Source organism: Panicum hallii, chromosome 9 (assembly GCF_002211085.1).
Source record: "Panicum hallii strain FIL2 chromosome 9, PHallii_v3.1, whole genome shotgun sequence".
NCBI classification, from domain to species: Eukaryota; Viridiplantae; Streptophyta; class Magnoliopsida; order Poales; family Poaceae; genus Panicum; species Panicum hallii.
Window position 1 is genome coordinate 57,836,135 of NC_038050.1, and position 144,179 is coordinate 57,980,313.

Genomic DNA, 144,179 nt, shown 5'->3' on the forward strand with positions numbered 1-144,179 from the left:
ATCATATGCACTCCAAGAATTATGTTTTTGCAACACTTTTTATTCTTTTTAAACAACTTCTCAGGTTTTGAAGTTCCGCTGAAGCCGAAAAACCTGGTATTCTTAGCTCTACTGGTTTTGATGAATACAAAGCTAGAGAAACCAGTCTTTGTGATTTCATCGATCGGCTACTCAAAATAAGAGAACCTAATTACAGTTTGTACATTGCTTAATTAGGTACGTGATTGTCAGATTTTCATTCACAGATGAATTTACTTTCAAATAAACTCGTCGGTTGTTGCCAATAAAATTGATGAATTTTATCAGTTTATATGCTGTGGTAATGTTCTCTTAGGGGTGTTTGTTTCCTAGGGACTAAATTTTAGTCCCGTCACATCAATAGTTTAAACACTAATTATGAGTATAAAATTTAGTCAAATTATGAAACTAATTACATAAATGAAGACTAAATGAAAAGATGAATCTATTGAGCCTAATTATTTTATAATTTGATCATGTGCTGCTACAGTAAATATTTATTAATTATGGATTAATTAGGTTTAATAAATTCGTCTTCTTGTTTAGTCTCTATTTATGTAATTAGTTTTGTAAATAGACTATATTTAATACTTGTAGTTAGTGCTTAAATTTTCGATGTGATGGGACTAAACTTTAGTCCCTAAGAAACAAACACCCCCTTAATAGACCGGCCGTACCTACCAGTCTTGTGTGTGTTGTGATGATGGATAGAAGGACAAGGAAGAAACGATCGGATGTGGGTATCAAGCAAAGTTGGCGTGAAAAAGTTTGACGATGATCATAATGATGAGCGTAACTTTATGTTCATGACTGCACATTCAACACTCCCGTTATATCCCTATATATAACCATTGCTTGTACCAACAAAAAAAAATCAAATTTGCATTGGTTGTATTTCTAAAAACCGTCCATAAGTGGTAGCCTCTTGGGCCTTAATTAATTATAGCGTTCAGCATTGTTCAATGATTAATTATTGCAATATGGCCCATGGGATGATCCACTCTGGGCACCAAGCAAAAGAAGGAATTAATGACTCAGTAAAACCAAATCTGGAAATAATGAAGCAGTAGGCAATACTCCACTCCATCTACGAGCCAATAATTCGTCGAGGAGACACACATCTGTAAACCCATACATTTTTTCAAATAATAAATTTTATTAATGCGGAAATATATTTCTTAATTTCTAAAATGAAATTAAAATTAAAATGCACTTTCATATCATGATGTATTATATTAAGCACATACTGCACTTTATTTTTTGGAAAAATAAAATAGAATTTGATTGATTTAAATAATCGCAAAAACCTAATTTCCCCACTCAGCCACATCCCATTTTCGGAAATACGCACAGAACTAGTCACATTAATAACCTTCCATGTGTCTTCCGCTTTCACTAGCATTCACCGTCGTTGAAACAGTTGTTGCCGTTTCGCCAGTTAGCACCTTTCTCTGTGGCGATTGATTATTACATTATCACCTTAAGCTCCTCGCATTGTATTATGATCGAAATGTTCAAGTTAGAGATAAAATAATCCAACTTAAATGGAAAGTTGTAAGACCTAGCTCATTCAAGCACTCTGTGGCCAACGTTTGATGTATTTGAACCACCCTTGTAGTTTACCATAAGTCTTCCATGTCACTAGCTCAATGTAAGTCAGTGTCCTAATTTTCAGCTAATATGTCTTAGTAACATTAATATGCATAAAAGAGAGGCATCGAGGTGTGGTGTTGACATCTCATTGCATGGAGTTGGGGACGAGTGCGGTACGGTGCTTGCTGATTTTTATGGTCAAGGCAACCATCTCTTGCTTCACCTCAGATACTACTCCCTCCGTTTTTGAAAGTTTGACGTTTCTATAACTAATTTTAGTTATAGAAACGTCAAATTTTCGAAAACGGAGGGAGTACTTCATTAAGCTGCTCAATTTCATGTTTGAGTCGAAGAAATTATGTTTTTATAACTCTACCCGCTTTACCAAAGTTTGCCCACAATCACGTTTAGTTTGTCTTCTATTTCAACTTAACTATCTAGCTTCTATTCCATCACTGAAGGCTTCCATAACACAATCAAATGCAGTTCTACAATTAGCTCTCCTGAACATTATCCTCACACTTGAAATGTTATGCCCATACGTCGTTGCCTTCTTGATGAGCATCTTAATCAGTTGTTTTCTGCAGCACATGCAATGAACAAGGGGGAGGTCACGGATTTTGTTGCTACATGTAGCATTGGAACAAGGTTTCACCAACTGTGGGGCATGGTGTGGTTCAGGGTGACTAGTCTCAGTAGCTTATGAGAGCAACAGTCTAAATCGATGTTGCAAGGAAGTTAGCTGAAGGTGGCTCCACTGGGAATGAAGATGCCAAGGGGCCCATATTGATGGTAGCGATGGTCTCGCTGATGTTAGTGTGACCAACATTGCTCTAACATTCATACTTTTCAAATTAAAAATTAAAGTGTTGAGTAATAAGTTGAGATGCTTCCTAGAGACCCCCCACAAGGGGGCCACATACAGGGAGGCTTGAAGATCCCTAGTGGGGGTGTTCAAACATAATGTGAAAGCTAATACTTGTCACAATCTCAAATTAGTCGCACATATCAAGCTTATATGTTGCCCTCTTCATCGTCATCATCCACTTGGCACTGAATGGTCTACCAAAATGTATTGCAACATAGGGTCTGTTTGTTGGGATTGGTATAGAAAAGAGAATATCAATTGAAGAGTAACTATTTTCTACATCAACTGCAACCCTACGTGTTTGGTCCTTATGAGATAGATAAAAGGGAAAATAACATGCCTCCTAATGTGTGGATCTAACAACAATGAAACATCTTCTATCTTTCTGTAAATTGGTGTACATGTGACAACACAAATTGTTTCTACAGCAACACATATAATGTAATTGGGCGAAATTATTTGATGGTACCACCGAAGATGGAGATCCTCCGTAACCTCAAGAAGGAAAATTCGTGGTTTTGATGGTTAAGATATCAAGCCTGTTTTTTTGGTAATGTTGTAATGGGAGGAAACATGAAGAAAGAAGAAATGTGACTCTAAAGTTGCCTTGAAGATGAATTCAATTTTCTTTTGCTTTTGGAAATACTTGGATGGCCATGTTATCAATAATATGCACATTGAGAAGGTGTGTCTTTGAAAGTGCCAGTGATTCGTAATTGGACATACCTGGTAAGATAAAGGATTGACTCAATGCACAGAAGGACCACCAAGATTGACTTAAAATAATACCAAAGATGCACCATGAAGAAAGACTAAACAAAAAGTATTAGTTGTCACAGATTATGATGATTTGTGTCGATATGACTGAAATGTCACATTTCTAATCTGTGATGTCCATTACATGATGATATTTAAAAACATTACAATCATGGTTTTGTTATGTTTTTGCTTATTTGTTATGGTTTTGATGGGTTTTCAAATAATGCGTCCAACTCACAATTGGTTATGTGCATCTTCCGCACAAGATTTTTTTCCCTAGCTACTCATTCATGAAAAGTTGAATGCTAGCTAGTGGAAGACTTGGAACAAGAAACATGCATCTTGACTCATACGTTTGTGAGCATTGCATCTTGCAGTCGTAAGAGAGCTATAGACATGTGTATTAAAGTCTAATTTTTCAAGATATTAGTGTACTTCCACGGAATTATCTATCTGGGAAGCCTTGATCCTTTAAGGTTGATCAATTGCATAAATGCGAGACTAAATGTTCCTTTTCTACATGGAGGTAATAATTCTCATGTCCTGTAGAATATGGGGGTCAAAGGAACGGTTTTTGGATTATCAATGGGCAATGTCTCCTTGAATTCAGGGTTGCATGGACTGTGTTTGAAAGAAAACTTCGCCATGATGCTTCATAGATTAAATAATAGATACTTTCCTCATGTCCAGCTAGGGCTCGAGCAACTTTCATAATTGTAATTCCTTTTACTTTTCTTCTTCTGTTACTTTCTTTCTTGTAACTTGAGAACTGTAATTTTAATTGAATATGTGTAGTCTTTCCCGTCCTGTTTCATCAAAAATAATATAATTTAGTAGGCATTCTCAAAATGTAGTATTAGGGCTATTTATGGTATAATATCATCTTTAACTGCAGTCAAGTATATTTCTCTTTTGCATCATCTTGCAAATGCACAGTAAACTGATTTATGCATCTATAAGGATTCCACTAGACTCTTGTCAAGGTAGACAAGAATTGATATCGCCCATCATTTCAAATTGGAATGTTTGCAAACCACCACAGCATAAAATGAAATTAGTGGGCAAAATCAAGAGAACAAATAGTAAGTACTTGACTCAAACAGTATTATTCTCACATCCTATAAATTGGCTACCGCGAATGCACATCTTGAACCAAACTGAGAAGATAACTTCTAGAGAGCATTCCAACTGAGAACTGGTATGCACAAGAACAGCTAGAACAGCTGTGCCTTTTATGTCAATTTTACCTGTATTCTCAATATTAGCAAGTTTAAAGTACGTAACTAATGCAAGTTAATTAGCTGAAATGTCACATGCACTTATAATATCTCTCTCTCTCCCTCTCTCTCTCTCTCTCTCTCTCTCTCTCTCTCTCCCTCCCCCAAAAATTGTGTATAACATCTTTCCTTTACATTATTTTGTCAGGTAATCAGCAGCTATGAAGACAATGAAGATCATTGTACTGTGTGCATTTCTCATGCTTGTGGTTGTAAGCCCTTACACTGCAGCAACGTCTACAGCGATGGCCACAGAAGAGAAGCCAGTTGAGCTTGCTGGAGAGGGACAAGCAGATTCTGCAGGTTATAGTAGTGCTAATACAAATGACATTATTACCCATCTTGCTCCTCCCGACCCATATGAAAAGCGTCACGGAAACTACATTCCTCCTAAACCCTGATACGCTAATAAAAAAAGGACGCAATATGACTGGCATATGCTGATCGAACACATTACGCCATAGTCCTTTACATCTAGTATGTATCATAACATGTAATAATAAGCTGTCTATAGTCCATGCAGCCATGTACTTACTGCGTTATGAATAAATAAATACTTCCTCCAGTCTAATTAAATTGTTGTCGTTTCAGACAGCTGTTATGCACTACTCCCTTTATCTTTTTTCTTGTCGTTAGGACAAGAAAGTTAGTGCAATTTAACACTAGAACTCTTGTCCGAACGACAGCAAAAATAGAATAGAGGAGTAAACAAATAGAGCAAGTATTTGATTAATTTTCTCTACTCTTTCACTATACCACAGCACACTTGTAGATACTTCTTATTGGACGCTAAAAGCGTTTGCAACGACTTGCTGTCAGTCACTAAAGACCTTTAGCGACCAACCTGGTAGGCTATTGTAAGTGCAGTGGTTAAAAGTCTTTAGCGATCGGTGGCTATAAACCGTGAAGAATGATTTTCATGGTGGATAGAAAAGGTTGTTCGGTCGTGTTCACAACTTATTTGCAATAATTTTTAGCAGACCATAACGAAGTCTATAGTCATCATTGTGTAAATTTGTCTCAAGGCAGATATAGTTTGAAGCTAATTCATATGCTCCCTTCGTTCTTTTTTATTGTTGTTAGCTAGTTCAGTTTTTAACTAGTCAGTAATAATTATAAAAAAACAAAGACGAAGGTTTCAACCCATGGAAACTGCCTTGTACTGTAGTCGCCCTCCTAAATTCGTTATTTTTTCTTTTCTTCTAGCCCCCCTAGATTTCGCTCCTGCGTCCGCCACTGGTACAGTCTATTGTCACCGTTGTGTGTAAATTTCTCTCCTGCATGGCAATAGACTTTTCCTCCCGGAACAACTCTATTCTCTCCACATAAATGTTTACTTAGATCATTAACAAGAATGAGAAAAGCCAGCTCGGAGCAAAACGAAAAATACTTCCGCATACTCCTTTAATCTTTTATTTTGTCACTGACTTGTTCATAGGGCTGATCAGATAGGGTGGCAAGCTCTTCCTCTTGCAGGAGCACAGAATACTCATCTGGCACCCCAGGAAAAAAACACCAAAATAGCATCTGTAAATAATGAACACGAAATTCAGATCCCAGAGGACCCTCACAACCGATGAAGAACAAAGGCATCAACAGCAATCATATTGAAGTATAACTGAACATGAAATATACATTTTTCAGAAATTTTTTCCATTACCTTACTGTTCAATTCCACTCTCTCATGGCACGACTTGGTTAAATGATAGAGATGATGTATGTTTATACTACCATACTACTCAATAGTTGGATTACAACCGTCTAATGGTATCATACTATCTACCAACTGAGGTAGTATAATGGACCTTAAAACTCATCTAAATATATCTTGTCGATGTAGATAAATACATCTCAGATGTACAAAATCTAGAATAATATTCCCTGCATCTTAAATTATCGTTTGACTTTTTTAGATCAACTTTCTCCACTTTTTACTGATTTTTTTAAGAATTATTATTTATTTTTCATGATTAAATTTAATGTATCATATATTTTAATTTTATATTTTCTAATTTTTTTGTGAATCAGTCTAATGGTCCAAGTTAGTAAAAGAAAGTTGAAACATAAAATAGAACTCAAAGGTAAAACAGAAGTTTTCATTATCTAACACGGAAATTATAGAACTCGAAGGGGGTTTTGAACCAAAATTAATATAGCAGCATTGTCCTGTAGTAAGTATATTTTGGGCTCATGAATTATTGCTGAAACCATTAATTAGTTAGCACGGAGAAGAAACTTTGTACCATGCAAAAAGGAAACAATATAACAAACCAATGGAGTATTGCGAAACTGAGTGTACGTTCCTAATTTGTTTGTTAACCCATTGGTTCTTCGTATGGACTTGTAAGTGGGTAGGGTTCTTATCCTATCTCATCTTTTATGACTGCAATAAAGTATTGCCTTTTAACATCATCCTGCAAGTTCACAGTAAACTAATGCGAACATCTTGACTCCACTGGACAAAATGAAGGTAGACAAGAATTGATCACATCGGTCACTTCGAAATTACCAGATAATTGGCAGACTATAATTACATGAATCATGTAAATTTACTGTGGATTTGTGAAAGAAAGAAAAAAGATAGTCCCTTCATCTTTTTTTTTGTGACCAAATATTTCAAAATTGATGTAGTGATAGTGAGCGACAAATAAAAAGAGACTGAGAGAATAATACAACAAATTATTTGACGCGCACAGTTGGAGAGAGCTAGAGAGTTTTCCCGCATCATGTTGACCTTTTGGCTGACTGTCTCTTTTTTTATCAATTATACTTCCTTTGTCCCAATATGCATGGTCTTTTAGTACTCAAATGAACAAAAAATTTAGATAGTAAAAGACAATGCTGCCGCTATTAAATAAGACAAGGTTGCAGGCAAAATTGAAATTTTCTAATAGCTTTAATGCCCACCAACAATAAAATAATTACTTTGTCTGTTGGTTTATCAAGAACTGTGACTCGTAATGAATGAACAAGCAATGAATAGATAAAGTTTGGTAGCGTTTGGTTGGAGAACCAAGAGAACGGAGCGGTTCCATTACAGAATTTTAGAATAGAACAGTTTTGTTCCGTGTTTGGAGAACCATACGTGCAGAATTGGAATGCATGGGTGGGGCTGCGATGTCAATGGAAAAGACGAGCAAGCAGAACTGGAACGATCACATTCCATTGATTTTGAGGAATCTCCATGTCCAGCATTTTACGAGAATATTCTCTTTTTGGAACCGTTTTGTTCCACCTCGTTCGGTTTGGATGTGTTTTGTGGTGGAAATAACCCTGCTCGCTAGGACATTTTTAAACGGTAAATGGCCAAGCTCATTGGGAACAGAGAAAGTATGCATTTGTAATTCAATGTGAGCTTTCCTTCGGTTGGAGATTCCTTCTTTAGTTCGTGAATGGTATCTGGTGATAGTTCTCTATTTTGTGAGCATTCCAAAGCTCCTCTATTGTTCCACCCAGGCCATTTGAGCTTCATGTCGTTTGGAAGCCAATCCTGAATGGTTCCAAAAGTATTCTGAATTGCCACTAAGCTTTAGTATCATGTCATCACTAAGAGGAGGGTTGAGGCCAAAAGGTAATAAAGCTGCTATATATGAACCGCGCTCTGTATAAGGTAACGAGAGTTCAAAATTTTTTATCCAGATTTATAGTATTTTCTATAAATCTGAACAAGCACTTAGGTTTCATAAGAGGTCTGTACTAATCCCTTAAGACTTCGTTCATTTACGCCCAACCAGACTTGGATTAAGCTGGATTGGGATCCTATCCAGTTTGCAATCCAATCCCCCAAAAAAAAATCCAGCTCTATTAGAAATTTTTTTGTTCAGTTAAGCCTTGTATGGATTTTAACCCAAAGAGCTGGGATTTATTTGGCTAGTGTATGTCCTGGATTGGGATTATCCTCGCGGCGATCCCCAACATTGTCATCACTAAAAAGAGGGTTGAGACTGAATGGTAAAGGCTGCTATGAACTAATCTCTGTATTCTAGATTATTCTAAGGTAACGAGAGTTCAAATTTTTTTATCCAGATCTATAGTATTTTTTATAAATCTGAATAAACACTTGGGTTTCATAAGAGATGCTATGAACTTGTGGTAAAGGATTTTATACCCTTATATTCTGGAACGGACAGAGTATGTGATAAATAAGAACATATGCAATCATGGCTTGTAGGATGCCATTAATAGAAAACTGTACTAATCCCTTAATGCCTCATTCGTTTATGCCCAACCAGACTTGGATTAATCTAGATTGGGATCTATAATATCCAGTTTCTAATCCAATCCCAAAAAAAGTCCAGCTCTATCAGAAATTTTTTTTGTTCGGTTAAGTCTGGTATGGATTTTAACCCAAAGAGCTGGGTTCTATTTGGCTAGTGTATCCTGGATTGGGATTGCAACCATAGATCCCTGGGTCGGGGACAAAAACCAACGTTGCATGGTCTGAGCAGCGACGGAGACAACAACGCGTCATGCCATCATCCGTCATTCTCGCCCTCTGCCGGCAGCCATCCTTCTTTCTTCCCGTAGACCAAGCTCTTGTAGCTACAGTCTGTGCAGTACATGCGAGTTCTTGGGTTAATGCAATTGATAGGACGGCTGCATGGCGAGGCCACACAACCCCTCCTCATCAGCAATGTCCCTCTCCATCCTGATAAACCCGTTCTCACCCCACTCTGTCCCCCACGAGTTCTTCATCACCCAAAACTTGGTGCCATCACCACCGACACCATACCCAACCGCGTCAATCCCATGGTCGAGCTCGGTCCCACACGCCCCCGACAGCACGCCGCCCTTGTAGAACTGGAACAGTGGGTCACCGCCATCAACGGCGATAGACACAGGCTGGCCGGCGACGGCCTTGCGCAAGGATGCCTCATCGTTGGCCGGCACATCCTCGTAGCCTGTGATGGAGGCGGCGTGGTTGGCTTCCTTCCCAGGATTGCAGTCCCCGTCGGTCGCCGTGTACGGGTAGTTCTTCTCGGTGGTAAGCCCGCCGTTGTCGATGATGAACTGGAATGCTTCGTCCATCTCCCCGCCCTCACACCCCTGGTCCATGCCATCCACGTCGCAGTCCACCAGCTCCTGCTCCGAGAGGGAGAGGAGAGTTCCTGTTTGCAGCTTCACTGTGCCCTCCGTGGACGCCACGGTCGAGAACGCCCAACAACACCCTGCATCCATGCACGCATGGTTAGTCATTACTTCCTTTTCTTTAATTGTTGTCGTCGGCTAGTTCATTTTTAAACTAGCTGATGACAACAATTAAAAAACAGAGGAAGTAATTATTATTGCATGAATCAATGACGACGACGCATCATGCATCATTAATTTGTTGCATGCTTGATGATGAGTTACGCGTACCGCATTCGCCTTGGTCCTTGATGGGCGTGACGACACCGTTGGTTCGCCAGTCCATGGACTCCGGCAACACATCGAGGCTGACGTTGGCATACCTAAACCCTGTGGTCCTTGTCGTCGTCGATGACGAGCGGTGGCGTCTGTACCCAGTGCGTGTTGCCCGAAACTCATCGTCGGTGAGGTCTGCGAACCGGTTGGCCTCGAGCCAGAACTTGTGGTTCCCAGCGTTCACAGAGTCGATGAATGCCAAGTTGGCCTTGAACACCTCGAACCGCCACGCCTTGTCGGCAGCGTCCTTGTACACGCACTACACCACGGTAGAGATTTAGCAACTAATCCTAGTAACCAATAGTTGGTTGTTAAAACATAGCAACAGACGGTTGGTTGCTAAACTTATTTTTAATAAGTGATGGTTGGTTACTAAAACTGTTTGAGTAAGTCAACCGATGGTCAGTTGCTAAATATATACATTACGACTTGCAGTCGGTTGCTAAAAAGTTTAGGCGCGAAAACGAAAAACTTTCCCACTCACCCGTGCGCGGCGTGATGTTCCTAGAAAAAATCCTCCCAAGTTGTCTTCCTCCTCATCTCCCCTTTCCTCCTCCACTACTGAAGACTGGGAGAAAGGTCCAACGCTCACCCTCACAGGCCCCTTGCCGGTCCCTGCCCAGTGCGCTCCGGAGGCTTCCCACCGGTGTCCCCTTGCCCGAGCGCCTCCCCTGCATGCGTGGCTGCTCCCCCTCGGAGCCCCCTTGCCTGCAGGTCCCCATCGCGCCCGGCAGCTCCCCACCGGCTCCCCACTAGGAGGCCCCTTGCCGGTCCCTCCCCAGCGCACTCCAGCGGCTTCCCAGTGGCATCCCCTTGCCCGTGCCCCTCCCCTGCACGCGTGGCTACTTCCCATCAGAGCCCCCTTGCCTGCAGGTCTGGTCATCACCCACCCCAATACTTGGTTGCCCTTCTTCCCCATTGCGCCTCTTTGAGTTGTTTGTGCTGAGATTTGTATCCCACCAGTGCCTTAGATTTTTGTTTCATGTTTTGCTGTGATTATAGCCAAGATCCAGAAGAAAATCAACCTCCCACGTCACTTGTCTCACCTGTTGATTCTGCAGCAGTAGTGGGAGATCAAAAAGGCAGCCAAGAAGCAATTTTTCAGGTACCTGCAGAACCTATCTCCAACTTTCTTCTTTTTCAGTCAAGAAGTGTCATCTATTTCAGTCAAGAAGTGTCATATATTTCAGTCCAAAATTAGTTGCTTGCAGACCCTGAAATGATTCATGTTTTGCTGTGATTATTGTAGCCAAGATCCAGAAGAAAATCAACCTTCCACGTTACTTCCCTCACATGTTGATGCTGCAGCAGTAGTGGGAAATCCAAAAGGGAGCCAAGAATTAATTTTTCTGGTACCCGCAGAACTTGTCTCAAGTTTCTTCTATTTCAGTCAAGAAGTATCCATCTATTTAGTCCAAAAATAGTTGTTTGCTGACCCTGATTCATCCTCTGCAGGTACCAATTTTGGCGTAGCTTTGCTGATCGAAAGGAGAAATTTGGCTACACAATCATCTACTGTCAGCTTGCACAGAGGGTAATGTGATTTAGATATTTTCAGTAACTTTGCATGCACATTTATTAAATTTTTGGGTGCCTGTGTTAACTTTATGTTGTGTGCTTGTGAGGGCATGGCCAAAATACACATTTGTTCTTTTGATGTTGTGTGTTTCTAGATTCCATAATTGAAAGTTGTTGCATATCCCATAAAGGTGAATGGATAAATCATGGATCACAAGTGAGGCTAGGTACAGGACCATTTGTTCACAACTGAAAGTGTTTGCAGTTGTAGTTATATTTATATTTAACATAGAAAATGTATGTAGGGAGACGGAGGCCTATGAAAAAGGGTTGAATTGTTTTCTAGCTTTTGCATTTAGGCATTCAGCAGTAGGGAGCAAGATATTATGCCCTTGTCGAAAATGTGTTAACTCATTTTGGAGAGAGGCAAGTGAAGTGCGAGAACATGTGATATGTGACGGTTTTCTCAAAGGGTACCAAACATGGACCTTTCATGGAGAATCTGATTCCTCTTTTATGAATGATGATGAGTTTGTTGAGCAGCCTTGTGAAGATGATGATATATCTGAGTTGATTAGGGACTTAGCTTATGGTTTAGATGATGGAGGAGCTATGGAGGATGACAAGTCTTTTGAGTCACCTAATGAGGATGTAGCTACCATTCGTAAACTAGTAGAAGACAATAGTCAAGATTTGTATCCAGGCTGCAAGAACTACTCAAAACTACGTTTTCTAGTTCGATTACTTCATATCAAACTGATTGGAGGTTGGACCGATAGAAGTTTTGATTTGCTATTAGATCTACTTGCTGATGCATTGCCTAAGGGTTCAGCACTTCCTAAAAACTTTCATGAAGCAAAAAAAAATGGTAAAATCAGTGGGAGTTGGATATACTAGTATTCATGCATGTGAAAATGATTGCATTCTTTTTTGGAGAGAGTATGAAAAATCTGATTGTTGTCCGAAATGTAATGTGTCACGCTGGAAGTCTGAAAAGAAGAGCCTAGATGGGAAACGTGATTATAAGGTTCCTAGAAAGGTTCTTCGCTATTTTCCTATAAAGAAAAGACTTCAAAGATTGTTCATATCTTCTAGAACTGCAACCCTCACAAGGTGGCATGAAGAACACCGACTAAAAGATGGTTTGCTTAGACATCCCGCTGATTCCCCTTTGTGGCAGGACTTTGATCAAAAGCATTCAGAATTTGCTGCTGATAGTCGTAACATTCGTCTAGCATTTGCTACTGATGGTTTCAATCCGTTTAGCACTATGAATGTTACTTATAGTATCTGGCCAGGTATTTTGATTCCGTTCAACTTTCCACCTTCTATGTGCATGAAGGATTCAAATTTTATCATGTCTGTGTTAATCCCTGGTCGATCCTATGTTGGTAGTGATATGGATGTCTACTTTCAACCACTTGTTTATGGTCTTCTTGATATGTTTGTTAATGGGGTGAGAACATATGATTCTTCGAAGGGTGAATACTTTCTTTTGCGTGCTGCAATACTTTGGACAATCACGGATTTTCCTGGTCTAGGCAGTGTGTCTGGGTTTGTCACCTCTGGTGAAGCAGCATGTCCTGATTGCCACTCTTTAATATGTTCTCTTAGGCTTGGAAATGGTAGCAAGTCTTGTTACATGGGACATCGTAGGTTTTTGCATCAAGAGCACCCATTTAGGTTTGATGTTGATTCATTTGGTGGTGAAATTGAGTCGAGGTCAGCACCTGTTCCTCTTTCCGGTGATGAAATTTTGGAATATACAAAGAATATAAAAACAGTTTATGGGAAGAATCCATCTGGTAAGGCAGCAAAGAATCAAAGACGCAAGGAAGGGGAGCCTTTAGTGTTTTTGAAAAGGAGGCCTATTTGGTTCATTCTTCCATATTGGAAGGACTTGATGGTCCGACATAATTTTGATGCCATGCACATAGAAAAAAATGTGTGTGACAACATAATTAACACTTTGCTGAACATATCTGGGAAATCTAAGGATAATTTAAATGCTCGCTTGGATCTTCAAGCTTTGGGTATTAGAAAGGACCTTCACCCAGTGGAACTAGATGATAATCAATTCTATTTACCTCCTGCACCCTATTCCATGAGTCCTGCTGAGAAAAAAACATTTTGCAAAGTATTGAAAGGGGTCAAGTTTCCTGATCGATATGCAGCTGATATTCAGCATAATGTTCTTGTTAGCGATAAAAAGATAATTGGTCTTAACAGTCATGGTAGCCATATTCTTCTACAAGACTTACTGCCACTTGTTGTGCGGAGAGTTCTCCCTGAAGTTAGTGCTGTTTTGATTCGTTTAAGCAACTTCTTCAAGAAATTGTACTTGCCTGTTATACGACTAAGTGACATGCAAAGGCTACAGTACAAAATTGCTGAAATATTGAGCCTTCTAGAGACTATTTTTCCTCCATCCTTTTTTACCATTAATGTACATTTGATGGTACATCTTCCTGTACAAGCAAGAATGGCGGGTCCTGTCCATTTTCGTAGCATGTGGCCAGTGGAGAGGTAATTTTCTTATGTATATTGCAAAACAGTAAATGGTAAGCCATACTTTAATAACATGATGGGTGATTTTATACGTGTATAGGTTTCTTAAGAAGTGTAAGGGCTATGTTCGTACAAAAAGTCATCCGGAAGGATCAATTATGGAGGGTTCTATGTTCGATGAAGCTCTCACACTTTGTTCTCGGTATTTACAAGATGATACTAACTTTAACCATAGAGTTAGAAATAAAGATAGGCTGCAAAGAGAGATTTCTGTTACCACTCCTTTCTTTCACAACATTGGTCAAGCATTGGCAGGGAAGTGTATTGTCAATTTAGATTACAAGACATGGCTTCAAGCACATAGATATGTTCTTTTCAACTACGCTAATATACAACCATACTTGAAGTAAGCTATACAACTCCACTGGTACAGCTTAGGTTATTTTTTCTTATTTGTCTCATTTTGTCTTTGGTCGTTTCAGCAAGCATGCTTCATATCTCTCATCAATTGGTGTTCGAAATAAGCGTGAGATCAACAACATGCAATATAAAACCTTTCATGAGTGGTTCAGATTGCATGTAAGTAGCAAATAAAGTTGTAAATTTAGTGTCTTATGTCAAATTAGTTTTACTGCTCTAGCTGTGGAGAACATAACAGTAGTATTGCAAACTACAGGTTGAGGAAATGTGTGAGGATGCCTCCGAAGAGATCAAAATTTTGGCCAAAAGACCAATGATGATGGCACATCAATATAATAGCTACACAATCAATGGTCTTAACTTCCATACCCAGTCCTATGATGAGAATAGGTCTGTCCAAAATTGTGGCGTAGTTCTAGCTGCTGAGACAACCCACTTTGAAAGAGGTGGTGATAGTTTCATGGTAGGAAAAAACATCTATTATGGTATTATAAAAGAAATTATTGAATTGAACTATCACCACAAAGGGAATATTGTACTTTTGAAGTGTGATTGGGTTGATAACCGAGTACAAAACAAATGGGTCAAAACAGATAAATTTGGGATCACCACTGTTAACTTCAAGCACTTGTTCAATACCGGTGACAAGTTATCAGATGAACCTTTTATATTAGCGTCACAAGCTGCTCAAGTTTTCTATGTCGCTGACCCATTTGATGCTGAGTGGGTTGATGTAGTTCAGCCAAAACCTCGAGATTTGTATGGAAGCGATGATCTTGGGAATGAAATAATTGATGATGATAGTGATTCTATTATGAGAATTTCTGATCTGAACCCTCATATGTCTGAAAATGTGTTTGTTGGACATGTTCCCTGTTCTAGAACAGATATTGATGGTATTATTGCCAGTGGAGTGAAACATCGAAATAAATCTCGGAAGTAAGTTTTTTATTTCTGATTTGATGGTTTCTTTTGACTGTTATTACTGATTTCTTACCTTCACTTATTGGTTCCTTTCAAAAGATAATATGTGAATATCCTTATGCTTGTATTGTCATTTAACTACACATATCTAATCTCATTGTCACCTTTTTCAGAAAAAATGTCAAGCGTAGGAGGAAAGAATAAAGCTGGGCCATCTAATGATTATGAGGTGCAAATATTCGAAAATATTGAAAGAAACAAAAAGAGATTGGCAGCTCTTAACATCCCTGATATAATCAACAGTTTGGACCAGCAACATCGCCCTAAGAAAACTTCAAAGGTGTGTCATGTACTTGAAGAATTTGTGGCACTGTCTGATAATATTCAGCCTTTATTGTACAATATGTGATAATAGTTCTTTCACATGCATATTATTTGCTTGTAGAAAAATCATGGCACAAGTATTGCAGCAAGTAAACCTCCAAACTTGCGCCCAAGACCACAAAGAAACAATTCTCAGTTTGAAAAGGAACCAGTGCTTGATGATTTGCAGCCAATTGGAGATTTTCTTACAGACAATGGTACTAATTTACTTTAACAGCAGAATTGATACGAAAACATATTTTACTTAATTATTACTGCTGCTATATTCAGTTGAAGCTATTCATAATGAGGATACAAGCAATGGTACAATAACCAAGAGGGTTGGAAGGAGCATAACCAAGATGGACCATATATTCTCAAGGACACCTGAAATGTCTAAAATCAAAGTATCACTCAATGAATATGGCCAGCCTATTGGTAAAAGTGGTAGGCAATTCTCTAGTGTTGTTGGATGTCATGTTAGGAAGAAGCTGTCCATTGCATATAAGGATTGGAGGCTTATTGATATTGAAAAGAAGTTGCAGCTATGGACAGATATAAAGAAATATTACGATATCGATGATGATGCCTTAAACTGGTTTATGTGTGCTGCTTGGACGAAATGGAAACAATTCAAGTCAGAAATAAAGGATAAGTATTTTGATCCTGAAGTCACCTTAGAGGAAATTCCAGAGTGTCCAGATAAGAGAGTGAATGATGATACTTGGCAGAGTGTGTATGAGTATTGGATGTCTTCTGTTTCTAAGGTAATAAAAATGTAGAGTGAATGATGATACTTGGCAAGTGATTATTGGAAAACATAGCTTTAAACTCTATATGCAATGCATAACTATTTTACTTCTGTGTTAGGAACGATCAAAAACTGCCAAAGTAAATCAGAAACAAGGGAAGTTGCACCATACATCTGGTAGTGTCAGCTTTGCATGTTCAAAGCACGATTTGGTAATACCCAATCTGTTTTACTAATTCCCTGATCTTCTTATGTTCACTGTGTCCATTATTTACTAAGTATTTTTGTAGGCTGAAAAACTTGGACGCCCCCCACGAAGGGATGAAGTTTTTGTCAAAACCCATTTGAGGAAAAATGGGGTTCCTTCACAGCAGGCAGAACCAATAATTGTAAGTTTTCCCCTGAGAGACATTATAATATGCAATTTTGTGTTGTAAAAACCTTTGTTTGACATATGAACCTTTTTGTTTCTTATAGAAAGAAATTGAACAAATTCTTACAATCTATCCGGAATTAAAGGATAATACAATTCAACAAGGTGACATACTTGCTCTTGTTTATGGAGAGAAGGAGCCAAAAGGATTTGTTCGAGTTTTAGGTTTAGGCCCAACTCCTCAAGATATTGGCACTCCGGGATTGAAGTCCTATACACCAACTAGACTGCAAATGGAGATTAGGGCTCGCAAGAAGGTTGAAAATGAAAAGACTGCTCTAGAAAAGCATGTACTTCAGCTGCAGTCCCAAATTGAGGAAAGGGCAGAAAAAGACCGAGCAAGTGAAGAGCCTGTGTCACACTATGGTTCTACTACACATAAATATCAGGTATAATACATGCATGAGAACTTTAGTAAATACTTTGTGCATTTATTAATTAAATATTTTGTGTAGAGCATGAGGAATGATGTGAATGATCTGAATTATGAAAATGAGGAAGCTGTTGCCTGTGAAGATGAGGAAGACCACATGGTGTGTGATCAAACTGATTGGAGGTCAGCAGTGCAGATTGCAACAACATCAAGACCTAATGGCGCTCCTCAGTCTAAACATGATGCTCTTGTAATATTCTCAACCTTTATACTCCTAATTTCATAAGCCTATAAGACATTGAATTAAGTTCCCATTGATCACTTTTTTCAGGTTGGAAAAGATGTCATATTATATGCAATGCTGAGATCTGATCTGCCCGTGGCTAAAGGAACAATTATTTCAACTAAACCAGAGACAGTAGTTGGAGGTGAGCCCCTTGGAAGGCAATATTGTCAAGTTATTGTGACTTGTGTGCTGAAACGAGATGCAATTCTGCCTCGTCCATATGGCAATATGGAAACTATGGCTAATACCAAGATGAGATCGCTTGCATGGCCATACAAGAAGGTAATATACTAAACTTCGGCTGGTTTATGTTTTACTTATATGAGTGTCCGTTATTAAATTAGTATTCTTAATGTTAACAGCTGAAGATCACAAACAAGGAATCAACTTCAGGTCTTTTTGTTGACAAATGCATTACTCTCCATTTCTTCTCATATGTTTGGAATTATAAACCTTTATTTTTCCTGGCTGGTAACATGGTATGCTTGTTGCTGAAAGGCAAAGTATTAACTTTACTCTTCTGGCTGTTTATTATTATTTTTTGCTTGAGAAAAATGTTGACATTTTTCTGCTAGTAACACGATATAGCAAAGAACAAAGAATGAGGTTGGGAATCTGGTGGGCCTAGTTTAATCTGTGGTGCTTCCAGGGAATCTGAATACCAGTAGGAATTTGGAAAGACTTAAAGGGAATGTGATGTGAATCTAAGTTCTCGATTCTTGCTATAATCTTTGAATATTTCTAGATATGATGTATCTAGAAATGATAGGAAACTGCGGCACAAATCCTTCTGTTTTTTTTGTATCTAGACATGTCCTTTTAGTCTGTACCTCAACTGCTCAATGCTTTAGTTTACTCACCAAGATCAGTGGAATTGATCTGTGCAATAATTCATGCGCTATGTTTTTATAAGTTTGAAATGGGTGCTGCAGCCGTGCCAAATGCTGGCTGCTAGCACCTAATGAATTCAATTGATAATATTGTGCAGCGGTTCCAATGCTTGTGGCTGGGTTATTAACTGCTTCCATCTATCATTTTCGTTGTTCATCAATTTTTGGGATGATATCGTGTACACAAAGTAATTTCTCTATGCATTGTTTTGGGACTAATTAACTATTGTAATTTTTTCCAGGATGAAGCAATCTGGTGAGAGACAAGAAGGCTACCATGCATTTTGTATTGGAAACTTCGAGTAGATGATGTGCAAGGCTGCTATTTTATGCATTATTTTGTAGAAGACATGAAAAATCCATGCTTTCTTTTGTAACAAAACTAGCTAGTATTGTAATGTTGAATTCATGTGAGATTGTCAGATTATGTCAAGGAATTAAGGCAAATCATTTGATGCATGTTATTTGTGATGATCTTGACTTTGACACCTCTGTTGATATTTTGAAATGTCAAATGGCAGTTATTTGTGTTAGTTGTAACAAATATTGTTATGAGTACTATCAACAAGCATAGCTACTGGCAGTGGGTTGCTAAATATACTTTGTACTGTCCAACCGTTAGTTGTTAAAAATATACAATGAGCAACACACAGTCGGTTAGTAAAAGTAATGGTCAGTTGCTAAAGCTTTTAGCATCCGCACTTACAGCAACCAACTGCTTTGGTTGCTAAAGCTCTTTAGCAACTGACTGTATGTTGTTGAAACCGTCTTTTGCAACCAACTTTCTGTCCCTATATATCAACCGTGGTGTAGTGACGTGGCCGTACTTGGTCATCCACTGTTGGTGCCTTTCCACCATGGATGATGATGATGAATGGTCGGTGAGGTCGCGGCCGGCGAGGACGACGTTGAGAGCGCATGCGATGGTGAGAACGGCCAGTATCATCAGCTGGAGATGATGATTAATTGGTAGTAAGTAACTGGAAGCCATGGCCTTTATTTATATGTACGTCGATATATGCAAATGTTTGATTTGATGTTGGTTTCGTGGAGGCAAGGGATATTTATAGATGCATGATGATCATTGAGCATAGTGCAGGTGTGTAATTAACACTGCTGCGTGCCGTGTGAGATGGAAGGTGGTTAATTATATTTTATTGGTAAACAAGGACATGCGGAGTAGCTTATGGGGCCAAGTTGAAAATGACATGATTTTCAGTATTGTATTAGCTAACCCGTTCATAAGTCTTTGATTAGCTGTCCGAGGGCATGGGTTTGAACGAAGCTACGTTGGGATCTTTTTTTTTTTTGATGAAAACAGGAGAGTGATTTGAGTGCAGTTGCTCTATCTGATCAGAATGATAATTGGCATTATTTGTGGTGCTCTTTATCCTTCTCCTCTGCTAAGGTTTATAGACATTTGATGGGTCAAGTTCAAGTACACCCTGCTTTTAGATGGTTATGGTCCTGTTCTTGCCAGCCAAAGCACAAAGTGTTTTTTTGGCTATGCCTTCAGGACAGATTAAGCATAAGGAATGTTCTTAAGTGCAGGAATATGGTGCTAGACTCTTACACTTGTGAAAATTGTATTCTGCAAAGGGAAGAAATGTGGTACCATTTGTTTCTGGGGTGCAATTTTGCAAAATCTTGTTGGCAAATTATTGGCATTCAAGCATCAAGGACTAGATCTCCTTTTATGGCAGTTGTTCGTTTGAAGGCACAGTTGAAGATCCCTTTTTACATGGAGATCATTATCTTGATGATATGGAGTATTTGGAAAGTTAGGAATGGCTGGATTTTTGAGAATGTGCCACCAACAATTTAGGCATGCAAGCAGCTCTTTTTGAGTGAAATGTTCAGAGTGATTCATATAGCGAAACACAAATATGAGAGTGAAATTAGGGCCTGGTTGCTTTCTGTTTAGCTACGTCGGGATCTTAGTATGATCTAAGTTTAATTAGGCATTGTTCGGTTACAAAAAATTAGGAGGGAATGAAGGGGAATTGAGTCACAAATGACTTGTGAGGGATTAAATCCTCCCCATTCTATTTGGTTTTGGGAATAAACAAACAAGGCTTTAGTCGGAAATAATCCAAAACCACCAGGAAAAATAAAAGACACCATCAAAAGGACGAGGAAATTTGGCATATTCATGAATAGCATGCAGAGGTCTTGGCGATCCAGCTAAGCATTCTTATATTGTTGGTTGTGTGAGGGATCATGATTCACATTTTGTTGCAGTTTCAAAGTCGTTTAGATAGGATATGCAAAAAAGATTTCTTTTGCATGTCATGAACTAACACTGGGAGGCACAAGGACCCAAGCCCAGATGCCTCCCAACAGAATAGTTTTACCAAATATTTTGGGAAGTCATATCAAATTAGATCTCGTGGAGATGTTTACTGACTAACATGCTAACACTTCGATTTGTTTTGGATAAATTTCAGTGAAATTATTCTGTTGCCTAAAATTAATGAGATGAAACAGATTCAGTAGTACAAACTGATCTCTTCCTTAATGTTAGCTTCAAATTTTTCACAAAGACTACAACTAATAGGATTAATTTGGTGGCAGACCATGTGGTTCAACAGACTCAAAGTAATCTTCATGAAATGGAGCAACATCCTTGATGGAGTGGTAATCTAACACAAAGTAGTCCATGAAATGCACCCAAAAAATCTTAATAGAGTGATTTTGAAAAATAGATTTTGAGAAAGCGTATCATAAGATAAAAGATGAGGTTGGGCTTGGTATTCAAGACCTCTTATTTAAGAATTTAGTCCTACTTGATAAATAGCTATTTAAGCTTCTTACGAATGGGATCCAGCAAAACCTCCTGCAAAGAAATTAATACGTAGAACTCAAAGCTTTGTCCCCATGTTTATTGAAAGGCAGGCGACTCACACTTCTGGGTAGGTTTAATGGCAACAAAGAAGGATTTCTTTCACTTTGTTTCTTTTAATATTAAGTATGGCTCAAAAATAAGGTTTTAGGAGGATATATGACTTTAAAATACCACTCTCAAACAATATCCAACTTTGTGCAACATTGTCCACCATAAAAAATGATACTACAACTATGCTAATGGAAAACACAATGCTAAATATTTCATTTAATTTAGAATTGTTTTCATACGTTCTAGGTTGATGACTTGGAACACTCTTCTTAAGATGATGGATGTAATCCACATAACATAATGGTTTAGATGAATTCCATTGGAATCTAAAAGCGAATGGACAATTCTTAGTGGATTTCATGTACAGAACGCTAGTTCATGCTGAGATATTGGTTGTTGTTGTTGTTGTTGTTGATGATGATGATGTTATAATGAAAAATGAAGGTACCACTAAAAATTAGAATCTTGCATGGTATCTTGTAATGGGGTAGTCCATATTAGGGATAATCTGGTAAAGCGGAATTAGCATGAAAGTCAACAATGTGTATTTCGTCACCACAATGAGATAATGAAACACTTGTTCTTCTAATGCAATTTCGCTCATTTTATATGGTTAATCATCAATGGCGCTCAATTTGCACCCGCCGAGTAGTGTTGTTAACATGTTTAACAACTGGCTATTTAGGACAGGTAACAAGTTAATGGGAGTGATCGCCTTATTATGGTCACTTTGATCGACTATGTAGAAATGATGTGATTTTCAATGTTAATGCTTTCCTCAGGTAATTTAACGGTATACATTGCTGTGTTGTGGGTCCCTCTTTAATGCATGGAGATCAAAGACCTTTTTGTGGAGGCGTGTAACCAGATGGAACAAGTGGCAAGGAATTCTTTTGACACGACATGGATGATAAATAGAAAAGCTGACAAGGAATTCTTTTTACACGGCATGGATGATAGCATAATCTACGAATCAATCCGTCTTTGTTGGCTGGCTTAGTGTGGTTTAATTTTGGAGTGCTCTTTTAATTGTAATTAAGGTCATGTGCATTTCTAGATATGCACAAGCCAAACATGAACTTTGTGATTGTAAAAGCCTTTAAGTTTTAATAAAGTGTTCCTTAAAAAAAACTGTCCGAGGACACGTTGAGAGTGATTCTGAATCGAAACCCTTTTGATGGACTTTTTTTTTTTGGACAGCTCCAGAAATCAGCATGCAATACAGAATGCATCATGCACATCTGCGCATTTAGGGATGAAAATGGTACGGAAAAATTCCGTACCAACCGGCTTTCGTATACCGTATATTCCGATCATTTTCGAATTTTTCAAATGAAAATGAGACGAAAACGATTGAGGTGTTTTTCCGTCTGTTTTCGTTTATTCCGTTTTAAAATGGAAATATTCCATTTTTTTTATCCCATTTTATGCAAATATGAGATGTCTAGAATAACAAATCAATATAAGATTTACTTTTATTCCTTTATTTCACTGTTGATGATAATTTAGTGTGATAGTTTTTACTTTTTATATTGAAGTTATATGACTATATATAAAATTTATGAGATGTATAGAAGTTATACTCATATATATTTCATTAAGATATGCATAATATTGGGTTAACTTTTCCGAATATATTTATCGGATCTTGTCTGTTTTCAACATGTTTCTGTTCAAATTAAACCGTTTTTGTTTTTCCGACCGTTTTCGTTTCCATTCGACATAATAAATATGAAAATGAAAACAATTGAGGTGTTTTTCCGATCATTTTCATCCCTATGCGCATCTATACTTCATTAGAATCCTATCGTCTCACATATGCACTAACAATGGCATAGCATAACATCAATTAGATTTGCTATTTTGCGTATGCAGGTAAGACATATACTGAACATACATGTTTTTTCAACGATGGAATACAAAGTATGTCTGTCTACAGGATTTCATGAATAAAATGTCGCATTTCATGGAATTCCTAATATATGTCACAGAAAGCAACTTAGTAGATCTGTGCATGACCAATATTCAGGGAGTGCAATCTGCAAACACTGAAGAGAGCTGCTGGTGTAGTGAGCTAAATACTATCTCAGATCATGTTTCCAATTTTAATCGGTCAACTGCAAAGGATGCTTAACAAAAACTTATCAAGGACAAGCCAGAGATATAGAAAGTGATCATACTGCAGCCCACAGTGTTCGACATATATAAAAGGTGATCATACTACAGTCCACAGTGTTTAACATATATAGAAGCTGATCATACTACAGCCCACAGTGTTTGACTGCCAAAACAGCATTTACTTGAATAAGAAAAATGCTCAACTGCAAGAAAGGAGTATTGTGTTAACTCTAGCTGCAGGAGACTCCCAGTGCGAGCCACAAAAGTACTGCTAAACAGAAGCTGATAATTAATCTAGGGCATTGTTTTTTCCAAGTGGATACTGCAACGGAACGCTAGCAACTTCCAGGATCAGGTGACGGAAAATGTCAGACATATAGGCTTTCGACTTCAATGAAAGGATCAGTAACAGAAAGATCAAGTCCTCCACGAAAGCTCCAATTCTCACCACCTTCAGCTTGACTCTCAGAGACGACAACAGTGCAACTCCTTCCGGCCAAATTTTGAGGGATTAAAGACATCACTTTAGAGACCACCTCGTTTAAGGATGTGAAGCTTCCTTTCGACAGCACCACCGCCACATTGTTCAAAGCCTTGGCCTTGGCATTCAGGAAGAAGAACTTGAGGAAGGACATCTCACTTGGTTCCCCTTGGAACTCACGGTAGGTCATGGATTTGATGACCTGGATGCATGCGATGGGACCGGCTTCCTGCCAGAACTTGAGGCTTACCTTGCCACTCACTTCTTTGGTAGATTTTGCAGACTGCAAATGCATAGAAGAAATCAATGGCTGGTAATAACAATAATAATGCAATAGTACCAGTAGCAATAACAACAACAAACATGCTAGGGATGATTCATGATGCGAATTAATTAGTTGATGATACCATGATATGCAGAGTCTCCACGTTAGGAAAGCATCTGAGGAAGGTGGGCAGCATTCGGGCATCATTTTTGACTCCAAAGCGAATGTGTATTCCCAGGATCTTCACGCCAGAGGCCATGCTGCTTGGGTCTGCCCTTATCCCTGACTGTCAAATTAAAAGTAGAAGAAGAAATAAGGATCTCTCATAGTGGCATCAGCTGTCATTGATTAACACCTCAAAATTTAACGCATGCAGTCAGTTGAATAATATTAGGAACATTATTTAATTAAAGAAATGATCAGATTGCATGTATTACATTGGTGAGAGGACTGATGACGGTGTTGCCGATCTCGAGCATGTGAACTCCCGGCTCCAGGAACCCAAGCTGGTGCAGCTTCGGGGCATGGCCAATCTTGAACCTGACGCAAGCGCTGCCGTCCATGGACCCCCACATGAAGAGCCGCTCGAGGTTCGGGCAGTCCACCACGGCAAACGCTCTCCACACGGCTAAATGAGACCTCCACGCATCGGAGGTGGTGGCCGGCGAGGCGGAGACGCACCGGCTTCTTAGCCCCCATTATGCCGAGGGTCTCGAGAACGGGGCTGCTGGCGAGGAGGAACTCCAGGTCGCGGCTCTCCATGTCCATGCTGCGCAGCACGACCTCACGAAGCTGCGGGAACGCCGCGGCGGCGGTACGGGTGGAGGACGTGTCGGGGAACTTCCAGATGCCGAGGTAGAGGCGGGTGAGCGAGGCGACGTCGAAGAGCGCGGCGGGGAGGGGCACGTCGAGCGGGAAGGGGCGGTTGACGAGGACGAGCTCCTGCACGCGCTTCTTCGCGAGCGTCCGCACCCAGCGCGCGAGCTCCGGCCGGTGCGCGTCCAGGTACCCGCAGACGAGGTGGACGGCGCGGAACGGCCACGGGTGCGCGTCGAGCGCGCGGGAGACGGCGGCGACGAGCCGCGGCATGTCGGCGCGCGTGGGCTGGCCGGCGCCGCAGAGGAGGTGCGTGTCCGTGAAGATGAGCGGCGCGCACCGCCACACCGCGCGCCAGCGCCGGGGCAGCGCGGCCGTGCGCGCCGCGTCCTTGGCGGGCAGGCGGGATGTTAGAGATAGACATAAAAAAAAAGTAAGAGAAGTAGATCAAACACAGGGACACAAAAGATTTTTAACGTGCAAAACTCCTTCAATGTGAACGAGAAAAAATCACGGACGTTGGCCAGCAAACAATTCACTAATTTTGGGGAGAGTACAAAACGCACGAGAGTTATAATTGTGAAACTCTCAAGTGTGGCTTACAAGGATTGAATTTGATTGGATGCTCCAGGGGCACCCCAAGGCGTACATATATAGGGGGAGAAGGCCTGGACTCCACCTCAATGTAGGACTAAACAATTTTTCTCCCACTAATGAGCTTCTTGAGCCAAAATCTTGTGTAATAGGTCTTTAATTTGAATTTGAATCACAAACTAACAAACTCCAGGTTGAGACAAATTCCTTGTAGTATAAAAGTAATTCTTCACCAAAATCTTCAAATCAGTTTGCCGACGCCAAAACAGCCACTAGGGCTAAACTGTTATACCAACTAGGCTTGAGCAGAGCTCAAACTTAGCAACAGAAACATACTTAATCATTATATCAACTGGATTATCATGAGTACTGATTTTACACATCTTAATCTTGCCTTGATCAATGGCATCCCAAACGACATAATAACGGACATCAATATATTTGAATTTATCAGTAATCATCTGATCTTTGGTAAGATAAATTGCACTCTGACCATCACAGTGAATGCTCAAACAAGAATTAGTCCCACTGAGTTCAGAATACAGACCTTTAAATCATAGAGCTTCTTTGCAAGCTTCAGCAACAGCCATATACTCAGCTTCTGTGATAGATATAGCAACTGTGGCCTGTAAACAAGATCCCTAACTGACTGCACATCCTCCAACAGTAAACACATAACTTGTCAATGACCTTCTCTTATCCAAATCATTTGCATAATCTGAATCAACATAGCCAACAAGTCCTTCTCTAGTTCTGCCAAACTGCAAGTAGGCATTAGATGTACCCTTCAAGTACCTGAAAATCCACTTGAGAGTATTCCAATATTCTTTGCCAGGATTAACCATGTATCTACTAACCAAACTCATTGCATGAGATAAATCTGGACGAGAGCAGACCATGGCATACATCAAACAACCAACAACCCTAGAATATGGAACTTTGGACATATACTCAATATCAGAATCTGTGGTAGGACACTGAGAAGATGACAGCTTGAAATGAGGAGCAATAGATGTACTCACAAGTTTAGAGCCATACATATTAAAACGATGAAGGACTTTCTGAATGTAACCATACTGACTAAGAAACAACAAACCAGCTTTCCTGTCTCTGAAAATTTCCATACCAAACTCGCTGTTCAGCTGTGTCTTCAAATTTGCAATATGAGTCTTGCTCTTAGCAGCAATCAACATGTCATCAACATATAACAGTAAATATATTGGTGATCCATCAACATACTTAATGTAGACACAACTATCATATAAAAATCTCTTAAAGCCATTTGCAATCATAAAGGAATCAAATTTCTTGCACCACTGTCTGGGTGACTGCTTCAAACCATACAGTGACTTCTTCAATTTGCAAACATAATCTTCCTTACCAGGCATAACGTACCCTTCAGGTTGCTCCATGTAAATTTTCTCCTTCAAATCACATGCAAGAAAGCAGTTTTCACGTCTAACTGCTCAAGTTCAAGATCATGCATAGCAACAATACCAAGGAAAGCATGAATAGAACTGTGCTTTACAACTGGAGAGTAAACATCATTATAATCAATGCCCAGTATTTGACTGAAACCTTTAACAACCAACCTTGCTTTGAATCTGGGTGCCTCATCAGGAGAAGAACCTTCCTTTTTCTTGAAGATCCATTTGCAGCGTACAGCCTTCTTTCCAGCAGGCAAACGAACAATGTTCCAGGTGTCATTTTTCTCAAGAGACTACATCTCTTCTTGCATCGCAACTATCCACTTTTCATGGTCAGCAGAAATCATAGCTTCAGTATAGGTGGATGGCTCACCACTGCAATGAATCTCCTCTGCACAACTCAAAGCATAACTGAGGTTGCATTCTTCAATCAATCTTCTCACAGGCTTTTGCTCTCTTTGAGGTCTAGTAATGGCCAAAGGCTGCACCACAGGTGAATCATCAATAGGAGTCTGAGCTTTCTGAGCGACATCATCATCAGGTTGTACATGGTCGCCTTCACCTAAATTCTCCACCTACAAGATAACTTTCTGTGGCTCTGGCACATCATCATGAGCATTAGTAGCACGGTTTGCATAATACATCTCAGATTCATTGAAAACCACACTCCTACTCAACAAGCTCTTTTTAGTTACAGGGTTCCACAACTTAAATCCTTTAACCCCTGAACCATAACCCACAAAAACACACTTGGCAGCTCTGGATTCTAATTTGCCATTGTCCACATGAGCATAAGCGGTGCAACCAAAAACTTTCAGCTGAGAATAATCTGAAGGAGTACCAGACCATACCTCCATGGGTGTTTTCTTCTCAATGGCGATGAAAGGTGATCGTTTTACGAGGTAACATGCAGTGTTAGCTGCATCAGCCCAAAATTGTCTGCCCGTGTTTGCATTGGACAGCATACAACGAGCCTTGGAGATAATGGTCCTGTTCATCCTTTCTGCAACACCGTTCTGCTGTGGGGTATGCGGAATGGTGTGATGCCGCACAATGCCTTCTTTTCTGCAGAAAGACTTAAACTGATTCGAACAAAATTCTATACCATTATCAGTACGCAAAACCTTAACTTTCCTCTCGATCTGTTTCTCAATCATAATCTTCCAAGACTTGAAAGCATCAAATGCATCATACTTATGTTTCAAAAAGTAAGGAAATACCCTTCTAGAATAATCATCAATGATAGTAAGCATGTAACGACAACCATTAACTGAAGGCTTTCGAGAAGGTCCCCATAAATCAGCATGCACATAATCTAAGATACCTTCAGTTTTATGGATAGCGGTATTGAATTTCACACGCTTATGCTTACCGAACACACAATGTTCACAGAATTCTATCTCATCATTGTTGTATCCTTTCAGCAGGCCTCTCTTACTCAATTCTGCCAGACCAATTTGACTCATGTGTCCAAGACGCATTTGCCAAAGTTTAGATTCACTGCATTTATCAGAAACAACAACAGCAACAGCGGAACTAACAGCAGTAGTACCAGTAATAGTGTCACCACAAAGAACATATATGTTTTCAGATTTCATGATACCTTTCATAAACATAAGAGAGCCTTTGGATACCTTCATAACTCCACCTAAAGCGGAGTACCCGTATCCCTTATTGTCAAGGGTACTCAAAGAGATGAGATTTCTGGACATGGTTGGAACGTGTCCCACATCTGTCAGCGTGTGAGTCATACCATCATGCATCTTGATATTCACTGACCCTATGCCAACAACTTCACATGGAGTGTTATCTCCCATCCGCACGAGACCACCATTCTGCACAGGTTCATAGGTGCTAAACCAATATTTGTTAGTGCAAATATGATATGAGCAAGCAGAATCAAGTATCCATTCAGAATTCATTGAGACACAACCAGCAAAAGCAATAAACGTTTCATCACGATCTGAATCATTATCAACAACAACAGATGCTTTACCATCATCCTCAGAATTTTTCTTGGACCGGTTGTTACCGTTCCTCTTTTCCTTGTTCTGCAGTTTCCAGCTATCTTCAATTATATGAGAGTTTTTCTTGCAATACCTGCAGAACCTGTCCTTCCTCCTAGACTTGGAGCGACCTCTTTCGCCCTGACTTTTGCCTCTACTTCCAGGCTTTGTGCTCCTCTGCTCCTCCCTGCCACGAACTGTCAACGCCTCTCCATTAGAGGCAGATTCTTTCGTGTGAACCATCTGCTTCATCTTCTCTTTCTGAGAGAGAGCCTCACAAACTTCTTGTAAAGTTAGTTCATCACGGCTGTATAGAATTGTATCACAGAAATTTACAAAAGAGCTAGGGAGCGAGCATAAAAGAAGAAGAGTCAAATCTTCATCACCATAAGAGATCTCCATTGACGAGAGATCCGCAACTATATCCTTAAAGGACGATATATGGTTTAAGACCGAACCTCCTTCTTGCAGTTTGTGTGTAAATAACTTCATTTTAACTTGCATCTTGCTGGTCAGATCTTTGACATGCAGATCGATTCCAACTTCAACCACAATGCGGCAGTAGACTTCTCTGCCAAAACATCCTGCAAGATATTGTTCGATAGATGAAGATGAATCTGTGATAGGGCCTTACGATCCTTGCGCTTTTCTTCATCGGTCCATGCCGACGAACCTTCTTCCCGAAGCCTTCTAGAGCGTTGTCTAGATCAGTTTGCGACAGCACTGCCCGCATCTTGACTTGCCACAACGAAAATCTTGTATCCCGATCCAACAACGGCAGATCATACTTCGCCACCGCCATGTCACCTTCAGATCTCTGAACCAAAGCTCTGATACCACTTGTTAGAGATAGACACGAAAGAAGAGCAACAGAAGTAGATCAAACACAGGGACACAAAAGATTTTTAACATGAAAAACCCCTTCAATGTGAAGGAGAAAAAACCACGGGCGCCGACCAGCAAACAATTCACTAATTTCGGGGAGAGTACAAAACGCATGAGAGTTACAATTGTGAACCTCTCAAGTGCGGCTTACAAGGATTGGATTTGATTGAATGCTCTAGGGGGCACCCCAAGGCGTACATATATAGGGGAAGAAGGCCTGGACTCCACCTCAAACCAGCAATGTGGGACTAAACAGTTTTCCTCCCACTAATGGGCCTCTTGGGCCAAAGCCTTGTGTAATGGGTCTTTAATTTGAATTTGTATCACAAACTAACATGGGACACGATGGCGCGGAGGAGCGCGAAGGGGAGGGTGCTGATGCGGTCTTCCTCGGTGGAGGGCAGGCAGGGAACGCGGAGAGGCGCGCGGGGGTGGAGGAGCCCGGCGCAGAGGGGAGAGCCAGACGTAGCTGAACATCGCCGCCGCACTTTGCTCCAGAACCTGCGGTTCCATGCCTTGGAGCCGCGCGTTGGTCGCTGCTGCGGCGTCTACGAAGACGAACGGCGTAGCGTTCCGGTTGGCCATGGCCGCCGACGAGGGTTTTGCGTGTGCTGAGCTCCGAGCGGCGGCGGGCGAGTGGCAGTGAAGTGGAGTGGTAGGTTGGTTGGTAGGGTTTTGTTTTTGGCAACGTATCCAATGCTCACGCTCACTCGCTGCTCATTTGCGCACATTAAACAACGATCGTTCATTCCACATCCGACGGTGCGTAGCTTTTTTCATTTACACCCTCCCTCTCTCTGGACTGAAGTGTGAATCTTCTTCTCTCTCCCCCAGATAGTCCTCAGATTCTTTTGGTTTCTCTCCCACGACCACGAGCGGCGCACGGCATGGTGGGCGAGCAAGGGCACGGCCTCGCAGCAGGACCATGAACAGCCATGGCTCCAGCGAGGCAAGCAGCTACGGCGCGACACCTTGACGGCGTGACAGCTGCGGCGTGTCCACTGTCGCGGCACCTAGGGTGAGCAGCTGTGGTGCAGCGCGGTGGGCGTGCAGTGCAGCGGGCGAGCATCTGCCGGCGCTGTGCAGCGGGCAAGCACCTGCCAGCACTGCTTGCAGATGGTCGACATGATGCCGGTGTCAACGCCCTGGTGTTTGCAGCTTCATGTCAACGGCTTAGAAAGATGAAAAAGACCATTTGGCAGTGTATAAGATTGTAAAAATTATGATTGTAGATTGTACAATCGTAGTTGCAGGTTATAGATTATCCAATTAATTGTAAGTGATTGTATATTCTAAACTATATGCACAATTTGTATGTGTATTCAGTAATAAATTCAGCTTGTGTTTGTGAATTTAGATTGAGTTCAGTGATCTGTAAATTGAGTTCAGTAATAAATTGCCTTTCTCCCCACGGCCTTCGCCGTTCCTGGCACAGGGATGACGAGGGCAGAGGCCCTGGGTCGCTGAGTAGGGCGCAACATCGGGCGAGCAAGGCGCGGACGACCGGTGGCGAGCAAGGCATGACAGCCTCCCCACAATGTTCCCTGGGTTGCGGAGCACGGCGCGACACCTACGGCGAGCACGACGCGGCAACCTCTACACGATATTCTCTTGCCACGCAACCATTTTGCAGCAAATCGTGGTGTCCAAGATGAGAAGCGGTCGTCGCACACTTGGCCGTCGCATCCTGCTCGCGCCCGCCGCCGCAATGCCCTGCTCGCTCGCTGTTGTTCTCCTCTTTCTCGCTCGCCCGCGACAGCAGTGCGGCCCAAAATTGACGAGCAAGAAGTGTTGCACGATGGCTTGCCTTGGATCCACTCTGGTTCTCATCCAGCGTGATGCTCCCTTGCTCGCCGGCCGCGCCACACCATTGCTTGCTTATCGCGCTGGCTCTCTAGCTCGCTCGTGGTGCCCCTCTGTTGCTTGCCCGTGGCACAGCTCCCTTTCTAGATCGCCGTGGCGTCGTGTTGTCCTCACCGCTGTCAGGTTGTAAGCCTTGGGCGCTAAGTCTAGAATCTTTTGTTTTTTGGTAGTGACGGTGTATTAGGAAGAGTCTGATTTACTTACCATGTATCAGTTATTTACTTCCATGTATTAGTCTACATAAGCATAGAGATCAATACAGAAAAGGCCACCAATTCGGTAGCACCAAAAACCAAGATCGTGTTCTCCATTGTGTGAGTGCGTGAGTATTTTTGTGTGTGTTTTGGTCAGGAAACTTGCCGACAACTGGTGGTTGTTTCTCTGGTGTGTTTCCAACATTTGGCATCAAGAGCTAGGTTGTGACGATGTCTGGGAAGAAGGGCGAAGATGACACCTCCAAAGATGGAGTTGTGATCCAGCGGGTGATTCGTGAGGTGGGAGGCGGCGGAACGAGCTACCCCGTGCTCACCAAGACCAACTACTCCGACTGGGCGCTCCTGATGAAGGTGAAGTTGAAGGCCCGTGCACTGTGGTCCGTCATCGAGAAGGGTGGCGCGGACGCATATGAGGAGATGATAGCACTCGACGCTCTTTGTAGTGCGGTGCCACCGGAGATGATGTCCCTGATCGCCGACAAGGATACGGCCAAGGAGGCGTGGGACGAGATCGCGACCATGAGGGTCGACGATGACCATGTGAAGAAGTCGATGGCGCAACAGCTGCGTCGAAAATTCGACCTCACCACGTTTGAAGACGGAGAGACCATTGAGGATTTTGCGCTTCGCCTAAACGGCATGGCGGCGCAGCTTGCCACGCTAGGCGAGAAGGTGAAGGACAGCGAGATTGTGGCGAAGATGCTTCGCAGCCTGCCGTCCCGGTTCAAGCAGATCTCGATCGTCATCAAGACACTTCTCGATGTGTCAACGATGTCGGTTGCCGAACTAACCAGGAGGCTGAAGGAGGCGAAGGAGGCGTTCGATAAAGCGCCGGCATCATTGCAGCACGACGGCAAGCTGTATCTCACGGAGGAGGAGTGGAACGCGCGACGGAAGAAGCGCGAGGAGGAGAACCACTCAGGCAGAGGCTCTAGCAGAGGCTCTAGAGGTGGGGTTGGCGTCAACGGAGGTGGAGGCAGGCGAGAGTGTGGCCGTGGGCGCACTGGTCCCTCGTCAAGTGGGCCATCGAAGCCCACTGGAGATGAGTGTCGACGCTGTGGCAAGCTGGGCCACTGGGCTCGAGAATGTCGTTCAAGGCCCAAGAAAGAACAAGCCCACGTTGCAAAGGGGGAAGAGGAGGAGGCCACGCTGCTGCTAGTCAGGTCGTCTCCAACTCTTCTCATAGCGCCACCACCTGCTCCGTTGACCGAAGAGCGTCGTGGTCACCACCACCGGCACGCGTCGTAGCCACCATCACCGGAGGTATCTCTCATCACGAAGGTCGATGGCGGCGATGGATCTGAGGAGGAAGCGATGGGATCCACTACCACGATCGAGATCCGGGAAGAACGGGTCTTCGCCCACCTCGACGACGAGAAGGAACGTGACGCCCGGACCTGGGTGCTGGACACGGGGGCGACCAACCACATGTCCGGGTCCCAGGCGGCGTTCTCGAAACTCGATCGGATGGTGCTCGGCACGGTGCGATTCAGCGATGATTCGGTGGCACGAATCGAGGGCCGGGGAATAGTCATCTTCACGTGCAAGAACGGTGAGGTCCGCTCACTTGTTGGGGTGTATTTCATCCCCAGATTGACGACCAACACTTATAGTGTTGGGCAGCTCGACGAGGATTGGTACAAGGTCGACATCAAAGGCGGGGTGATGCGGATCCGCGAGCCAGAGGGGCAGCTACTTGCGGTAGTTAAGCGTGAAGCCAACCGCCTCTACTTGGTCCACATCACGCTCGCTGCAGAAAGGGCAACGTGCCAAGCCGTGCGGCGCCACGGCAAGGAGACAACATGGCTTTGGCATGAACATTTTGGTCATGTTAACCTGGCCGCCCTGAGGAAGCTAGCAAGAGAAGACATGGCGCGTGGATTGCCGGAGCTAGGTCATGCCGACCGACTGTGCGAAGCATGCCAGGCTGGCAAGCAGAGAAGGACTTCATTCCCAGCTCATGCGGAGTACCGGGCGCAGCAGTGTCTTGAACTAGTGCACGCTGACCTTTGTGGACCAATCTCACCAGCGACGCCCAAGGGTAACAAGTATTTTCTCCTGGTGGTGGATGATTTCAGTCGGTTCATGTGGGTAGCCGCGATTCCATCAAAGGATCGTGCAGCGGCTGCCATCAAGGAGGTTCAGGCACAAGCTGAAGGCGAAGCAGGTGTCAAGATGAAGGCGCTTCACACTGATCACGGAGGCGAGTTCACTATGGCTGGGTTCATGAGGTACTGCACGGCTGAAGGCGTGCACAGGCAGCTCACAGCGCCCTACAGCCCGTAGCAGAACGGCGTCATCGAACGTCGAAATGGAACGGTGGTGGCAGCTGCCAGGAGCATGCTTAAAGCAAAGGGGCTGCCTGGCTGGTTTTGGGGTGAGGCGGTGAGCACTGCCTTGTACTTGCTGAACAGGTGCCCGACAAAAGGTGTGGATGGGAAGACACCATTTGAAGCTTGGTATGGGAAGAAGCCAGCAGTACATCATTTGAGGATTTTTGGGTGCATTGTGTATGTCCGGGACACCACTCCACACCTGAAGAAGCTTGAAGACCGTGGCCGAAAAATGATCTTCATCGGCTATGAGCGGGGCACTAAAGCATACCGGGCTTATGACCCCATCACAAAACGTGTTCTAGTAACGCGTGACGTGGTGTTCGACGAGCAGTCTCAGTGGGACTGTGGGGCTAACCACAGTGACAACGAAACAGCTGTCCATGATGACATATTCACGGTGGAATACATCACCATGGCGTCTACACCCGCTGCTGATGGCGACACAGTTGGTGATGGAGTACCTAGGGAGCAGTTACCAAACCCCGGTGCAGCTGGCGAGGAGGCTGGCAGTGAGTCAGAAGCTGGTTCTCAGGATGACAACTTGGACGCCGACCACGACGAGGATGTACCTCTACGGTTCAGAAGCATCAATGACATCTATGACTCGGCAGGTTTTATGCCACGCGTACTGATGTCTGAAGAGCTGCACATGGTGAGTGCCGATGAACCTACGTCTTTTGCAGAGGCAGAGAAGAGTCCCAGCTGGAGAAAAGCAATGATGGAGGAGATCGATGCCATTGAGGAGAACGGCACATGGTGCCTTGTTGACCTCCCACCCAACCGCAAGGCAATTGGGGTGAAATGGGTGTTCAAGGTGAAGCGGGATGAACATGGAGCGGTGTCCAAGCATAAAGCCCGTTTTGTGGTGAAAGGATATGCACAACGCCACGGCATCGACTACGACGAGATATTCGCTCCAGTGGCTCGCCTGGATTCAGTGCGCATGCTCATTGCCCTCGCAGCACATGAGGGGTGGGAGGTGCACCATATGGACATCAAATCAGCGTTCCTCAACGGTGAGCTGCAAGAGGAGGTCTATGTTGAACAGCCGATTGGTTTCATTGTTGCTGGCAGGGAACATCAAGTGCTAAAATTAAAAAAGGCGTTGTATGGACTGCACCAAGCACCGCGTGCCTGGAATGCAAAACTGGACAGCACATTGCTGTCTATTGGGCTCGGGAGGAGCCCATCAGAACCAGCCATCTACACTAGAAGGAGCAACAATGATCAGCTGGCAATAGGAGTCTACGTTGATGATCTTGTGATTATTGGCTCAAGCACCAGCAGCATCAAATGTACTTGCAGGAAGGAGAGCAAGGAATCACAGCTGACAGGGTACAGCGATAGTGATTTTGCAGGTGATATTGATGCTAGGAAGAGCACAACAGGGGTAATCTTCTTCCTGGATAGCAGCCCAATCACTTGGCAGTCCATGAAACAAAAGGTTGTGGTGCAGTCAAGCTGTGAGGCGGAATATATAGCTGCTGCAAATGCCAATTGCCAAGCATTGTGGCTAACTCGTGTACTGGGAGAGGTACAGGGGACAGTGCCGAAGCCATCGGTACTACGAGTGGACAATCAGTCTGCTGTTGCGTTGATAAAGAATCCTGTACTTCACGGACAAAGGAAACATATACAAGTGAAATATCATTTGGTTCAGGAGTCTGCAATTGACGGCCTAATCAATGTGAAGTTCATCAGGAGCGAGGAGAATCTAGCAGACATTCTAACAAAGCCACTTGGTAAGAATAAGTTCCTTGAACTAAGATCAAAGATAGGCCTGATTAATGTATCTTAGCATGCACCACAAGGCTTAGGAGGAGAATGTCAGGTTGTAAGCCTTGGGCGCTAAGTCTAGAATCTTTTGTTTTTTGGTAGTGACGGTGTATTAGGAAGAGTCTGATTTACTTACCATGTATCAGTTATTTACTTCCATGTATTAGTCTATATAAGCATAGAGATCAATACAGAAAAGGCCACCAATTCGATAGCACCAAAAACCAAGATCGTGTTCTCCATTGTGTGAGTGCGTGAGTATTTTTGTGTGTTTTGGTCAGGAAACTTGCCGACAACTGGTGGTTGTTTCTCTGGTGTGTTTCCAACAGCCGCGAGACGCAACCGACCCCCTTCCTTCTGTACAGGCTAGAAGCGGAGGTCTACTTGGAGAAGGAGAGACAGAGAATACTTCACTTTAGATCCTTAACGTGGAAGGGCTAAAATAAGAATTTATCATGCACCGTTGAATCATAAAGGAAAGGTCGGATTTTAATATGTGCACTTGAGCAGTTTTAGCCCTTGAGCAGGGAATACGTTCCCTTTGTTTTTTGGGGATAGCCGCGTGTTGAGCCAACCAGCAAGCGTCGGAAGTGGGTTTGTGTGTCTGAGCCCATATGATCAGTTGCCACCTTTCTTAATTTATTGCACTCATCTAAGTATATATTTAATGTGTATAGAATAACAAGTCGTTGTGATATTTTTTTTTACTTTGGTACTGTATTCATGGAGCTACTATCTTCGTCTCAAGAAAAATATCTTTTTAAATTTTTTAGCACAAGATTTAAGTAAGAGCAAATATATAGACAACGCACAGAAAACATGGACAAAAAAGAGCAGAGGAGAGATGTAAATAGAGCTGCATTGTAAGTGAGAATGATATTTTTTTTATATGAAAAAATTTGAATACTAAGATGCCACTTGAAATAGAATAGATAAAGTATGATGTCATAACAGTAACATACATAATTTTGTTCAGAAGATTGCTGCACACATGGAGTAGACTAATTGTACAACTTTTTATTCACTTTCTCATGGAGTAAAATCAGTACCCTTCCATTCCGATTAAACTGTCATTTTAGCATTCTACCATGCCGACAACCTTGTTAACAAAAAAAAAATCACAGAAAAATCATCGAAGAAATAATGCGGTGCTTAAGAGCAAATATATAGACACGCCGCACAGAAAACAAGGACCAAAAAGAGTAGGAGAGCGATATAGATAGATTTGCATTTATAAATGAGAATGATTTTTTTTATAGGATAAAATTTGAATATTAGAATGACACTTGAAATAGATGAAGTATGAAATAGCACAAGATTTAAGGAAAAGCAAATATATAGACAAACAATACACAATGCAAACCAAATAAATAGGGGGGGAGCTATAAATGGATGTAACTCATAGTGTGGAGTAAACAAACACTTTGTATCAATGAGAAGATTTGGCACCAGTAATTAACCCTTTGTCCTGAGCTTTTTTGATCAAACAAAAAGACCATCAGCAGCTAAATTAAAGAGAAGAGGAGAGAAGGGTCACTTTGTATGACCCATTTATGTGTGGAAAAGTAAGGACCAATTAAATCATCAGTTTTGATCGCTACTTTCCCTCCTTTTAACAGTTTTCATTACTCAATCACACTAAAGATCACCAAAACCTTTTTTATCATCAAATGTAAAAACTGCCAATTAAATTTATCATAAACTTTCTCAAAATCCACTTTCAAATAATGTCATTTTGTTTTTTTTCTTTTAACTTCATGAATAATTTCATGAAGGCAAACCACCCCATCTAAAATGTATCTTCTTTTGATAAAAACCAGTCTGATTTTCACTAATAACATTAGTGATATAAGAAGCAAGCCTATTGGTTAAGACCTTGGTGATGATTTTATAGCACACATTGAGGAGACATTGATCTGAAATTTTTCATGTATGAGGGATTGTCAACTTTTGGTAACAGAGTTACCACACCATAATTTAGTCTTTCAATCGGGAGAGATCCCTTACGAAAGTCAGGTAGCATAGCAAACAAATTAGATTTAATAAAATCCCAAAAAGACTAAAAACCCTGCAGGTATCGTATCTATACTATAAAACGCGAGTTGTGGGAGAAACGTTTTTCATCCACGTTTAGTTTACCCACTAATCGTCGACCATCAGATCCAATTAAATTTAAGAGATAGATCTAAATCTGATCGTACAGTTATTTTGGCTCCACAAGGATGAAGGAATTGATGACGCATTTAGTTGATTTTAATTGTGTTTCATAATAATTTAATTGATGGCGGCGGCTTCACACTGTTCCGGCCGGAGGAGAACGCGCGGCGAATGCTGCACGGCGCCGAGCGCACGTGCATGCCGGCGCCATCCGTGGAGCAGTTCGTCGACGCCGTCCAGGAGACCATCCTCGCCAACAGGCGCTGAACAGGATTATTTTTCACGTGATCATCCCTATTCACTCGTGCCATTGTTTTGCGTCTCCTCGATCGATATCAGGTCCCGCCGCAAGGAAAGCGAGCCCTGTACATCCGGCCCCTGCTCATCGGGAGCGGCCCGACTCTTGGAGTGGCTCCGGCACCCGAGTACACATTCCTCGTCTACGTCGCACCCCTCGGGAACTACAACAAGACGGGCATCAAGCCGATAAACCTCGTCGTCGAGGACGGCGTCCATCGCGCGGTGCCCGGTGGGACCGGCCGGGTCAAGACCAGCACCAACTACGGACCGGTACGCAACGACGACCGGCGATCTCTGCTTGGCAGTGGCGCCGCTGCAGATTACCAACCGTAACGGTGGTCCGGTACTTGCGTGACCGACCGGCTGAGAGATGATATGCGTGCAGGTGATGAAGGCGCAGGTGGACGCCAAGAGCAAGGGGTTCACGGACGTGCTGTACCTCGACGCCGTCCCAGTGGCGGACCCAGGATTTACTTTAAGGGTATGCCGGGCGAAAATTTTTAAATGCAGTTCAATATAACTTGTATATATTTTTGTAACCATTACATCCATGATAATATATTAAAGATTATTACAAAGTCTACGCTTTTTCAAAGCCATGAAAGTCTGAATTATAGCTTCCTCATCTACTCCAAAGAAAATATCTCGCTCAATATATGTGACTAGACAATCATCCAAAAGGATACCTCCAATCTTGTTTCTCAACTTATTTTTAACTGAAGACATCGTAGAAAATACCCTCTCAACACTAGACTCCTCGCTTTCATCATGTCCGCAGAATGCTAAACCTTGATGCAAAAGAAACTTCAGACATCTAAATGAATAGGTCAATCTGATCTTGTAAAGATGAAGATCCTCATCACTCCACCTCTCAATTTGATAATCAATTGTTGCCTTGGGATTAACAAAACCACTGTACCTCTCTTGGGCTGCATTGTGTGCACTAGGGCCTGCATGTTTCAAAAGTTCTTTCTCTCCTATATTCCAATTTCTCCAACTATCCTTTGTAAATGTATCTGTCCCCTTGCCCTTACATTTAAGGTCTCTGAACAAATAGCAAACAAAGCAAAATGCGGAATCCTTCTTATACTGTATTCCAACCAATGATGCTTATGAAACTACACAAAATTGAATAGACGAAATTGAATAGACGCTCTCTATTTCTAATTCTTCTTTTTGGGAATTCATATGCATATGGTTGGAACGGACCTTTGATAATATACTCTCTACGAACTGCATCTTGCTCATTGACAGGATAATTATGGATAGGTAGTCTCTCACCAGGATCTTGTGGAAGATGATTGCCATCATAAACATGTGTTGGTGGTGGTGGCACGGCATCATCAACTGGATCAGTAGGAAGATTAGATGGTGTATTATCCACATTTTCTTCAATTACTCTTTCTTGCTCTTGGGGCTGATCTTCCACCGGATCTCTATTTTCCTCAATTACTCTTTCTTGCTCTTGAGGTAAAAAGCAGCCGCTGCTTTCTTTGCTGCATGTTTTTGAAAAAGAGAAGCAACAGCTCTGTTCCTCTTCATATTTCATTCAACAAAAATCAATCTGCACTTGATAATGTAAAAAGTATAAGCAAATCAATCTGCAATTGGTATTATAAGAAAGGGACAACACAAACAGACAAAAAGTACTACTTTGATTAATGAAATCGGTAAAAAAATCACCTTGATCCCGGAGCAGGTGCACGTGATGCCGTGATTGCAGACTTGTGTAGTGCCGTAGTGGTCCTGTTGCCTCTGCTAGCTGCTGCGTGCGATGCTTGGCGGCGCTGCCGTGTGCGCCCGTGCCACTGCGCGTCTGCCGCCGCCGCGACGCTTTGTTTTCCAGGTAAAAAATACCTAAACTGAATAAGATTAGGGAAACTAATGGCCAAATCACACCCCTGCGCCGTCCACAAGCGGTACCTGGAGGAGGCCTCCTCCAGCAACGTGTTCCTCGTCAAGGGCGGCGTCATCGCCACCCCGGCCACCACGGGCACCATCCTGCTATTAGCGCCGGAGCTCGCCGCTGATGAACACGAAGAACGCACACGATGTGGACACGAGAAACTCAAGTGAGACTGGATCTTTGTGGTGGCCCAACGTTCCACCGTTTTTGCGTTTTTTCATTGCTCTTATAGAAAGCGGCCGCCAAACGGCCTGCACGCCCGGTCCTCCGTCATCTCCATGAACGACGCCATGCGGGATGCGCAAGACGCGTGCATCGCCCACGGTGGCGCGAGAACCGGGCGCCCCACTCCTTGTACCCCCTGGCTCGTCACCCCTTATTCGCGGGAATAGAAAACACACACACTAACTAAGACATAGAAGTAACACAACAATCTCTCCCTACTTCTAAGTCTTGATCTTCAGAACGCCTATCTTCTCCCTGAGTTCCACAAAGCCTTGCCTCCCCAGCGGCTTGGTCAAGATGTCTGCCAACTGATCATCGGTGCTCGTGTGTTCCAGTTCAATATCCCCGCATTCCAAGCATTCCCGAGTGAAATGGAATTTCATGTCAATGTGTTTGCTGCAGTCATGAAGAACCGGGTTCTTTGCCAGAGCAATTGCCGACTGATTATCCATTTTGATCACCGGCACTTCTCCCCCATGTCCGATCACTTCACGTAGCAGCCTCCTCAGCCACACAACTTGACAGGAAGCTGCAGCCCCATCAATGTATTCTGCCTCAACACGTCGATTGAGCCACGACGCGCTGCTTCTGTGATAGCCTAGTAATCGGATTGTCTCCTAGGAAGAACAGAAGCCCGATAGTGCTCTTCCGATCATCCACATCTCCGGCCAAGTCACTGTCACTGTACCCCTTCAGCTTTAGCTCTTCAGTGCTACAACCATAATTCAGCCCGAAGTCGATCATAGCAGAGACATAACGGAGCAGATGCTTGAGTCCCACCATGTGTTCAGCTCTCGGTTCCTCCATGAACACTGCTTAAGTACCCAACAGCGAATGATAAATATGGCCGGGTGTGGAGCAAGTACCTAAGGCTGCCTATGAGGCTTCGCTAATGAGTGGGATCAACTAATGGCGAGGTGCCTTGCTTTGACAGTTTCAGTCGTGTCTACATCGGAGTCGTACAGCCATTGCACCCTATCATCCCTGCTCTGTCCAGCAGTTTGGTTGCGTACGCGCTCTGGCGCAGCTCAATCCCGTGGCGTCCCTGCCTGACCTCGATGCCAAGATAATATGACAGAGCACCAAGGTCACTCATCCTGAATGTGCGCTTCATTTCACCTTTGAACTGCTCCAAATCCTTGCTGGACTCCCCCACAATGAGCAGGTCATCAACATAGACGCCCACTATCAGCCTGGATCCTCCTATGACCCGTGTGTACAGACGTGCTCCGAGTTGCACTTGCTGAAACCCATAGCGCTCAGGCTGGCATCAAGTTTGGCGTTCCACGCCCGATGTGCTTGGCGCAACCCATATAGTGCCTTGTACAGCTTCAAGACCTTCCCTTCATGTCCTTCAGCTGTGAACACAGGACCTCTTCGGCAAGCTCACCATTGAGGAAAGTCGATTTCACATCCATTTGGTGCACCGGCCACCCAAAGTGTGCCGCAACTGCCAGAACCAAGCGCACGGACTCCATCCTAGCGTCTGGTGCGAATACTTCTTCAAAGTCCACACCTTGCCGCTGCACATACCCCTTAGCGACCAAACGTGCCTTCTGCTTGACCACCGTGCCATGCTCGTCGCGTTTCAGTTTGAAAACCCACTTCAGGCCAATGGAGCGGTGTCCCTTTGGCAGAGACACGAGTGACCAGGTCTTGTTCTCTTCAATTGAGATCATTTCCTCTAGCATTGCCTTGCGCCATGCCTCACTGCTCTTGGCTTCTTCCACAGTTGCCAGTTCCTCATGCAATGACAGCATGAGTTGCTCGATGAGGTTCTGGTCCTCGTGGCTTGATGGTGCAAGCGAGCCAAGGATGTCCTCCAGCAAGCGAAACTTCGGCGGGGCATCGTCGTGATCCTTGTCTAGGTTGACCGACCTTGGTTCTTGCGCTGGGTTCACCACTCCAGGGGGTGTCCGTGGTGGCGAATACAGGGCAGGCGTTGTCGCTGTCGAGCCAGGCACAACCGTCTCACCACCAGGCTTCTCTGTCTCATCGAACACAATGTGCTCGACGCGGAAGATGTCTTCGATGTCGGGTTCGCTCCCCCTGGAGCCAGTGTCGCCCCAGTTCCATGGCCTGTCTTCTTCAAATATCGCGTCCCGTGACACATGAACATGCCCCGTCGCCAGGTTATAAAATCTCCACGCCTTGCTCCCCGGTTCATACCCCACGAATACCATGGGAGTACTCCTGTTTTCCAGCTTGGATAGGTGCTTGGAACCCTGCTTCACATGGGCCACACAACCAAACGTACGAAGGAAGTGTACTGCCATACCTCATAAGGCGTTCGTCCGTCCATGCTCTGTGTCACCGACCGATTGAGCAGGAACACGGCTGTCAGAGTTGCTTCTCCCCAAAACCAACTCGGCAGAGACATGGCCTTCATCTTGCTTCTGGTCATTCCCAGTACTGTTTGACTTCGCCATTCCACAACCCTGTTCTGCTGTGGTGAGTACGGGGCAGTGAGATGGCATCGAACACCTTCCCTTTCACAGTACTCCAGGAACGTGCGCGCCGTGAACTCCCCTCCACGGTCTATGCACAGTGTTGCCAGCTTCTCTCCAGCTTCTGTTTTAGTCGAGCCCTGAAACGCCATGAAGGCCGAGGCAGCCTGATATTTTCTAGCTTCCTGCTCCATATTTGTTATTATATTCCTGTCGTAGACTAACCTTGTAGCTGACGGAGCCACGAGAGAAAGCTCGCCATAGCACCACGGAAGGACCTCGGACACGCGGGCGTATCCAACGGGAACAGAAGGCCAAACCTCAGCAGCACGAGGACAGCCCCAACGCCCAGTCCCATCAATCCGAGGTTGAGGACTAGAGCGGTTTGGGTTATCATAGGTATTCCTATGGTAACAATGATTGGGAGGCAGGTCCGTCGCGCTCAGCTCGTTACCCCTTGTGGTATGAGCCGTTGGAACGCAACATCTTGTATACTGCAGACCAAGCTGAACGGGCAGCGGCAGGCGCGGAACGGATGGAGGCATCAATGGATAGGCATCTCCAGTCTCACGGGGAGATGCAGTCGTCCCTTGACATCCACACCAGAGCTTTGCAGGGCATCTTCAAACACTTCGGTTTGAACCCTTTTCCTGACGCTTAAATCTTGCAAAGATTTAAGCTTGGGGGAGGGGACCTCAAGGCAAAGGTATGTCCACCGTTCCAACACCCCACCTATCACCCGGAAGTTCTTTCATATCTGGCTCTTGAGAAGTTGTGTATCTGTTGTTGTTTTTCGTCTTGCTTGTATGTGTTCTTAGCAGTAGTTTGTTCTCTTTCTCATTGAAAAAAAAGAGTCAGTCGAGTCAGTCAGTCTTTAGAGAGTCTTAGTTTAGATGAATTAAATACTTCCATAGGACATGGTTAATTCTTTGCAAATCTCCCGCTAGTTTGAATTTGTCTCAAAATGCTTGGCCATAACCTTTGCTCATTCAAAAAGAGTGTATTAGTTTGGTTATGCCTTGGTAGACACAAAAGTCAAGTGATTTTCTTTCCTTATACGACCATGTTTAGGCTGTTTGGAGATGTGATATTAGTATGTTGGGTTTTCAATCTTGCTTTGCCTTGAGTATGAGTTTTCTTGGAGATGATTTATTCGGTTCCTCAATGACATATACATCTCCACCAAGGCCAAATACTATCCACATATTTGCTCATGCATTTTGTTGAGTCTTGCTAAGGGATGTGTCCTTTCTAAGTTTTTGAGCTTTTCAAAATTGATTGCAAAATTTTTTAGCTAGCCTCATCAAAATGTCGGTGTGCTGAAATCCACTCCGAATTCATGCATCCACCACCGACATAACCACTCCATGAAAAACCATACCCAGTGTACCTGTCAAGTTTGAAACCCACCGAATTTTTCTCCTGTTTCATATTTTGCAAACCCCCAAAAAAAAGAGTGAAGGAAGAAGAAAAGAAATAAAAAAGAAAGAGAGAGAGAAAAAAGTATTGAAAAAAAAGAGAGGAAAAGAGAAGGAAAAGAATAAAGGCTCTCAATCTCTCATGCAAAAAGAGGGGGAAAATATTTCTTGAAAGAGGGAGAAAATTCAAAAGTTCAAACTTTGCGTGTGTCCATTTTCTTCCTTTTCCACCACACCATTCCATTTCTCCAAATCGATTGCGAAAAGTTTCTTGAATTTAACTAGGATCTTCCCTTAACTCGACAATATATGAAGGCATGAGCAACATCTTTACCTACCCCATGAGCTCCACATATCAACCTTTAGTGGTAGGAAAAAGAAAAATTTATGAGCCAAGGTGAGGAAAATAATCATTGAGTGCCTGAGAGGTTAACATTGAGGAACCAACATGAATCTCTCCGAGTTCAAATTCAAAAGAGGCTAGGTAGGAGAGACTATCCAGCAGAAAGTTCTATCTTTCAACCACTCAAAACTTGAAAATATTATCGGAGCGGATTCTTGACAAGCATAGGGAACCCAAGGTATAGCTAAGCCGGTTTACTTTTTCATTTTTCTGATCTTTGGTTATGTCCTTGCATTTTATTTTAAATTCTTGCTATCGGCTTCAAGTTTGGCTTTACTCGAGGATGAGCAAAGGTTTAAGCTTGGGGGATGTGTTGGCAGTCATTAAATGCTAACTTTATGTGCCAACATATTGAGATTTTGCAAGAATTCACCATGTATTACCCTATCTATTAACCGAGTTCCACGAATTTTGTTGAATATTCGATGCAGGGACTCGGGAGAAGGAGACACTCGTTTCGAGTCGAAAATGATGGAAAATGCGCGCTTGAACGGGAAGTCGACGGTGTCGAGGCAAAAGGGAGGCCAACCGACCTTACCCTAGCCCGGTCGACCATCCATGGCCCAGCCGGATTGGGGAGGACCGGCCGACCTGGGGGTCAAGCCCTGGCCCGACCGAGATAGGTCACAGCCTGGCCGGCCTGGGGAGTCCACCAAACTGACGTCCCCGGCCAGGCTGGGTCGGGCAAGGCCTAAGGAGGCCGAGTCCAGGAGGGACCGAGCAACCCTAGCTAAGGGGGGCCGACCGGCCTCACCTTGGGCCCGGCTAGCCTGTGAGCTCCACCAACCCGACTTCCCTCACGCCAGCGTGTCATCCACGTCGCCAACAAGCTTCTTTGGATGGTCCACCAGTCAGTTCCTCTGGCTAGAGGGTCGGGCGGGCTCAAGCCATCTCGGCCGGCCTGGGAACCGACATCAGGAGGTCGGTGCCACCCCAGGCGGGCTAGGTCAGCCCGGCCGGCCTGGGACTTGAACAAAACTTGGCGGCAACGAAAGGATGGACACGTGGACGGCCGAGGGAGCTCGAGTAGGTCGGTGGGCAGCCTGGTCGGCCCAACCCTAGACCGGCCGGTGCGGAAGTTACCGACCTTGAGCCCCTATTTAAGCTGCTGCTTCCTGAGTCTCCAACACACACTCACACAGAAGGAATCGTAGTTTAGACTTGAGTTGCACTGCTCTTCCTTTAGTTTTAGCTTGGGCGTAGCCCTGTCGGGAGTTTAGGTCGAGTCGAGCATAGCGCGGACTCCGGATTGAGTTCTTTGGAGGCCGGGTGAGCTTTGTACCTTTTCGGTTTTCCTTGAGTCAGACTTTAGAGTTACTTTATCTTTATTTCATTTCTATATAGGTAGCTTGAGTGCTCTATATTATGTGCCATGATATATGCCTAGTACTTATTTACTTTTTCCTTGAGCTTAGATGCGTGCATAGTTACTACCACTTGGGCCCTGCTCTACCTGTTTATTTTAGTGTGGGTGATTCGCCTGGGTTCGGTCTCCGATTACTACCGTTAGGTTTAGTTGGGAGTAGTCGGGATCAACTTGGGGATCTTCTCCTAAAACTAAGGGAAAGGTCTTGGTTTTACTTGCGGACAAGGTGTGTGGGAGCAATTCCAACTTTAAAGGTTTGCGTGATCGCACGAAATGTTGTGGTAGCCGCTGGTGGTGACAGCACCTGTCGGTCTCTGTAGTCCACCCCGTCGACGCGTTAATACACCCGGAATCTGGGGGTTGAGGTATCCCCTTGTGTGGATTTCTTGCTGTGATACCCACATGTCAGAGGCGCGAAGCAGTCTAGGACTTGTAGAGTGTGCTGTATCAGAATCCTGGGTAACGTGCTGTGATAGGTATAGAGTAGATAGGTCATATAGGAGTCGTAGCTTAGCCTAAAATCTCCCGATAAGGTGAAACCTTAGCTTAACTTTAGGGCAACTGACTAGGTATGTATGTCCGTTATCTCTTCCAGATAGCGTGTATCCCTGCTTGAGATAGTCGTAAGCTGTTATCTTGTCCATTACTCTTCTTTCCTTAAGTTGTGATAGAGACACTGCTTCCCTTGGATTAAATACGATACCTGGAGAATACTCCCGGTGAAGTGCTACATTGACATTTTCGTATGCTTGGAGAGAGTGGCATAAGAAACGTCAACAGCGATCTTCATTGAGATCAACCTCTGTCGTCAACTGCACCGTCGCCTTCTCCTCTTTGGCCACCGGTGTCACAGGCTTGATCTCTTCGCAGACCGTGACCCGGGCAACCATGAGCGAGGTTTCAACCTCTTCCTCCACCTGTGAGGCATGGACAGCCTCATCTTTCTTCTTCTTTCGACACTCTTGCCCAGTGTCCCTTCTTGCCGCAATAGCGGCATTCGTGGCCGGCCACGATGCGCCCGCCATCGCGCCCAGTGTCGTGCCCATCGTGACTGTGACTGTCGCGCCCGCCTCGTCTGTCGTCACGGCCTCCGCAGCGACCGTGACCGCGCCCACATTTACTGCCTGACGTGGACTCCTTGTGACATTCCGGGACCCCGTTCCTGGTCAGCTTGAGGCGCCAGGATAATCGTGCCAGCAACTCGTCCTCGTGAGGTTGAGTTTCGCCACGGTGTCACCTCCAGCGCTGCTCCCACCTTGGCGTTCCTCTGTTGCCTTGAGCCACCCAATGAGTGCATCAACCGAGATCTCACTGAGATCAAGCAGTGTCTCAATCGACGTCGCGATCTGCTCGAGCTTCGGTGGTACAACCTGCATGAACTTCCGCACGATCTCTTCATGAGTGTAGGTGTGGCCGAGCGCAGCGATTTGAGCCATCAGCTTCTCGATGCGTACACCGAACTCCTCCACTGTCTCCCCGTCGTGGAACTTGAGCGCGTCAAATTCCCGCCGGAGCGAGCTCACGCGCGCCTTGCGCACCCGATCCACGCCGATGTTCCGGAGCTCCAAGGACTCCTACGCGAGCTTCGCCGTCGCTTTGTTCGCCATGGTGCCCATCAGCTCCGGGGGGAACTACCTTGGTAATCACCTCCAACACCATCCGGTCTTCGGTGTAGTCGTCCGTCCCGGACTTCACCGCATCCCACAGGCCCCTCGCCTGCAGCATGACGTGCATGAGCGCCGCCCAATCATGGTAGTTGGACTTCATGAGCGATGTATGATGATCGATCCTGAACTCCCACCGTCGCCACCCGTTGACGTCCTTGTCGGCGGAGGACAGGATGACCTGACCCGAGGCATACTTGCTCACTTGATGACAGCAGCGCACCCACGTCGACCGGCTCTGATGCTAATTGTTAGCGCCGGAGCTCGCTGCCGATGAACACGAAGAACGCACGCGATGTGGACACGAGAAACTCGCGCGAGACTGGATCTTTGTGGTGGCCCAACGTTCCACCGTTTTTGCATTTTTCATTGCCCTTATAGAAAGCGGCCGCCAAACGGCCTGCACGCCCGGTCCTCCATCATCTCCGTGAACAACGCCATGTGGGATGCGCAAGATGCGCGCATCGCCCACGGTGGCGCGAGAACCGGGTGCCCCACTCCTTGTACGCGCGCCATGCAAGGGTGGGCGTTGGTGATGGTGTAGGACACCCCCCCTGGCTCGTCACCCATTATTCGCGGGAATAAAAAACACACACACTAACTAAGACATAGAAGTAACACAACACATGCCGGGCATCACGCGCAAGAGCGTCATATATAGAGCTTGCCGCGGACTGCAGATACAAGGTGTCATTAGGGTACAATTAAAATAGCATTGCCAACTTGTTTGACTAAAATTGCAAAGCTCAAAAATGATCTAAGTTGACCCCAAACAACATTGTTGGTGGTTATCATTATCTGTGGTGTGATTACAGTTGCTTTGTTCTTTTGTACTCATCCATTTTCTTTATATTGACGTTTGGAACATGGTATTTAGTTCAAAATTTTTGTCTAAAATGTCAATAAATAAAAAAAGGTGAGAGTAGACTTTAAGGACCTAACACCACATATGTTCCGTCTCCATCATCTGACCTTATTTTGCTTCATTAGCGGTGACTCGAGATATTGTTAGGATGGCCAGCGGTGAGTCATTGGCTTCATGATGCATCAGTCCGTAGCCACTATATGCATTAATGCAATATTTTCATTATAGATAATATTGTTCTTTCTAAACCCTAAAAACTATGGTTGATCCTTTCTACTTAAAATTTATTAATAAGTAATTATTTTATTTTTATGTGCGTGACACACGTGCTTTTGGACTAGTCAAGGCTAGGTGCACTGTTATGTTTAAGACTAAACATAAGTTTTTTGGGTTCTTTTAAAGTAAATGGTGCAGTAATGGATTCTCTCTCCAACTGACTGATTTTTGACATCTCAAACTCAATCATGGAGTTATGAGTCACATTACTTTGGCCAAAAAGTTCATAGTAGAATTCAGTTGCCACCTTATTGATCACATTTTCTCCTTATATAATTTGGTCATTGCTTTGAAGAGCGAGAATTCTAGTCTTTTTTTCTTTTCCCTTTTGCTTTTAGATGAAAATATTTTGTATTTTCATCCCCTTCTAAAATATTTTTCTCTCATCCTTTGTTTTATTTTTATTTCAGTTTCCCTATCAATTTGTTCTAATTTGATCTCACAGTCCAGTCTTGTCTGTCTATCACTAGCAGAAACACCAAAACTCTCACTCTTGATATCAATATCTTTGATTATTTTGGAAAGATATTTTTTAATTTTTTTATGTTCACCTTCAACATTCAGGTTCCATCCTTTCAGAACTTTCTTCAACCTTTTAAGTTTTTTATTTCCAAATTTCAATGCTATTTTTACTTTTTCACAGGTTGAAACCATTTCTGTAGGTCCTCCTTTAGTCCTTTTGCTCCTCTTGTTACGTACGCACCATTCCTGCTTTAAGGCAGATATATGTTAGAACAAAAATTGAGGCAATCAAACTTTCACGATGGATCATATGGTTCGTAACGAGCTACAGAGTTCAAACGATAGCGCACCCAAAATAGTCATATAGGTGTTACGTGAGATTTTTCATTTTTTTTTAGAAAATTTCTTACCAGCAGAGCACATCCGCATGTCATATTCAATACAAGGGGTATCCTATCAACCCACTATCTCTATCCAGCACACATTGCAACTTTGCCATTAGAGCACAAAAATATAATGTGGCTAGCTAGTGTCATCCTCTTTACTAAACAGACAACGTCCTAGATCATTAGACTCTCTGTTTCTCTCTCTCTCTCTCTCTCTCTCTCTCTCTCCCCTCTTCGTTGTACTCCCTCCTTTTCTAAATAATTGACATCGATTAATTCAAAACGTCAATTATTTGGGATCGGAGGGAGCACGTATGATTCTAGTTACATGGTTGCAAGAGTTTTTACTCTTAATGAGGGTTAGGGTGCTTTTTCCATGGTGCAGTGTAGATAGTTTAAACATATACTATCTTCCTGTTTTTATTTAATATTGGCTAGTTAAAAACTAAATAAAAAAGGGAGGTAGTATGTACAACTATAATTAGTACTTGGTCTCTTGGGAGTTTTTTCCAGCCGAGGTAATTGAAATAAAAAGTCACTTTACAAAGAGTTTCACTATTATACTCCTTTTGGCGTAAGATACGCTTATACAAACTGAATTAATACATTGCCTCTATGTAATGAATGAAATATTTAACATATACTCTCTCTGTTTTGAAATATTTGATCGTACTCTTTCTAATTCGTACTCCTTTCGCCGATTCCTGCTTAACACAAATCAAAGACTCTAGTATCGTTAATTGCCAAAATTCACATCCAACATTATTATAGTCTTTGTTTTTCTTTTTGGAGCTTGAAAAAAATGTACAAGAGACTTTAGACCGCACAGACCCGGCCTATATCAATCATCATTGCATCCACTCAATGCAAAGAATTTGAAATCGATGAAACATCTCTTTTGAGTTAAAGCGAGCAGCACCTTTGTTGAAAAAAATGCAAGTAGCATTGGAGTGGATCTTTTCTAATTCACCCCTTTAAGAGGAAAAGGTACTGTGGCAAATAAGTCGTGGATGTAAATAGCTATAAAATCAACAAAAGAGGGCTCGGAATCTTGTGCTTTTTAAGCACGCCTAGAAGATTAGTAGGATAATGAACTTCATAGTTACAGAGGGATAACTGATAGAGAAATCAGAAATGAGTGGGATGGCCATTTCACCTTTCGCATTGTGGGATGCGCACTTCTGTAATTAAGAATACATTAGGAAAAAAGAGTGGGTTGGCCATTTCATCGATGTACTACGTACCATATATAGCCCCCCTTATGTTCCATTATTGAAGGTTCCCTTGCAAAATTTCCGGCTCAATACCGCGGGGATGGCGCCACAGCAACAACAGTCCATAGAGCTTGAAGGTACGTTGTAGCGAATTTGTTTGCTAAATTTTGTTGCCGATTAGATATATACGTCGCATATCTTTAGATCTTGTTGTCAATTATTACCTATGTATCTAGAGATGAGATTTGTTACGATGTTTGGAATTATTATTAACCATTCATTCGATCACATCTAATCATTAATAATAGAGAAGTAGCCCTAAACGTTACTTTATATTGTGGACAATGATGACTCTAGAACTAATTATATAAGATCAATCACTAGGATTAATTAAGAATGGAGTGTAAAGCACTACCCGCTGGCAAGTTTCGATCGCGTCGTATTTCAGTAAAAAAAATCATATATAAAATTTATATTTATACTTATATCTCACATATTTCAAGTAAGAATTAACAAAAATATATCAAATCATAATATATTCAATATAGATATAGTAAATATAGAAATAAATGATGATTAAAAATAAATACAGAGTGAAAAAAGAAAACCAAAATAACATATAGACAAGAAAATACAGATAGAAAAAAATAAAACAAAAAATAGAAACAAAATAATAATTAAAGAGATAGACGATGGACAAAAATAAATACAAAGAGAAAAAGGGTAAAAGAAAAAAACATAAATAGATACAATAAGTATAGATATAGATGATGGACATTAATACATATAGAGAGAAAAAATACAGAGTGAAAAAAGGAAAAAGAAAAAGAAAAAACATAAATAGATAAAATAAAAGCGTTGTGTGAAGGAGAGAGATGGAAAAGAGAGACAGCATCGTACTCCTCCTTGTGATGATCCGAAGGTCCAAAAAGGAGGTGGATGAAACAAAAAAATTTAAATAAGGATAAATAGCAAATCTATTTGTATTTAGCAGTGGCATGGTACCAGTAGCGTGTGGAATATGTCCACCACTGTTGTGCTTTTTAGACACTGTTGAGGTATTTTATACTCCTCCGGTCTTAAATACATGTCACAAATTCAAAAATGAGTTAGTCGGTGATATGTATTTAGGATCGGAGGAAGTAGTAGTTATTGATTCGGGCTGGAGGGAGGGTCCCTTGGGTAACCCACATACTTAACTCCCTGAGTCACGTGCATGGGCACCAATACCACAATAAGTACGTCGGCGAAAGAACCACTGCAACATACTTGTGTTAAGTATGTCAGCTATCTCCTCCTACCGACATGCTTAATATATGTCGGTAGCCAATGTATTTTACATTAAGTCCATCGGGTAACGATAATGGACATACTTAGTTTCAGCTGTGTTCTTTCAACGTTTTTCCTGTAGTGACGGCCATAGAGATAAGAAAAACAGCCTGGTGAACACATGAATCATATAAGCATACACTTGCACCTTAATTTATCTTCTGGTATGAAATATATATATTAATCCTTCCATATGACGAACAACAATTTACAGTTGGTTCCGATTTGTTGTATCTAATCTGCAGGCCCAGTAATCAAGAAGGTGGATGAATTCATCAAATCAGTGCATGTGGAGGCATACATGCCCCGACACGTGGTAATCGGACTCATGACACCCAAACTTTATAGGGGAAATATTGAAAACATGAGGAGGCGTGATGAAAAGAATCGATGCTTGGATGATTTCTTGACTGAATGTAATGTGGAGCACCAAGATATTATTGTTAGGGAACTCCAGGAGAACAGCCCGTCGCTGCGTTCTTTCTACGATCTTGATGTCGTCCCGGATCTGACAGATAAGAGCATCCTGGAGATGGTGCGAGACGGATGTTACATCCTCTCTCAATGCCTCAACATGAAAAACATAATGGATCATCAGGTGGCTGCTGACGACTTGAACAGGTTCCTGTGTACTAACTCAGAACCTGATATTGTTCGTGATGTTCTCTTCCTCTACGAGAACCAGATACCGTTCAAGGTCCTTGATACCCTGTATACCAGGTTAGTCCAGGGAAGAACAAGACCGCAGCTGAAAGATCTGATGGTCAAATGGGTCTGTGAACATCTTCAGTGGCAGAAATATATTAGAGGGGAACCTGCAAAAAACCTGGATTTCCGGCATCTTTTGGAGCTCGTACACATGATCATTACAACAAGTGTTCCCACAGTATTATTAGGGTCAAGCTCCCCCGACACCATATGGGATAGGGCAACAAACTACGAGGAGCATGCTGCGGTGACTTTTCTGTACCGCCCACTAGACGGTGCATGCACTCGCAGCATACTGGATGTGAGCCTCGGCCGGTGTGGCCGCCTACATATCCCTCCCTTGATCATCTACACGGATACACTGCCAATGCTGCGTAACTTGATGCTGTTGGAAAAGTACAACATCTGCGTAAATAAGCACGTTACCTCCTACTGTTTCTTTCTGTCAAAGCTTGCAAGATGTGACCAGGACATAGCGTTTCTGAGCAAGAAGAGGATCATTGATAACAATCTGCAAAATAACAACCTCGCTGCCACCAGGATCTCCGAGATCACCTCTGGGTTTTCTCCTAATCTTCCAATCGAAAACTATCTTCAGAAGATAGCTGATGCACTGGACAGTCGCTTCCACTCCTGCACCTACCAAAACATCTCTTGGTTGAAGCTCCAAAAGATGCAAAACATGGCCATGTTGGCACTGTCCCTCGGTGGCATTATCATCTTCGTTTGCTCTATTATACAAGCAGTTTGTTCTATTATCAGCTGCCCAAAGAAATAATTCTTAGTGATGAAAAAAAAAGAATCGATGGGAGTAGGCTATCACCACATGATTGTATATTTATGTGATCTTAATTTCGTGAACTCTTTGTTTATGTTATGAGTTATTCCAAATTCTTAGTGTAGTGCTTATTGTTTGTGACATGTACCAGAGGCAATCAGTCACAATTCGGATTAAGGTCCAACTCATATTGGGTTTAGAGGTTTAATAGTCCGTAGTCTATTATTCGCTTTATAAATACATGGGTGAGCCAAGGATTACAAGTCCTTCCACAACTCACGTTACCTAGTCATTGCCTCACTCCCAGACCCGAATCTCGAGACCTTGCTGCATGTGCGGTGCTAGCACACCAACACACAGCTAGAGTTCCTCTCCGTACGTGTGATCTACATGGTGGTGCTGTTGTTATTGTTGTGTTGATCAGCTACAAGGAGGAGAGGAATGAGATCGGCTACTTCCTCTCATATATGCGCGACTATGTTAGATCGCTACTCCAACTCTTCTTCGGCTTTGCCACACATCTAGTGATCTGATCTCCTATTCGCAAGTTTTCTGGATGAAGTGGTAGATGTATCTAGTTCATTTCCTTACAATGGTATCAGAGCAATCTTGCATATTCTTGGTTTGGATCTAGATTCATAGGATGAATCTTGTTGATGCACGGATTTGATTAGATCAATTGGTTGTACGAGGTTGAAGTAGATTGCACCATATATGGTTGAAGGGGTTTGTTCATCCTCTCCCTCTCTCTGTTGTGTACACAACTTGCCCCCAATGATTGGAATCATCATCGGGGCTAATTGCATACATGTACAGTAGACTATGGCAACAGATTGACGTCATGAGTGCTAATCTGTTTCTAGTTCTGAAAGTCTCAGATTGTTGATTTGATCAATCTGATGAAATGTTTTATGAAAGTCAGGACCACCGTTGCAATCTTTTATACTGCATGTTTTGTAGAAAAATGAAGTACGCCTAACTTGTTTTTGCAGTATGTGATGTCAATAGTATGATCTCAATGTCATGTGATAATTTGTGTGTAACATTTGTGCATACCTGCGTGTTGCAAGTTAACAGAACCGGGTTGAGATTGTGCATTATTGTATAACGACCTGCGTGTTGACTTGTGAAGACATGAATGGTTCCTCATGTAATTTCTTCACTAGCTGTGAGTTGTAGTAGCTTTATTTCTTCATGGAGGTAACCTCAAGGCATGTTCGCGATGGCGATCACCACAAGACAAGACGAGGCATGGCGATGGAGTTCATGATGCCACCATGGAGATGAAGACCGTAATTAATCTAAAGACCATACTATTCACAAATATGATATGATTATATGCTTGTGATGTTTACCTTCCTGTCTTACTATTCGTTTCATACATTACATATAGTAGATATTTTTGTCATGATAAAATAGCTTTTCTCATAATAGCTACGTTTTTATGCCTTTTAACAATAGTTGCACTTATATAACTGTGATCATTGCATTGTGTGTTTGCCAAAGCAAAACACCATTGGCCATCATTGTGATTAAGGTGAATGTTGGACATTCACAAACATAGTATTGGTTGCTTAGCAAAGCTATCAAAATAGTTTTGGGCTTCAAGGCATGGAGTTGGGAGCCCAGACATTAGATGCCACCCAATAAATAAGAGTCATAGAGAGATATGATTAACAATTGGATGCCAAAGCTCACTAAAATTCCATTGAACATGGATCTTGAACTAGTATATTTCGTTAGAGGGAAGACGATTTGGTATAGTAGTGATGTCTTTTATTAAATTCGTTAATAGAAAATTTGTACATAACATAGTGCTAGATCTTTACAAATTTATTTTCTTTTGTGGATCATGTCTGCTAGCAACAATTATGTTTTCAATTTGCGATATATGTACATTATGTCTCTTAACAACATTTATAATGTGACTAATTTTAGAGATTCTCTATTATATCATGCAGCCTCTTAGGTGTCGCCTATGTTTGGAGAAACATTCTATGGCCTCTAGATTGTACATGCTTTGAAGGACTAGTAGAGAGAAATTTTAATTAAATTTGACACACATGCATAATAGAAGGGTTGCATGGCATACATTGCATTTTCTTTCTGTTGATATTCCTTCTGCATGCTTCTTTCTATTCGATAGTATATTAATTGTTTATTTATTTGTTTCTTGATTCATTAGAACCATGCCGTGGAGAGCGAGTGCGCGTATGGCTGCTCGTGGTAGAGGCCGCGGATGTAGCCGTGGCACTGAAAATGATGACCAGAAGATCGAGCAAGAACAATGAACCATGAGAATGTGGAGATTGAGATTGAGGTAGAATATTCAGAGGTTGATGAAGCTCTCGTTGACATCAAGAATTGCTGCCACAAGGCACTACTCAAAGACATTGAGAGAAGCTGAGTGTCATGGATACGAAGGAGAGGTAGCTGCATGGAGTGCACTATGCCCTTTACATCTCACAGGAGAACACTTGGACTAGTTCATCAGATATTCAGATGGACTTCGAGAAGACTTTCCTAGCAGTTGTATTCAGACATTCACTGAATTACACAAGCAGCAGCCGCACAAGGCACAACTTGCCATGAAGACCACTGTAAGATCATCAGTTTGGGAGAGTTCCTAACGACTAGGCGGCCTAGTCTCTCGCAAGTCAAGGACTGCTTGAATTAAGCAGACGACTGGTCAAGAATAGTGAGAAGATACTAATTGCCCAGTGCAATGCAGCAAGAGAATGTGTTTTTTTGCTTCTCATCAACTGATACCATCTACTGATTGTTTGGACAATGCAACATCTATCACATGGGAGGAATTCAAGACCAACTTTGCATAGTTCATGCTCGTTTGACCGTGGGAATTAAGGAGGCAAGCATGAAAGATTTGAGCTCAATTAAGGGGGTTGACATGTTTACTCCCTCTGTCTCTTTTTATATGATGTTTCTTAGTTCATTTTGTTTGGAGTACAATATATTGCTAGTGGACGTTACATGGAACATGTGCAATTTAGTATCCATAGTTATACAGAACTACACATGAATGGCATCAAATAGAACAATACGGTTATACTATAACAAGATTCATGACTGAAAATAAATATAACAATCACTTAGATACTCACAAGCCACAAGTTCACAACTAACAATAAATACGAAAGATATGAAACAAAGTTACATAGAGAAATAACCATGGTTGCAAAAGCAAAATGCCACATGAAACCCAGTTGGAGGAATGAACATGTTACAGATTTCAGCACCAGAATCAGAACATTATTTGATTATAATGGGTCATTTTTTTTTGTTTTCCTTTGGCGTCCTTTTCGCTCTTCCAAACCTATGACAAATGGAATTATTCAATGTACAATCAAGCTATAAAGTGAAACATGTCTAGAACCTAGTGTTTCGTACAGAATTCAAGTTTACTTAAAACATTGAAATTTTTGCACTTTGCAAAAATCATAATTTTGAAACAACATACATTTGGGAACCCTATCTATTGAATTTTGAAGTAAGTAAATACTCCCTCCGTTATTTAATTTTTGTCATTGGTTAGTTAAAAATGAACTAGTCAGCGATAACAATTTAAAGACGAAGAGAGTATAAGTATTTTGAAAGCTAAAATTATGTGCAACTTAAAGGCATTTTTTTAAATTTAAAGTGGTAAGGGCCAAATGCTTTGGATTCAGTGTTTACAGTAGAACCATTTTACATGATAAAAATGTTTTTTTATTTAGTTTGTTGTCTATTGAGATCAATGATAAGACTGGAACAGGTCCTAATTTACAATTTGTATGAGGTGACACATAATTCACAGACTCCCTCGATCTTATCATACCAAAATAGGGGGGATTCTAAGATAAGTGAAGAAGGTAAAACACCCATCTTGCATAGATACCGGTCTACACATAAACAAGCACTATAGCTATGTAAATCACAAGAAATTTCCAAATATGTATAAAACAAATGACTTTGTTAGGTTGATCAAGAAAAAACATAAGAGATGTTGTATAGTTCTTGAAAGTAAGTTGCACATTTAACTGAAAGAGAATATTGGTAGCATAGGCAGAATAAATTAGCAATAATGGACAAATATGTGTGCTTCTCATTGCAGATGCTAGCTGGAATATTAATAGATATTCCTGGTTCCTAAAAAAATGAAGTACCAGATTGGTTTGTTCTGAATTACCTTCTCTGCTCCCGCTGTCAAATTGTCGCTCGAAGGTGGTCGTTGAGGATGACTTGCTCCATCAAATTTTTGCACAGTGGTGTTATTTGCATCTGAACTCAAATTGCAGCGTAAATAAGATCGGGTAATAATTAAGATGGTGATCAATTGCTTCCCCGCTGACATTAGACCAAGTTTAATGTCCAATCTGTTTTTCTAAAATTCGGGTGATACAGTGATTCCAAAGAAAATAAATATGAATAGAATCTGTGTGGTCATTAATTGGGGATCTTCAATATGCAAGGCAAGAATGTGTTGGGGCTTCCATTCCAATTCTTTCAATGTTTTCTAAAAAACAATAATTGAGGAGCAGCACCTTTCCAAATATTCATAAATCGTATTGATAGATTTTGTGTTTGAGTAAATATTTTCATAATAGAATTATTTCCTTTCTACATTACAGTGAAATAAATTAATAGTCTATTATACTCAATTTAAAGTCAGTTTTGAATGATTTCTGGTAAATAATAAAAAGGCTTGTAGTAAGTGATAGCAGCATGCAGTTACAGGTCTACTTTGAATGATCTCTGGTAAATAACAAAAACTAAATAATTCTCCATATCTTACTTGCAGGGGTGTCAAGGGCCATGCTAGTAGCAGTTTCCAAATCAGATGCGGCTGCAACAGCCTTGGAGGCAGCATCTTGGGCGTTTTTTATGGTTTTTTTGACGGCTTCCCTGGCATTCTTGAAACTATCCTCATCGGTGACCTTGGCGGATTTGGTGACGGTCTTGATGAAAGATTCGAATTCGGTCTTGATGTTTTCAGCAGCACGCTTGACCTCGCTAGCAGCGTCACTGATGGTTTTGGCAGCAGTAGGAATGATCTCCTTGACTGAATTCCCTTCTGCATCTCCACAAACGGTGAGATTAGTAGTTACTCTCCCTTTCCTTTTTTTTATATGACACTTTCTAGTTCAAAAAGGGACGGAAAGAGTAACTGAATAAAGCAAATCATCGATGAAATATTTGAAGACATTTACGCTTACCAGCTGTTGGACAAACCCCTATACACAATGCTGCTCCCCCAACGGGGTCATTTTTGACAATATACTGTTGCTCTCCACTAAAAGGAATGTCGACCACTTGATGAATGCGCTTTGACGCCTTGTTTGGGTCCTCATTATCAAATGTAGAGGTAACACAGGTTTGGTAGACTAGCCACACAGGTTTGGTAGACTATGTTGTTGGTAATTGCCACCAACACCAATGAAAGATTGATCGTTTTTTGTAACGAACGAACGACTGTTTTCCACGTAAAACAGCAAACCAATTCCCTTCTTATGTGAGGATGGAACGGGTACTCGTCTATCTCGATCAGGACCCCTCACAAGATTTTATTTCTATCGCTATGTACTTTCTGGAATCGGCTGATGACTGGACTCAATCGATTCCAGTTCGGATACTCCGATGTCGATACGCGACTTCTGCATGAAACAAATACGCGCCATGCAACGTCGGTCACGCCCATCTTGTCTTTTGCTTGACACTTTGTAACACGGCAGCTGAACACTCGTCACATCCCGATTGGCTTCTCTTTGGAGGCGATTGGTTAGTTGCATATCGGCCAACCAGGCTCACTGTATGCAATTTCACTGTGCTCGGTTGCCTGTAATATTGCTTCTGGAGCCAGTCCCAACTAATGCAAACAGTAGCCTCTGGCCAGACTGGTTTGAAACGAGCTTCTCTATGGATATGATTAATGTAGCCTCTGGCCAGACTAATGTATGCAAACAGTAGCCTCTGGCCAGACTAATGTATATGAAACGAGCTTCTCTATGGAGCCAGATTGGTTTGATGCAGGCACAGGAATTGAGATGTGTTTTTTGTTTAACATTCTAGTTATATCTTTTAATTATATATATGATTAAAAAACTAATTATAGCATTGTGTTGTTGATATTTTTACAAACAAAACTAGACCACACTTATTTATATATTTTTAATATATATATATTATTTTTATTTTGAGTTTCATATACAACCAATCAAACATAATCTCATTTTGATCAACATGTCCTATCATATGCAACAAACCAATTATGAAATAGTTGTATCTCTAGACACCGGAGACCACGTCGAAGAGGGTCTCCAGCCATGGGACCTCACTGCTGATGAGCTAGGAGAGGATAGGAACTTGGAGAGCTCACCTAGGGGTGTCACGCAATGTGGGGAGGCATGTGCTCAGCGGGCGACGTGCAGAGGCGGCCGCGGTGGATGGCGTGCGTCGTGAGGAGGTCGCCGGGCACCGGACTCCGCCACGAACCTCTCGGGATCGTGCACGAGAGTTTGGGGAACAAATCTTGGGGCTCGGTGAGGTCGCTTCGGCCTTGGAATCATGGGTACAGCGCGAGAAGGGTGTGGCAGCTCATCGGGGTTGTCGTGGTTGGAGGAGGGGAACCAGGGTGCGCTCGGGGGTGACTTATATAGCAGCGGGAGAGCTCTATCTGCAAGGAATTAGAGTTTGTAAGTAGAGATAGATGAGAGTCCAAGTTAGAGGGGAGGGGATTTGAATCGATGGAGAGATTGGGAGGAGTCTATGGCCATCACGAGTTGGAAGAAGGCCCTGACGGTTGGGGTCCACATGTCGGCGAGTTGGATGCACGGGGCCGCGTTCCAGTGAGACAAGTGAGGAGAAGGAGGGCGCGACCTGGTGGGCTGTCGTCTTGGCCCAGTGCGGGTGAAGGGAGAGACGGGAGGGGAGCTAGGGCACTAGCCTGCGCGGCCCAGAGGGAAGGTGGGTGGGCCTCGGCGAGAGGGGCTCCAGCCCAGGGGAGAGAAGGTTTGAGGGTGTCACAGTCTCTTTTTATATGATGTTTCTTAGATCATTTTGTTTAGAGAGTACAATATATTGCTAGTGGACGTTACATGGAACATTTGCAATTTAGTATCCATAGTTATATTAAATGGGAGTGTACTATAAAAAATTCACAATTATAAATATTTATAATTTTACATCAGTAAACATGATTCACATGTTCAGAACTAACAATAAACGTGAACAATACAGAACTACACATGAATGGCATCAAATAGAACTACGAAAGATATGAAAGTCCCAAAGTTACATAGAGAAATAACCATGGTTGCAAAAGCAAAATGCCACATGAAACCCAGCTGGAGGAATGAACATGTTACAGATTTCAGCACCAGAATCAAAACATTATTTGATTAATGGTTTCAGCCCGGGAATCTTCACTCTCTATGTTTCAACGCTCATGTACGGTCATTTTTTGCCTTTTCCTTTGACGTTCTTATTGCTCTTCCCAACCTATGACAAATGAAATTATTCAATGTACAATCAAGCTATAAAGCGAAACATGTCTAGAACCTATTGCTTCGTACAGAATTCAAGTTTACTTAAAACATATTGAAGTTTTTGCACTTTGCAAGAATTATAATTTTCAAACAACATACATTTGGGAACCCTATCTATTGAATTTTGAAGTAAATACTCCCTCCGTTCTTTAATTGTTGTCATTAGTTATTTCAAAAATGAATTAGTCGGCAACAATAATTTAAAGGCGAAGAGAGTATAAGTATTTTGAAAGCTAAAATTATGTACTTGACATTTTTTTAAAAAAATCACAATTAATGAATTCCAAATTTTTTTTACCAGTTTTGCATGTGCCGTCAAGCAATTACGGATCATTATGACTAGATCCAGCTTGAGCTCCACTAACACATTTCGTCACAAATGGTTAGCTTTTATTTTTTGTGTTCCACCATAACCCCTCTTCAGCTATTGACCTAATTAATCCTTCTCCACAAACCACGATCACTACAGAACGATTTCTCTAAGGTACTGATAAATATTTTTCTTCAAACGATCGCTGCAACTGCGACAATCAGATCGCTGTTGAAAATTCAACTTTTCCGTGCGGTTACACTAGAACAACTGCATGTAAAGATGGCACCTTCACAAGCGAGTGCTAAGGCCAAATGCTTTGGATTCAGTGTTTACAGTAGAACCATTTTACATTGTAAAAATGTTTTTTTATTTAGTTTTTTTGCTATTGAGATCAATGATAAAACTGGAACAGGTCCTAATTTACAATTTGTATGAGGTGATACATAATTCACATAGACTCCCTCAATCTAATCATACAAAAATAGGGGGGCTTCCAAAAGATTAGTGAAGAAAGTAAAAGACCTAATTGCCCTTTTTTTTTATTACCGATCGAATTAAGTATGCCACCCAAAGGGCTATATGAAATTCTGTTACGAAAACACCCATCTTGCATAGATACCGGTCTACACATAAACAAGCACTATAGCTATGTAAATCTCAAGAAATTTCCAAATTTGTATAAAACATATGACTTTGTTAGGTTGATCAAGAAAAAACATATGAGATGTTAGTCCTTGAAAGTAAGCTGCACATTTAACTGAAAGTAGAATATTGTAGCATAGGCAGAATAAATTTGCAATAATGGACAAATACTTCTCATTGCAGATGCTAGCTGGAATATTAATAGATATTCTTAGTTCCTAAAAAAATGGAGTACCAAATTGGTTTGTTCTGAATTACCTGCTGTGCTCCCGCTGTCAAATTGGCTGGTGGGCAGGGAGATTTTGCTCCATCAACATTTGGCACGGGGGTGTTATTTGTATCTGAACTCAAATTGCAGCGTAAATAAGATCAGGGTAATTAAGATGGTGATCAATTGCTTCCCCGCTGACATTAGACCAAGTTTAATGTCCAATCTGTTTTTCTAAAATTCGGGTGATATAGTGATTCCGAAGAAAATAAATATAAATAGAATCTTTGTGATTGCATCGGACTGGTTCATGACCGATTGCTTTGGAATCTAATTAGTCTTTGTTAGTTTATAGACTTAGTCGTCTATTCTAGCCATTATCAACGGATTCATGGGATCAACGTGAGTAATGATCTCTCTATATTTCAATGTTAATTAGGAATGCCTCGAATATAGTAGCGTATAAGATCTTACATATATTTCAAAAATAGTCTTTAGTTTCCATGTGTTTCCACATCATATCTTACCATTGTCGCCACTTGGTTCATTTTTGAACTAGCCGACGACAATAACTAAAAAATAGAGAGAGTAAAAAAGAAATAAGAAACTTGTACAAATTTTTATAGAGGACAAATACAAATAACCAGGGCCAATAGTTAGAATATTAGGAATGATCATTTAGTATAAGATCTTACATATAGTTCGAAAATAGCTTTTGGTTTCCATGTGTTTTTACATCATATGTTACCTTGGAAATTTTATTAAATAAAAAATATAACAAACTTATACAATTTTTTATAGAGGACAAACACAAATAACCGGTACAAATAGTTAGATTCATACTGTTAGTATGATCATTTAGTATAAGATCTTACATATCGTTCAAAAATAGTCTTTAGTTTCCATGTATTTTCACATCATATTTAGCTCAGAAATTTTAATAAATAGAAAATATAACAGTAGTTAGACTATCAGGAATGATCATTTAGAAAACATACCAACAATTCAATATTCATTCCATAACAAGTACCAATAGTTACCGATTTTTGTGCTGTTTAAAACACTGATATATCAATACCAAGTTTTTATCAATACAAAAATCTGTATATCTGTATGAATGCTCAAAGAATATAGAGAACACCTCAGATATGTTTCCAATATTTTAGTGCACATGGACGGTCAGTACCCATTGGAGATGTTATAACGTTAATGTTATTGAATTTTGAAAATATAGCTCGACACTGGTAATAAGGAAATATATAGGTACATATAGATATACATATAATAAAAGAAAAATGACCCGTGGTTATATCATGGAATATAGTGTGAACTTACCAGCTGTAGGAGTACTTGTGGACATGTTTTCCTCTGTATGATCGACAGTATCCACTACTGAAGTCTTGTGAATTTTTGGCAGTGCTTGCTACTGCTCAGGCTTCCTATGTAGGCCTATTTATAGAGCATGTGCTGAAGAAGGCTGCAATATGGTAAACCATATCCTAAGTTGTTAGGTGGTCTGTTATTATCTCTGAGAATTGTATGTACTACTTCCTCCGGTCCTAAATGCATGTCACCGGCTATTATTTAGGACCGGAGGGAGTAGCTAGCAGTGTGTGTCGTAACTCTTGTATCTATTTGCTAGTTGCATTATATCTTACTACATTATTGTGTAACTCTCATCTTCACATCTCTTTCAACTACTCTTTTATGCATTAGCTTGTCTTGTTTCTTAACCCTGGCTGATCAGAGCTGACCTCCAGAGTCTGCAGGATGTTGTTGGCTGACGCACACACGCCATGGCGGTGGGGCCCGAATCTTCATGTAACCTAGCCAACTACCACACTGTTTATTATCATATGTGAACGCAGATTCCTTACCATGTTCGTGTTGCTTTGTTAATGGGCATCGTACTGCTAGATGTCACCGGTACTTATGTCACATGATCAATTAGATCCGGTATGCATGTGATGACTACGGAATGTTGCAAATAAAATTAACAAAAGTATTGATTAAATAGAAAGGAATTTCAGAGTAGAGACAATTTAGAAGGTATGGTTCGAACAAATAAAGTGTACTAGAGCATGATTACACATGTGATCAACCAGACAACCAGATAATTTGACTAGCGTGTACATCCTTCATAAACGCGTTTATATTGACCCTATTATCCACCTCTCGAACTTGCTGGAATCACATTGGCCAAACTCACTTGAATTTCACAATAACCTAATTTCCGTCGGCTTTGGCCGTCAGAAGTCATCGTGATTCCTGTTGTGATTGTCATGAACATTCAATTTAAGGATAAATCAAATATATCCCGGATCTCAGTTTCAAGTATACAGAGATTTCATTGGTGTCAACAAAAGCATATATATAATGTTTTATTGCATCATAATTGTCCTTTAAAAGATTACTTTAAGTCGAAAAAAGGCAGTGGCAACCCAAGTGTGCAACCAGTATAGAATGGTAAAGCATTTTATGTGCTACATACAAACAAAATATAGGATCTCTGCAGAAGCATACATAAATCAATATGAACATTCTATGAGTCGTGATTGTTGTACGTGTGTAGTGACTTGTGCGTGAGCTAAATTGGCATATGCTCTCTCCACTCCACAAGCAGATTCGTACGTGAGCTAAACAGTTTTTAATACAACGACTCCTTGAGTGAAAAGCGGCCGGAGCAGAAATTGAAAGGGCTTAAGAATGGCGGCGCGCGCGTTCAATTCATTGAGACGTACTCCCTCCGTACCAAAATGTATGACGCTTCTTAGTTTATTTTTAAACTAAGAAACGTCATACATTTTGGTACGAAGGGAGTAATAGCAGTTGAGCATTGGACCGAGGAGCAGCAAGACAAAGCACGCTGTGAACGCATTGGGCGAGATTAGGTACTGGCATCCGGCTGTGGCGCTGCGATGGCCACCTCCATGACGTTTCATTGAGATTTGCCTAGATGTTGTTTAGATTCTAGGCTGATGTTCATTGAGATTTGCCTAGATGTTGTTTAGATTCTAGGCTAATAGAGTACTCCCTCCAATTCTTTTATTTATCATTAATAGTTTATTTTGCCTCTAGGTAGGTTAATAGAATGTTAATATATTTTTAGTGTGCTATAAAGAGGTAGAATTATCTTTTTTGTTATTGTTAGAGCTATTAGCATTTGTTAGCAAAGATGAGTGCTAATAGGCTAATCTGTTGTCGTCTTCGTGAGGGCCACGAGTGCGTGGGGTCAATGACGGCGCAAGTTCTCCTTCCGTGACCTTAGAAGGACCAATGGGACTAGGTCGGACTGACAGTACGGTGTGGCGGGCGAGATGGCGGATGCGACAGAATGCGCTGCCTCGCCGGGCAATGAATGACGGTCGGTTGGACGGCATTAGGGGTGGTGGAGCTTGTCGAGCATAATGGGATGGCGGCTAGCCAGGCGACTTTAGGGTTCTAGAGGGGGTTGAGGGGCGGAGGAGCTCGTCTCCCGTGGAGCGTCGGGAGAGAGGAGGTGGGCATCAAGGAGGAGGCAGGAGCAGCGGTAGGGTTGAGGGACAGATTTTGTTTTATATAAAAGTGGGTTGAGATCTCAGCCGTTGAATATAGATCCAACTATCACAAATATTGTTGGGGATCCCCGCGGAGGGTCACGTCACCCCTCGCGTTTCCTGAGGTGAGCGACGTCACTCGTGGACCCATCTTCATTCGCAGAACCATTCAACACCATGACCCCTCGAAAACCTTCAGAGGCGGCACGGTACCCTTCGCCACCCTCCGGATGGTGAAGGTCAATAGGTCGAGTTTTCTTGGATTATCGGACCTCCAGAGGCGGCAAAACAACCTCCGCGACCCTTCGGGACACCGAGGGTCGACGAACCAACGGCTCAGTATCTGTGACCCTCCGAATATCGGAGGGCAAGCAGCAGATTATTGTGATCAGGCATGAATGTCAGCAAACACATCGGAGGCCCAGCGAATAAACATGGCCCACTGAATGAGCACTACATGAGCACGGCCCATTACGATTGGTGGACCGGGCCCACGGTGTCTGGCCCATGCGGACAGCTGGGTCCCAGGCAGGGATGCGCATTAATTAGGGTTCCCGTTGGAAATGACAGTTACAACCCTCAGTCAATTTGAACCCGGAATATTCTCTGGATATCCTAGGTGATAAGGGGTATAATGGTCCTCGTAAAAAGTGCAGATCGTGCCCTATAAATACCCATCCGCATTGATGGGATAGGACATGCCTTGATCACTATCCGACGCCCTACCTACATACTGTGTTGGGCTACCGACAGTTCGGTATCCCAACATTTGGAGCCCACCATGGGGCTTCGAGAAAACAGCCCATTGAAAATGCCACCAAAAACGTGATCTTCGGCCCCCCGAAACCGCCGCCGGTACGTCAGGGACGTCGGGGGCGCCGGAGGTCGCCGCAGTTCAAGCCCAGAACCAGCAAGCGAGCCAGGAGCAGAACCCAACCTCTGGGCATGGGGGGTCCGCAGTGGTTGTCCCAGCAGCTACCATAGCCGAACCTCCGGGCGCCGGAGGCCCCCAAGTCGTCGCGAATGATGATTCTTCGGAGGAGGAGAATTTGTACACGAAGGACCCAAACAAGCTAAGAGCGCAACTGCAGATGTGGCAGGAGAAGGCTAGGGATTTGGAAAAGCTTCAGGTGGAGATGGCGCCCAGAGGGAAGCCCGAAGGGGCGTTCGTGAACTACACCGGCAGATACGCGCTGAGAAGGAAAGAGCGGCTGCATTTTACCAGGCGATGCAGGCGCAATACTCGGAGGGCAGCCAGGACCTGGACGCTGCTCAGGGACCTCAGCATCCTTCGGGGCACAGAGTCGGGCCAGAAAGAGATCCTTCGCCCCGAGGGGTGAGCTCCGGGCCGTTGGATCGATTGTCGCTGTTGACGGAGGAAGCACAACTGATGCCTTGGCCTGTGGGGTATAAGCCAGTCGCGCTCCCTAGGTACTCGGGGCACTCGAACCCTCGGCGGTTCCTGATGAGTTTTGAAGCAGCTGTAGCTTCAGCGGGCGGAGACGAGGCAGCGCTCCTCAAGTCCTTTGTGATAGCCCTCGACCAGATTGTTGCTAGTTGGTTTTCAAAGTTGGCTCCGCTGAGCATATCTTCTTACGAGACGCTTCATGCAAAGTTCTTGAAAAATTTTCATGGCTTTCAGGTGCCCACCGATGGATTGGAGGAGCTGTCGGAGTGCCGGCAGAAAGATAGAGAGACCCTGGCGGAGTACTACCAAAGGTTCCTGCGGGTCAAGGCAGAGAACCCGAACATCCCGGAGGACATTGTCATCTCGCACGCAATTCGAGTGTTGCAGGTGGGCCCACTCTATAGCAAGCTGACAAGGAAGCGGCCCGCTTCGGTGCAGGAGCTTTACAACCGCTTCGAGCAGCACAGCAAGTCGGAGACGTCTCATCATCGCAAGATGGACGATCCGCGCCGCGCGAACCAGGAGATCAGGCCTCCTCAAGACTCCCAGAGGGCCCCGCATTCACCGTATCCACGTCCACCTCCGCAGCATCATCGTCCACCCCCTCCGGGACCTTCGCCACAATACGTCAACAACGTCAACAGGGATTCAGCGCCACGCCCGCCGTCGCACCGCCCCCAAGGTGGTCAGTGGAGCGGTCCCCCAAGGGGTCAGAACTCCCCTCGCCCTCCGATTCCCCCGAAGGGTCCCCCACCTTGCAAATTTTACGGTCTGCAGGCCGGTCACCAAATTGAGCGCTATCCCTGGTACCTCGACACACTCGAGCGCATCAAGCAAGCTAACCATCCATCCAAAGCAGTCAATCACACATGGTCCGATCAGCACACCGCAAGCCCTTCGCATCATCCACCACCGATAGCCTCCGCCCCACCACCGCCACCACCCTCTGCCCTGCCGCCGCCAAACCAACCCACCGTCGACTTCCACCCATCCCATGGACAAATCCCACCACCTCCGCCACTACCTCCAGGCTATCAGCCTCAGTGTCCCGCCTTTCCCACCCACGGAACAGTGCTCACTATCCTCGAGGATTCGCATCATGATTTTGAGAGCAAGAAGCAGCGGAAGGAATACTTTCGCCAAGTAAACTATGTCGGTGTCGAAGGGCCGATCGTTCAATCCAAGTGGTCGCATATTCCCATCACTTTTACTCACGAGGACTTGCAGTTGTGGAGCTTCTCGCACACAGACGCGTTCGTCATCCAAGCACACGTGGCCAGTTGGGAGATCGCAAGGGTGCTCATCGACAATGGAAGCCAGGCCGACATCCTATTTTTGCACACCCTCGAGAAGATGAACATAGCGCGCAGTCAGCTGAAGCCGTCTTTCAAGCCTTTCTATGGGTTCGGAGGCAAGACAACACTGCCTGTTGGCAACATTTCACTACCCGTGTCCTTCGGGAATCCTTCGAATGCTTGTACCGAGTATGTCACCTTCGACGTCGTCGACCTGTATTACCCATACAATGTAATCTTTGGCAGAGGCACCATCAACACCTTCGAAGCAATCACCGGGGGGCATACTTATGCATGAAGATGCTGGCTCCGCTCGGTGTCATCACGTTGTTTGGAGATCAAAGGGAGGCGCGCAATATTGAGCTTGGTTGCACTCCAGGCCAAAGGAACGTCCACACCCTCGAAGCATCGCCGTCAAAGACACCCAGTGTAACTGTTGACGATGAGTGCCCAACAAAAGCAATCCCTCTGGACAGCGAGGTGAAGGGCAAGAAAGTGACCATCAGCCAGCACATCGATCCTCCGCTCGAAGCCGAATTGATTTCTCTACTCCGCAAGAATGCATACGTCTTCGCTTGGGACGCCCGTGACCTCGAAGGGATCAGTCGAGACATCATCGAGCACTGGCTTCAGGTGGACCCCTCGATGAAGCTGCGAAAGCAGCGCCTCCAAAAAATGGCAGACGACAAAATCCAGGGAGCCAAGGCGGAGGTACAACGCCTTCTTGATGCAGGAATCATCCGAGAGGTGCAGTTTCCGGAGTGTTTGGCCAATGTGGTCATGGTTCCAAAGAAGAATGGAAAATGGTGCATGTGCATCGATTTCACGGACCTCAACAAAGCATGCCTGAAGGATGATTTCCCGCTCACTCGCTTTGACAAGCTGGTGGACAAGGCCGCGGGGTGTGAGATGATGTCGTTGCTGGATTGTTTCTCAGGTTACCACCAGATATGGGTGGCGAAGGATGACGAGGAGAAGACAAGTTTCATCACACCCTTCGGAACTTACTGCTTCGTGCGTATGCCTGAGGGTCTCAAGAACACCGATCCGACCTTTTGCTGCATGACCCGCTCCGTGTTCAAGGACCAGGAAGGTCGAAACATCTTGACCTACGTCGACGACATCATTGTCATCAGCAAGATGAAGCAGCAGCACCCCGCAGATCTCATTGAAACCTTCGGAAGCATGAGGGAGGTCGGCCTCAAGCTCAATCCAGTGAAGTGTGTCTTCGGGGTTGACAAGGGGCGCATCCTCGGATGCCTCGTGTCCGCCCGAGAAATCAAAGCCAATCTAGATAAAATCAAAGCAATAATCAACATGAAGCCTCCGCAGTCGGTTAAGGATGTCCAAAAATTGACCGGTCGCATCGCGACTCTCAACCATTTCATCTCTAGATCCGCAGAGCGAAGCTTGCCTTTCTTTGCAGCACTCCGATGTATGAAGAGTTTCGAGTGGACGGAGCAGCTTCAGCAAGCATTTGACGACCTCAAGGCTTATCTCACTACTCTAACAACCCTCGCTTCCCCGGAGGACAGTGAACCATTGCTTTTATACATTGCAGCATCACCAGCAGCCGTCAGCGCAGCCCTCGTGCAAGAGTGGGAGGTTAATGGCCAATTGCAGCGGTTACCATTGTACTTCGTATCCGAAGCTTTGTCTGGGTCCAAGCTCTTGTACTCCGACCTTGAAAAGATGGCATATGCTGTGATTATGGCGGCACAAAAGCTAAAGCACTACTTCGAGGGTCATCAAATCAGAGTCCTCACGGATCGACCCCTCGTAGACGTTTTCAGCAACAAAGAGGCTTCGCACAGAATCAGCAAGTGGGCGATGGAACTATCGGAGTGCGTCATTGATTTTGAGAAGCGTAAAGCCATCAAGTCGCAGATATTAGCAGACTTTATTGTTGATTGGACGGGACCCTCCGTCTCTCTGAACTCTGAAGATGCAGAACAAGTATGGACTTGTCATTGCGACGGGGCATGGGGATCCTCCAGAGCTGGCGCGGCATCTGTAATCACCTCACCCACCGGAATTCTCATGAAATATGCACTCAGGCTTCAGTTCCAGGCAGGAAAATGCACCAACAATATAGCAGAGTACGAGGAAGTTCTACTTGGCCTTCACAAGCTCAAGGCGCTAGGGGCTCAAAAGTGTGTGCTTCGCACGGACTCGAAGGTCGTTGCTGATCATATTGAGAAAGAAAGCAGCACGCGCGACCCCGATTTGGCGGAGTATCTGAATTCTGTCTGATCCCTCGAGCGACATTTCAAGGGCTTCTCAGTGGTACATGTGGATCGCAGCCGAAACCAGGAGGCTGACGCGCTCGCTAAAGCTGCAGTGAAGGGTGAAGCAACTCCGTCTGACGTTTTCTTTGACATCCTTACTGCCCTCCGTCGTGCAGAGGCCAGCCGTCGTCATGCACATACAAGCAATTGAGGGTTCAGACTGGAGGGCCCCAATCATGGCCTACCTACGGGGGTATTACGAAGCCCCAACGGAGCATGAAGACAAGCGCATGCAGGCCAGATGTCGAGGCTATCAGATCATTGGCAACAACTTATACAAAGCAGGCATTGCAGCGCCTTTGCTCCGCTGCATCAGTGAAGAAGGCTTGAAGCTGCTCGATGACATACACCATGGCTATTGCGGATCCCACATCGGAGCTCGAGCCTTGGCGGCAAAGGCGGTTCGCGAGGGTTTTTCCTGGCCAAGCATGATATCGCAAGCGCAAGATGTGAAGAAGAAGTGTCCGGCTGTTAAGCTTATGCTCCGGTATCGCACCAACCCTCGCAGCCGTTGCAGTTCATCGCTCCTGTATAGCCTCTGCAACAGTGGGGAATAGATCTGGTCGGACCTCTGCCCACAGCTCAAGGCAACCTTCGTTTTGCTGCAGTGGTAGTTGAGTATTTCACCCGATGGGTAGAAGCCAGACCTCTGGTGCACATAACCTCTGGGACAATGCATAAATTCTTGTGGCAACAAATCATATGCAGGCTCGGGGTTCCGTGGGCCCTCACCATTGACAATGGGAAGCAGTTCGACAGCGACGATTTCAGAGAGTACTGCCGAGGGTTGAGCACGAGCACCAATTTCACCTCTGTTTATCACCTGCAGTCCAATGGTGCTGTAGAGTGAGCGAATGGTTTGGTCCTCGGAGCCATCAAGCGGAGGCTATTTTAGCAAGCTCGGGGAAGTGGGCCGCTAAGCTTCCGAGTAGTGTGGTCTCATAACACAACCGTTTCTCGCACCACCCAGTTCACCCCTTTTCGTTTGATGTTCGGGGCCGAAGCTATGCTATTTGAAGAAATCCATCACATAAGCCCCAGAGTGCTGGCCGAGGAAAGGGAACCAGAGGATGCTTTGAAGGACCTCGTCGAGATAGACAGACTGGAGGCGGCAATCAATATCACGAAGTACCATGAGGAGACGCGGAGGTGGAAAGATCGTCGCCTCAAGCATTTTCAACCAGGTGATCTTGTCTTGCTTCGGAAAGGCGAGGTGGCACCCTCAGGGAAGCTGGAGCCCAAGTGGGAAGGACCTTACATTATCTCGAGAGCTACGCATCCCGGAGCGAATCGGGTTACCACTTCGGAGGGTCTTGAGCTGGCTCATTCTGGGAACGCGGACAATATAAGAAAGTACTATGCTTAGTTTCATCTTAGTTTTTGGATTTTTGTAAGCGCGAAGTTATAGGCGCACCTTTTGTCCTTTTCCATTTCCTAAGGATCTTTTATATGAGTTCTCGCGTGATCTATAAGCGGAGCTCTAGGTAAGGTTTTTTTTCAAACTAACTGCCCATACTCTTTTCCTCGCAGGGGAGGCCCGCAAGGGCGCGAGATTTTTAATGAGGCGGAGCCATATATCTTCCTCTGTGGAAATACATTCATCTTTCCCCTATAAAATTGTCCAACGCGCCAAAAATACCCTGAGGGGTATATCATTTCGGCAATCTTAAGCCCAGTGACAGCGCGTGTACCACGCGCAGGTCACGGAGCCTGGTGGGCTCGAAGGTACACACAGCCGTTCAATTTTTATAACAAAAATTGGAGGTAAAGATTCCTCGCGATTATGAGTAATACCAAGAATCGGAGGAAAAGATCCCTCGCGATTGCTCCTGAAAACAAGTCGGAGGTAAAGATCCCTCGCGACTACAACACCAAAAATCGGAGGTAAAGATTCATCGCGATTATGAGTAACACCAAGAATCGGAGGAAAAGATCCCTCGTGATTGCTCCTGAAAACAAGTCGGAGGAAAAGATCCCTCGCGACTACAACACCAAAAATCAAGGTAAAGATCCCTCGCGATTGCGCTTGAAATCAAAAATTGGAGGTAAAGATCCCTCGCGATCATGAGTAACACCAAGAATCGGAGGTAAAGATCCCTCGCAATTGCTCCAGAAAATAAAAATCAGAGGTAAAGATCTCTCGCGATTACGAATGACACCGGGTATCGAAGGTAAAGATCCTTCGCGGGTGCGTTAAAATAAAAATCGAAGGCAACGATCCCTTGCACTCGCTCGCGACCCCTCGCCAGGAAATGGGGAGACTTCTTCGCTCAAAAGCGCAAGGGGCTCCGGGCCCGCGATGTTACTTCATCATTCGCGACCCCTCGCCAGGAAATGGGGAGACTTTTTCGCTCAAAAGCGCAAGGGGCTCCATGACCGCGATGTTACTTCATCACTCGCGACCCTTCGCTAGGAAATGGGGAGACTTTTTTGCTCAAAAGCGCAAGGGGCTCCGTGCCCGCGATGTTACTTCGTCACTCGCGACCCCTCGCTAGGAAATGGGGAGACTTTTTCACTCAAAAGTGCAAGGGGCTCCATGCCCGCGAAGTTACTTCGTCACTCGCGACCCCTCGCCAGGAAATGGGGAGACTTTTTCGCTCAAAAGCGCAAGGGGCTCCGTGCCCGCGATATTACTTCTTCACTCGCGACCCCTCGCCAGGAAATGGGGAGACTTTTTCGCTCAAAAGCGCAAGGGGCTCCGTGCCCGCGAAGTTACTTCGTCACTCGTGACCCTTCACCAAGGAAGCTTTCATTAAGGAACCGCCATTTAGGCTCACATCACATCAAGGCAATCAGGCAGAATGACGAATCAGAATTTTTATTAAGGACTTGGAGGTTCAACTTTTACAATCAAACCCATAGCCAAAAATTCCTCGAGTATTATCTCCCACTCCGCGCGTACAAGACCGCACGAAGGTTGATAATACCTGCGTCCAAAAAGATTCATGATCCTAGAATCTAAACCACCTCCATGAATAACACTATCAACATAACCCATCCCCCTCGCAGCAGCGAGGGGCCGAATAATTGGCAACTCACTATTAAGATGCCGGTTACCTCCGGGAACCATAACCCCCCGACACCCTAGCAAACGAGCGTTCGTTGCTACCGTCAGCGACATTTACAACAAACCTTTCGACACGCCCCCGACTACCTTCGGGAGCATTGACTCTTCGCCACGCGTTACAAAGGCCGGACTCGCGCAATCAACTCACAGGGATTTTTCTAACAGTTCTTATACCCTGTGGAACAACCGATCCCAATCGAATTCGCTGCCCAAATCGCTCGCATCAACCGCCGGCGAAGGATCATCAAATTCAGCAAAAGCAGAATAATCATCATCGTCATCTTCTCCCGCAGGTCCCACATCCAGAACCTGCGGGAGCCAAAAAGCGTTAATTACAAGTGTTCCAAAATACACCGCACGCAAGCGGGCTATAAATCTTAAACATTACTAAAACGGACAGTGCGGGCAGGCACTCCTAAACCTTTGGGTCCTCCGGCAGCATTGAATCCTTCGGGTTCTCCGGAGCGTCGTCGCCTTCAGCAGCTGCCCCGGTGATAAGCGCACCCGTCAGCCCCGCAGAATAGAAGGCGGCACGGCCTCACCGCCCAGGATTTCTTACAGGTGGCGAGCCGCCTCAGCCCCCGCTACTTGGCACCGTTCTTCCTCTGCAACACAAGCCACCTGCATCAAAAACATGTTTACAATGGATACCACCGGCACTATGAGCTGTAATTTAGATCCTCTGGCTCACCTGAAGTCGTCGGGCCGCCAAGTCGGGTGCGTGATCAGCCCCACAGGTCCGCCACATACTCTTGATTAAGCATGCCATAGCCTGGCACGCTGCGTCGGACGGCTGACGGATGACACCTTCGGGAACAAGACACCTGCGGTGTCGCATCTCGCCGAAGTGACGACACCCGTCGCGGTCCAGCAAAGATAGTACTCCTTGCAAGCTCGCCAGTGCAACGTACTCGTTGGATTGCAACACCGTAGCCGGTATCTGATTCAAGGTGGCCCGGAGGTTGTCTAAGTATGGGCCAACATCACCCGCGGAGCATGGAGGAGTCACGTGGGGTACGAGACCACCGATCAGCTCCATTGCGCGGCGGAGGGAGTCAGTTCCTTTGCCAACTTCTCACGCTCAGCGGACGACCGAGAAAGCTGACCCCTCGCCTCCACCAACTGACGACAAAGATCTTTCTCCGTATCTTCCCACCCCAAGTTTTGGTGTTCCAACGTCGCAACACTCTCCGCAAGGGTCGTCCTCTCAACAGCTACTGCCTCCAGGCTCCGCACCCGCTCCACAAGTTGTTCCCTCGTATCATTGTCTTTTTCAATCTTCTTCGCCAAAGCAGTCGAAGAGCGTAGAACCTGAACATGAAGGGTCAATATATAAAGAAGTCAAAGTACGCAGAACCTAAACATGAAGGGGCCGGAGGCATACCACTTGTAAGCCGCGATGCATCAAATCGGAGGTGTACAGCGTCGGAGTATCTGCCAGCGTATTCCCGATCTCTGCAAAAGGGCCGGTCAGCACCGCCATAAAATCAACTCAACAACACAAGCAAACACTTACCTCCGAGTGCGACTTTTGAGATCAGCTCGAAGATATCATACGGATCCGCCGGCTGTGACGAAGCAGGCGACCGCGGCTGTTCTGAAGGACCTCCGCCGTCTACTTCGGGCCGCGGCACATTCAAGAGGGGCGCGGGTGACTCCGCAGAAAGACGGTCCGAGGTGCTCTCGCTCTCCACTAAGCCATCTCGAACGTCGGCATCACCTCCGCCCGTCACCCCCTCCGACTTCCGAAGTTTCGAAGTTCACGATCGTTTGCGGATCCCGGGGTGTTGCAGTTGGTATGTATGAGAATTGTAGAATTCGAGGACGAATTCTTTTAAGGGGGGTAGAATGTAATATCCCAAATATATAATAAAAATAATAAAAAATGAAAGCCTTGTCAAAGGGTTCCTAGAGTTGATCAAAAATTGACTTTTTATCTGTTCCTCAGATGGACGATCGGAGACCGTAGATGCATAGATCTTGTCGAGACACATCCATTTGAGTATTCACTCGTTTATTTTGGAGTACCGATGAGCCGGTAGTGAACCTTTTATTTTGGGCCGTTGGTTTACTTGCAATAGGGTTACGTATACCTTCTTTCTTCTCTTCCTCACATGAACAACCAGAGCCGCCATCCTTTACCTTGTTCCGATCTAAAACCAGCAGCTTCCAGCCTCTCCTCCTCCCGATCTCTTCTCTTGGGCGCATCTCCTCCTGCTGCTGCCAAGGATTCTGCTCGTGGAAGGCTCCTCCCCTGCCTGCGCGTGGAAGACTCCTCCCCTGTCCAGCAGCAGCTCCCGATGAAGAAGAAGGTGAGGCACTCCCGACCAAGAGCCCCTGAATACACCTAGGTGTCGTAGCAGTCTGTTTTTCGTGTTCCCCTATGGGATTTGCCCTGATGTTTGCCGTAGAAGGAAGTTAGACGGTTGAGGGTTGAATTTGCTGCTGCTGCTTAGTTGTGCTAGTCAATTCACAGGATAAATCTGTTGCCGTGGCCTCGTACGTGACGAACTAGGAATTGGTCCAATAGAATGAATTGAAGTGCATGTTATTAGCTTTCCAAAGAGTGCTCATATGCCTTTTTTCGTTGAGAATTGAAGAAGTTATGAGGCTTCGATTTTGTCTGTCTTTGTCAGGTTAACAGCCTGCACAGTAGTAGATCCATCTTGTTTTGAGGGACTTAGGTAGCGTTTGGTTCCAGAGCCAGGTGGGACGGAGCGGCTCCATCCCAGATTCTGGAACGGAGCCGCTCCGTCCCGTGTTTGGTAAACTGGAACCGAGCCGCTCCGTTTTTTGTTTGGTTGCAGAGTAACTGGAATGGAGCCGTTCCGTTTTTTGTTTGGTTGCAGAGTGACTGAAATGGAGCGGCTCCATCCAGTGTTTGGTTCAGGAGTCAAGTCAAGTAAAAAATAGTAACGTTTTTATGTCTTAGCTCAATAATTCATACAAAAATAATAAGAACCATCACATGAAACAAATATTACAACTATTGGAGATCCATCATCCAAATTTATGACAACATACATAGAGAATAACCATGAGAATAATCCAAATTCATGACAACATACATAGAGAATAACCATGAGAATAATCCAAGTTCATGACAACATACATAGAGAATAACCATGAGATTCATCCAAGTTCATCACGACATACATAAGAATAAACATAAAGATTCATCTAGGTTCATGGCATATATACGACCATGACATACAAGTTCATGTCACATAAAACAAGCATAGAGAATAATCCATAGTGCCTTGTTCATGGATACAACCAAAAGCCAAGTGCGATTGCTAACTAGCAAGCCTACATATTAGAATTAACAAACTTGGTAACCATAGAGAGCTTGTACAACAGCGGCGCATCCATGAAGCCATGTGCAATATTAGGATTGTTCAACAAATAAGAGTAGTACTCCACCTTGTGCTCAAGCTCAAAACCAGGAAGGCTATCCACAGCTTCAAACAAATCCGGTGGCAAAGCTTTCTTTGATGCTGCATCACGTATGGCATTAGCTATGGTTTCAGTACCACGATCAAGGGCTTCAATCAAAGGATCAGCTCCATTGTCATCCCTTTTGGTTCTCTTGGATGGCCTATTTCCTGAAGCCGCTGTGTCTTCTTGGGCAAGAGTACCATTAGAGGTTGTCCCAACATTCATCTCCTCTTTGTTTGCTTCCTCATCAGCATCTACCCCAAAAGGTTCACTTGACATCTTTGCAAATTGTCCCGTTGCGGGAGCGGCTTGTTTATGTACTCGTCATCACCCTTGTTTCTATCCTTTCCCTCTTCATCCTAATATTGAACAAGACAATTAGTATACATAAGGCAACACGAATAACAAAATAAGTTATAAAGCGCAACAATGTAGTTACCTTGAAATGACTAGTATACATCTCATGATCCCAACGAATGATAAAATTTTCATCATCCCAACAAGAAGCACTCTTGTTCTTAAGTATGTTGATCCTAGCATACTTTTTCTTCAATGTTTTCAAATGATTGGCAATCTGTTCACCGCTTCTATTAATCTTGAAATGCTCATTCAACGCCTTAGCACAAGCGTTGAGATGAACTTTCTTATAACCCGTAGAGGTTTTGGTTCCATCAACAACAAGGTTAGCAAGAAAAGTTTGAACAAAACTGGATTGACTTGCTGTCCAAACAGTGCCACCCTTGACCTCTCCCTCCATTGGATCAACCCTTACATGAAAACAAAGTAAATAAGCTTTGAACAACATAAATGGTACATATAAGGCAAAATTATATAGTTCAATACAAATAAAAGATACATAGATCCAACAAAACATACATAAGTTCAATACAAGTAGAAGGTACATATGTCCAACAAAACGTACACAAGTTCAATACAAATAGAAGGTACATAGGTCCAACCAATAAAAAGATACATAGCAATGCACACAAAAAAAGGTACAAAGTCCAACTAATAAAAAGATACATAGGTGCACACATAGATCATGCATCATTGGACTGATGTTGTTGATAGTGTTCCCACATGGTGTTTGCAATTTCTTGTCTAAAATTAACCATAAAGGCATGTTCGCTTGCTTGACCATGTGATGACGTTGAATGAGTAATATTAGGGACTTCATCATTCTCATCCATGATCAACTCGTCACCCCCATCTTCTATGACCCAATTATGAATTATACAAGAAGCAATAACCCCTGCGCGTGGGCAGGGCATGGCCGTGGACGCGCGGCGCGGGGGGCGGGCGCGGCCGTGGGCAGCGCACGGCCATGGGCAGGGGGCAGAGGCAGGGGCGCGCTCGGCCGTGGGATGGAGCGGAGGCAGGGGCAGGGGCACGCGCGCGGCCACGGGCAGGGCGCGCTCGGCCGTGGGCAGGGGCGCGCGCGCGGCCAGGGACGGGGCGCGCTCGGCCGTAGCGGAGGCAGGGGCAGGACGGAGCGGAGGCAGGGGCAGGGGCGTGCGCGCGGCCAGGGGCGCGCGGGGCCGGGCGCGGCCGCCGGGCGCGGAGGGCGGCGGGTCCGGGCGCGGCGGCCGGGGGCGGGGCGGCCGCAGCCGCCGGGGGGGCGGGGGGCGGCGGGGCCGGGCGCGGCGGCCGGGGGCGGGGGCGCCAGCGCCGGGGGGCACGCGGCCGGGGGCGGGGGCGGCCGCAGCTGCCGGGGGGGCGGGGGGCGGCGGGGCCGGGCGCGGCGGCCGGGGCGGGGGCGGCCGCGGCCGCCGGGGGGCGGGGGCGGCGGGGCCGGGCGCGGCGGCCGGGGGCGGGGGCGGGGGCGGGGGCGCCAGCGCCGGGGGGCGCGCGGCCGGGGGCGGGGCCGGCGGCGCCGGGCGCGGCCGCCGTGGGCGGGGGGCGGGGGCGACGGGAGGACCGCCGGGGGCGGGGGCGGCGGCGGGGAGCAGGGGACGGGGGCGGGGATGGGGGAGGCGTACCTGATCCGTTCGAACGAGAGCGGGGGTGGGGAGCGCGTGGCTCGCGAGCGGCTCCGTCCGCCAGAAAAATTGGAGCCTCCCCATCCCGAATCTGAGGGGAATATTCCCTAGGTGGGATGGCTCCGTTCCACTGATTCGCGAACCAAACACCCCCAAAACGTGAATGGAATGGCTCCGTTCCACTTCGCTCTTGAACCAAACGCTACCTTAAAAGCCGAATGCGGGAATACCATAATAATAAAAGTTTTATATTATTTCATGGGCTTTCCAACGAGTATTTACTCATAATTTTGGGAGCAGTATTACGGAAGTTATGGCTGTCTCAATATTACTGTGCACTAGTTGCGTACGTCAGTTTTCAGCAGTTGTGTATCGGGGCATTTCAACGTCTTTAGAGTCCCAATCTGAGGGAGCTATAATAGAAACATTTGAAAAGGTTTTCCTAAAATTTCTATGGAGTACTTATTTATATTTTCCTAAATCATCCAAGGGCTCGGCTATAAGAGTAAGGGCGTGTTTGGTTTCGCTTACCTGAGAATCGCTTATATGAGAATCAAGATTTTCTGATAATCCGCTGTCTGAAGAATCCGCTGTCTGAAGAATCTGGGGTGTTTGGCAATCCTGATTATTTCTACTGGATTGTCTGTTCTGACTGTAAAATGACCTATTTGCCCCTGAGTCCTGTAATAGCTCATTTTGATCGGATTTCTCTACCATTTTCAATCTAAGTATATTATTAGTACCAGAACTTTGTTATAGTATAATTATAGTCATAAAACACACAATAATGATAAAATAAACTAATCATTAGCGGCCGTATTATTGCTAGTAGCGTGGCAGCTTCCGTTTCCTGAACCCCCTTCCATCCCCTTCCTTCCCTGCCCTTCTTCTTCTCCTTTCCCATCTCGCGCTGCTCGAGGAGGTGGCGGCGGGAGGACGCGAGGGAGTGAGCGGGCGGGGCGGCGACGATGGTGGACGTCTCGCGCGTGCAGAAGGAGCTCACCGAGTGCAACCGCGACCGGGAGGTCTCGGGCGTCTCCATCGCGCTGCACGACGGCGCCAACATCTCCCACCTCACCGGCACCATCGCCGGGCCCGCGTGGGGGCGCGTGGGGGCGCGGGGCCGGCGGCAGCGAGCGGGGGCGGGGCCGCAGCGACGCGTGGGGCGGCGCGGGGCCCGGGGCGCGGGGCCGGCGGCGGCGCCTGGGGGCGCGGGGGCGGGGCCGCAGCGAGCGGGGCCTGGGCGCGTGGGCGCGTGGGGGCGCGAGGCCGGCGGCAGCGAGCAGGGGCGGGGCCGCAGCGACGCGCGGGGGCGCCAGCGGGAAGCGGGCGCGGCGGGGGCGGCAGCGGGGAGCGGGGAGCGGGGGCGGCGGCGGTGCGTGGGGAGCGGGGGCGGCAGCGGGCAGCGGGGAGCGGGGAGCGGGGGCGGCGGCTTTCCTGCGAAGCGAGGGGAAGGAGGCGGACCAGAAAAATCGAGCGCTAGCTGTATTTTGGATCGTCGGAGAAGCGACGGTGGAAAAAATCAAGCTTCCGTTGGAAGCGTTTGGCGGGATTCTCGCGGCCATCCACCGAGAATCTGATTTTAATCGGAACCAAACAGCACCTAACTTGGTCTATGATCGAGGATAACATCTTCGACAATTAATTAGCTAATTACTCTCTGAGCCGATAAATGTTTATTGTTTGACTATTTTTTACCACTCGTCTTCTTAAAAAAAATAAGATTTTAAAATGAAGTAAAGTCATACTTAAAGTGCAATACATAATAAATTAATTCATATTAAAAATTAATAATATTCATAAAATTTTGTGAATAAAACAAAGGTTTGAAAAACATTCAAATGATAAACATTTGTGGACAGAGTTCGTAAGATCCAAACAAACCCTAAAACACGAGAGGATGTTTTCTTCACTGCATATGGTTGCCAAATAAGCGTCTATATTGGCTAAGAACATATGGAGTCAGATGTGCGCGTTAAGCCAAGTGTCTGCTGCAACAATGGAGCGAACAGATCCGAAGACACTAAATCCAAAAAAGAATCAGTCCAGTTGGTTCCGATTTTGGCATTGTGTTGTGTCGTCCCTTTATCCTGTCCTCGACCATCAGGATTCCAAAACCGCCATCTGAACTGATCCATTTAGGGCCTCTTTTGGTAGGTTGCATATGATGGCCAGGCTCGCTTGATGTAGTCCACACATGTTTGGTAGACTAGCTCGCCAGTTAGAGGTAACACAGGTTTGGTAGACTAGCCACACAGGTTTGGTAGACTATGTTGTTGGTAATTGCCACCAACACCAATGAAAGATTGATCATTTTTCGTAACGAACGAACGACTATTTTCCACGTAAAACAGCAAACCAATTCCCTTCTTATGTGAGGATGGAACGGGTACTCGTCTATCTCGATCAGGACCCCTCACAAGATTTTATTTCTATCGCTATTTACTTCTGGAATCGGCTGATGACTGGACTCCATCGATTCCAGTTCGGATACTCCAATGTCGATACGTGACTTCTGCATGAAACAAATACGCACTAAATATTTATAATTTTACATCAGTAAACATGATTCACATGTTCAGAACTAACAATAAACGTGAACAATACAGAACTACACATGAATGGCATCAAATAGAACTACGAAAGATATGAAACTCTCAAAGTTACATAGAGAAATAACCATGGTTGCAAAAGCAAAATGCCACATGAAACCCAGCTGGAGGAATGAACATGTTACAGATTTCAGCACCAGAATCAAAACATTATTTGATTAATGGTTTCAGCCCGGGAATCTTCACTCTCTGTGTTTCAACGCTCATGTACGGTCATTTTTTGCCTTTTCCTTTGACGTTCTTATTGCTCTTCCCAACCTATGACAAATGAAATTATTCAATGTACAATCAAGCTATAAAGCGAAACATGTCTAGAACCTATTGCTTCGTACAGAATTCAAGTTTACTTAAAACATATTGAAGTTTTTGCACTTTGCAAGAATTATAATTTTCAAAAAACATACATTTGGGAACCCTATCTATTGAATTTTGAAGTAAATACTCCCTTCGTTCTTTAATTGTTGTCATTAGTTATTTCAAAAATGAATTAGTCGGCAACAATAATTTAAAGGCGAAGAGAGTATAAATATTTTGAAAGCTAAAATTATGTGCAAGACATTTTTTTAAAAAAATCACAATTAATGAATTCCTAATTTTTTTTACCAGTTTTGCATGTGCCGTCAAGCAATTACGGATCATTATGACTAGATCCAGCTTGAGCTCCACTAACACAGTTCGTCACTAATGGTTAGCTTTTATTTTTTGTGTTCCACCATAACCCCTCTTCAGCTATTGACCTAATTAATCCTTCTCCACAAACCACGATCACTACAGAACGATTTCTCTAAGGTACTGATAAATATTTTTCTTCAAACGATCGCTGCAACTGCGACAATCAGATCGCTGTTGAAAATTCAACTTTTCCGAGCGGTTACACTAGAACAACTGCATGTAAAAATGGCACCTTCACAAGCGAGTGCTAAGGCCAAATGCTTTGGATTCAGTGTTTACAGTAGAACCATTTTACATTGTAAAAATATTTTTTATTTAGTTTTTTTGCTATTGAGATCAATGATAAAACTGGAACAGGTCCTATTTTACAATTTGTATGAGGTGATACATAATTCACATAGACTCCCTCAATCTAATCATACAAAAATAGGGGGGCTTCCAAAAGATTAGTGAAGAAAGTAAAAGACCTAATTGCCCTTTTTTTTTATTACCGATCGAATTAAGTATGCCACCCAAAGGGCTATATGAAATTCTGTTACGAAAACACCCATCTTGCATAGATACCGGTCTACACATAAACAAGCACTATAGCTATGTAAATCTCAAGAAATTTCCAAATTTGTATAAAACATATGACTTTGTTAGGTTGATCAAGAAAAAACATATGAGATGTTAGTCCTTGAAAGTAAGCTGCACATTTAACTGAAAGTAGAATATTGTAGCATAGGCAGAATAAATTTGCAATAATGGACAAATACTTCTCATTGCAGATGCTAGTTGGAATATTAATAGATATTCTTAGTTCCTAAAAAAATGGAGTACCAAATTGGTTTGTTCTGAATTACCTGCTGTGCTCCCGCTGTCAAATTGGCTGGTGGGCAGGGAGATTTTGCTCCATCAACATTTGGCACGGGGGTGTTATTTGTATCTGAACTCAAATTGCAGCGTAAATAAGATCAGGGTAATTAAGATGGTGATCAATTGCTTCCCCGCTGACATTAGACCAAGTTTAATGTCCAATCTGTTTTTCTAAAATTCGGGTGGTATAGTGATTCCGAAGAAAATAAATATAAATAGAATCTGTGTGGTCATTAATTGGGGATCTTCAATATGCAAGGCAAGAATTAATGTGTTGGGGCTTCCATTCCAATTTTTTTCAATGTTTTCTAAAAATCAATAATTAACAAGCAGCACCTTTCCAAATATTCATAAATCATACGCATTGATAGATTTTGTTTGAGTAAATATTTTCATAATAGAATGATCTCCTTTTTACATTACAGTGTAATAAATTAATACTAGTCAATTACTCAATTTAGAGTCAATTTTGAATGATTTCTGATAAATAATAAAAAGGCTTGTAGTAAGATTAACTAGCAGACGACAAATAAAAAAGAAATCTTGGCAACCACAAAGATTAACACAACAGACCTCAAAAGAAATCTTTGCAACCACAAATAACTGTTTGTTGTCACTTTCTACTCGGTTCATAAATAGCATTTCCTTATATTGTCACGTCATAGCTTATTTACCTAGCTTGTTTCAATTCACAACTTTCGACAGTTAATCTTAATCATTGATTTTAAATAATTAGTTCCGAACAAATAATTTTTTATACTCTTCCACAACTTAAAGTATATCTTTTTAGTTGGTTCCTTTCTATTATTAACCATTTGATGTTATCAAATGGATTGCTAGTATTAGTTCCATGTATCACAATAACCAGTCTCTTGTATGAATTAACTGCTTATCTTATACTCTCTCTCAACAAATAAGTGTCGTTTTAAGTTTGCTCCTAAATCCATCATGTTAAATTCAATTAGTTTATGTCAAGAATCTCATATATATGATAGTCCACGTTTAAACAAATTTTAATAAAGTTATTTTTGTCTGAATGTAAAGAAAAAAGTGAGAGGGCATGAATAATTTTCAATAAATCTAAAAAGTTTATTCATTGTCACTCAATTTAAGGATGAATCGGGTACACTTGTATGTGGTATCTATTAACGCCAATATTTGATGGATCTGTGGCAAACTTCAAATTGCAGATCAGAATTAAAAGAGAGACAAATATTTAGAAACAAAGGAATATCTGTTTTCCAGCTGTTCAATTGTCTCAAACATGCTTGATCTTTTAACACCTTAAAGCCTACAGTTGGGTTGATCTCTTTATGAGATAGATATATCTGAAGTTCTGAACAGTGTCAAGTTAACATGGACGATTGTTGGTTCTACCTGGGTGCTTAGCCAATAGCTTATCTTTTTAGTTTGATCGGCTTGTTCTGCATCGTACACTTTTTTATCTAAGTTATAGCCAATCACTATTGAATATGGGTACTTTGCTGAATGTTTAAAACACTCGGTAAAGGCTTTTTAACACTCGGCAAAGCCTTTGCCAAGTGTTTTTCTCGGTAAAGAATGCTCGGCAAAAACATCTTTGTCGATAAAATTATTTGTTTGAGGTTCTAAATGAATTCAAATGAAAATATTGTTAGCTACAACATTGCATAACTTTTCAAGATCTTTTCTTCATCCAAGATCGTTTACAAATTTGAATTTCAAATGTGAAAAACTTCAAACACATTTTAATGTAATAAGATGATGTTAAATGAAGAAGTTGTCAAACTATAAACTTTTATAACTCTTTGAAACCTGCAACTTTCATTTTTATTGTTTGTCCATCTAAGGTTGTTTGAAAAATTCAAATTTTGAATTTTTAAAATTCAAACATAGTTTTTATTGATAAGATGACTTTCAATTAAAATTTGGCCAACTACAAAATTTTATAACTTCTCAAGATCTACAAAGTTTATTTTAGTTGTTTGATCATTTCTTTATCGAACATAATAATTCTAACATTGTTTATAAATCTCATACATCTATATTTTATTTCATAAACTACAAGAGAGATATATATGTTTTGTGAACAAATTTAATTTTATTTGTCATGTGAAGAAATAACCAAAACAAAACCTATACATATTGATGAGTTATACAACTTTGCAGTTAAAAAGTATTTTCTTTTGAATTAATTTACTATTTTAAAATATAATTAGAAAAATATCTTTGTCTAGTGTCTTAAAAAAGGCTGTCGGCAAAGAGCCTCTTTACCAAGTGTAAAATAAGGCACTTGGCAAAAGAACCTCTTTACCTAGTGTCCAAAAAATCACACTTGGCAAAGAAAGAGTGTCAAGAAAAAAGCATCCAGCAAAGAAATTTTACCAAGTATATTTTTTAACACTTGGCAAATTGGCTTTTTGCCGAGCAACCGGAAATAAACACTCGACAAATCATTTGACCCTCAGTAAAGAGCTTTTTCCTGGGTAGTGAATAGAGATTTCTTTTATACATTTCTACACTGTTCATTGCATCGGACTGGTTCATGACCGATTGCTTTGGAATCTAATTAGTCTTTGTTAGTTTACAGACTTAGTCGTCTATTCTAGCCATTATCAACGGATTCATGGGATCAACGTGAGTAATGATCTCTCTATATTTCAATGTTAATTAGGAATGCCTCAAATATAGTAGCGTATAAGATTTTACATATAGTTCAAAAATAGTCTTTAGTTTCCATGTGTTTCCACATCATATCTTACCTTGGAAATTTTAATATATACTACGTCTGTTTTTAATTATTGTCGCCACTTCGTTCATTATTGAACTAGCCGACGACAACAATTAAAAAATAGAGAGAGTAAAAAAAAATAAGAAACTTGTACAAATTTTTATAGAGGACAAATACAAATAACCAGTGCCAATAGTTAGAATATTAGGAATGATCATTTAGTGTAAGATCTTACATATAGTTCGAAAATAGCTTTTGGTTTCCATGTGTTTTTACATCATATGTTACCTTGGAAATTTTATTAAATAAAAAATATAACAAACTTATAAACTTTTTTATAGAGGACAAATACAAATAACCGGTACAAATCGTTAGATTCATACTGTTAGTATGATCATTTAGTATAAGATCTTACATATGGTTCAAAAATAGTCTTTAGTTTCCATGTATTTTCACATCATATTTAGCTCAGAAATTTTAATAACTAGAAAATATAACAGTAGTTAGACTATCAGGAATGATCATTTAGAAAACATACCAACAATTCGATATTCATTCCATAACAAGTACCAATAGTTACCGATTTTTGTGCTGTTTAAAACACCGATATATCAATACCAAGTTTTTATCAATACAAAAATCTGTATATCTGTTTGAATGCTCAAAGAATATAGAGAACACCTCAGATATGTTTCCAATATTTTAGTGCACATGGACGGTCAGTACCCATTGGAGATGTTATAACGCTAATGTTATTGAATTTTGAAAATATAGCTCGACACTGGTAATAAGGAAATATATAGGTACATATAGATATACATATAATAAAAGAAAAATGACCCGTGGTTATATCATGGAATATAGTGTGAACTTACCAGCTGTAGGAGTACTTGTCGACATGTTTTCCTCTGTATGATCGACAGTATCCACTACTGAAGTCTTGTGAATTTTTGGCAGTGCTTGGTACTGCTCAGGCTTCCTACGTAGGCCTATTTATAGAGCATGTGCTGAAGAAGGCTGCAATATGGCAAACCATATCCTAAGTTGTTAGGTGGTCTGTTATTATCTCTGAGAATTGTATGTACTACTTCCTCCGGTCCTAAATGCATGTCACCGGCTATTATTTAGGACCGGAGGGAGTAGCTAACAGTGTGTGTCGTAACTCTTGTATCTATTTGCTAGTTGCATTATATCTTACTATATTATTGTGTAACTCTCATCTTCACATCTCTTTCAACTACTCTTGTATGTATTAGCTTGTCTTGTTTCTTAACCCTGGCTGATCAGAGCTGACCTCCAGAGTCTGCAGGATGTTCTTGGCTGACGCACACACACCATGGCGGTCGGGCCCGAATCTTCATGTAACCTAGCCAATTACCGCACTATTTATTATCATATGTGAACGCAGATTCCTTACCATGTTCGTGTTGCTTTGTTAATGGGCATCGTACAGCTAGATGTCACCGGTACTTATGTCACATGATCAATTAGATCAGGTATGCATGTGATGACTACGGAATGTTGCAAATAAAATTAACAAAAGTATTGATTAAATAGAAAGGAATTTCAGAGTAGAGACAATTTAGAAGGTATGGTTCGAACAAATAAAGTGTACTAGAGCATGATTACACATGTGATCAACCAGACAACCAGATAATTTGACTAGCGTGTACCTCCTTCATAAACGCATTTATATTGACCCTATTATCCACCTCTCGAACTTGCTGGAATCACATTGGCCAAACTCACTTGAATTTCACAATAATCTAATTTCCGTCGGCTTTGGCCATCAGAAGTCATCGTGATTCCTGTTGTGATTGTCATGAACATTCAATTTAAGGATAAATCAAATATATCCCGGATCTCAGTTTCAAGTATACAGAGATTTCATTGGTGTCAACAAAAGCATATATATAATGTTTTATTGCATCATAATTGTCCTTTAAAAGATTAAGTCAAAAAAAAGGCAGTGGCAACCCAAGTGCGCAACCAGTATAGAATGGTAAAGCATTTTATGTGCTACATACAAACAAAATATAGGATCTCCGCAGAAGCATACATAAATCAATATGAACATTCTATGAGTCGTGATTGTTGTACGTGTGTAGTGACTCGTGCGTGAGCTAAATTGGCATATATATGCTCTCTCCACTCCACAAGCAGATGCGTACGTGAGCTAAACAGCTTTTAATACAACGACTCCTTGAGTGAAAAGTGACCGGAGCAGAAATTGAAAGGGCCTAAGAATGGCGGCGCGCACGTTCAATTCATTGAGACGTACTCCCTCCGTACCAAAATGTATGACGCTTCTTAGTTTATTTTTAAACTAAGAAACGTCATACATTTTGGTACGGAGGGAGTAATAGCAGTTGAGCATTGGACCGAGGAGCAGCAAGACAAAGCACGCTGTGAACGCATTGGGCGAGATTAGGTACTGGCATCCGGCCGTGGCGCTGTGATGGCCACCTCCATGACGTTTCATTGAGATTTGCCTAGATGTTGTTTAGATTCTAGGCTGATGTTCATTGAGATTTGCCTAGATGTTGTTTAGATTCTAGGCTGATGTTCATTGAGATTTGCCTAGATGTTGTTTAGATTCTAGGCTAATAGAGTACTTCCTCCAATTCTTTTGTTTATCGTTAATAGTTTATTTTGCCTCTAGGTAGGTTAATAGATTGTTAATATATTTTTAGTAGGCTATAAAGAGGTAGAATTATCTTTTTTGTTATTGTTAGACCTATTAGCATTTGTTAGCAAAGATGAGTGCTAAGAGGCTAATCTGTTGTCGTCTTCGTGAGGGCCACGAGTGTGTGGGGTCAATGACGGCGCAAGTTCTCCTTCCGTGACCTTAGAAGGACCTATGGGACTAGGTCGGACCAACAATACAGTGGTGGTGGGCGAGATGGCGGATGCGACAGAATGCGCTGCCTCACCGGGCAATGAAGGACGGTCGGTTGGACGGCATTAGGGGTGGTGGAGCTTGTCGAGCATAATGGGATGGCGGCTAGCCAGGCTACTTTAGAGTTCTAGAGGGGGTCGAGGGGTGGAGGAGCTCGTCTCCCGTGGAGCGTCGGAAGAGAGGAGGTGGGCATCAAGGAGGAGGCAGGGGCAGCGGTAGGGTTGAGGGACGGATTTTGTTTTATATAAAAGTGGGGTGAGATCTCAGCCATTGAATATAGATCCAACTATCACAAATATTGTTGGGGATCGCCGCGGAGGGTCACGTCACCCCTCACGTTTCCTGAGGTGAGCGACGTCACTTGTGGACCCGTCTTCATTCGCAGAACCATTCGACTCCATGACCCCTCGAAAACCTTCGGAGGCGGCACGGTACCCTTCGCCACCCTCCAGACGGTGAAGGTCAACAGGTCGAGTTTTCTTGGATGACCTCCGGAGGCGGCAAAACAACCTCCGCGACCCTTCGGGACACCGAGGGTCGACGAACCAACGGCTCAGTATCTGTGACCCTCCGAATATCGGAGGGCAAGCAGCAGATTATCGTGATCAGGTACGAATGTCAGCAAACACATCGGAGGCCCAACGAATAAACACGGCCCACTGAACGAGCACTACACGAGCACGGCCCATTACGATTGGTGGACCGGGCCCACGGTGTCTGTCGCATGCGGACAACTGGGTCCCGGACAGGGATGCGCATTAATTAGGGTTCCCGTTGGAAATGACAGTTACAACCCTCAGTCAATTTGAACCCGGAATATTCTCTGGATATCCTAGGTGATAAGGGGTATAATGGTCCTCGTAAAAAGTGCAGATCGTGCCCTATAAATACCCACCCACAATGATGGGACAGGACATGCCTTGATCACTATCCGACACTCTACCTACCTACTGTGCTGGGCTACCGACAGTTCGGTATCCCAACATTTGGAGCCCACCATGGGGCTTCGAGAAAATAGCCCATTGAAAATGCCACCAAAAACGTGATCTTCGGCCCTCGAAACCGCCGCCGGTACGTCAGGGACGTCGGGGGTGCCGGAGGTCGCTGCAGTTCAAGCCCAGAACCAGCAAGCGAGCCAGGAGCAGAACCCAACCTCCAGGCACAGGGGGTCCGCAGTGGTTGTCCTAGCAGCTACCATCGCCGAACCTCCGAGCGCCGGAGGCCCCCAGGTCATCGCGAATGATGATTCTTCAGAGGAGGAGAATGTGTACACGAAGGACCCAAACGAGCTAAGAGCACAACTGCAGATGTGGCAGGAGAAGGCCAGGGATTTGGAAAAGCTTCAGGCGGAGATGGCCGCGCAGAGGGAAGCCCGAAGGGGCGTTCGTGAACTACACCGGCAGATACGCGCTGAGAAGGAATGAGCGGCTGCACTTTACCGGGCGATGCAGGTGCAATACTTGGAGGGCAGCCAGGACCTGGGCACTGCTCAGGGACCTCAGCACCCTCCGGGGCACAGAGTCGGGCCAGAAAGAGATCCTTCGCCCCGAGGGGTGAGCTTCGGGCCGTTGGATCGATTATCGCCGTTGACGGAGGAAGCACAACTGATGCCTTGGCCTGTGGGGTATAAGCCAGTCGTGCTCCCTAGGTAATCAGGGCACTCGAACCCTCGGCGGTTCCTGATGAGTTTTGAAGCAGCTGTAGCTTCAGCGGGCGGAGACGAGGCAGTGCTCCTCAAGTCCTTTGTGATAGCCCTCGACCAGATTGTTGCTAGTTGGTTTTCAAAGTTGGCTCCGCTGAGCATATCTTCTTACGAGACGCTTCGTGCAAAGTTCTTGGAAAATTTTCATGGCTTTCAGGTGCCCACCGATGGATTGGAGGAGCTGTCGGAGTGCCGGCAGAAAGACAGAGAGACCCTGGCGGAGTACTACCAAAGGTTCCTGCGGGTCAAGGCGGAGAACCCGGACATCCCGGAGGACATTGTCATCCCACTCTACAGCAAGCTGACAAGGAAGCGGCCCGCTTCGATGCAGGAGCTTTACGACCGCTTCGAGCAGCACAGCAAGTCGGAGACCTCTCATCGTCGCAAGATGGACGATCAGCGCCGCGCGAACCAGGAGGTCAGGCCTCCTTAAGACTCCCGAAGGGCCCCGCATTCACCGTATCCACGTCCACCTCCGCATCATCATCGTCCACCCCCTCCGGGACCTTCGCCACAATACGTCAACAACGTCAACAGGGATTCTGTGCCACGCCCGGTGTCGCACTGCCCCCAAGGTGGTCAGTGGAGCAGTCCCCCGAGGGGTCAGAAATCCCCTCGCCCTCTGATTCCCCCGAAGGGTCCCCCACCTTGCAAATTTTGCGGTCCGCAGGCCGGTCACCCAATTGAGCGCTGTCCCTGGTACCTCGACATGCTCGAGCGCATCAAGCAAGCTAACCATCCATCCAAAGCAGTCAATCACACATGGTCCGATCAGCACGCCGCAAGCCCTTCGCATCATCCACCACCGATAGCCCCGCCCCACCACCGCCACCACCCTCCGCCCTGCCGCCGCCAAACCTACCCACCGCCGACTTCCACCCGTCCCATGGACAAATCCCACCACCTCCGCCACTACCTCCAGGCTATCAGCCTCAGTGTCCCGCCTTTCCCACCCACGGAACAGTGCTCACTATCCTCGGGGGTTTGCATCATGATTTTGAGAGCAAGAAGCAGCGGAAGGAATACTTTTGCCAAGTAAACTATGTCGGTGTCGAAGGGCCGATCATTCAATCCAAGTGGTCGCACATTCCCATCACTTTTACTCACGAGGACTTGCAGTTGTGGAGCTTCCCGCACACAGACGCGTTCGAGAAGATGAACATAGCGCGCAGTCAGCTGAAGCCGTCTTTCAAGCCTTTCTATGGGTTCGGAGGCAAGACAACACTGCCTGTTGGCAACATTTCACTACCCGTGTCCTTCGGCAATCCTTCGAATGCTCGTACCGAGTATATCACCTTCGACGTCATCGACATGTATTACCCATACAATGCAATCTTTGGCAGAGGCACCATCAACACCTTCGAAGTAATCACCCAGGGGGCATACTTATGCATGAAGATGCCGGCTCCGCTCGGCGTCATCACGTTGTTTGGAGATCAAAGGGAGGCGCGCAATATTGAGCTTGGTTGCACTACAGGCCAAAGGAACGTCCACACCCTCGAAGCATCATCGTCAAATACACCCAGTGTAACTGTTGACGATGAGTGCCCAACAAAAGCAATCCCTCTGGACAGCGAGGTGCAGGGCAAGAAAGTGACCATCAACTAGCACATCGATCCTCCGCTCGAAGCCGAATTGATTTCTCTACTCCGCAATAATGCGGACGTCTTCGCTTGGGACGCCCGTGACCTCGGAGGGATCAGCCGAGACATCATCGAGCACTGGCTTCAGGTGGACCCCTCGATGAAGCTGCGAAAGCAGTGCCTCCAAAAAATGTCAGACGACAAAATCCAGGGAGCCAAGGCGGAGGTACAATGCCTTCTTGATGCACGAATCATCCAAGAGGTGCAGTTTCTGGAGTGGTTGGCCAATGTGGTCATGGTTCCGAAGAAGAATGGAAAATGGTGCATGTGCATCAATTTCACGGACCTCAACAAAGTATGCCTGAAGGATGATTTCCCGCTCACTCGCATTGACAAGTTGGTGGACAAGGCCGCGGGGTGTGAGATGATGTCGCTGCTAGATTTTTTCTCGGGTTACCACCAGATATGGGTGGCGAAGGATGACGAGGAGAAGACAAGTTTCATCATCCCCTTCGGAACTTACTGCTTCGTGCGTATGCCCGAGGGTCTCAAGAACGCCGTTCTGACCTTTTGCTGCATGACCCGCTCCGTGTTCAAGGACCAGGAAGGTCGAAACATCTTGACCTACGTCGACGACATCATTGTCATCAGCAAGATGAAGCAGCAGCACCCCGCAGATCTCATTGAAACCTTCGAAAGCATGAGGGAGGTCGGCCTCAAGCTCAATCCAGCGAAGTGTGTCTTCGGGGTTGACAAGGGGCGCATCCTCGGATGCCTCGTGTCCGCCCGAGGAATCGAAGCCAATCCAGATAAAATCAAAGCAATAATCAACATGAAGCCTGCGCAGTCGGTTAAGGATGTCCAAAAATTGACCTGTCGCATCGCGGCTCTCAACCATTTCATCTCCAGATCCGCAGAGCGAAGCTTGCCTTTATTTGCAGCACTCCGATGTAAGAAGAGTTTCGAGTGGACGGAGCAGCATCAGCAAGCAGTTGATGACCTCAAGGCTTATCTCACTACTCTAACAACCCTCGCTTCCCCGGAGGACAGTGAACCTTTGCTTTTATACATTGCGGCATCACCAGCAGCCGTCAGCGCAGCCCTCGTGCAAGAGCGGGAGGTTAATGGCCAATTGCAGCAATTACCAGTGTACTTCGTATCCGAAGCTTTGTCTGGGTCCAAGCTGTTGTACTCCGAGCTTGAAAAGATGGCATATGCTGTGATTATGGTGGCACAAAAGCTCAAGCACTACTTTGAGGGTCATCACATCAGAGTCCTCACGGATCGACCCCTCGCAGACGTTTTCAGCAACAAAGAGGCTTCGCACAGAATCAGCAAGTGGGCGATGGAACTGTCGGAGTGCGTCATTGATTTTGAGAAGCGTAAAGCCATCAAGTCGCAGATATTAGCAGATTTTATTGTTGATTGGACGGGACCCTCAGTCTCTCTGAACTCTGAAGACGCAGAACAAGTATGGACTTGTCATTGCGACGGGGCATGGGGATCCTCCAGAGCTGGCGCGGCATCTGTAATCACCTCACCCTTTGGAATTCTCATGAAATATGCACTCAGGCTTCAGTTCCAGGCAGGAAAATGCACCAACAATATAGCAGAGTACGAGGCAGTTCTACTTGGCCTTCGCAAGCTCAAGGCGCTAGGGGCTCAAAAGTGTGTGCTCCGCACGGACTCGAAGGTCGTTGCTGATCATATTGAGAAAGAAAGCAGCACGCGCGACCCCGATTTGGCGGAGTATCTGAATTCTATCCGATCCCTCGAGTGACACTTCAAGGGCTTCTCAGTGGTACATGTGGATCGCAGTCGAAACCAGGAGGCTGACGCGCTCGCTAAAGCTGCAGCGAAGGGTGAAGCAACTCCGTCTGACGTTTTCTTTGACATGCTCACTGCCCTCCGTCGTGCAGAGGCCAGCCGTCATCACGCACATACAAGCAATTGAGGGTTCAGACTGGAGGGCCCCAATCATGGCCTACCTACGGGGGTATTACGAAGCCCCAACGGAGCACGAAGACAAGCGCATGCAGGCCAGATGTTGAGACTATCAGATCATTGGCAACAGCTTATACAAAGCAGGCATTGCAGCGCCTTTCCGCTGCATCAGTGAAGAAGGCTTGAAGCTGCTCGATGACATACACCATGGCTATTGCGGATCCCACATCGGAGCTCGGGCCTTGGCGGCAAAGGCGGTTCGCGAGGGTTTTTCCTGGCCAAGCATGATATCGCAAGCGCAAGATGTGAAGAAGAAGTGTCCGGCGTGTTAAGCTTATGCTCCAGTATCACACCAACCCTCGCAGCCGGTCCAGTTCATCACTCCTGTATAGTCTCTGAAGCAGTGGGGAATCGATCTGGTCGGACCTCTGCCCACAGCTCAAGGCAACCTACATTTCGCTGCGGTGGTAGTTGCGTATTTCACCCGATGGGTAGAAGCCAGACCTCTGGTGCACATAACCTCTGGGACAATGCAGAAATTCTTGTGGAAAAAAAATCATATGCAGGCTCGGGGTTCCGTGGGCCCTCACTATTGACAATGGGAAGCAGTTCGACAGCGACGATTTCAGAGATTACTGCCGAGGGTTGGGCACGAGCACCAATTTCACCTCCGTTTATCACCCGTAGTCCAATGGTGCTGTAGAGCGAGCGAATGGTTTGGTCCTCGGAGACATCAAGTGGAGGCTATTTTAGCAAGCTCAGAGGAAGTGGGCCGCTGAGCTTCCCGGAGTAGTGTGGTCTCATAACACAACCGTTTCTCGCACCACCCAGTTCCCCCCTTTTCGTTTGATGTTCGGGGCCGAAGCTATGCTATCTGAAGAAATCCATCACTTAAGCCCCAGAGTGCTGGCCAAGGAAAGGGAACCGGAGGATGCTTCGAAGGACCTCGTCGAGATAGACAGACTGGAGGCGGCAACCAATATCACGAAGTACCATGAGGAGACGCGGAGGTGGAAAGATTGTCCCGTCTGCCTCAAGCATTTTCAACTAGGTGATCTTGTCTTGCTTCGGAAAGGCGAGGTGGCACCCTCAGGGAAGCTGGAGCCCAAGTGGGAAGGACCTTACATTATCTCGAGAGCTACGCGTCCCGGAGCGTATCGGGTTACCACTTCGGAGGGTCTTGAGCTGCCTCATTCTTGGAACGCAGACAATATAAGAAAGTACTATGCTTAGTTTCATCTCAGTTTTTGGATTTTTGTAAGCGCGAAGTTATAAGCGCACCTTTTGTCCTTTTCCGTTTCCTAAGGATCTTTTGTATGAGTTCTTGCGTGATCTATAAGCGGAGCTCTAGGTAAGATTTTTTTTTTCAAACTAATAGCCCGTACTCTTTTCCTCGCAGGGGAGGCCCGCAAGGGCGCGAGATTTTTAACGAGGCGGAGCCATATGTATCTTCCTCTCTGGAAATACATTCATCTTTCCCCTATAAACTTGTCCAACGTGCCGAAAAATACCCTGAGGGGTATATCATTTCGGCAATCTTAAGCCCAGTGACAGCGCGTGTACCACGCGCAGGTCACGGAGCCTGGTGGGCTCGAAGGTACACACAGCCGCTCAGTTTTTATAACAAAAATTAGAGGTAAAGATTCCTCGCGATTATGAGTAATACCAAGAATCGGAGGAAAAGATCCCTCGCGATTGCTCCTGAAAATAAGTTGGAGGTAAAGATCCCTCGCGACTACAACACCAAAAATCGGATGTAAAGATTCCTCGCGATTATGAGTAACACCAAGAATCGTAGGAAAAGATCCCTCGTGATTGCTCCTGAAAACAAGTTGGAGGTAAAGATCCCACGCGACTACAACACCAAAAATCGGAGGTAAAGATCCCTCGCGATTGCGCTTGAAAACAAAAATCGGAGATAAAGATCCCTCGCGATCATGAGTAACACCAAGAATTGGAGGTAAAGATCCCTCGCAATTGCTCCCGAAAACAAAAATCAGAGGTAAAGATCCCTCGCGATTACGAATGACACCGGGTATCGAAGGTAAAGATCCTTCGCGGGTGCGTTAAAATAAAAATCTAAGGCAACGATCCCTTGCACTCGCTCGCGACCCCTCGTCAGGAAATGGGGAGACTTCTTCGCTCAAAAGCGCAAGGGGCTCCGTGCCTGCGATGTTACTTCGTCACTCACGACCCCTCGCCAGGAAATGGGGAGACTTTATCGCTCAAAAGCGCAAGGGGCTCCATGACCGCGATGTTACTTCATCACTCGCGACCCTTCGCCAGCAAATGGGGAGACTTTTTCACTCAAAAGCGCAAGGGGCTCCGTGCCCGTGATGTTACTTCGTCACTCACGACCCCTCGCCAGGAAATGGGGAGACTTTTTCACTCAAAAGCGCAAGGGGCTCCATGCCCACGATGTTACTTCATCACTCGTGACCCCTCGCCAAGAAATGGGAAGACTTTTTCACTCAAAAGCGCAAGGGGCTCCGTGCCTGCGATGTTACTTCGTCACCCGCGACCCCTCGCCAGGAAATGGGGTGACTTTTTTGCTCAAAAGCGCAAGGGGCTCCATGCCCGCGATGTTACTTCATCACTCGCGACCCCTCGCTAGGAAATGGGGAGACTTTTTTGCTCAAAAGCGCAAGGGGCTCCGTGCCTGCGATGTTACTTCATCACCCGCGACCCCTCGCCAGGAAATGGGGTGACTTTTTTGCTCAAAAGCGCAAGGGGCTTCGTGCCCGCGATGTTACTTCGTCACTCGCGACCCCTCGTCAGGAAATGGGGAGACTTTTTTGCTCAAAAGCGCAAGGGGCTCTGTGCCCGCGATGTTGCTTCGTCACTCGCGACCCCTCGCCAGGAAATGGGGAGACGTTTTCGCTCAAAAGCGCAAGCGGCTCCATGCCCGCGATGTTACTTCGTCACTCGCGACCCCTCGCCAGGAAAAGGGGAGACCTTTTCGCTCAAAGGCACAAGGGGCTCCGTGCCCGCGATGTTGCTTCATCACTCGCGACCCTTCGCCAGGAAATGGGGAGTCTTTTTCGCTCAAAAGTGCAAGGGGCTCCGTGCCCGCGATGTTACTTCATCACTCGCGACCCCTCGCCAGGAAATGGGGAGACTTTTCACTCAAAAGCGCAAGGGGCTCCGTGCCTGCGAAGTGACTTCGTCACTCGCGACCCTTCGCCAAGGAAGCTTTCATGAAGGAACCGCCATTTAGGCTCACATCACATCAAGGCAATCAGGCAGAATGACGAATCAGAATTTTTATTAAGGACTCGAAGGTTCAACTTTTACAATCAGATCCATAGCCAAAAATTCCTCAGAGTATTATCTCCCACTCCGCGCGTACAAGACCGCACGAAGGTTGATAATACCTGCATCCAAAAAGGTTCATGATCCTAGAATCTAAACCACCTCTGCGAATAACACTATCAACATAACCCATCCCCCTCGCAGCAGCGAGGGGCCGAATAATTGGCAACTCACTATTAAGATCCCGGTTACCTCCGGGAACCATACCACCCGACACCCTAGCAAACGAGCGTTCGTTGCTACCGTCAGCGACATTTACAACAAACCTTTCGCCATGCTCCCGACTACCTTCGGTAGCATCGACTCTTCACCACGCCTTACAAAGGCCGGACTCGCGCAATCAACTCACAGGGATTTTTCTAACAGTTCTTATACCCTGCGGAACAACACGCCCGGGCTCCGGGGTGCCGACAGAATCATCCGCTAAAAACCAATCCCAGTCGAATTCGCTGCCAGAATCGCTCGCATCAACCGCCGGCGAAGGATCATCAAATTCAGCAAAAGCAGAATAATCATCATCGTCATCTTCTCCCGCAGGTCCCACATCCGGAACCTGCGGGTAATTACAAGTGTTCCAAAATACACCGCGCGCAGGCGGGCTGTAAGTCTTAAACATTACTAAAACGGACAGTGCGGGCAGGCACTCCTAAACCTTTGGGTCCTCCGGCAGCGTTGAATCCTTCGGGTTCTCCGGAGCGTTGTCGCCTTCAGCAGCTGCCCCGGTGATAAGCGCACCCGTCAGCCCCGCAGAATAGAAGGCGGCACGGCCTCACCACCCAGGATTTCTTAGAGGTGGCGAGCCGCCTCAGCCCCCGCTACTTGGCGCCGTTCTTCCTTTGCAACACGAGCCACCTGCATCAAAAACATGTTTACAATGGATACCACCGGCACTATGAGCTGTAATTTAGATCCCCTGGCTCACCTGAAGTCATCGGTCCACCAGGTCGCGTGCGTGATCAGCCCCGCAAGTCCGCCACAGACTCTTGATTAAGCATGCCGCAGCCTGGCACGCTGCGTCGGAGGCTGACGGATGACACCTTCGGGAACAAGATACCTGCGGCGTCGCATCTCGCCGAAGTGATGACACCCGTCGCGGTCCAACAAAGATAGTACTCCTTGCAAGCTCGCCAACGCAGTGTACTCGTTGGATTGCAACACCGTAGCCGGTATCTGATTCAAGGTGGCCTGGAGGTTGTCTAAGTACGGGCCAACTTCACCCGCGGAGCTTGGAGGAGTCACGTGGGGTACGAGACCAGATCAGCTCCATTGTGCGGCGGAGGGAGTCCTCGATGTCGCCACCCCCTCGGGCCACCTCCGCCACCAGCCTTTTAGATTCTTCCTCCGTAGCCCGTCGACTACTCTCTGACGCGTCTTGCTCCACGCCGACCAAGGTCAGTTCCTTCGCCAGCTTCTCACGCTCAGCGGACGACCGGGAAAGCTGACCCCTCGCCTCCACCAACTGACGACAAAGATCTTTCTCCGTATCTTCCCACCCTAAGTTTTGGTGTTCCAGCGTCGCAACACTCTCCGCAAGGGTCGTCCTCTCAACAGCTACTGCCTCCAGGCTCCGCACCCGCTCCACAAGTTGTTCCCTCGTATCATTGTCTTTTTCAATCCTCTTCACCAAAGCAATCGAAGTGCGTAGAACCTGAACATGCACTGCCGGAGAAAGGCACATCAGTGCCGGTCACAGGGAGATTTAGTGCCGGTCCCTGTGACCGGCACTAAATGGCCGGCACTAACTGACAGCCGTTAGTGCCGGCTTTATTGACCGGCACTAACTGGCGCGTGTTAGTGCCGGTCTGTTACTCCAGCCGGCACTAACTTGCCCGACCCTGCCCGGCTCCTGGCAGCAAGGTTAGTGCCGGCTGGTATAACTGGCCGGCACTAAATCTTTTTTTTATTTACCTTTTGTTTTTCATTTTTATACGTATAGGGTTTAGGGTTTAGGGTTGATGTTCTTACCTTTTGTTTTTCGTTTTTCGTTCCATTATACGTATGGCTATGCGTATTTGTACTGTATGCGACTACATAATCGTACTTTTTGCATTGCACAGTAATATTAGGACAGCATATTACACTAATATTATATATATATATTCATCATGTATGGAACACTTAGGAGTTTAAAAGTACTTGAGATATTACAAATTAGTAAGAACATCAACTATAGTAATTTATCAAATTCCCCGTCATCGGATCTTTTTCGGCGACGCTTGTACGGACATCGCCATAAAATTCACCCTTAGGATTTATGACTTCATCGAGCAGGAATCCGCATATTGCTTCTTGAATTGCCCTGATCCGAGCCATTTCAATGAGTTCTTCTTTCATCCGCCAATGCTGTCACATTTTTCGAAAAAACATGAGAATAAAAGATAATGAATTAAAATGATGAGCAGATGTGATTGTGCTCACGTACATTGAATGCCTCCACTGTCATTTGCCCTTTTTCACTTGCAAAAGTGTTGATCCACTCGCATACGTAGTATCCACATAAGTTGTTTCCTTGTCCCTGTCTCCAACACTATGGACAAATGTGGGTTAAGATATAGAATTTTTCTGATGTTTATTACGAATGACATTAGTAGCGAGAGTATATTCATACCGGAAAATCAGTCACCCAACAAAGAGGCTCGATTTCACCTATGGGCAAGCCTATGTGTTTGCGGAGGTAGCGATGCCATGCAGTATTTACCACCTCGATGAGATCTTGGTACTTTGATTTATCTTGCCTTAACGAGTCGTACACCAAGACCTTGTGCTCCTCAATCCAAATACAAAGCAATATCCAATGAAAGCTGTGCATATACATACGCATAACCAATTAATGTTGATTAAAATAGTTATTAAATAGTATTATTAATACGAAGGGATTGAAAACAAGAGGCTAACAAAGAATGACTCACTGATGGTTGTATGGCAAGAGAATGAAGGGACACAGGCTATTCTTACGCAACCCCCTGTATATAATATTGACTATTTCTTCAGGGTTTTGCTCTACCGTTTTCTCGTGTATAATATCGGGGTCAAAGAACCCGACGTTATGGAAGTTCTTTTTTCGGCAAATTTGAATTTTTGACCTACGGGACACAAGAAAAACGGGGATCAGTCAACACACAAGGCTAAAAATAATGAAACGAGAGACAATACTCACATGCACCATACACTCAGGAGGGACTTGTCAAGGGCATCTTGATGGTATAAATCGTAAAGTGCTTCAAACTCGATATATACTTCACCTGCCCCCCGCCAGAAATGCTCATCTTTAATCCGGGCTGGGAACATCTCTAATTGATTAGCTTTAGATTGCACGGCATACCATTTGTGTAACTCGGCCATTCTCGTTGGTAGGAATGGTAATAACTCTGGCCATATCAAAGGTTCACCAAGTACAAACTTTTTCCTGCCGCGGGCATCCTGTAGGGCCTCCCCAAGCAATTGAGCCCTTGTTAGATCAGTTTGCAATATCATCCCAGCCATGGTCAACGGATCTCTTGATTCATCAGGACATTCTTCACGCGACACTATCAACGAAGCGATCGATTGTTTGGACTGCTCTCCGAGCTGGGGAACGGTCTTTGCATTGATCCGTCGATTCTTGGGGTTGTTGTAGCACTTTCTGATCTGCCGATCATAATCCGACTCCCTTTCTTTCTCCTTGGTGGGATCTTTAATGAAGTGTTTAACGAAGTGTGCCTTCGCAACCGGATCTATTTCTGGCTTCTTGTTCGCAGCCTCCCTCAGTAGCTTGCGCTTCAGCAAGAAGGTTTGAAACGATTCTTCTGCCTCTTTCTCTTCTGGAGTCTTCACTTTCTTCTTTCTTTGCTGCTTATGAGATGGCTGGACCGAAGGTACCGTGTATGCCTTCTGTCGCTGACTCTGATTCTGTTGTGCGGCTGGTGATGATGCCGAAATTGGCTCGCTTTGTGCGGCTGGTGATGGCGGATCCATGCTGGGGTCCCGTGCAGGCGGTGGAGAAGGTGGGCCAACACTAGGATTCCTGTCATCAGGTGGCGTTGGTGATCTTTGCCTTGAGCACCGAGCGGAATCTGTGGCTGCTTGCACCAATCTTATGTCGCGCTTTGGCCACGCAATCCATGTGTGTACGGCATGTTGTAGTTCTGTTTCTTCAGGAATTATAGGTATCGGGAGGTCCAAGTCTTCCCAGCATTCTTCAGTAATTCGGTCAACAAAGACTCTGGCGAATCCTTCAGGAATTGGCTGGCAATGTATTGTCCTGCCTTCTTCTTGGACTTCCGCATAACCCTCAGCACAAACTTTGAGCTTTTTCCCATAAAGAACCAGAAGCTCACACTGGGTCCTAACGGTAATGTCGTCGATGGGGTCCCTCGTCCTGTCGGCACCCAAAGCAGGGTGCTCTGTGGAAGCAACACTGCTACGACGCTGGGAAGGGGTGCTGAACTCCACATTGGCAGCTGGTTGATCCGAGCGTTGCCCAACTGCTGCCTCAAGTGACATTATCCGGTTTTCTAGGTTACAGATCTTCTCTGCCACTACTGCCTTGCTTCTGCATCGGCTTCGGTAGGTTTCGAGATCTCCGGAAAAGCCATATTTCCACGGAACTACGCCCATGCCTCGGGTCCGTCCAGTGTGTTCCGCATTCCCAAGAGCGTAAGTCAGCTCGTCATTCTCTCTGTTGGGCTGGAAGGTTCCTTCTTCCGTACGCCTCATTGCCTCGTCAAGTCTTTGGGCAGCCTCTCTTAGTACGTCGCTAGTCACAAACATTCCAGTGTCGGGGTTTAGTGTGCCTCCATGAGCATAGAAGTAATACCTTGCTCGTTTGGGCCAACTCAAGGTCTGCGGTACGATTCCTTTTGCAATTAAATTATTTTCCATCTTTTCCCATTTCGGAACAGCAACCTTATAACCTCCAGGCCCAAGTCTATGGAAGTTTGTCTTTTTGCTAGCATTCATTTTGCCTTGAATCGAGGCTGCCATGCTGTCAGCACTGCGCTTGTAATTCACGAATTCATTCCACCACTCTCGTTGCTTCTTCCAGACTTTATCAAAATCTGGTGTGAGGCCCTTGTTCACAAAGTTTGCCACCAATTTTTTCTTGAACGAGGCGAACTGAATTGCCATCTTCTTAAATGCCCATCCCTTTACTTTGTCAGCTTTGCCTGGGGGAAAGTTGAAGTGCAACGACACCTCTTTCCATAACAAATCTTTCTCTGAATCTGGCACGATATCTTCAGGTCGATCAGAGACTTTATTTCTCTTCCAAAGCTTGTACTTTATGGGGACGTTCTCCCTAACAAGATATCCCAATTGATTTACAAAGGTCGTCTTAATTTGACCAGGGGCTAGTGGCTCGCCGGTTGCTTCGTTGATCTCCGTGATGGTCGTACATCCTACCATCTTCCTCTTGGAGCCACGTTTCCGTTTAGGCTTCGTCGATCCTGATGCCTGAAAGAATCGCAAATTTATCAAGCGGGTTGCTAGCAACTAGTGTACGTCACGGCAGGTATTGACAAAACGTTTATCCTGATGCCTGGAAGAATCACTAAATTTCATACCTCGGCTTCCTCGACATTTTCTTCTTCCTCCCCACTAATATCTTGCTCCTGGTCGCCAGGATAATGCAAGTTTAAAAATTGGCTGCCATCGTTCTCGTCCTCATGAAACTCTTGAGCTATTTGCCCAGTAATACCACAAATGAGCTCGTGCATTAACTCGTCTTGGTTGTCCGTAGGATCCATTTCCACTACCCGAAACAATAAAAAAACATTAAGTATTTTCTAGTACTAATAAAATGTATGTATTTGCAAAAATATTGTACACACGTTTATATTCATAAATGCTCACATGGTTATTTAGATCCAGAATAAGTTAATATCTTTTACAACTGAACAAAACAAATTCCTGAATTTATATGTACAGATGCCTCTCCGCGCGAGGTTGACGGCCCGGCCTGCCCCGCCTCCATGCTCGGGCCTCCCGTGTGCGAATTGGGGCCAGTGCATCTCAGACTGAATAGCTTTCATAAATAATTCTGGACTAAACTACGTGGGCCCTTACACACTGGACTACATAGGGCAGATATACATGTGCCACTTACACATAAGTGCTCATGTGCACATACCCTGGAATTTGATAACGAATGAATAGATTATGTGAATATGACTGTATTAGACTAATATAATATGACATAGATATGTTGACTCAACAGGACATTCGTACGCCTCACTAGTAACAAGAAGGAACTAAACAAAAGAGCCAGCGGAAGCAACATATAAACCATCTAGTTAAAACAAAAGGCAAGACTTCACATCCAAACATTTTGATTACAACTCATCCATCCAGAACGTATGCATATCGAAAAGTGTGCACACGTGCTGTTATTACCATCCAATGAAGCACCCTCTAGCTCAAGAACCTGAAGAGGAGAAAACATGTGTGAGGTTTATTATATAGAACAAACCAAATTCTTGGATAGTATTAAAGCACCTTGGTTCATCCTAGATACTACTGGTCCCATTTTAGGATGTGCAGGCAATAAGAGACAATTGTGCTAATTTTCCTCATCAGTTGTGTTGTGGTGGAATTTTCAGGTTACAAAATGCGGAGAAGTTACATTGTTTCTCATGAGTTGATAGGATCACCTTTAATCATGTTATGACACAATTATGCATATGCTTAAATTTAATTCAGACTCCAAATTTACTAACAGAACCTAGAGCCATTCGTCACTCATATTGGAGGGCAATGCTAGTACTCGAACGTCAAGATTTCACTCTTACCAAATACAAGAAAATAGAAACATTCGAGGAGATGAAATATTGGTGATCAATATGGTTAAAGATGATATTAGTTGACAATGTTGGATGGGAGGATGGGAGAAATAGTGCCACTGAAAAAGTTGAGCCAGAACAACTTTTCTACTAACATAGTAAACTCTATGATGTAAACTTTTCTACTGGTATCCCATTTGCACAACTATGCGCAACTAGATTCACTCACATACTACAACAGTAGAATAGGTGGCAAGCAAACATTATCGATCTTGACTCCATGCAATAAAATTATTAAACCATCAAAGCGTAATTTCCAAATGAAATCTACAGCTTTTAGAAATGAACTATTTCCCTTGAGAAGCTCTGGGATGCTAAGAATATAAGTCATCTACTAATGATCAAAGTTGAGAAGATCCAATTACCGAAGAGGGCGAGGAGGAGGTCCGGAGGGAGGGGTCAACGGTGGGGGCCGGAGCTTCGGGCGCCGCAGCAATGGCGCGAGGACGACGAGGTGAGCTGTCATTAACATTGGTCAAATCAATTTTATACTAATGGCATATATAAAAGAGAAACTAAATCACTGTTTTGCTTTTTGCATAGAATAACAAATAATCATTGTAGCTTTTAGAAATGAACTATTTTACTTGCTGCTTAATTGATTGATAACGAGCATGAGACAACTTGTTCCCTAAAGAATATTTTCTAAACTTGGAAGCTAGATTAGGCTCTGATGGTTGGATCACGACAGGATCACAGGATTCTGCTCTCTTTATTTGGATACTTGCATTTCAGTTACTGCCCAAAATGTTTTCACCTTCTACTAGTATACTCCGAGCAAAGCTCTGCACCATGTTCACAACAACTTGTACATTTAAATCTAACTGATTATTTGGTATTTGATAAAATTGGCACAATGGAGTCTCCTTACTGTCATCAAGATCACATTTGGCGGTGGAGAGCCATTGGACATGAGCAGCAACTTGCTGGCTGAAAGTCCACAAAGGCTGCATTCATTTTACTCGAAGAAGTCGGACATGAGTACTCACAGGTACCAACCCCACTATACCAATATCACATAATCCAATAGTGCAGTATGTTTGATTGTGACTATATGCTTCTTCTAGTTTAAAACATAGATACAATAATGCTAAATGTTTCTATACTTTTAGGTCCTTTGATTGCTTAGTGGCATGCCTAAAAACACTTATTTTCATCTTGACATACAGCACAAAAGCATTAGAATGGCAGGCCGAGACAGTATAATTTTGCATTGGTCGAAATATCGTCGCCCAAATTAACCAAATGCTTTTGCAATTAGTCAGGGCAAGACTAAGAAGCAGGGTATCACGTAACTCGGCACATTGTTGATGTGCAATTAACCAGATGCTTACGCAAGTTGATGTGCTCACCTCGAACCCGTTTTTGCGCTCGGAGGGCGAGGAGGAGGTCTGGAGGGAGGGGTCGACGGTGGGGGCCGGAGCTTCGGGCGGCGGCAGCAATGGGGCGCGAGGAGACGGAGCAGCGGCGCGAGGACCTCGAGGCGGCACGGGCAGCCGGGCGGCCGGGCTGCGGGGAAGGGGCCGCGCGCGAGGACGACGACGTGCGCGGCGGCCGGAGCTTCGGGCGGCGGTAGCAGGGGCGCGAGGACGCGGGGGCGGCGGGTAAGTTGGGGCGACGTCGATCTGAAAACGCGGCGGCCGGAGCCGGCACTAACGCGCCCACCTGACGTCACGTGGGCAACTTAGTGCCGGCTGGTAACACCAGCCGGCACTAACGTGAGCAAGTTAGTGCCGGCTGATATTACCAGCCAGCACTAAGTTGCCCACGTGACGTCAGGTGGGCACGTTAGTGCCGGCTAGGGTTACCAGCCGGCACTAACGTGTCATCCGCGCGGGAATTGGCGCGCGGGAACTGGCCACGCCAGTTCCCATTTTCACTAAATTTGTAGTATTCATAAATTTATTCAACATAGGCTCAATAATTAGAATAATATAACAAAAATTTATATCTTATTTTTAGCTACACAATAATTATAGTAATTATATGTACACAATAATAATAGTAATTGAAGTAAATTAACGAATATGCAACCATTATCAATTATGTGTAGCGTAAAGGGTTTATATGTGTATATGTTTCTGTTATTGATAATAAATCGAAAACACTTCATTTTGATCCATGCAAAATTCTTCAAAAAACTTTTCAATAGTACCCTATACAATGATGTAATCAATTCGCATATTACTTGATTATTTGTTTGTAATTTAATGTTTCAATGCTTCTAGTAATGCAAAATTAGTGAATGTAAATAATATTTATACCATGCAAAAATATAATATTATCTGAAGATGATATTATGTCATAATTGGAGAAATAGTATCAAGAATTGAGATAAGTACGATGCGGTGCGTTACATTACATCACTGATTGAGAGAATTCAATATATAATTTATATAAAACTACTACTCATTATCATTATGTACCGGAACATTGATAATCTTCCTTTTGACGAAAGTGCCTTGAGCGTGATCACAGCGTAAGTAAGGTGTGTCCTCTTTGGATAAGAGGATGCTAGGGTCAACGTCAACTGAGAATGGAGGAAGGTCATCAATCTGGTCATAATCTTCCGAATTGTCCGAAATATCCTCAACTCCAACAACTTTTCTTTTTCCTGGAAGAACTATGTGCCATTTCGGCTCATTTCCAGCCTTGTCTGCTTCAGACGTCTTATCTGACTTCTTCTTCGGTTTGCTCGACATGTCCTTCACATAGAACACTTGTGTCACATCCTTGGCTAGAACAAATGGTTCATCTTTATATCCAATCTTTTTGAAGTCAACTATGGTCATCCCATACCGGTCCTTCGTTACGCCTCCTCCAGCCACCCATTCGCAACGAAATAAAGGGACAACTATGGGTCCATATTCAAGTTCCCATATCTCCTCTATGACACCATAGTAGTTGTTCTTTTCTCCATTACTGTTTACTATACACATACGAACACCACTGTTTTGGTTGGTGCTTTTTTTGTCTTGAGCTCTCGTATAAAATGTATACCCATTGATTTCGTACCCTTGGTATTGTTGGACAGTGATTGATGGTCCCCTAGCCAGCCATTGAAGTTCTTGATCAACTGTGTTGTTGCCCAATAATTTTCGTCTGAACCAGCCGTCAAAAGTTTTTATATGTTGGCGTGTAATCCAAGAAAGATTCTTTTGTGGATTTTCAGACTGTATAATATTCATGTGCTCATCAATATATGGAGCCACCTTGGATGAATTCTGAAGAACCATGAAGTTTGCTTGGCTGAATTCACTACAAGGGATGTGCACATTACATTTCTTTCCTAGTGTGCCTTTTCCCTTTAGTCGCCCCTCATGGTGTGACACGGGGAGCCCAATCGGATTGAGATCAGGAAGATAGTCAACGCAAAACTCAATGACCTCCTTGGTTCCATAGCCCTTAGCAATGCATCCTTCTGGGCGAGAACGTTTACGCACGTACTTCTTCAATACTGCCATGAACCTCTCGAAAGGGAACATATTGTGTAGAAAAACAGGACCCAGAATAGTTATTTCTGTCACAATATGAACTAGAAGGTGTGTCATAACATTGAAGAAGGAAGGTGGGAAGACCATCTCAAAGCTGACAAGACATTCGACAATGTCTTTCTGCAGCTTTATTAGATTATTTGGATTAATTGCTTTCTGTGAAATTTCATTCATGAATGCACAAAGCTTTACAACTGCCAATCTCACATTTTCCGGTAGAACACCCCTCAGTATAACCGGAAGTAATTGTGTCATCAGAACGTGGCAGTCATGGGACTTCAAGTTTTGGATTTTCTTCTCTTTCACATTTATTATGCCCTGTATATTTGAGGAGTACCCAGACGGGACCTTGATACTGTTCAAGCAATCGAACATGCTTTCCTTCTCCTCTTTACTCAGATTATAGCTGGCAGGTTTTAAATAGTGGCGTCCTTTGTCTCTCTTCTCGGGTTGCAAGCCTTGTCGTCCAGCTAGCATCCACATGTCGCGCCTTGCTTCCAATGTGTCTTTTGACTTACCATACACTCCCAGAAAGCCTAGTAGGTTGACGCAAAGATTCTTCGACAGATGCATCACATCAATTGCGTTGCGAACCTGTAAGACTTGCCAATAAGGTAGGTTCCACAATATAGACTTCTTCTTCCACATTGGAACATGTCCCTGGTCATCCTTCGGAACAGGTTGGCTACCGGGACCCTTTCCAAATACTACCTTCACATCCTTGATCATCGAGAACACACGCTTTCCATTACGGAACAGAGGCTTACGACGAGTTTCGGGCTCTCCTTTGAAATGCTTCCCTTCGGTTCTTAGGGGGTGATCGGTAGGAAGGAATCGGCGATGGCCCATGTATACGCACTTCTTACAGTGTTTCAAATAAATGCTATCGATTTCATCATAACAGTGGGTGCAGGCCATGTATCCCATGTTCGACTGTCCCGAAAGTTTTGCAAGTGCAGGCCAATCATTGATGCATACAAAAAGCAAAGCTCGAAGGTTGAAAGACTCCTGTTTATACTCATCCCACACATGTACACCTTCTTCTTTCCAGAGCAGTAAGAGATCATCCATCAAGGGTTGCATGAACACATCAATATCGTTGCCAGGTTCTTTTGGCCCTTCTATAAGCACCGGCATCATGATGAACTTACGCTTCAGGCATAACCAAGGAGGAAGGTTGAACATACATAGGGTCACGGGCCATGTACTATGAGCGCTGCCAAACTCACCGTACGGATTCATTCCATCCGCACTTAGAGCAAATCTTATATTCCTTGGGTCATTGTCAAATTGAGGATACTCTCGGTTAAGGTTTCTCCACTGGGACCCATCTGCTGGGTGTTTGATCATGTGATCCTCCTTACGGTCTTCTTTGTGCCATCGTATCAACTTAGCGTTGTCCTTGTTTTTGAAAAAGCGCTTCAGACGTGGTATTATAGGGAAGTACCACACCAACTTTGCGGGAACTCTCTTCTTTACCGGCTCCCCATCAACATCACCTGGATCATCTCGCCTGATCTTATACCGCAATGCGCTACAAACAGGACAAGCTTCCAAGTTCTCGTATTCGCCGCGATACAGGATGCAGTCGTTAAGACATGCGTGAATCTTCTGCACGTCCAATCCAAGAGGGCAAACCATCTTTTTAGCTTCGTATGTTGTTGACGGCAGTTCATTACCCTCAGGAAGCATGTTCTTTACAATCTTTAATAGCTCACCAAATCCCTTATCGGTGACCCCATTAGTTGCCTTCCATTTCAGCATCTCTAGCGTGGTACCCAACTTCTTCTGCTCCGGTTTGCAATTAGGGAACAACGGCCTTTTGTGATCCTCCAACATCTTCTCAAACTTTAATGCCTCCTTCACAGTGTCACTGTCTTTCTGTGCATCAAGCAACGCCTGACCTAGCTCGTCAGGTGGTTCCTCTTGTGCAACATTTGCTTCACCCTCGTCCATTGGTTCATCTTGAAAGCCACCTGCTTCATGAACCCATGCCCAATCTGGAAGATTGTTATCACCATCGTCATCTTCTTCATTATCGTCCATCGTAACTCCAACTTCGCCGTGCTTAGTCCAAAGGCTATAGTTACTCATGAAACCATTCAAGGCCAGGTGATTCCATAGAGTTTCTCTTTTCCGGAATTCCTTTTTATTTTCGCAAACACTGCATGGACAACACATTAAACCCTTTGGCGACCTATTTGCCATTGCTGCCTTGAGAAAAGAATCTAAACCCTGAATCCACGCAGAGGTGCTCCGGCTTCCGTGCATCCATTGCCGGTCCATCTGTACAAATTAAAAAAAAAATCATGCCCATCTGTACTATGAATTTAGAAAAGTCTAAACGACTGATAATTTGAAACGGAACGGAGGGAGTAGCTTTGAGAGTGAAACTGTGAGAACCTCTCCAGAGGCATATCCAAGGTTTGGAAATTCTAAAAAAAATCAGACATATACAATAGGAGCTTGCAAAATTTTATGATCAAACTCAATCTCATTTTTGAGATATGAAAATCAGCAGATGGAATCACTATTTTCTTTATCTAGAAATTTTATGGGGAAAAAACCCAAAAATCATGAAAATGTATCGAAAAGTCAAGAATGAAGTAAACATCATGTTCTTAGTCATGCTTTTACTGCAATGACGATGAAAGATTGGCAGGGGGTAGTACAAAGATAGAATACCAATGGATCAAGGAAGACATTTCATTTATTAGGAGACAATATAAATTGAGAGGCTTATCTATCAGAAGTTCAGAACATCACTGGTTAAAAGAAAGTTCAAATGCAAATGGATAAGATCTTAAGAGCATAAGAAGAAAACATCAAAATTTTGTTTTTTTGATACAGTCGCTATCAATGCTACAAAGTATACCTGGAGTAGAACTGAAAACTCCCTGAAGAAGATGATACTAGCAATAGCTGCACAGGCCACAAGTCAAACATCATCAAATTACTAGCTAGAAGCCTAAAAATTTTATGGCTTATGAGAATTTGAGTGACAATTTGGTAAGTAAATCTGTACTGAGATATAGCCAATTTCAGAGCATGATGAATAGTTAACCATCAAAAACATAACATCGTACAATAATTTCAGAGCATGTTTTATTTCAAAAGGTTGAACACTCAGATGCTATGTACCTGACCAATAGTTAATAATTTTGTATTGTGGCATCCAAATAGATCAATAAAGAAATCTCATCCGAACTCAAGGTACCCAGATATCAACAATGTTTTTTTTGTTAACAGTAAAGGAAATGTGGTAGTATAAACTTTAATCCAGTTCAAACCACGATACTAAGGTTAGATATCAAATGGTAGAATGGTAGGTCTGTTTGTACAACAAACAAGAGTAATTCCTAAATCCAACTTGCACAGGAAACTGGAAGTACGAAGTTTTCAAATTTATCAATGTTATGCTTTACCAATATTCTCATTACTACTAAATTAACCTAAAATATTCTCATTTTTCCTCAACCTTAAAATCACTATTTTCTTTATCTAGAAAGCATGAAACAAAGAATAAACACCGTGAAAGAAGAGTGGAAGAAGATACTAACCTTTGGTGCACTTGGATGGGTGAAATCCTCACAAATTTGGGGAAAAATGGGCAGCACCTCCCCTGTAACACGCCATGGGAGTGAGAAGAGCTCGGTTGAAGGCTGGGGAAGAAGGAGTGCCAAATGAAATGGAGGGCTGGGTTTGAAGTGGCCGGTATATACGGGCAAGTTAGTGCCGGCTAGTGGCTTTAGCCGGCACTAACTGTGTACGTTTAGTGCCGGCTAGAACAGACAGCCGGCACTAACTTGTAATTGACCACGTTAGTGCCGGCTAGATATGCCGACCGGCACTAACGTGCGTTTTGACCGTTGCGGCAGTTGGGGGGGATGGCACGTTAGTGCCGGCTGGTATTTCTAGCCGGCACTAACATGCCCGCCTGACACTGTTGAGGCACGTTAGTGCCGGCTCGTCCTTGACCGGCACTAACGTGCTGGTACCTATAGACCGTTTTCCAGTAGTGATGAAGGGTCAATATATAAAGGAGTCAAAATACGCAGAACCTAAACATGAAGGGGCCGGAGGCATACCACTTGTAAGCTGCGGTGCATCAAACCGGAGGTGTACAGCGTCGGAGTATCTGCCAGCGTATTCCCGATCTCTGCAAAAGGGCCGGTCAGCACCGCCATAAAATCAACTCAACAACACAAGCAAACACTTACCTCCGAGTGCGACTTTCGAGATCAGCTCGAAGACATCATACAGATCCGCCGGCTGTGACGAAGCAGGCGACCGCGGCTGTTCCCAAGGACCTCCGCCGTCTGCTTCGGGCCGCGGCACATTTGAGAGGGGCGCGGGTGACTCTGCAGAAAGACGGTCCGAGGTGCTCTCGCTCTCCACTAAGCCATCTCGAACGTCGGCATCACATCCGCCTGTCACCCCCTCCGACTTCCGAAGTTCACGATCGTTGACCTCTCCCTCCTCTCTTTCCGATGCCGCAACACGAGCAACCATCATATCAGCCGCGGTGGCAGCCCGAGAGGGGCTGTCCAAAAATGCGTCTCCCAAGTCCAGCGGAGGAAGGAACCCGCCCGAAGCACTCAAAGGAGCCAGCATTTGCAGCGGATTCACCCTCAGTGCGCCGTCCGAAGCGTTCGGAGGGTTCATCCTCGGTGCGCCCTCCGGAGCGCTTGGCGGGTTAACGATAGCCGCAGGCACCACGGAGCTTGCACCTTTCTCTAATCCTCCGCTGTCATCACCCACCGACGCGTCAGAGGACTCAGCACGGGGAAGCGTCCGGCCAGCTGCATCAACATCGATTAGTTTTGCAAAAGCATACCCTTCATCATAAAAAGCACCTCGTAATGCAGGCAGTACTTCGGAAGCATTCTTGCCGTACTCGTCCAAGTTCGGTACATCAAAATAACCCCAATCTACGGGAGACGAATAGTTACCCGTCCTAGCAGCAGGCTTCGCGCGTTTTGCTACAGCACCCTCCGCAACACCCTCCGCAGCGTCATCCTCCGCGTTGCGCTTCCTCGACCGCTTCGGCGGCGGCACAGGCCTCGCGGGCACCCGGATCTGCAGCGCGGCAAGCACACAGTTCTGGCGAAGGTTCAGAACCAGCGCAGCGCATTCTTCGTGCTCCTTCGCGGAGTACTTCCCAACTAGCTTTTCAGCTTCGAACTCCATGTGGGCGATAAACGCATCCTCCGTCTCATTCTCCTTCGGACCGGTCTCCCAGAAGCACACCGGAGCAGGCACCTCGCCTTTCACCTCCGGTAAAGTCAGGCGACGAAATTCAAACTCCGGCCAGGAGCGTCGCAGCGGAGAGATCCCAGCAGCTACAAGCTCTTCAACAAGATCTCGACCTCCGCAAACTCGGCAAGCTAAGCACAAGGTCTTGTCGGCTTCACTATCCCGAGGGACCCGAGCGGTCACACGCCGAAGGTATGAAACCATTTTCATCCGAGCGGCAAGGACCTCCCGATCCTCCGAATCCTCAAGCTTCACATAGAACCATTGCCGAGCCCACTCGCCCTCCCATTTACTCCTTGCAGCAAACGCAAACTTGGGCCTCGAGGTACTTTCCTTGGCATACTTCGCGACGAAGTTCCCGCAGCCAAACTGCATCACAACGTCATTACCCTTCCCTTTTGACTTCCGGGGTTGCCAGTGTAGCTCGTAGTGCTTGCAGAACACGTCGACCGAAGCTTCCGAGCCGAAGGTGCGCATGGCCCACACGAATTTCGCAATTTGTACAATGCCGTTCGGGGTGATGTGGTGCAGCTGCACGTCGAACCTTTGCAGAATCTCCCAAACCTCCGGTAGCACGGGAACCCGGAGGCAACCCATGAAATGGTCGAAGAGCACGAACGCTTCATCGACCCGAGGCGCTGGCATGACCTTGTCTTCCGAAGGAAGCCGACCGCTGCCCACAGGGATATAACCCCTCTGCTCTAATGTGTCCAAATGGCTCTGCCTCAGCGAAGTGCGATCAAAAAAGTACATGCCTCGATGCGCATCGGTGCTGCTCGACGCACCCTCCGGAACTTCAGCGCCTTCACCTGACCTTCGAACCGGAACCGCAACCTGACGAGTGCGTGCCATCAGCTGGCAAAAGGAATAGACCCTTCGCAACCTTCGGACGCAAAAATTGCATGATCGCGCGTGGTAAGCAAGCAAGCGAGAGCGAAAGAGCCACAAGGGGAGCAGACGGTGAAAAATGAAAATGACATGGGAGGGCGGCGGTTTATATAGCCGGTCGACCGAGAAATCCGCACCGCGCACAGTAATTGCCTCGAAAGGCGCGCCGAGTATCCCGCAACCGAACACGCGAAACATTTTGAATTTCAAAAATCAAAAATCGGCGGCAAATTGCCAAATTCAAAATACGCAAAAATATTCTCCTGCGCAAAACCGCGAAATTTGCGGGCCCACAAGCTGACGGCTCACCTCTTCCGAGCTTAGGGGAGACTTTTTCGACACCGCGCTGAATTCGAGGGATAGGCTCATCAAAGGTGACCCAACCCCTCGAGGGGCTAATATTGGGGATCACCGCGGAGGGTCACGTCACCCCTCATGTTTCCCGAGGTGAGCGACGTCACTCGTGGACCCATCTTCATTCGCAGAACCATTCAACTCCATGACCCCTCGAAAACATTCGGAGGCGGCAGGATACCCTTCGCCACCCTCCGGACGGCGAAGGTCAATAGGTTGAGTTTTCTTGGATTATCGGACCTCCAGAGGCGACAAAACAACCTCCGCGACCCTTCGGGACACCGAGGGTCGACGGCTCAGTATCTGTGACCCTCCGAATATCGGAGGGCAAGCAGCAAATTATCGCGATCAGGTACGAATGTTAGCAAACACATCGGAGGCCCAGTGAATAAACACGGCCCACTGAACGAGCACTACACGAGCACGACCCATTACGATTGGTGGGCCGGGCCTACGGTGTCTGGCCCATGTGGACAGCTGGGTCCCGGGCAGGGATGCGCATTAATTGGGGTTGCCGTTGGAAATGACAGTTACAACCCAGAATATTCTCTGGATATCCTAGGTGATAAGGGGTATAATGGTCCTCGTAAAAAGTGCAGATCGTGCCCTATAAATACCCACCCGCATTGATGGGACAGGACATGCCTTGATCACTACCCGACACCCTACCTACCTACTGTGCTGGGCTACCGACAGTTTGGTATCCCAACAAATATGATAGATATTTATAAAAAAAATATCTTAAGATAGTGTTAAGGACTTAGCCTAAGGGTATACACCCGTGGAGGGCCAATATGCGGAATAGGATGCTAAATTACCTATCCCAATAAGAAATGTGACGTAGCCACCAAGGAGCTGCATAGTCGGACGCTATCAGGACTCTACTCAGATCAAGATCTCACGAGATAGAGTAGGATTCAAATAAGGATATTTTACCCATATAGATATAGGACTTGTCATTATAATCCATCTTAACCCCACTATAAAAGGAGGTAATAGGTTTCAGATCAAATCATCCATAGCTCTTAGCCATCAAGCATATTGTAAGCTAAGCGCTATAATCAAGACACCACTATACAGGACGTAAGTATTGAATATGAACCTATCTACATCGTAAATATATTGAATCTGAACCTATCTACATCGTAAATATTATCTTTCTCTACTCGCCAAGTTGCCCCTAAATCATCCAAGGACTCGGCTACAAGAGTAACTTGGTCTATGATCGAGGATAACATCTTTGACAATTAATTAGCTAATTACTCTCTGAGCCGATAAATGTTTATTGTTTGACTGTTTTTTACCACTCATCTTCTTAAAAAAAATCAGATTTTAAAATAAAGTAAAGTCATACTTAAAGTGCAATACATAATAAATTAATTCATATTAAAATTAATAATATTCATAAAATTTTGTGAATAAAATGAAGGTTTGAAAAAAATTCAAATGATAAACATTTGTGGACAGAGTTCGTAAGATCCAAACAAACCCTAAAACACGAGAGGATGTTTTCTTCACTGCATATGGTTGCCAAATAAGCGTCTATATTGGCTAAGAACATATGGAGTCAGATGTGCGCGTTAAGCCAAGTGTCTGCTGCAACAATGGAGCGAACAGATCCGAAGACACTAAATCCAAAAAAGAATCAGTCCAGTTGGTTCCGATTTTGGCATTGTGTTGTGTCGTCCCTTTGTCCTGTCCTCGACCATCAGGATTCCAAAACCGCCATCTGAACTGATCCATTTAGGGCCTCTTTTGGTAGGTTGCATATGACGGCCAGGCTCGCTTGATGTAGTCCACACATGTTTGGTAGACTAGCTCGCTAGTTAGAGGTAACATAGGTTTGGTAGACTAGCCACACAGGTTTGGTAGACTATGTTGTTGGTAATTGCCACCAACACCAATGAAAGATTGATCATTTTTCGTAACGAAAGAACGACTATTTTCCACGTAAAACAGCAAACCAATTCCCTTCTTATGTGAGGATGGAACGGGTACGCGTCTATCTCGATCAGGACCCCTCACAAGATTTTATTTCTATCGCTATTTACTTTCTGGAATCGGCTGATTACTGGACTCCATCGATTCTAGTTCGGATACTCCGACATCGTTCTCCTCGCCATGCAACGTCGATCACGCCCATCTTGTCTTTTGCTTGACACTTTGTAACACGGCAGCTGAACACTCGTCACATCCCGATTGGCTTCTCTTTGGAGGCGATTGGTTAGTTGCATATCAGCCAACCAGGCCCGCTGTATGCAATTTCACTGTGTTCGGTTGCCTATAATATTGCTTCAGGAGCCTGTCCCAACTAATGCAAACAGTAGCCTCTGGACAGACTCGACACATGTGAGTGAAATGAGCTTCTCTATGGAGCCAGATAGGTTTGATGCAGGCACAGGAATTGAGATGTGTTTTTTGTTTAACTTTCTAGTTATATCTTTTAATTTATATATATGATTAAAAAACTAATTGTAGCATTGTGTTATTGATATTTTTACAAACAAAACTAGACCACACTTATTTATATATTTTTAATATATATATTATTTTTATTTTGTGTTTCATATACAACCAATCAAACATAATCTCATCTTGATCAACATGTCCTATCATATGCAACAAACCAATTATGAAATAGTTGTATCTCTAGACACCGGAGACCACGTCAAAGAGGGCCTCCAGCCATGGGACCTCACTGCTGACGAGCTTGGAGGGGATAGGAACTTGGAGAGCTCACCTAGGGCTGTCACGCAATGTGGGGAGGCATGTGTGCACCGGGCGACGTGCAGAGGCGGCGGCGGTGGATGGCGTGCGTCGTGAGGAGGTCGCCGGGCACCGGACTCTGCCACGAACCTCTTGGGATCGTGCGCGAGAGTTTGGGTAACAAATCTTGGGGCTCGGTGAGGTCGCTTCATCCTTGGAATCGTGGGTGCAGCACGAGAAGGGTGTGGCGGCTCATCGGGGTTGTCGTGGTTGGAGGAGGGGAACCAAGGTGCGCTCGGGGGTGACTTATATAGCAGCGGGAGAGCTCTATCTGCAAGGAATTAGAGTTTGTAAGTAGAGATAGATGAGAGTCCAAGTTAGAGGGGAGGGGATTTGAATCGATGGAGAGATTGGGAGGAGTCTATGGCCATCACGAGTTGGAAGAAGGCCCTGACGGTTGGGGTCCACATGTCGGCGAGTTGGATGCACGGGGCCGCGTTCCAGTGAGACAAGTGAGGAGAAGGAGGGCGCGACCTGGTGGGCTGTCGTCTTGGCCCAGTGCGGGTGAAGGGAGAGACGGGAGGGGAGCTGGGGCACTAGCCTGCGCGGCCCAGAGGGAAGGTGGGTGGGCCTCGGCGAGAGGGGCTCCAGCCCAGGGGAGAGAAGGTTTGAGGGTGTCACAGTCTCTTTTTATATGATGTTTCTTAGATCATTTTGTTTAGAGAGTACAATATATTGCTAGTGGACGTTACATGGAACATTTGCAATTTAGTATCCATAGTTATATTAAATGGGAGTGTACTATAAAAAATTCACAATTATAAATATTTATAATTTTACATCAGTAAACATGATTCACATGTTCAGAACTAACAATAAACGTGAACAATACAGAACTACACATGAATGGCATCAAATAGAACTACGAAAGATATGAAAGTCCCAAAGTTACATAGAGAAATAACCATGGTTGCAAAAGCAAAATGCCACATGAAACCTAGCTGGAGGAATGAACATGTTACAGATTTCAGCACCAGAATCAAAACATTATTTGATTAATGGTTTCAGCCCGGGAATCTTCACTCTCTGTGTTTCAACGCTCATGTACGGTCATTTTTTGCCTTTTCCTTTGACGTTCTTATTGCTCTTCGCAACCTATGACAAATGAAATTATTCAATGTACAATCAAGCTATAAAGCGAAACATGTCTAGAACCTATTGCTTCGTACAGAATTCAAGTTTACTTAAAACATATTGAAGTTTTTGCACTTTGCAAGAATTATAATTTTCAAACAACATACATTTGGGAACCCTATCTATTGAATTTTGAAGTAAATACTCCCTCCATTCTTTAATTGTTGTCATTAGTTATTTCAAAAATGAATTAGTCGGCAACAATAATTTAAAGGCGAAGAGAGTATAAGTATTTTGAAAGCTAAAATTATGTACTTGACATTTTTTTAAAAAATCACAATTAATGAATTCCTAATTTTTTTTACCAGTTTTGCATGTGCCGTCAAGCAATTACGGATCATTATGACTAGATCCAGCTTGAGCTCCACTAACACATTTCGTCACAAATGGTTAGCTTTTATTTTTTGTGTTCCACCATAACCCCTCTTCAGCTATTGACCTAATTAATCCTTCTCCACAAACCACGATCACTACAGAACGATTTCTCTAAGGTACTGATAAATATTTTTCTTCAAACGATCGCTGCAACTGCGACAATCAGATCGCTGTTGAAAATTCAACTTTTCCGTGCGGTTACACTAGAACAACTGCATGTAAAGATGGCACCTTCACAAGCGAGTGCTAAGGCCAAATGCTTTGGATTCAGTGTTTACAGTAGAACCATTTTACATTGTAAAAATGTTTTTTTATTTAGTTTTTTTGCTATTGAGATCAATGATAAAACTGGAACAGGTCCTAATTTACAATTTGTATGAGGTGATACATAATTCACATAGACTCCCTCAATCTAATCATACAAAAATAGGGGGGCTTCCAAAAGATTAGTGAAGAAAGTAAAAGACCTAATTGCCCTTTTTTTATTACCGATCGAATTAAGTATGCCACCCAAAGGGCTATATGAAATTCTGTTACGAAAACACCCATCTTGCATAGATACCGGTCTACACATAAACAAGCACTATAGCTATGTAAATCTCAAGAAATTTCCAAATTTGTATAAAACATATGACTTTGTTAGGTTGATCAAGAAAAAACATATGAGATGTTAGTCCTTGAAAGTAAGCTGCACATTTAACTGAAAGTAGAATATTGTAGCATAGGCAGAATAAATTTGCAATAATGGACAAATACTTCTCATTGCAGATGCTAGCTGGAATATTAATAGATATTCTTAGTTCCTAAAAAAATGGAGTACCAAATTGGTTTGTTCTGAATTACCTGCTGTGCTCCCGCTGTCAAATTGGCTGGTGGGCAGGGAGATTTTGCTCCATCAACATTTGGCACGGGGGTGTTATTTGTATCTGAACTCAAATTGCAGCGTAAATAAGATCAGGGTAATTAAGATGGTGATCAATTGCTTCCCCGCTGACATTAGACCAAGTTTAATGTCCAATCTGTTTTTCTAAAATTCGGGTGATATAGTGATTCCGAAGAAAATAAATATAAATAGAATCTGTGTGGTCATTAATTGGGGATCTTCAATATGCAAGGCAAGAATTAATGTGTTGGGGCTTCCATTCCAATTTTTTTCAATGTTTTCTAAAAATCAATAATTAACAAGCAGCACCTTTCCAAATATTCATAAATCATACGCATTGATAGATTTTGTTTGAGTAAATATTTTCATAATAGAATGATCTCCTTTTTACATTACAGTGTAATAAATTAATAGTTGCACTTATATAACTGTGATCATTGCATTGTGTGTTTGCCAAAGCAAAACACCATTGGCCATCATTGTGATTAAGGTGAATGTTGGACATTCACAAACATAGTATTGGTTGCTTAGCAAAGCTATCAAAATAGTTTTGGGCTTCAAGGCATGGAGTTGGGAGCCCAGACATTAGATGCCACCCAATAAATAAGAGTCATAGAGAGATATGATTAACAATTGGATGCCAAAGCTCACTAAAATTCCATTGAACATGGATCTTGAACTAGTATATTTTTGTTAGAGGGAAGACGATTTGGTATAGTAGTGATGTCTTTTATTAAATTCGTTAATAGAAAATTTGTACATAACATAGTGCTAGATCTTTACAAATTTATTTTCTTTTGTGGATCATGTCTGCTAGCAACAATTATGTTTTCAATTTGCGATATATGTACATTATGTCTCTTAACAACATTTATAATGTGACTAATTTTAGAGATTCTCTATTATATCATGCAGCCTCTTAGGTGTCGCCTATGTTTGGAGAAACATTCTATGGCCTCTAGATTGTACATGCTTTGAAGGACTAGTAGAGAGAAATTTTAATTAAATTTGACACACATGCATAATAGAAGGGTTGCATGGCATACATTGCATTTTCTTTCTGTTGATATTCCTTCTGCATGCTTCTTTCTATTCGATAGTATATTAATTGTTTATTTATTTGTTTCTTGATTCATTAGAACCATGCCGTGGAGAGCGAGTGCGCGTATGGCTGCTCGTGGTAGAGGCCGCGGATGTAGCCGTGGCACTGAAAATGATGACCAGAAGATCGAGCAAGAACAATGAACCATGAGAATGTGGAGATTGAGATTGAGGTAGAATATTCAGAGGTTGATGAAGCTCTCGTTGACATCAAGAATTGCTGCCACAAGGCACTACTCAAAGACATTGAGAGAAGCTGAGTGTCATGGATACGAAGGAGAGGTAGCTGCATGGAGTGCACTATGCCCTTTACATCTCACAGGAGAACACTTGGACTAGTTCATCAGATATTCAGATGGACTTCGAGAAGACTTTCCTAGCAGTTGTATTCAGACATTCACTGAATTACACAAGCAGCAGCCGCACAAGGCACAACTTGCCATGACGACCACTGTAAGATCATCAGTTTGGGAGAGTTCCTAACGACTAGGCGGCCTAGTCTCTCGCAAGTCAAGGACTGCTTGAATTAAGCAGACGACTGGTCAAGAATAGTGAGAAGATACTAATTGCCCAGTGCAATGCAGCAAGAGAATGTGTTTTTTTGCTTCTCATCAACTGATACCATCTACTGATTGTTTGGACAATGCAACATCTATCACATGGGAGGAATTCAAGACCAACTTTGCATAGTTCATGCTCGTTTGACCGTGGGAATTAAGGAGGCAAGCATGAAAGATTTGAGCTCAATTAAGGGGGCTGACATGTTTACTCCCTCTGTCTCTTTTTATATGATGTTTCTTAGTTCATTTTGTTTGGAGTACAATATATTGCTAGTGGACGTTACATGGAACATGTGCAATTTAGTATCCATAGTTATACAGAACTACACATGAATGGCATCAAATAGAACAATACGGTTATACTATAACAAGATTCATGACTGAAAATAAATATAACAATCACTTAGATACTCACAAGCCACAAGTTCACAACTAACAATAAATACGAAAGATATGAAACAAAGTTACATAGAGAAATAACCATGGTTGCAAAAGCAAAATGCCACATGAAACCCAGTTGGAGGAATGAACATGTTACAGATTTCAGCACCAGAATCAGAACATTATTTGATTATAATGGGTCATTTTTTTTTTGTTTTCCTTTGGCGTCCTTTTCGCTCTTCCGAACCTATGACAAATGGAATTATTCAATGTACAATCAAGCTATAAAGTGAAACATGTCTAGAACCTAGTGTTTCGTACAGAATTCAAGTTTACTTAAAACATTGAAATTTTTGCACTTTGCAAAAATCATAATTTTGAAACAACATACATTTGGGAACCCTATCTATTGAATTTTGAAGTAAGTAAATACTCCCTCCGTTATTTAATTTTTGTCATTGGTTAGTTAAAAATGAACTAGTCAGCGATAACAATTTAAAGACGAAGAGAGTATAAGTATTTTGAAAGCTAAAATTATGTGCAACTTAAAGGCATTTTTTTAAATTTAAAGTGGTAAGGGCCAAATGCTTTGGATTCAGTGTTTACAGTAGAACCATTTTACATGATAAAAATGTTTTTTTATTTAGTTTGTTGTCTATTGAGATCAATGATAAGACTGGAACAGGTCCTAATTTACAATTTGTATGAGGTGACACATAATTCACAGACTCCCTCGATCTTATCATACCAAAATAGGGGGGATTCTAAGATAAGTGAAGAAGGTAAAACACCCATCTTGCATAGATACCGGTCTACACATAAACAAGCACTATAGCTATGTAAATCACAAAAAATTTCCAAATATGTATAAAACAAATGACTTTGTTAGGTTGATCAAGAAAAAACATAAGAGATGTTGTATAGTTCTTGAAAGTAAGTTGCACATTTAACTGAAAGAGAATATTGGTAGCATAGGCAGAATAAATTAGCAATAATGGACAAATATGTGTGCTTCTCATTGCAGATGCTAGCTGGAATATTAATAGATATTCCTGGTTCCTAAAAAAATGAAGTACCAGATTGGTTTGTTCTGAATTACCTTCTCTGCTCCCGCTGTCAAATTGTCTCTCGAAGGTGGTCGTTGAGGATGACTTGCTCCATCAAATTTTTGCACAGTGGTGTTATTTGCATCTGAACTCAAATTGCAGCGTAAATAAGATCGGGTAATAATTAAGATGGTGATCAATTGCTTCCCCGCTGACATTAGACCAAGTTTAATGTCCAATCTGTTTTTCTAAAATTCGGGTGATACAGTGATTCCAAAGAAAATAAATATGAATAGAATCTGTGTGGTCATTAATTGGGGATCTTCAATATGCAAGGCAAGAATGTGTTGGGGCTTCCATTCCAATTCTTTCAATGTTTTCTAAAAAACAATAATTGAGGAGCAGCACCTTTCCAAATATTCATAAATCGTATTGATAGATTTTGTGTTTGAGTAAATATTTTCATAATAGAATTATTTCCTTTCTACATTACAGTGAAATAAATTAATAGTCTATTATACTCAATTTAAAGTCAGTTTTGAATGATTTCTGGTAAATAATAAAAAGGCTTGTAGTAAGTGATAGCAGCATGCAGTTACAGGTCTACTTTGAATGATCTCTGGTAAATAACAAAAACTAAATAATTCTCCATATCTTACTTGCAGGGGTGTCAAGGGCCATGCTAGTAGCAGTTTCCAAATCAGATGCGGCTGCAACAGCCTTGGAGGCAGCATCTTGGGCGTTTTTTATGGTTTTTTTGACGGCTTTCCTGGCATTCTTGAAACTATCCTCATCGGTGACCTTGGCGGATTTGGTGACGGTCTTGATGAAAGATTCGAATTCGGTCTTGATGTTTTCAGCAGCACGCTTGACCTCGGTAGCAGCGTCACTGATGGTTTTGGCAGCAGTAGGAATGATCTCCTTGACTGAATTCCCTTCTGCATCACCATAATCCTTTTTTTTTAGATGACACTTTCTAGTTCAAAAAGGGACGGAAAGAGTAACTGAATAAAGCAAATCATCGATGAAATATGTGAAGACATTTACGCTTACCAGGTGCTGGACAAACACCTATCCACAATGCTGCTCCCCCAACGGGGTCATTTTTGACAATATACTGTTGCTCTCCACTAACAGGAATGACGACCACTTGATGAGTGCGCTTTAACGCCTCGTTTGGGTCCTCATTATCAAATGTAGCAAGGATTGATGAAAACCTAACCAATTTCGTTGTCATTTCTGCAGTTCAAATAGGAAGATTCTGAGTTTAGGATCAATTATGCCTATTAGTACAAAACTGAACTAGCAGACGACAAATAAAAAAGAAATCTTGGCAACCACAAAGATTAACACAACAGACCTCAAAAGAAATCTTTGCAACCACAAATAACTGTTTGTTGTCACTTTCTACTCGGTTCATAAATAGCATTTCCTTATATTGTCACGTCATAGCTTATTTACCTAGCTTGTTTCAATTCACAACTTTCGACAGTTAATCTTAATCATTGATTTTAAATAATTAGTTCCGAACAAATAATTTTTTATACTCTTCCACAACTTAAAGTATATCTTTTTAGTTGGTTCCTTTCTATTATTAACCATTTGATGTTATCAAATGGATTGCTAGTATTAGTTCCATGTATCACAATAACCAGTCTCTTGTATGAATTAACTGCTTATCTTATACTCTCTCTCAACAAATGTGTCGTTTTAAGTTTGCTCCTAAATCCATCATGTTAAATTCAATTAGTTTATGTCAAGAATCGCATATATATGATAGTCCACGTTTAAACAAATTCTAATAAAGTTATTTTGTCTGAATGTAAAGAAAAAAGTGGGAGGGCATGAATAATTTTCAATAAATCTAAAAAGTTCATTCATTGTCACACTCAATTTAAGGATAAATCGGGTACACTTGTATGTGGTATCTATTAACGCCAATATTTGATGGATCTATGGCAAACTTCAAACTGCAGATCAGAATTAAAAGAGAGACAAATATTTAGAAACGAAGGTATATTTGTTTTCCAGTTCTACTGTCTCAAACATGCTTGATCTTTTAACACCTTAAAGCCTACAGTTGGGTCGATCTCTTTATGAGATAGATATATATGTTCTGAACAGTGTCAAGTTAACATGGACGATTGTTGGTTCTACCTGGGTGCTTAGCAAATAGCTTATCTTTTTAGTTTGATCGGCTTGTTCTCCATTGTACACTTTTTTATCTAAGTTATAGCCAATCACTATACTGAACATGGGTACTTTGCCTAATGTTTAAAACACTCGGTAAAGGCTTTTTAACACTCGGCAAAGCCTTTGCCAAATGTTTTTCTCAGTAAAGAACGCTCGGCAAAAAGTTAGTCAGCAAAAATGTCTTTGTCGAGTGATTGTTTCTTTGAGGTACTAACTGAATTCAAATGAAAATATTTTTAGCTACAATGTTGCATAACTTTTCTAGATCTTTTCTTCATCCGAGATCGTTTACAAATATGAATTTCAAATGTGAAAAATTTTGAACACATTTTAATGTAATAAGATGATTTTAAATGAAATAGTTGTCAAACTATAAACTTTTATAACTTTTTGAAACCTACAACTTTAAATTTTATTGTTTGTTCATCTAAGGTTGTTTGAAAAAATCAAATTTTGAATTTTTAAAATTCAAACATAGTTTTTATTGATAAGATCACTTTAAATTAAAATTTGGCCAACTACAAAATTTTATAACTTCTCAAGATCTACAAAGTTTATTTTAGTTGTTTGATTATTTCTTTATCAAATATAGTAATTCTAATATTGTTTATAAATCTCATACATTTATTTTTTATTTCATAAACTACAAGAGAGATATATAAGTTTTGTGAACAAATTTACCTTTATTTGTCATATGAAGAAATAACCAAAATAAAAGTATTTTCATTTGAATTAATTTACTATTTTAAAATATAATTAAAAATTATCTTTGTCTAATGCTTTAAAAAGGCTCTCGGCAAAGAGCCTCTTTACCAAGTGTAAAAAATGTACTTGGCAAAGAACCTCTTTACCTAGTGTCCAAACAATCGCACTTGGCAAAGAAATGGAGTGTCAAGAAAAAAGCGTCAAACAAAACTTCACCTAGTATTTTTTTTTAACACTTGGCAAAGAGGCTTTTTGCCGAGTGACCGGAAATAAACACTCGACAAACTATTTGACCCTCGGTAAAGAGCTTTTTCCCGGTAGTGTGAATAGAGATTTCTTTTATACATTTATACACTGTTCGTTGCATCGGACTGGTTCATGACCGATTGCTTTGGAATCTGATTAGTCTTTGTTAGTTTACAGAGTTAGTCGTCTATTCTAGCCATTATCAACGGGTTCATGGGATCAACGTGAGTATTGATCTCTCTATATTTCAGTGTTAATTAGGAATGCCTCGAATGTAGTAGCGTATAAGATCTTACATATAGTTCAAAAATAGTCTTTATTTTCCATGTGTTTCACATCATATCTTACCTTGGAAATTTTATATATACTTCCTCTGTTTTTTAATTGTTTGAACTAGCCGGCGACAACAATTAAAAAATGGAGAGAGTAAAAAATATAACAAACTTGTACAAATTTTTATAGAGATCAAATACAAATAACCAGTGCCAATAGTTAGACTCGGAATGTTAGCAATGATCATTTTAGTATAAGATCTTTCATATAGTTCAAAAAAAGCTTTTGGTTTCCATGTATTTTCACGTCATATGTTACCTTGGAAATTTATTAAATAAAAAATATAATAAACTTATACAATTTTTATGGAGAACAAATACATATAACCGGTACAAATAGTTAGGTTCATACTGTTAGAATAATCATTTAGTATAAGATCTTACATGTGGTTCAAAAATAGTCTTTAGTTTCCATGTATTTTCACATCATGTCTAGCTCGGGAAATTATAATAAATAGAAAATATAACAAACTTGTACAAACTTTTATAGAGGACAAATAATAACTGGTACCAATAGTTAGACTCAGACTATTAGGAATGATCATTTAGAAAACATACCAACAATTCAATATTCATTCCATAACAAGTACCAATAGATACCGATTTTTATGCTGTTTAAAACACCGATATATCAATACCAAGCTCTTATCAATACAAAAATCTGTATATCTGTATGAATGCTCAAAGAATATAGAGAACACCTCAGATATGTTTCCAATATTTTAATGCACATGGACGGTCAGTACACATTAGAAATGTTATAACGTTAATGTTGTTGAATTTTGAAAATATAGCTCGACACTGGTAATAATGAAATATATAGGTACATATAGATATACATATAATAGAAGAAAAATGTCCCGTGGTTATAATCATGGAATATAGTGTGAACTTACCAGCTGTAGGAGTACTTGTCGACATGTTTTCCTCTGTATGATCGACAGTATCCACTAATTCAAGTCTTGTTAACTGGTTTCAATTCACAATCTTTGGCAGTGCTTGGTACTGCTCAGGCTTCCTATGTAGGCCTATTTATAGAGCATGTGCTGAAGAAGGCTGCGATATGGTAAACCATATCCTAAGTTGTTAGGTGGTCTGTTATTATCTCTGAGAATTGTATGTATTAGCTAGATGTATTATATCTAACATTGTGTAACTCTCATTTTTGCATCCTATTAGCTAGTAGTGTGTCGTAACTCTTGTATCTATTTGCTTGTCTTATCTCTTAACCCCTGGAAGAGAGCTTACCTCAGGAACATAAAGTGGAAGCTAAAGTCAAGACTAATTTGCAGCATTGTTAATGGTTGATTGGTGGTCGGTGAGAAACTGCTGCAAGTTAAGACGATGTTAGAGTTTCCTGTAGTTAGTCATTCCGTTTTTTTAATTATTGGTGTTGATTACTTTAAAAACTAAACTAACCAGCAAAAACAATTTCAAAACAAAAGTATTTACAAATTGTTATCAATGGTCAGCGACAACAATTTGTAGATGGAGGGAGCATGTAAACTTATACCTTACCATGACAGTGGTCCTTTGTTGATGGGTATCTTATTCTTAGATGTCATCGGCACTTACGTCACATGATTAATTAGATCGGGGATGCATGTGACGACTCCGGGAAGGTTCCGAAAAAATAATAGTATTAATCAAATAGAAAACTAATTACATAGTAGAGACAATTTACTAGAAGGTATGGAATTCGCACAAGGGTACTAGAAGATAATCCATTTGCATATGTCCACCGATCTTAACTGTTACATGTGATGAACGAGATGACAACTCTATTATTTGACTACTGCCTCCTTCACAAGCACATTTATTATTGACTTCACGTACTTGCTGGAATTATTGGTCAAGGTCACTTAAATTTCATAATTAAATAAATATTAAAAGATCGTTCATTGTCACTCAATTTAAGGATGAACGCATCTAAGACCCATGAGGGATATGTTTCGGTGATTAATAATAACTATTATGTGTTACTAATGAGTTTAGTGAGGAAATTAATTTTATCTCATGGTACACAGTGAACATGATGATGATTAGGGACTCCTACACACCTTCATTTCGAAGCTCTCTAAGGACATTTCTAGCTTTAAAAGGTCATTCATTATAACACTCAATTTACAGATAAATATTCCACTATTACAAGTGAAGGAGAGAGAGAAATTAATGAATTCACCCCCCTTTGTTGTGTAATCGATTCTGATAACCCAACAGGGTCCATGCCACTCTTAACCACGAGCCACGCTCTCCACTAGAGCTCTTCACTTGTCACTACACATCACCGTGATAGAGCATTCCTTATGCTTCGCTACAAATCAACAATCAAGCTTGAGCTCTCGCCATTGTTCTGCATTGCTGCAAGATCAAAATTGTCAAATTCTGTTTATTACCTCTAATAATCGTATGTATTCGCTAGTTGCATTATATCTTATTCCCTTCATTCCACAATACATGTTATTGATTAGTTTATTTTTAAACTAATCAGTGACATATATTATGGACCTAAGGGAGTACTACGTTATTGTGTAACTCTCACCTTCACATCTCTTTCAACTACTCTTGTATGTATTAGCTTGTCTTGATTCTTAACCCCTGGCTGATCAGAGCTGACCTCCAGAGTCTGCAGGAAAGCAAGTTGGCCGACGCACACACCATGGTGGTGGGGCCCCGAATCTCTGTGTAACCTAGCCAACTGCCGCGCTATTTTATTATCATATGTGAACGCAGGTTCCTTGCCATATTCGTGTTGCTTTATCAATGGGCATCATACTGCTAGATGTCACCTGTACTTATGTCACATGATCAATTACGTTCTGGTATGCATGTGACGACTACACGGAATGTTGCAAAAAACGAAAAGACAATAGTGTATCGATTAAACAGAAAGGAATTACAGAGTAGAGACAATTTAGAAGGTATGGTTTCCAACAAATAAAGTGTACTAGAAGATAATCCATTTGCATACGTCCACTAAATAAATCTTAACTGATGAGAAACGATTACACATGTGATCAACGAGACAGCCAGATAATTTGACTAGTGTACCTCCTTCAGAAATGCGTTTATATTGACCCTGTCATCCACCTCTCGTATCTGCTAGAATCACATTGGTCAAACTCACTTGAATTTCACAATAATTTTGAATAAATCTTAAAAGTTCATGCGCATTGTCACATTCAATTTAAGGATAAGTCAGATATATCCAGGATTTCAGTTTCATATATACAGAGATTTCATCGGTGTCAACAAAAGCATATATAATGTTTCATTACATCTTAATCGTCCTTTAAAAGATTACTTTAAGTCCAAAAAAAAAGCAGTGGCAACCGGAGTGTGCAACCTGTATAGAATTGTAAAGCATTTCTACCATTAGATAAATAAGTAACTAGGTTTACAAGGAAATAAATGAAATTTCTTGTAAACTCTACGATAGTGATATCGTTCTTTGACACATGCATTGAAACTTTGTAAAAAAATCATATGCGACATCTATTCCTTTTTATTTTATCTTAGCTAGTTCAAAAATGAAATAACCAAGGTCAGTTAAAAATGTAGTAGGTATTACCTCGGTTTCTAAATATTTGTCACTGGCTAGTTCAATTTTGATGTAACCAGTGACAAGTATTTAGGAATGGAGGTAGTAGTATAAACCAACATGTCAAAAGGACACTTGCATCTTAATACGTGAATTGTCGTTGATCAACGGTGTCAGGGGTACATCTAGGAATCATGGCGTTGTGTCTGAAACCACACCTCTTCCAATTGTATGTGCTACATACATACAAAATATAGGATCTCTGCAGAAGCATACATAAATCAGTATGAACATTCTATGAGTCGTGATTGTTGTACGTGTATAGTGACTCGTGCATGAGCTAAATTGGCACATGCTCCCTCCACTCAACAAGCAGATGCGTACGTGACCTAAATAGTTTTTAATACAAGAACTCCTTGAACTAGTGAAAAGTGGCCGGAGTAGACCTTGCGGAATTGAAAGGGCTTAAGAATGGCGGCGCGCGCGTTCAATTCATTAATTGTTCACGCCGTGGCGCTGCGATTGCCACCCCCATGGCGTCGATCACAATGTTCATTGAGATTTGCCAAGATGTTGTTTAGATTCTAGGCTGATGTTCACTGAGATTTGCCTAGATGGTGTTTAGATTCTAGGCTAATAGAGTACTCCCTCCAATTCTTTTATTTATCGTTTGCGATAGTTTAAAATTTAACTAAGAAGATAAAAAAAAGAAAACTGAGAGAATACTTACACTACAAGAAACTATTTATTCTATGACGAAATTTAACGAAATTTTTATGATGTTTTTAGAGATCGTCACGGATTTGCAATTATGGGTACAAACCGCAAAATACCGTGACAGTTTATCGATTTCGTCATGAACCGGCCCAAAACCTGTGACGAAGTAGCAAATTCGTCGCGATTTATAAATATATTATTTTGAACTGAAAATATGGGAAAAACAGAAGAAAAGAAAAAAAGAAAAAAAAAAGGTGCTCTCCACGGTCTCAAACATGAACCTCGAGCTACACACAAGTGCAGGTCTTTCCACTGCGCCACGGAATAATTTGTAACCAAATCTGATTTTATTTATTTTATGTCTTTTTTCTTTTGCTCGCCACGTCACCCGGCCTCCCGCCCGCGGCGCTAGTTTTCCACGTCATCTGGCCGCCCGCCGCCCGGTCACCCGGCCTCCCACCCGCGGCGCCAGTTTATCTGGCAAAAAAACGTGCGGACGAAGGGCTCGAACTGTGACCTCATGGATGGTAAGTTTACACCTTACCATTGAGCTAACCGACTGGTTTTGTTTGGTATTGAAAGATTGTTCTTTATATCATAAGAGATCTCGTTAGTACATCACGATTCAGACTTGAGAAATCGATTGGATCCATCCACGTCTCGTTGGTTCATCCCGACGGCCCCTCCCTGCAGCGCCGCCACGACTAGCGAGCCACTGCATCTTGGCGTCCACGGCGGCGGCGGCGGGGAGCAAGGCTGGCGACTAGGCGCTGCCTTTGGGCGGACGCGCGGAGCACGTCCCCGAGCACGGCCTCAGGGACGGCGCCTCCACGGCCCCCTCCCTGCAGCGCCGCCATCAACGGCTCCCCCTGCATCTTGGCGTCCACGGCGGCAGCGGCGGGGAGCAAGGCCGGCGACTAGGCGAGGCCGGCGGCCACGCGGAGCACGTCCCCGAGCACGGCCTCAGGGGGACGGCGCCTCCACGGCCCCTCCCTGCAGCGCCGCCATCGACGGCCCCCCCTGACCACTTGGTGTGTCCATGTATGAATCCCGTCGCTTTTACCAATAAGTACATGCATGTAGTAGTGTCCGGTGTCGATATGATTGCTGCTAATGACTCTGGCTTAGTTGCCCTGTTTTTGTCTTGAGAGAGAGAGAGAGATGGTGCAGCAAGCAGATAATGACAGCGATGTTGATTAGTAGCAGTAAAGAACTAGTAAGCAAGCTCGCTCGCTGGGGGCGCTGATGATCTAGCTAGAGTGGGAGGGTGGCCTGATTTGTTTAACTGGTAGCATTACATATTGTTGATGGTATTGCTAAAAATATCATTGGCGTCAGCATCTCATGACGGAAGGTTTGAAGCAGTGATAGCACGGTCGGCGCCCGCCATTGCCGCCTCATCCCGCACGGCCGTGGTAGCACGACATTATTGCCATCACAGGCTTGTGACCATCTCCAGCTCAACACCGGCAGTCAGTCAGCAAGGTATGTCTCTGTAATCTTCTTTCTTTACCGTGTTGAGTGTAGTTTTCTAATTGGTGCAAACTTATTCATGTTGGTTCTGCAATACTTGAATAGATGGATCGATCTTGGGTGCATAGCAAATTGTTTTCCCCTGAGCACATTGATGGTGTGAAAGGATTTATGAGCTTGATTCATGGAAAATTCGGTGAAAAGGTTGACATTCTATGCCCATGTGGTAGATGCCTTAATCAGAAGTATCTATGTCAGTCTTTGGTAAAGAAGCACATATTGATGAATGGAATGGACAGTAGTTATACTCGATGGATTCATCATGGAGAGAAATTGGATGTAGAGGTTATTGATGATCATGTTGATGTGCATGACAGAGATATGACAGAGGATGACAACTATGGTGTTGATCCTCTAGAAGCAGTTTTAGTAGACCTAAACACTGCAGAAGAACAAACAAGACATGGTGGAGAAAATCAGGAAGCTGACGCAGAACCTCATGAACAAGTTTCATTTTTCAAAATAGCCATGAGAGAGGCAAAGCGTCAACTTTATCCTGGTTGTACAAAATTTTCAAGGTTCTCCTTTGTGGTAAAGCTGCTTCATATGAAGTCACTGTACAGGATAAGCAATTCTGCTTTTTCTGCAGTATTGAAGCTATTGGCTGAAGCATTTCCAGAATTCAATACACTCCCAAAATCATATAATGAAGCAAAGAGTCTTCTAAAGGAATTAGGTCTGGGATATGAATCAATACATGTTTGCTACAATAATTGTGCTCTATTCAGAAAGAAATATGCACATCTTGACAACTGCCCTGTTTGTGGTCTTTCAAGGTGGAAAGATCAAGAAAGGAAGAAGATACCACAGAAAGTGTTGCGGCATTTTCCATTGGCACCTAGGCTAAAAAGGATGTTTGCAACCAAAGAAGCATCAGAAGAAGCACAATGGCACATGTTAAAGAGGCAGCCTAGTGAGAAGGAAATGAGCCACCCAGCTGACGGCGAGGCATGGCAACATTTCGATCGAGTATATCCAGATTTTGCAAAAGATGCAAGAAACCTTAGACTTGGACTTGCTACCGATGGGTTCAATCCTTTTTCTGAACAGAACTCAAGATACAGCATGTGGCCTATACTGGTGGTGCCATACAACCTTCCACCCTGGCTGTGCATGCAGGAGTCAAACTTCATGATGGCTTTGCTTATTCCAGGACCTAAATCACCTGGGAAGGACTTTGATATATTTTTGGAGCCTCTTATAGAAGATTTACTTGATCTTTGGAAGGGTGTGCCTGCTTATGATGCTAATACTCGCAAAATATTTCGTCTTCGTGCTGCAGTTATGTGGTGCATCCATGACTACCCAGCTTTGAGTACTCTTTCAGGGCGTACTACAAAAGGCTATTTTGCATGTACTCATTGTGACAAGCATCCTCTTTCATACAGCCTAAGGAGCAAAATTGGGTATATTGGGCACTATCGATTCCTTCCAAAAGGCTGTCGTTTGCGGAGAAATAATGAGTTTGTTGGACTTCATGGAACCAGTGAGCAACCAACTCAATTCACTATAGAAGAGCTGTTGGCTGAACTAGAGAAAGTTAAACATGTTAGACCTAGGAAGCAACAAGAATGTGGGAAGAGGAAGCATTCTGACGTGGAAGGTGGAAGCAACAAGAATGTGCGGCGAATTTGGAGCCGGATGGTTAGTTTATGGAAGTTACCATATTGGAAAGATTTGAAGCTGAGACATAATCTTGATGTCATGCATATTGAGAAAAACATACTTGAGGCCCTCATTGGGACAATTCTGAACATAGCTGGGAAGACAAAGGATACAGCTAAAGCTAGGCTTGATCTAAAAGACTTGGGAATTAAAGAGGAGCTGCAATTTACAGAGGATGGTGAGATGCCATTTGCTCGATATGCCTTGTCCAAAGATCAACAGGAGGCCTTTTGTAAATTTTTACAAGAGGTGAAGTTTCCAGATGGCTTTGCTTCCAACATCTCAAGATGTATCAATGCTGATGGAACCAAGGTACAAGGGCTAAAAACACATGATTGTCACATTCTTTTGCAAAGAATCTTCCCAGCTGCCATGAGAGGAGTTTTGGACAAGGACATATATGAGGCAATAGCAGAGTTAGGGAGGTTTTTTAGGCAACTATGCAGCAGAACACTTAACAAGGATGTATTGGCTGAAATGAAGAAAGAAATCCCTATTATTCTAGTGAAGCTTGAGAAAATTTTCCCCCCTGCTTTCTTTGATGTCATGATGCACCTTGCTGTTCATTTACCTGATGAGGCATTACTCCGAGGTCCTATGCAATATGGTTGGATGTACCCAATTGAAAGGCGGTTGTACACTTTGAAGCGCTATGTGAGGAATAGGGCACGGCCAGAAGGTTCAATTGCCGAGGCATATATTGTTGACGAATGCCTGATATTTTGCTCCAAATACATGGATGATGTTGAAACAAGATTTAATCGGAATCCAAGAAATCAAGGTTTTTCTAATGAACAGGCATATGGTGTCGACGTTTTTGGCCATGGAGTTCATTTTACTTCTGCATCTGAACTGCAATATGATGAAAATGGCTTTGACCAAATGGTGTGGTATGTGCTTAACAACTGTACACAAGTTGAGAAATATGTGAAGTAAGTTGCAATTACTGTTTTCTTCCTTTTTTTTGCCACCTTTGTGTTGCAGATATGCTAACTTCTTCTTTTTGCAGAATGTTCAGAGATGAATTAGAGAGTGAAGGGGTGCCTAACATTGAAAGACTGATTCGGCAAAGATTTCAGACTTGGTTGAGGAAACATGTTAGTTTACAGATTCTCATTTGCACAGATTCTTCTTTCTCTTTCTTTTCTATACAGATTCTCATGTGTCTGTGTGTTGCATGTGCCAGATCATGAGGTTGCGGGAGACTCATCCAGAAGAGGTGGATGAGGATATCTTTTCCTTGGCATGTGGTCCTGATTTCAGAGTCAAGAAATACACCTCATGCATAGTTAATGGTGTGAGGTTTAACACTGTTGACCGTGACAAGAATAAGAAAACCCAGAATAGTGGAGTAATGACAGAAGGTACACACAATGGTCAGTTCATTGATTTTTATGGAACCTTGAAAGAGATAATTCAGTTAGGATATAATTCTGAGGATAGGACAGTAGTTTTGTTTAAATGTGATTGGTTTAAACTTGATGGGAAGAAAACTGATGTTCAATATGATGGCTTCTTCAAGAGCATCAATGTTGGAAGTCTATGGTATAAGGATGATTCTTTAATCTTGGCCACTCAGGCTAGGAAGGTCTTCTATTTGCCAGACACAAAGTTGGGTAAAGGTTGGCAAGTTGTCCAGACATATGACCATAGGCATCTTTACAATGTAAGGGAAACCGAGTCTGCACAATATAGTGCTCCTGCATATCAAGAGGATGAATGCTGTGATGGGGACGGAAGGTTTGAAGCAGTGATAGACGTGGCATATGATATTCCTATGAATAGAATTGATCAACAAGGCCCTATTTTTGATGCTGCTGAAATTGCTCGGTTGGTTAAAGAATGCCACAATGAAGGGCATCAGACTCATGTCGAAGAGGAAGAAGATGATGACACACTTTTGGAGTATTGTAGCGATGATGAAGGAGGTGCTACACTTGATGTTGACAGTGATGATGAATAGCTGTGATGGTGAAACCCTTTGTATACTTCTGTTTGTGGAATGGCATTGTATCTTTTTTTATTTCAATGGCTATGGTTTAGTAACAAGACCCATGTATTATTCTAAATGACACTGTATCCTTTTTTTATTTGAAACATTATGGTTCAATTCCAATGGCTATGGTGCTACACTTGATGTTGACAGTGATGATGAATAGCCGTGATGGTGAAACCCTTTGTATAATTCTGTTTGTGGAATGGCATTGTATCTTTCTTTATTTCAATGCCTATGGTTTAGTAACAAGAACCATGTATTATTCTAAATGACACTGTATCCTTTTTTTATTTCAAACATTATGGTTCAATTTCAATGGCTATGGTGCAGTTCCAATAGCTAGTGGTGAATTTATGAATAGCTTGCTGCTGATGGCTTGGGACCGCCACAACAAAAAGTACATTGGGACCGCCACAATCAAACATACGAGGGTCAGTGGTGGTGCTATTTCTTTGGACGGTGAAGGTCGCGGTTCTCATCTTGTTTTTATATAACTTCTTTTCCTGCAGCGTAAGAGAAATGACGAACCATATTTTTCTATAACAATTGGTCATCTAACTTCATATTTTGTAATGGTATGGTAAACATAAGGTTCTATCCAAGCTTGAGTTCCATATGAGTTCGAAAATGTAATGCGCTGCTTAAATCTCAAAGTTGGACTAGAGTTATTAGAAACTATGTGAGATATGTGTTCATTTGTGAACAATGTGTACTAGAACTATATCAAAATACTTTAAATTTATTGTAGGGTAGTTTATGAAACATACGAGGCACATAATATTTTTTTGAACTTTTTTGAATCTATTTGGAGATACACATAGTTCAATATGGAATTACTTTGCATAAAGACTAGAAATTCAATTAAATGATAGAAAACAGTACAGATACTAATAAATTCTACGAAATCGTACCTGTCAATTTATATGTTGTCCATTACATGAGAAAAATGTAATCATGTATTTAAGATAGTTTATTTTACGAATTACTTCAAAAAAATGCTTTAATTTCTTAATTACAAATTTTTTTTTGCCTCAGCAGCGCTCTCCTTTGCTTTCCAGCGGAGGGAGCGCGGCAAGCAGCGTCCTCCTTTCGGTGCAGCGGCGGCAGCCCGAAAAATTTCATAGTGCATTGACGCTACTACCCATCTCCATCCAAAGCAATTACCAGATTTCAGAGTACCATCTCCCAAATACGTAAGGGTATCTTCGTAATCCTTCTGCCCTGGCTCCGAAATGTCTAGGTCAGCCGCCTCCCCATCTGCATCTCCCACAACATCCCTCCAGGACCAACCGCCGCCGCCACCATCTCCTCTACCTCCCCCGACCGGCGCCCCACCGTCTCCTCCACCATCGACCGCCGCCGCCACCATCTCCTCCACCTCCGCCGGCCGCTGCGCCTCCATCTCCTCGACCACCGACTGCTGCAGCACCATATCCTCCACCTCGGCTGCCACCATCTCCTCCACCTCCGTCGGCCGATGCGCCCCCATCTCCTCCAGGACCGACCGCCGCCGCACCATCTCCTCTACCTCCCCCGACCGCCGCCCCACCGTCTCCTCCACCATCGACCGCCGCCGCCCCATCTCCTCTACCTCCCCCGACCGGCGCCCCACCGTCTCCTCCACCATCGACCGCCGCCGCCACCATCTCCTCCACCTCCCCCGGCCGCTGCGCCTCCATCTCCTCGACCACCGACTGCCGCAGCACCATATCCTCCACCTCGGCTGCCACCATCTCCTCCACCTCCGTCGGCCGACGCGCCCCCATCTCCTCCAGGACCGACCGCCGCCGCACCATCTCCTCTACCTCCCCCGACCGGCGCCCCACCGTCTCCTCCACCATCGACCGCCGCCGCACCATCTCTTCCACCTCCGCCGGCCGCTGCGCCTCCATCTCCTCCAGGACCGACCGCCGCCGCCACCATCTCCTCTACCTCCCCCGGCCACCGCCCCACCATCTCCTCCACCTCCTCTGCGCCCCCATCTCCTCCTCCGTTGTGGCCTCACCACATCAGCCACGACTCCTCCATCAGCCATCGACGCTTCAATGCCGATGTAACTGCTTCAAGTACCACCTCTGCCACCACACCGTCGCAGCCCCTAACTACTTCGCATGATGCCGACGAAGTGTGGACAAAAGAAAGCACAAGGACCCGGTATGTGCCCATGTTCGCAAGGAGTTGAATCCTCCTGTTTTATCTCAGGTTGCAGGTTACCTTTCTAGGTAGCCCTTTTGTAGTTGGTTAAGTAGAAGCTGGGAGCCCTTGCTGCTTCTTTTGGGTGACATGTAACTCGCTGTTAGTTGGTGAAGTTTAACTCGTGCTGACTCTCATAGATGCTATAATTTCGTTACTCAATTACTAATGAAATTGGGGCATAGCCTAGGTTGTTAGTCCTGTGTACCGCCCTCCAATAGTTAGGGCTATGGTTTGTTTATGTTCTTTTTGAGGGTGGTTATTTTTCGCAAAACCACCCACTGGACATGTTTGTTAAAAGAGCTCGCTACAATTGTAGAGTTATCCTCTGCTATGGTTCTGTAGTTCTAGGCTACGTGCATACAATTGTAACTCGCTGTTTGTTTTATCTCATCCTAGAACCGCTGCATCCGTATGAAGAGTTGCGCCTCAAACAATGCATGGCAAACAGTGCAAGGCTACGGCAACTTGGTCTTCCTGATTTCATCCCCAATGGTTTGAGAATAGCTGCCAATTCTAAAGACAATAACAAGACAAATGAGAGAAATAGAGAAGATGCTGACTATGATCCTTTGCACGATGATACCGATGAACAAGATTTGTGTGATGATGACATTGCTAAGGTGATGATTCTTGCATCTTGTTAGGGCTTGTATTGGTATCTTTTTGGTAATGCAATATAATTATCTGGAAACTGTATTGAAAATCCGTGCTTCCATTTATACTAGGGCTCTAAGGGGAAGACCAGCAAGAAAACTAAGAAACAAACCTCAGATGCACCACCTATGGGAGTCAAGTTTCGCTCTCGTAAGAGGGTTTATGCAGCACTTACTACAGGTCCATGGTCAAACAGAAGCATTTCCCAGCCTGGTCCAAGTCTTGCACCAAGTGACATCCATGTGCCACCTCCATCACACCCTGCTATCAGCCAAGCTGTTGGACCTGCTGATCAAGGCTAGTTCTACTACCATGTTTCTCATTCTATGAACATTGATGTCCGGATGGATGCACTCTTAATTCCTGCTATTTTGTAGATGATGGACCCGATGCCATGCTGCAAGCTAATGGTCACAACAACTTTGCCAACACAGGTGATCGTTTCTTACTATCATTCAAATAACTTTGGTTGCATGATGAATGTTTACTTACTGCCTCCCATTTATAGATGGTTTTGACTTGCATGATGGAGCTGATGTCGGCGCGCAACCTGTTGGTGTCAACCAGATGACCAATGAAGGTGTTTGTTTGTTCATTTATTTGCCATATGGGATATTGCATTAGTACTTTGGTTGCTGTATGCTAATTGCATTTTCAATGACTATTTACAACCAGGAGGAGAGGTGCCATGGAACCGAGGAACTAATATGGGACATGGCCTCAACAGGCTTAACCGATCTCATCGGGCCAAGCTGCCAATTGTCATACCGGAAGGGCAAATCAGGCCCCTGGTACCTCTTATTGCTGCAAAGTATGCAACTGAAATCAACATTGCAGTCAGGAACCATATGCCTGTGCTCACGCACTGGAAGGAGTACAAGGGACGTGCTGAGATTGAGGAATTTTTGGGAATACTTCGTGTAAGTACATTCTCCAAGGCCTTTCCCCTATTTAGATGCAATAATCCCTATTATTTGGTCAAGTGTAGTATGTGTAACTCTGGTAGTATTTTTTTAGTTTTATAATCTACAAGCACCCCTCATTAAAAATGTCTTGATTTGCTCCTTGCATGGTAGTTTCCTACAGGATCTGGTCACAAATGTCTTGAAAGCTATTCATTTTATCACATATTATATTTCTTATATGTTCTTCCATCTGAATAGGCAAAGTTCAACATTGACACAAATGATGCTGTGGTTAAGAATGGTTGCCTTGAAATGATGAGGAATGCAGTTCGCAACCAGCGACATAGGCTCAAGAAAGAATTTTTTGATACTTTTCCATTGCATTTGGTTCCAAAGACTTCTCCTGTGAAATCAACAAGTGATAAGGAATGGCTTGACCTTGTGGAAATGTGGAAGACTCCCAAAAAAATGGTATTTCTCCATATAACCCAACACTTCTCATGAACATGATACTTTGGCTACTTGTCTAACATGTATTCCGTATATGATGTAGATGATTTGTCAAAAGAACAAAGACAACCGAGGGAATGTTTTGTTACATCAAACAACTGGCTCCTGTAGCTACGCGGTATTTGTTGAAAATTTGGTAAGTTAGCCACGTCGATGTGCCTTTCATTTCTTATCCCGATGTCTTCTATATAGATATCCATTTGCTGGTACTAAGTAGATATCCATTTTGTTCAAGTGAACTTGTTGTTCTGTCATATTTAGCAAATAATGTTTCTGGTTCCATAAGTTGCCAAGATCAGTTTGTATAACGCCCACTATGTTGTACGGTCGTGTGGGTTGGTTATAAACTGCTGGAGTTATCTCGGGTTTCCTCTCATGTGTGTCAGTATCTGCAATATGACAATTTTATTCATTAATTATGCTTGGGGGTAGATTTTGGAGATTGCTACTTCAGTAAAATGGCTGCCATAGTACTTGTTTATGATTTATTTGTTCGAGTTCATGTCTTATATGCATTTTATGAATACTGCCACTAGGTTACTGTGCCTGGTAGCAACCGTGAACCATTGTGATAGTTTGTGTGACATTAAAATTGCTGTAAATAGTTTCTATCTAGTTTACATAGCAATCTGAAAATGTCCAATGTTTATGGTGTTTCTTAAATTTTTTCCTACTATCAAGTGTTGCGACCGATTAAGTAATCTTAATCCATATAAATATTTCCTTTAGGAGGATGAGAACGAGGATGAGAATACAGAACGTAATGCGTTTAATTTGTTCAAAATGTGCCACTTCAGCAAGAAAAAGGATGGCTACACACCTGCTGTCCAATCAGCTATTGTAAGTCTGCTCTCTAATGGTGCTTTTTTTAGTTGGATATTTTAGACTGCCCCATGATCCTAAACAATGTTTGCTGCTTGCTTGCTAGACTCAAATGGAAACCCAACTGGCTGCACAACCAACACAAGGTGAACAACCCAAGTCTGCGGTTCAGGTTGTAGCTAATGTGCTTGAGCGCAACAACAAGAAGAGTGCCTTCCTTCAGAATGTTGGGATGCAGACTAAGCAACCAAGGATGAGTGCACAACTAGAAGCGGAGAAGAGGGAGAATGCTGAGCTTCGGTTGATTGTCAGCAACCAGCGCGAACAAATGGAAGGCTTGTCAAAGCAAGTGCAGGAAACTGACACTACACGACGGTTGATTATCAGCAACTAATGGTCTGTCGCTATAATGGCTTTTAGCAACCTACCATCTGTCGCTAAAAGCCTTTAGCGACCCACCTGGACGGTCGCTGCAGCCGGGGTCGCTAAAAGTTTTAGCGACCCACCTCTGTATTAGCGACAGACTGTGAGTTGCTATTGAGAACTATATAGCGACCCACTGTGGGATTGTATAGAGTACATTAGCAACCAACTAAAGGTCAGTGATTCCTGACACCAGCATATAAGTAATAGTATTAATTATCGCTATTGACAATAATTATTAGTATTAATAGGAATTATTAGTATCAATGTTGACCATCACAAATACAATATCACTTGATTATATTGAGTACTAAATGGTCCATTCCATCACAAATTGTCATAAGTCATGAGCTAAACAATAACTAGATTAGCTTACAATATCAATCGTCATAAGCTGTGCATTAGCTAAACAGTAGCTAGATTTAGTTACAAAAGAGCTGTTTGCATTCTTGCAAATATATCATTGCATTCATCATGCACAGTATCATTCACAAAACAACTAGCTAGCTAGCAGCTTGCACATATATTTCTTGCCGCTCACAAAAAGGAAGCTCCTGCCATGAGTTGCGAGCTTCCAGCTGAACCTGCCCTGTGATTGACTTGATCATGTCCCAACATGCCCTGTGAAGTAATTACAAGACTCCAAGTTACCACATGGCTAGAAAAATAACCAGAAATATATGCACTTTGTTACACTATCATCAATACTAAATATTATGCACTGTCAGGATAAATATTCTGCAAAATCACTTCAATCTAGGATAGAAAGAGCCCCAGAAAATAATATGCACTGGCAGTATTTGGCAGAAATGAGTCACAAGTTTGAAGAGGGAGGACAAGAAAATACTATACATTGGCAGTTTCCATATACTAGCTAATTAATCAACTTGGATTGTGAGAATGACTTATTCTTTGATCATATAACATGAAGAGTTAATAGCACCAGTTTTACAGAAATGAGGTCCACAAAACCAATGGAACCATATCTGACCACATGTTCAGCTACCATTTTTTGCAATGTACTTCCTAGTTACTACTAAATTACAGAAGGAAAAAAAATCTCAGATATTGTATCAGGTTTTAACCAAAACCAAATGATGACAATCACGAAAAAAATAACTCCAAGTATATGTGCTTTCTGTCCTCATTCTTGCCAAAAAAATAACGTGCAGATCACAATCACGAATGGGAGAAGCATGCACTACAACCAGAAAAAATAACAGCAAGTATATGTGCTCCCATTCATTCTTCTGTCCTCATTCTTGCCAAAAAAAATAACAACCCAATCTATCACCAACAGCAAGTATATGTGCTTTCTAATTATTTGTCAAACGTGTAGATCACAATCATGAAAGGGAGAAGCATGCACTACAACCAAAGACACCACCAGAAACACCACCAGCAAGTATATGTGCTTTCTACCTAATCTGAACTAGATCAACCTGCAGAAGAACAAGTATGCACTACAACTCTATCCTTGATTCAACTCAAACTAAATGGCTGGAGTAAAAAATACCTGGAGTAGCTGGCTTTGATGCCTTCTTTGTTATCTTCAGCTGTCATAAGATAAAGTATAAAACGATGGTCAGCCATATGAAATTGAGGTTAATAAAATGGTTCAAGTTTAGCTAATTACTTTCTTGTATGGCCAGGCAATCGGCATCATGCTAGCATCAGCCAAAGTCTCCATACCATCATATGGACGAGGAAGAATTGTATCCCTTTTCAACACACAAGTCACAATGACCTCACAATATTGCCTACCAATGGGCTGACCTCCAAGTTTGATGCTTGGTTTAGTTCCAATAATTATTCCTTTAGCCACAGCTTGATCAGATCTCAACAAGGCATACAAAATGACTTCCTTTCCAACCTAATACAAATGAGTGAGAATGGAATTCAAAGTACTGCAGGGTAATAAAATGGCAAGTTGAAAATATAAGATAAAAGTATTACTAGAGCATCATGGTCAGAGCGGGGAGCATCAGCAGGCTGTGATGTTGCTGTCGCAATGTGTCCTGCAGGCCGTGATGTTGCTGTCGCGATGTGTCCTGCAGGCCGTGATGTTGCTGTCGCGATGTGTCCTGCAGGCCGTGATGTTGCTGTCGCAATGTGTCCTGCAGGCCGTGATGTTCCTGTTGCAATGTCACCTGCAGGTTGTGATGATTTTGCCCCTTGGATCTGATCCAAGAAATTCTGGTCATCCTCAGCATCCAAGTAGTCATCTCCAGAAGTACGGTCTTCCTCGCCTTGATTGTCCTCATCATCCTTTGTATTCTACATAGAAAGTCTCAATAATGGATGAGATAAATTACTAGATAAAAATTGATTTGTGCATAAATAAAGAAGTGCTATACCAGATTCTGTCACATATTAGAACCATGTTGCGACCTAGGCTCTTCACTTGCACGGTCTTGTACTGCCCTTTGCTCAAGTTGGTCCTGCAGCTCACGCACCCGCTGTTCTAGAGCAGCTTTCTCACTTTCAGCCCTTTCACGGGCAAATATCTCCATTTGAAGTCTTGTTGGTGCATAACATTTCAGCCCCGGAGTGCCAACATCTTGAGGAGTTGGACCTAGACCCAAACCTCGGACATATCCTTTTGGCTCTTTCAACCCACAAATAACAGCAAATGCATCCCCTTGCTGAATTGTTCGCTCCGTTAACTCAGGATATATCTCAATTATGTCTTTAAGGGTTTTCTAAAAAAGTGTA

At 43.5% G+C, this 144,179-nt stretch overlaps 6 protein-coding genes, 2 long non-coding RNA genes and 1 pseudogene across 23 annotated transcripts; 4 read left to right on the plus strand and 5 right to left on the minus strand.

Moving 5' to 3' along the window:
- Positions 1-9,057: 9,057 nt before the first annotated feature.
- Positions 9,058-19,330, minus strand: LOC112873214 (annotated as a pseudogene).
- Positions 10,451-18,855, plus strand: LOC112875826. Of its 14 annotated transcripts, none has more exons than XM_025939812.1 (18): positions 10,467-10,791; positions 10,921-11,023; positions 11,168-11,270; positions 11,374-13,962; positions 14,045-14,350; positions 14,427-14,523; positions 14,621-14,827; positions 15,247-15,303; positions 15,462-15,628; positions 15,734-15,869; positions 15,943-16,418; positions 16,522-16,614; positions 16,693-16,791; positions 16,880-17,224; positions 17,291-17,458; positions 17,540-17,776; positions 17,857-17,973; positions 18,627-18,748. In XM_025939812.1, exons 9-18 carry the CDS (start codon positions 15,467-15,469, stop codon positions 18,642-18,644), a joined length of 1,851 nt encoding a protein of 616 aa, XP_025795597.1. In that variant the 5' UTR covers positions 10,467-10,791; positions 10,921-11,023; positions 11,168-11,270; positions 11,374-13,962; positions 14,045-14,350; positions 14,427-14,523; positions 14,621-14,827; positions 15,247-15,303; positions 15,462-15,466; the 3' UTR covers positions 18,645-18,748. The 14 variants fall into 14 exon arrangements, 13 of the variants coding, with proteins under 13 accessions (XP_025795594.1, XP_025795593.1, XP_025795595.1 ...); XM_025939813.1 differs by having other exon boundaries at positions 15,252-15,303; XM_025939814.1 differs by having other exon boundaries at positions 14,621-14,754.
- Positions 19,331-51,167: 31,837 nt separating the features above from the next.
- LOC112877180 lies at positions 51,168-54,090 on the plus strand. Its single transcript, XM_025941395.1, has 2 exons — positions 51,168-51,288; positions 52,726-54,090. The coding sequence occupies exons 1-2, from the start codon at positions 51,252-51,254 to the stop codon at positions 53,964-53,966; spliced, it is 1,278 nt and encodes a 425-aa protein (XP_025797180.1). The 5' UTR covers positions 51,168-51,251; the 3' UTR covers positions 53,967-54,090.
- A 2,863-nt stretch (positions 54,091-56,953) lies between these two features.
- On the minus strand, positions 56,954-58,866 carry LOC112877511. The gene is made up of 2 exons (XR_003225504.1): positions 58,759-58,866; positions 56,954-58,244 (listed from the first exon to the last, which is right to left on the minus strand). It is a non-coding gene; the product is annotated as an uncharacterized LOC112877511 (long non-coding RNA).
- A 40,320-nt stretch (positions 58,867-99,186) lies between these two features.
- Positions 99,187-110,522, minus strand: LOC112873216. The gene is made up of 7 exons (XM_025936228.1): positions 109,512-110,522; positions 108,877-109,400; positions 107,963-108,723; positions 107,215-107,836; positions 104,343-104,373; positions 103,514-103,701; positions 99,187-99,621 (listed from the first exon to the last, which is right to left on the minus strand). Exons 1-7 carry the CDS (start codon positions 110,488-110,490, stop codon positions 99,187-99,189), a joined length of 3,540 nt encoding a protein of 1,179 aa, XP_025792013.1. The 5' UTR covers positions 110,491-110,522.
- A 7,761-nt stretch (positions 110,523-118,283) lies between these two features.
- Positions 118,284-127,500, minus strand: LOC112874050. Of its 3 annotated transcripts, XM_025937209.1 has the most exons (6): positions 127,399-127,500; positions 124,080-124,265; positions 123,686-123,964; positions 123,080-123,171; positions 119,899-119,981; positions 118,284-118,641 (listed from the first exon to the last, which is right to left on the minus strand). In XM_025937209.1, the coding sequence occupies exons 1-5, from the start codon at positions 127,421-127,423 to the stop codon at positions 119,916-119,918; spliced, it is 648 nt and encodes a 215-aa protein (XP_025792994.1). In that variant the 5' UTR covers positions 127,424-127,500; the 3' UTR covers positions 118,284-118,641; positions 119,899-119,915. The 3 variants fall into 3 exon arrangements, with proteins under 3 accessions (XP_025792994.1, XP_025792996.1, XP_025792995.1); XM_025937211.1 differs by lacking the exon at positions 119,899-119,981; XM_025937210.1 differs by lacking the exons at positions 118,284-118,641; positions 119,899-119,981 and adding an exon at positions 121,880-122,227.
- Positions 127,501-132,524: 5,024 nt separating this feature from the next.
- Positions 132,525-135,921, plus strand: LOC112873218. Its single transcript, XM_025936229.1, has 3 exons — positions 132,525-134,890; positions 134,968-135,055; positions 135,145-135,921. Exons 1-3 carry the CDS (start codon positions 132,525-132,527, stop codon positions 135,919-135,921), a joined length of 3,231 nt encoding a protein of 1,076 aa, XP_025792014.1.
- Positions 135,922-137,264: 1,343 nt separating this feature from the next.
- LOC112873219 (circumsporozoite protein-like) lies at positions 137,265-137,846 on the minus strand. Its single transcript, XM_025936230.1, has one exon. It carries the CDS (start codon positions 137,844-137,846, stop codon positions 137,265-137,267), a length of 582 nt encoding a protein of 193 aa, XP_025792015.1.
- A 3,644-nt stretch (positions 137,847-141,490) lies between these two features.
- Positions 141,491-143,768, plus strand: LOC112877399. Its single transcript, XR_003225474.1, has 3 exons — positions 141,491-142,690; positions 142,804-142,920; positions 143,117-143,768. It is a non-coding gene; the product is annotated as an uncharacterized LOC112877399 (long non-coding RNA).
- Positions 143,769-144,179: the final 411 nt, after the last annotated feature.

Bases quoted from the DNA above. Each gene is read 5' to 3' on its own strand.
- LOC112875826 (XM_025939808.1), top strand. From the start codon at position 12,248: ATGCATTGCCTAAGGGTTCAGCACTTCCTAAAAACTTTCATGAAGCAA. The intron at 14,524-14,620 runs GTAAGTAGCAAA...TGCAAACTACAG, and splicing joins ATGAGTGGTTCAGATTGCAT to GTTGAGGAAATGTGTGAGGA. The intron at 14,828-15,251 runs GTAGGAAAAAAC...GTTCTAGAACAG, and splicing joins GAGGTGGTGATAGTTTCATG to ATATTGATGGTATTATTGCC.
- LOC112877180 (XM_025941395.1), top strand. From the start codon at position 51,252: ATGGCGCCACAGCAACAACAGTCCATAGAGCTTGAAG. The intron at 51,289-52,725 runs GTACGTTGTAGC...TCTAATCTGCAG, and splicing joins ACAGTCCATAGAGCTTGAAG to GCCCAGTAATCAAGAAGGTG.
- LOC112873216 (XM_025936228.1), bottom strand. From the start codon at position 110,490: ATGGCAAATAGGTCGCCAAAGGGTTTAATGTGTTGTCCATGCAGTGTT. The intron at 104,374-107,214 runs GTACATAATGAT...TCTCCTCTTCAG, and splicing joins GGAAGATTATCAATGTTCCG to GTTCTTGAGCTAGAGGGTGC. The intron at 99,622-103,513 runs GTATGAAATTTA...GTGCATGTTCAG, and splicing joins AAAATGTCGAGGAAGCCGAG to GTTCTACGCACTTCGATTGC.
- LOC112874050 (XM_025937209.1), bottom strand. From the start codon at position 127,423: ATGTCGACAAGTACTCCTACAGCTG. The intron at 124,266-127,398 runs GTAAGTTCACAC...TTTGAACTGCAG, and splicing joins GACAAGTACTCCTACAGCTG to AAATGACAACGAAATTGGTT. The intron at 123,965-124,079 runs GTAAGCGTAAAT...ATGGTGATGCAG, and splicing joins AGGTGTTTGTCCAGCACCTG to AAGGGAATTCAGTCAAGGAG.
- LOC112873218 (XM_025936229.1), top strand. From the start codon at position 132,525: ATGGACAGTAGTTATACTCGATGGATTCATCATGGAGAGAAATTGGAT. The intron at 134,891-134,967 runs GTAAGTTGCAAT...TTCTTTTTGCAG, and splicing joins CAAGTTGAGAAATATGTGAA to AATGTTCAGAGATGAATTAG. The intron at 135,056-135,144 runs GTTAGTTTACAG...TGCATGTGCCAG, and splicing joins AGACTTGGTTGAGGAAACAT to ATCATGAGGTTGCGGGAGAC.
- LOC112873219 (XM_025936230.1), bottom strand. From the start codon at position 137,846: ATGGAGGCGCAGCGGCCGGCGGAGGTGGAAGAGATGGTGCGGCGGCGG.